The sequence below is a fragment of the Strix aluco genome, chromosome 8, assembly GCF_031877795.1.
Source record: "Strix aluco isolate bStrAlu1 chromosome 8, bStrAlu1.hap1, whole genome shotgun sequence".
In the NCBI taxonomy this organism is placed as follows: Eukaryota; Metazoa; Chordata; class Aves; order Strigiformes; family Strigidae; genus Strix; species Strix aluco.
The window spans coordinates 19,994,450-20,137,884 of NC_133938.1; the positions used below are offsets into that span (position 1 = coordinate 19,994,450).

The window sequence follows — 143,435 nt, forward strand, 5'->3', positions numbered from 1 at the left end:
AAATAACTTGGTAACAGTCTGTCGGCATTTTCTTGTGAGCAATTTCAAGGTTTGTTTAAACTTTATACCTGGACCCTGGTTATAATACACTTCCATGGGCTCCTCCTCGTTCCGAGTATGAGGTAGGTTTAGATTTTACTCAGGGGCACATGACTTTACTCTCTTTATTGAAAAGCTCCTTTAACATTTTGTTTGAGGAGAGATTTTGAGGTGGGAGGATGACTCCAGCCAGGGATTTCAATAAAGTACACATCAGTATAGGAAGTGAGACATTACTGCAGGTGACTCATAAGCTGCCATAATGGATAGATTGATAAACATTTGATTAGTCACAACTTGGAAGTGACATACAGAAAAAGCTCACTGGTGGCCTGAATGATGAATCTGTTTCAGGTAAATACTGTATCTGATCTCCTGCTGTTGAAAGGCAACTAGTTATCTGCTAGGGAATGCTAAGAAGTACGTGCTTTTTATTCATTTAATTAACTTTGTCTGCTTCAATATGAGCCACTTCAAGAAGCTGAGGAATATGGGATAGATGATGAAAAGGGGAATGAAATAGATTAATTACTTTCTGCCTGGCAGGTGAAGCTGATCATCTACTGACTGCAAATTGCTGCCTCTTATTTAAAGCTGTACACTTGGGTACTTCTGGTGCTTGGCTTGTGGATGCTGTGGGAACTGAAAATCACGCTGAATAAGCAGTAGTGCTCTAACTGTGAGAAAGTGTGCAGGTACTGGTACTTACAGAGGGGCAAAACTTCTCCTCTGCCACAGGTCCAGTAAGATTACTTCCAAGTAGTAGTGTGTCCACAATGTAAAAATTATGTTTACAGATTTACAAAGCATAGTAGGTTTGCTGGGAAGCTAAAAGAATTCTTATTACACGTTGGTTTTTGTCCTGCTTGTGTTTGATTCTCACGCTGCATGTTTTAGTCCGACTCAGGAACTCTCTGGTGGAAGAAAGGGAGGGACATTTTTATATAAGTATGTCCTCATTTTCAGACAGTTGCTAGATGACCTCCAGTGATCCCTTCCAATCTCAACAATTCTGTTATTCTGTTGGCTGCAACTACGATGCAGTGTCATTGCCTTCACTGCAGTTCCTGGGTGGAGAGAGGACTTTTAGACACCTACTACAAAGTTTGGTTTGCTTTTTACGGAAGGAAGGTACTGAAAAATCCCAATTAAGCGGTATTTGAGTGTTTCATTTAAGCACTGCTGTACTGCCCATAGTCCAATTACAACTGTGACAGTATGTTTTGAGAATCACGTATATTTTTACAGAAAAGTTCCGAATGTATACCTTTTAATTAAATTTTGTACACTATGCATAGTTTTATAGTTTTCAGGTGCAACACAGGACTTCCCAATCTTACAGACATTCCACTAGCAATTGTGTCAACAACCTCCAAGTGTGGCAGGAGTCCCCACCTGAGTTAGAGGGATAAAGCACCCCTGCACAAGCTGATGCTATTTAGCCCTCCTGTCTCGTTGTGTGGTTAAGCAGCTATAAAGCAGGCTGGAAGGAGGTGGTAGGGTTGGGGGTAGGCACAGCTCATGTGAATACATAGTACTAGTTCAGGTACTGATGCTCATCCAAGCTACTTCTAGTATTTCAGTGGCTGCCCTGTAAAGCAATCCAATACTGTGTGGACTCTTCTTTCCTGCAGCTATGGAAGACTGGATTCAGAAGAGTGAAAGGTACTTTTATAACTATATTCCTTAAAAACAGGAGATGGGGACTACTGGTGTCTGTATAGCAGGAAATGGCTAAGTATTACAGCTTATTGTTTTAAGCAAGGCAGTTTGCTTTTGGTCTTGCTTGATGTCTACTTCAAACTCTCACTTAAGGCAATTATGATTCCACTGGATACCTCTGTGAATGAAAGAAAAGAGGCATACTAAGAACAGTTTGTGTGTTGTTTTGTTTCCTCTGTTCAAGTACACACATAATAAATGTGCGCAAGCAGCTTTAAGTTTTGGATTCAGAAAGAGCAGGAGGGCATGGATCAGGCTTTCAAAAAGAGATCCCGCTTTCACCCAAACTATGAAAGCAACAAAGCTTTTGTTGTTGATCATAGCATTGCTTTTCAGCATTCAATACAATAGTTCTAAATTGTTAAATACTATTATTTTGAACGGGGGGCATAGCATAGTTCAGCAAAAACACGTCTTAACAGACATCTTGGTAATAATTCTTTTGCCTTGGATGTAGGGCTTAGACCAGTGACCTCCAGAGGTCCTTTCAAATTTAAATTCTGTGAAATAAATAAGCTTAAGACTTATTGAACAAATAGGTTAGTTGAAAGTCAGGTCAGCACATCACACCCAAAGATAACAGAAACTAACGGAGCAAAGCACGAATAATTTCTAGTTTTGAGGGAAGAATCCTTCACAAGTCCAGAACTTGCAAGTATAAAACATATGTTAATGTAAGTAAATTTAATCTGCACTTTTAAGATACCTTTAGTTTTTTTACAGAAGTTAAGATCAGCAACAGTGGCCCCTACTGATAGCATGCTCTTTTTTTTCCTCCTGTTAAAAGCATCCCAGGTAAATTAGTACAGCCTGTCTACATTCCATGGTGAGGAAGAAAGCATTTTCCATTTCAGAACAAAGCTCTGCTCTCAGTAACTAAAGAATTCAGATTGCAGACCAGCAGGCCCAAAGACTGGGATATTTCTTTACATACTCTAAAGCAAGGGTGTTTTGAGTTTTCAAAGTGATGGTATGAAGGCTATAGGCTGAAGCAGAGGCAGTGTTAAATATGTGCAGTTCCTCATTTGCCTTGAGAAAAGGGCAGGGATTTGGTGAACAGCTAAGCATCTCTGGTCATAACCTCACAGTAATGTAGAGGGGAAGTGAACTCTGCTGTCAAGGAGCTACATTCCTTTCTTGTTAAGTCACTGTCACTCAGTCCCAGGAGATTTTTACAAGGTTGTTAGATTAAATCACATGGAAAAGAAAGAACCCAAACTGCAACAGACAACAGTTCTATGTTACCCTTAACACAGGCAAAGGTGATGCTGATTTGGGAATAATTTTTGCAGCATCTGATCTTTCAGAATGGTAGCATAACAAATGAGACAGGATCTTCTACATACCTTTAAGAAAAAATATTTATTTATAAAAATACACTGGGATCAGTTTGAGAAGTGTGGCAATAAATACAGTTCAAGGAAGAAAAAGCATTTCTACATGGATATATTATGGCACAATAAAAGGTAAATGCACCATCAACCATGGGACTTCTGTTGGCTCAAGAGTTTGTACAAGCTCCCTTTTTTAGTAAGACAACTATTTCTAAGTTTGGTCAGTTGGTCAGTGTTGATAATGGAATGAATACACAATCACAAATCCACACTTATGTCTAATGCAGGACTTACCATTAGCAAACAATACCTTAGAAACATAGTGATGATATTTAAATCACTAATGTGATGTCTTCGATTTAACTGGCAAAGACCACATTTAACTTTAAGCATGAAATTCTTCTATCTCATTTGGAAAATAGAAAAGCTGTAAATATGTAAAATGAAGGCTTAATGTGGTATGTAAATACCTACATAAGTAGATTGTGAAAATGCATAGCTCCTTATTAGACAACCTGGCTGTACAACAGCACTCCCCCTTTCACAGTATTCCTTTTACTTCATATGCAGTTATTGTTTATGCTGTAGACTACAACTGTTACAGCACTAAAGGCAACTAGACAGGGAAAGGGCAGAGAAAGGAAAAAGGAATGTATGTAAGGCAATATTTCTTAAGGTACATTAAGCATAGTGTGTAGGAAAGACAGGTAACAATTCCACAAGGCTAGTTTCGTTCTTACTGAATAAAATAATGGACTAATACTGAACTTTTGATGCAAGGCTAATAATCAATGCCCTGGTCACTGTACTGACCATGGTAATCTCTTTGATAGTCATCTTGGTACTCTCCGTGATAGTCATCTGGGTATTCTGCCTGATAATCGCTATCGCTGATTTCTGACCCATTAGTTCCTGTTCCTTGGCTGCCATTATGAATGACAGGTTCTGTTGGTGCAGCACAGTACTTGGGGTCATACACTTGTCGTCCAAGCCCATACACACTCATTCCCTTCTGTGAAGCTACTTTGTTGGTACCCATTTGTAATGAAATAGTTGAGTTATCCACAGGTTGTAATATGTGCTTCTGATCGTAGATGTCTCTCCTGGTACCTGGTGCCAGCATACCAGCCTAAGAAAACAGGATTGTAGAGGTTCAGTAAGAAGGTCAAGAGCTGTGATTACTAGATTTATGAGTACAACCAGTACGCCTTCCTAGAAGTGCTAGAAAGTAGGGTTAAAGTATAACAAAACACAGCACAGCAGCATATGTTCACCAGTAAGTCACAGAAGAAAGTCCTTGCAGAAAGGTCCAGTTTAGTTTCCTCTTTGGAAAGAATACACTAAGTGTTTGGACTGAGGTAGTGCCCAGGAAGCAATTTCTCTTTTGCTTCTCTCTAGTTAGTACTTGAAATGAAGTTACTGTTTTCTTCTGGTGTAACACAGCCAGTTGGAAATTCTAGAAGCACCAGGTCATTTTTATGCTTTAAGATACTCAGCACAGAACACGCTGGTTAGTGATAAGAAATTCAAGTTCTTCAATTACTGCATAAAAGCACAGCTGAACTGTACCCTCACTGCTGCCAGTTAGACTCTGCTGCTGCACGCAACTCACAGGTGCTCGTTCCTATCCCATCGGGCTCTCCCAGCTTGAGAGTTGTATCCGCTCTACAAGTGTCACACGCAGTCCTGCTTACCTGACTGGCTCCTTTGTTCGTGCCCATCTGTAGGCTAATTGTCGTCTGGTCAAATGGCTTATCAGTTTGCATTTTTGGATCATAGAGGTGTCTTCTAGTTCCATAAGCAGTCATGCCTGCCTGACTGGCACACTTGTTGGTGCCCATCTTTATTGGGGGAAGGAAGAGGTGGACAGAAAAAAGTGATTTTTATTTGTACAGTAAGCACAGTCTAAGGAAACAAACATGGTTGGTAACTGTGATGGCTGACAGAAAAAGTAATTACAGTGCATGTTTTCCTCATGTAGCTTGACCACTACCTGTAATAAATTACTCTTTCTCCATACTGAACTTCGAAAGGAAAAATAAAGGCAACTGTCATCCTAAGGCATTTCAGTGACTGGCATCTGCCCAACTGCACTGCAATTAGAATAGATGTATGCATCAGAATGTAATAGTAACTTTTACCTCGGACAGTAATGATTCAATTACACTGCCACAACTTCTCTACCACAGGAATTTTAAGGTTTTATGCCAGTTATTTTAGGTTTTATGACTATTAAGGAAAGTGGAGAGAAAAAAAGTTTCTACCATATAAGGAACTTTAGCTATCCAAAGACTCCTACTTTAAAACCGCTTCTGAGGACAGAGGTGACACTGCTAAATATTAGCTGTTCCTTTCCTCCTTATCACTCTTGTTGCAGATTTAAAACAAACAAAAAAACCTTCCGAGCAGTCACTTGAGTTTATAAAGCAAATCAACTGCTTACAAGAATTAAAACCTCATACCTCCTTTCATGATAAGAATATATTATAATTCTGCAGCTGTTTTTGCATAAACAATATATCAATTAATCAAAACAGGAAAGTTGTTCTCAAATATAACAGATTAATTGCAAACTTGAATTTCATACTTACCTGCAGGCCAATTACACTTTGACCAGCTTTTAGTTTTCCTGCATCAAAACTTCGTGCTTGTTTCTCTGCATATTTGACACCAATATCAATTGTAGTATGAAAACCTTTCGTTTTTGCCTATTTAGGGAGAGGAAAAATAAAGTATTCAGTGTTTAAAGTGTATTTTCTGCTACTGGAACACTGGCTTTACAGCCCTGACCCTGGACCCTCAAGTGATGCCACAAGCAAGTTTCTCTCTTACAAGAAACTCTCTGTGCCAGGGGCAAGAGAAGGTAATAGTGCCTTGTGCCACTGGAAGTGGCACTTCAAAGCTACTCAAGCATCTTGTCAGAAGGATATTCTGCAGGCATTAGCGTCCTCCCGTGAGCCTGCCCAGTTCTGTGTATGCACACGCAGCTCCAGAGCAAGGCCATCTGCAGTCAAGAATCCTAACTCTGAATTCCAAGCCTTCCCTGGAGGCATGTGGTAGGACACAGCCCTCTGCAGTATCTCAGACTAACAGTAGTATCTATCCCCTCCCGACAGGCTGGATGCTGTTTTCTGTATTTACATGAGTGGTAAGGGTGCATCTGGATTGGCATGTGGATTTGTGCCAATTCCAGGGGTACAAATACTTACCAGACCTGCTAGCGCCACTAGGGTAGTCTGTACTTGAGTCATATTTCCATTTTCAAAGAGATCATTTGCTTCAAAAATATCATGTGGCTTCATGCCGTACACTTGGATGGCTTTGATAAAATTCCCAATGTTCTCCAGCTAAACAGAAACAAAAAAAGCCAGTTTTCTACTCAGTGTTTCCATTCAGAAACTAAGTAATTTTAAAGTTTCTGGTGTTGGTTGGTTTGTTTTGCTTGTTTTACACAAGTCCTTTGCCTTGTGCAAACTGGAGAAAACAGTTGGCATGGTTAAGAGTGACTGGTGGGAAGTCTGAGATTATTTCTCAGTTTTAACATTGACTTTAGAAATTAATCTAAGGGTTTATCTAGTCTGGCATCTCTCCATCAGTGAGTATCATATACTTTGTTAGATGGGGCTTTGATGACAAAACTGCCTCGACTGTGTCCCTTCTCAGAGAAATACTAATCTAAAACCTGTTTCAAACTGGAAAATTCAATATAGTGTCCGTGCTATTTGACTTTAGCAACTGATAATTTTGAGTAAAATAAAATCATAACTATGTAGATAGTAAGAACATTTAACTTGGTTTGAAGGTATTACTTTGCTCACCTCCTAGGACAAACTCAGCTAAGCTTTTGGGGTTTAGCAACATTTTTTAGCATTGTGCGCTGCAGAAATTGGGAAGCAATATGAAGTACAAGGAGTAAGGACTGAATCTCATCTTTCCTTCTGAAGTCTTAAGAGGTATTAAGACTTTTTTTAAAAAATAAAAATCCTTCACTGTATTAGAAGTGTTCAAAGCCAACAAAACCAAGAGGCTGACACAGCAGTATTAAGCCAGACCCAGGAACAGTAAAGGCAGTCAACTCTAACCAGCAACCCTTGCAATGCTTGTTCTAAATGCACGTTGCCTTTCATAGTCCCTTGTAGGGGACAAATGCTAGATAGAGCACTCATCAGAAATCAAATCTGGATATACTGAAATAAAATATATACTGTAGTTTGTACCATACTGTTCTCTGAGTTCTGTTACACAACCATTTCTTCTGAGACTGTTCAGGTCCTTTCCCTCCCCATCCTTTCCAGCTGCTTTCTCAGGACACTTCATACAGTGATGCCCAGGTACAGGCAAGCTGTTGACCTAACACCTTGCAGCACTGCCTGGATGGAAAACTCCAGTTGTGATTTAATAAAAAATTAACAGTTTTTTTTTAACTTGGAAAAAGGCCTTGCTGTAGGACTCTATGTTCTTCTTCCATCTGAAATTTCACCTAACAGCTAAAGAACTACTATTAAATATATATACTCAACTGCCATTTATGAGCCATCTCAGCTATAGCTGCTTTCTGTTAAATGCTGTTTATGTATGCAGTATCCTCAGCTGTTGTGTACGCATCATACAAAACTTGGTGCTATTAAGATTTAAGGTGTACCACATTCACAGCAAATGTGTTAATACAGAACAAAAGAACTGTTTGGGGGTTGGAGGGGTTAGAGGTGTAGTTCTGGGTTTTTTTTGTTTTACCTGGTGCCAATTTAGTTTTGATTGATTAATTTTCTTCACTGATCCTGGCTGCAGCTTATTTATAAGCCTGGGGAGGTGAAAAAAAGGGAAATGCTTAAACAATAAATCTCATCCTTATACCATCTGTGCAGGCATTATAGAATATTTTCACTCATGCTTTATTAGTTGCATTAATTTCATCAAAATGGTTAATTTTTTGGTTTATACAGAGTGCCTAGCTCAGATCTCAGGTCTAAGAAGTCTAACAGACCATAAGAATTTTTGTGTGCCATTTGATTATTATAGAAAAGAGCTTCACCGTTAAATTTAGAAATACTCAGAAATCTTTGCTGAAATATAAAGGAGATTTAAGTTTTCATTCTTTTCCACAGTTTCAAAGAAGCTCTCTCCCACCCTGCTATCAGCTATCTTTGACTATTATTGTTGATGTGTTTGAAGGGGAGTCTTCAGAAAGTCCCTCCTTAGCTCCTCAAAAGTGGAAAACTGCTAAAAATAAGGTTACTTCATAAATGCTTACTCGCATAAGATTATGCCATCTTTTAATCCCAGTTGAAAGTTTGCACCAATGCTCAGCCCTGTAACCTCTTCTATCCAGTTACGCAGATCTTCTTCTATCTGGGGGTCATATTTCAGGGCAATCTGTAACACAAGCAGTTATAAAGTTACTTCCAGAGAAAACTGCAACTCTTCCCCCCCCCCCCCATCCATTTCAGAGAGTATGCTATAGCATTCATCCAGCAATTTTATTGCTGGATTTTAAACTGTTTTTTAAATATCAGAGTACAGATGTAAGTCTTTTATCCCTTTTACTACAATGGTTATGGCTCTACTAAACGTTTATTTGCAACTAGCACTTTGAAGCACTTAACAGTTCTTCCTACTGTAAGAATTGCTGGAGCTTGTGAATAGTCTTTTGACAGCTGCAGAAAAATGAGGACTCTTTGGAGAAAATATTCTACCCAAGTTGTACTTCAGCAGGAAGTGAAATAGTGTGTTATGAACACAAGAATTCTGAATTGCCGTGCCATGCCTACTGCTCAGATGTAGATTTCTACATGGGAACTTTTATATAATAGATTTGAAATTATTCAGCCAAAGATTATGGTGGGTTTGCTTTTTTATCTAGATTATGATTAATGGAGATGACCTAGTAAGTTTTCTCCTTGTCGGTACAACATTAAGAGTTATCTTGCTGGGGATTATGGGCATTGTTTGTGTGTCATTTTTAAACTTAAGCTTTAGTATGCCTGCTATTTCTATTTTCTTTGGACTTGCTGGAAGACTCTGATGGAATAAACTGTGATCTCATGTCTTAATTGCAAAGAGAAAACCTCCAATGGCCTTTGAAGTTAAAGGCATCAAACAGAAGCCCAGAGTTGTTAGCAAGGTGACTTAAATACTCCTTTTCCAGATGTTCAGACTTCACTACTCAGTGTGTCAGCTTATGCTTCACTCACTAGAAATCAATCCACGTGAACGGAATGCTTAAAACCAGTAAACTTCAACAATGCCTGCAGCTAACGGGGCACATGTTTCACTCTCTCTGCCCTTTGTTGCCCTCCCCTAAAGACACTGAAAAGCAGCTCAAACTTCCTTCAGCCTAAACCTGTTACTTTTGCAATACTTATCGATATTGGCGAGTTGGAGGAAAGGGATTATATCATTGAAAGCATTGCTACGTTCTTTGCACACAAAACAAGTTATCTGAGCACAAGATTTTACAGCATAAATAACCTCCACCAGCGTGGAGGTTGGCAACGCTTTCCCACCTTTGCTAGAAGTTGCCCCGCATGGGTCAGGAACCAAGACGGGGAATGAGGGAGCTACCGTGAGAAACCTGACCAGCAAGCACAGAATGCACTTGCAGTATTTCTAATGGAAAATCATCTTAGCTACCATCAGTTGCTTACAAATTCTGAACAAGAAACTCATGTAAAGCCACTTACATTCAGATCAAAATGCAAATTTCAGACTTTTTGCATATAGTCTTAGACTTCAGCCCAGAAAGGCCAGATATTAGCAGCTATTTATACTGCAGGAGATTATAATTCCAACCTATCTGAATTACTTGGATAGAGGCAATTGCTACATTTTGGCTGGCGTTAGTAATTCCCAACTCCAAATTTACCAAACTAAAAATTCCAGTATTCTGTTCTCTATTTTTCTTCTAAGGGGAATGGAAAATTCCTGTATCTCTGGCTTTACTTCAAAAACTTGTCTGAGTAATACTTATTTTCTTAGACTATTTGTAATAGTGGTGCTATGGTGCCTTAGTTACAGATCAGGATAATGGACTAACCCATTTCCTTATTCAGATCTGATTAAGGTGTAAAATTTTGTGCAATATTCTGCACAAGATGACAGGTACCTCAGTGCTTGGACCAAAGCTAGTCTAAAATAATCAAGATACCCCTTTTCTCATTGAAGAAAAAAGGAAGAGAGCTCAGGTAATACTGCCTATTGTGAGTAAAGTATCATGACTTCTTTTTTTAATCATGCCTTTTGGATATTAGACAGCCAAGATGAGAAGCAGACTAGAAAAGTTAGCTGAAGTTCACAGCTTCGTAGAGGAAGCCGCTGCATTTTTGTCTCTTGGGTGACAGATAGTCCTCTTGCACCTTCCTTAAATTTAGCATCCGAAGCAGCACAATGACATTCTTCATTTAAAGTGATGGTAATAATAGTAAAGGGTGGGTAGCCCCTTTTCTGAGAGGCTACCAGAAAGGTTACCCTCTTGAAAATGGTGTATGAGGAAGTTGGTTATCATCTTTCTCCTTCCTAACCTGGTGATTAGCTTGCAAACTACTTTTCATGGCTATTTGATTTCCTATGGAAACAAGGCCTATACGATCACAGCCTTAATTTGTCTCCCCAGTAACATTTGGCCGGACTCAACTAAATTGTTCAAACTTATAGAAGAGCAGCAGTCTTGGACATAACTGACTCTATTATTTTGTGTGAAAGTAAGTAAAGTATCTGTGCAAAGAGAAATATCCCAAAACATCCCCCAAAAAACTGAAACATAGCATCACACACTTACACATTAGAGAACCTACAGAGATCTTACAAAAGTGATCTGACCCACAAAATCTTAAGTTACATGTACAGACAAGACATACAGTAGATAACATATTTCTGTACACCAGTTCGAAAGAAGAAATAGGATTCGTAGAAAGGTCAGAACTTGGTATGCTCTGATATTCCAGTCAGAAGATGGCAGACAATTTAGGCTGGTCATTTGTATGTTGACTGTCCATACTATGTTAAAATCGCCATTCTAACATGCCATGTGGGTACACAAAGATGCTTAAGCTACTCTCTTCCACAATTCTTTAGTTGGTTGGAAATGTAACGAACATTGTGCTTTCTGAAAATTCAGGCAGTTTCTGCTTCAGTGTAGCTTAATGACAACGTTAAGTCATAGTTAGTCATCCTGCAGCTGGAATTGTCTGGAATAGTCTTTCTACAACTTAATTTATTTTTAAGCACTGGTAATTGCTGGGTTTTTTTAAAGAGGAAATTACATCCATGATCATGCCACCAAGAGACACATTTTAAAGGTTACTCTATCTCCTCCCTCCCCGTGTTTAAAAAAAAAAAATAAATATGGAAGCCAGTAAGAGTAAGAACCCTAAAGACTTCTGCAAGTGTGGCTATTTTAATCTTTCTTGACGAGCATATAAAGGAAAAAAAAAATGGCAAAAATTTTCCTCACTTAATACTAAGTGCATTCCATATGTGAGATTACAACTGCGCTGAATATTAAATTGCTGCCCCCGTTGCTTGGGGAGCTTAGAAGTAATCGGATGGAATTTTATCACTTCTCCTGAAGAATATTTACTTTATGTTGGAGTACTTTACCATTTGTTCAAATCTTGAGTTTTTCAAGAGGTTTTAAATTGTCTTGGGGTATCACTACAGTGCTTATATAGAGATAGGAAATAAAAAATGCTTATATACATGAAGAAACTTATTGCCACTAAAACCATTACTATTAAATCTGCTAGTTTTTGGAATTGTCATTACTACCGTGCAGTTTGACTTAAATATGGCAAAGTTTTTGTTCCGATTTTTGAACTGGTGGGAAACTAGGTTACATAAAGTGAAGAGTGGTGATAGTTTGAAAATTATACTCAAGCTACCTGAAAAGCTAGAAATGTGGAAACTTTAGAACCTGGTTTTAAACATGTGACGAGAAGGGTTAAACAGGGAGAGTGACAGGTCAGGTACTGCCAGAAGCAAGGCATTATGCCTACTCTGAATTCTTAGCTCTTTTACTCCCCATAGCACAACCAGAAGTTATGTAACACTAAGTGAATACTTTGTATTTTCCACGTCTATCTGAGCTGTTCCAGTTTTCCTTTGATTGCTATCTACGAGGGGAAGCTGAAAGCTTTGATATAAATGAAAAAAATTTTAAGGCTTTTTCCATTACTACTAATCAACATGCCAACATTTGATCCTTTTTAAGTACTCAACTTTCATAGAAGACACTTAAATCTTACAGGTCCACAGCAAAAGAAAAAACCATCTACTAAAGCTGAAAGCAGTAGCTAAGCAGCTTAATTCAAAGTATACATCATCAGTGCCATGAAAAAACCTACAGTTTCAGAACACTGTAAAAAAGATTTAATTGTAGCAATGGATATAAAGATTTTATAAAAGTTTAAAACCAGATAGCAGGAAGCCAACTGTTAATTTCGTTACTTTGTTCTGACAAATCTTATATAAAGTTGTAAGTGCTACCCTTTTTGCTGATGCTTCAGAGTTAATTTAATAGATTTAATAGTTAGAAATACCTTTGAAAGGAAACTAAAATTTATAAAAGTGGTCAAAATTACAGGTGATCTAAGGTTGTGGGAAGAGAAGAGTAGGTGCTACCTGCCCTTTACAAGCTGATATACACACATTTATGCCAATATATGCCTCAGTCTAGAATTCCTGGGTTAAACTTGATTCCCCTGGTGACTTCATACCCTGTTCTTGCATCTTGTTCTGTTCAGGTAGGACTTTCCTGTTTGGGACCTCTTACAGTGTAAAAACCCCCCCTCTATCTGTAGTACAAGAACAGCAGTCATCACTGTTTTTGTCAAGTGTATGGATTCCTGGAAACAACTGAAGTTATGTTGGCCAACTTTAATGATCTGTCTGTGTCCCTTGAAGTTACTCAGTGTGCCTGTAGCATGTTAAGTTTGAGTGATGATGTTAACCAGTATTTCACACAATAAATGATATCATATGGACTTTCAATTGTCCTTTTATACTAATCTTTTCCAAATTACAAAGTACACACTGTACACTAAGAGCTATATACATGCCAAATCTCCAGTTTAAGAGTTCAGCTGTCTATATTGCTGCTACGCTGGAAAAATACTGTAACAGTATCTCAAGAAAGAGTTTAAGCGCACTGCATAGTTTTTTACAAGTCACTGGGACTAACAAACAGAAAACTTAGTAAGTTAAAAAGCAGGTATAAAAGATTGAAAGCTTTCAAAGTCATCCATCACGTCATAATAGCTCGCATTTCTTAGTTCTGATGAAACTTTTGACTAAAGCTTCAGGCTTTATGCCCCCACAGCAGGAGTCAAATGTTGAACATGCAGCACGCTAAATTTAAAGTACTAGCAAGCATTTGATGAAACTGCTCTCTGGTCAAAAGTTTTAACAATAAGAGCATATGCTTGTCAAAGTGAGTGAACAACTCTATCATAGGAACCGTGTTTGTCAACAAAACCTAGATTTATATGCATATAAAAGTGCAGCAAGATAGGTTGGTATGTCACTGTTTTCCAAGGTAAATAAAGTACAGGGCTATGTACAGCAAGAGAAATAGCCAGGACTTTATTCCAAGATAGTAAATGAAGAGGTTACGCACATACTTTTTCACCAAAGTGAACAGAAAAATAAAGCTCTAAGATTTAGATGTTGATATTCTTCATAGGGAGAAATTTGGTGTGGCCTATATCCTTGTTTAAAGTGACACAAAATTACTAGTTTTCAGACAAAAAAAGATAGAGGAGAGAAAGCTTACTGGATTTCTAGTAAGTATGGCAGCATATTCATCTCATACTGAATTCAATCCACGTCTAGCCAGGGGTTTTAGTATTAGTTTTACACATCTAGGTCATAAACTACTGAAAGCAAATAAGATAACTATGGGAAAACTCCAGCTTTTAAGACCTAAACTTGTACAGTTTAAATTTTAAGCAGCAATTTGTTCCTATAGCAACTTTTCAGTTTTTATTAATTTGGAACTATCTGAGTGAAACTGAATTTTTGTGGTTTCAGTGGTGCCTACAAACATCCTTTGCATTTAAATAAGTACTACCCTCAGGAGCCATTTGTCTTGCAGAGGCCAAAGATACCAATGCTGATACTTCTTTATCATTTGCTTGGCACTAGTGTGCAATAAGATCTTTCTCCTCCCCTTTTTAAGGCTTTATGATGAGAAAGATGAAAGCATAATTATCTCCTGGTATCAAGGCAGAAGCTCTTGGAAGCCCTTAGTCCTCAGAAGTGGGAGTGAGGCAGACTACATGGCCAGTCCCAAATTAGTCTCCAAAATTCCAGCTTCTGGCACCTGAGTTGCCCCATTCTGTTCATCACCTGCTATTCCAGAACACATCTCTGAATCTCACATCTAAAATTTACACAGCAAAATGTCTGGGACAAAAAAATAGCGTTAAGAGCTTACTGGTTATGTGAACGACCAAGAAAAAGGCACAGAACAGTAAGAGTTCTTCTCATAAGCAGGAAGAAAGGGTTTCTAGATTTATTATTTTATTTAATTATACAACTAAGTTAAAACTTTCTGTTTAAAATTCTGTGATGTAAATAGATTATTGTACATGTCTAATCTTCAGCTTCAGAGGTGAGAGAGAGTGACAAGGACAGAATCAGTATTTTTCTGCAGAACAGTTCTAGTTGTCTGACAACAGAGTGGTTATTTAGTCATAGAATAAATAGCATACCCTTTAAGTTGAGACAGAGAACCTAAGACAGTGGGAAAATACAAGGTTTTGATTTTTACTGAAAGTGTGTCAGAAAAGGGAGTGACAGGCTACCAAAGTTATTGTCAAGTGGAGTTTCTTGTCATTTGAGCTACCAAGCCACTAACATCATAAGGACAACTTAAAATTCCCTGTTAATTTCATATATGTTGACCAGGATTGCATGCAAAAGCAAATGTCAGAAGAGGCATATTTGTGCATGAGAAATCCAAAGGTAAAGGGAAGGTAAAAGTCCAGATGAAAGCCAAAGGGCAAAGTACCTCAAAAACTGAAAGCCACCATTAAGTATGTCCTGCTATTTCAATATGTGTTGTTTTCTGTCATTATGGACTGTTTACAGAAAGGCAGAGAACACACTGTGTTAACACTAATATTGAAAGATCTCGCTAAATCTCACTACGCTACTTAGCACAAAAATTTTACAGCTGTATCCATTTTGCTTAATATTCAACAGTATTTTTTTGTTATGTGTAGCATAACTGACGACTTGCCAACATCTCACTGTTTTCTCTGTAAATCAAAATTTAGGCCACAATCTTTAAAAGAGGGATGGACAAGCATTAATCCAAAATTCCTGGCACTATTCCTATAGGCACCAGTTTAAACTCTGTGAAGTAAGAACAAGCCATGTCTCAAAGTTTCCAAGTCATCTTACAAGTAAGATGCCTGTAGTCATGCATGGTGTTTGCTGCCAGATCAGCAGGCTGGACGAACTAAGTGTTCTACTCCCTGGCTATCCAGTATGATTTTGTGACAGCTTGAAAACTATTCAAGAAGGAAACGTTACCATCTCTTTCCTCAGAGTGCACTAACAACTCAGATGTACACCTGCCCTTTGAATACTGGTTCCCTCTCGTTCTCTGCAGCTGTATTACTATAATGCTCACACCCATTCAAATCTGTTCTCACAGTTTTTCTCACATTCCTTGTTCTTATAATTTTTTGTCATAGTCACAGTTTTCTGGCTTATAACTCCAATTCTCCTTAGTCATCAGCTTCCACTTTCAGCTGTAGCACCTTCTGGTCATGCCAGCATACATTATACTTCTTGATATCAAGTACCTTTGAACTGTATCTTTAGTCTGTATATTGCTGAAGAGTTTATTTTTCTTTGCAGAACATGGTTCCAGCAATATTCACTACCTATTATTTCAAATAATTGCTGTTTTCATTTGAAAAAGCACTGGGATATGAAATTTCTTCTCAGCTAAGACTGTGATGATCCAACCCAATGCACAAAAGCGTTACTCCCTGAGGAGAACAGACTCTCCTTGGTTTGAAACCCACCCCCAGTATGACTGGCTTGAGCTCTGATACAACACAGCAGATCTGGGCAGGCTCTGACATCACTAACAGAGATGTCTTCTGAAACAACGTGCTGAGCACTGCACTGGAAATATTAGGTTAACGGTTGGACTAGATGATCTTCAAGGTCCTTTCCAACCTAGATGATTCTGTGATTGGTACCCTGCTGTACTGGCAGACTTCAGTGACACCTGGTTACTCTTGTTTTGGGGAGTGGGGGTGGGGAAATCTAAGAGAACAATCTGGTGCATGAACAGCAAAAAAAAAAAAAAAAAATCTGAAAATGATCTAGTTTTCCTAGTCGTAACCCAGGAAGCGTCTCCTGAGATGATGTCTACTATAACTCTGGTGGAACAGGAGTTCTCAAAGGCTAGACAGCCAGCAAACAGAGAAACGGTGACATCAATGATCACTGTATCTTTCTGACAGTACTTTCCTAATCTATTGCTACTTCAGCAATCCAGGAAATTATATATTCTTTCAAGTTTACTTCTTTTTCTCACCAATAGAACAGCTTTTAAAATATGTCACATTACAAGCAAACTGTACTGTGACTCTGTGGCCCTTCCCCAAGGGCCAAACGTGTTGACAAGTCTTCTGACTTCACCTTCCAAACAGAATCAGAAAATCTGATTATTTTAGTCTGAGTCTCTCTCCACACCTCTTTTCTTCTCTTCAAGCCAGCTTCACTTACCAAAATCAGAGCAATTATGTTTTACAGCAGCAAGTGGCTAATTAGTAACTCATACATACCTCTCAAAAAAGTTAAAGAAAACTGAAGCCTATCAAATGCAAGCTTTGCTAGATGTTACTCAAAATGTACATTCCCTCTGCCTCTCCAGCAAAGGCACAGTCCATGCTGCATTTTCTCACCACTTTTTTCAAAAGTAAACTTCAAGACTCCGCTCCTTTCACACCTCTTTTGCCCCCACCCAATAAGCTCAGACTGCTCACTACCACTCGTGATCCCAGATATAGGCTTGACTGAAAAATAAACCGTATGACACTGCTGGTCCCAAGGTAACAGGGGTTGCCCAGTTAATAGTGCTCAGTGTTTCCCACCGACTGCTCTGATCCTATTTGGTCACCTGTCAGCCTGCTTCAACTTAATTCCATGAACTCACATTAGCTGAACAGGCTAATTGAGGTGCCTGTGATAAGTATTCATAAGGAAAATACAGATTTCTCTCATTCTTACCATCACTTCATCCTTGCACAAAATGATTCAACCTGTGTTTTTTGTAATTTAGGTGAAAGAAGTGATTTCTTGAGAAGTTCCTTAGTTTCTACTAGACAGCAAAGTCCGCCTAGATTTATCTTTCATACAGTTAGTAGATCAAAATCTGAATTCACACATAGCACATTTTTCTGGTTCAGGTAGTTTTCTTAGCAGAAGCATGAGAAATGCAGATTTCACACCATAGGCTTTAGAATATCTTGCCTATCAGCTGCTATTGTTTTGCTTTACCACCACCAAAAAAACTGAAAGAATGAATTCGGCACAAAGAATGAAACATAATAATCTGCTTCTGCTGCTCCCTGCCCTCCATCTCACCCCTTCCTTTCCTGGGTATGTCTCTGACCAGTTGAAGTTCAGTAGGTAATGCATAATGTTGATTATATTCCAGGAAACATCAAATATTTTCAGATACGGCCACCCAGGCAAGTTGTGCTTTAACCACATAAAAAGAGTTCTAAGAAGAATATGATCTACAATTAATGTGATATTAAAAAAAAGTGATGACCAAACACACATTAGAAAACATTTATTTTGTAATAAAATCTTTAAAGGCCTACCACTGAAATTTAGCAGATTATTGAAGAAAGTCTAAGAATAGTAAGACAGTATTTGAAATTTACATAGCTCCTACAGGCAGTTCCATATAAGTCACAAAAGCTGCATAGTAGACAGTTGGACAGGTATTTTTAAAAAAATTATGATTAGATGAACTTTTAGATCAACCTTTTATTTAATGAAAATGTAGCTTAAGTTATTTAAAAATCAAGCCATAAGCCTGCTGTACTGAAGTTTATAACAAGTACTACTTGTTAAGAAGAAAGTACTACTGCTGAAGTAGGAAAGACAGTCAAACTCCTAAGAGGTTCTCATTAGAAGTTACTACAGGTTACTACCCTGTAGTAACTTCTAAACCAACATTTTTCAGCACTTGAGCATGAGCAGAAAGAACAGTTGGCACTGCTGGAGTGGGTAGAGGATGCACGTAGACACTGCATCCAAAACTCAGGATACCACAAGGTAAGCTGTAGTCTCATTATGCTGCACACCTGAATTCACTGTAGGTTTGAAATACACACGCAAGCAGCAGTATGTGTGGGCAATGCTGTATTGCAAATGACATGCAAGAGAGGTCCCAATCCTCAATTATTTAAGGTTCCAAAATGCTCAGGTGCCCTGACTGGACTCTAACTTTGTTAGTTATGTTTTGTTCTAATTCTTTTCCATTCATTCAAAGACCAGTTCTTTATCTCTAATGTTTAACCTCACAGCTTTTCTGTTCATTTTTTTATTAAAACCTGCTAGATTCTTTCAAATAGAAGTACCTTTCCATATCACAAACATTTTTATACCATCATTTATTCATGCTAAAGGATGCTATTAAGGCAGACCATAGTAAAAAGGCAAGTCTCTATTTTCTTAGAAAGTTACTTGTAACTTTTCACTTCTATTGGGGCACAATTAATACAATGATGTCAGCAAGGTAAGAGGACAGCTTCTTGCAAAAATAAGCAAAGAACATTTAGTCTTGGAACAATAGACAGGTGTCTGAACTACATATGCTTCATTAACTTAACCCTGTATTGACTTTCAGATATGATATATAATGTAACTTCAAATTGATCCCATGTAGTGTTACGAAGTTAACCAAAGCAGTGGCAGCTCACGCTGGGCAGGTGGTGGGAATATCAACAGAAGCTGAAGTACAGGTCCTGTTCCAGCGCATCCTTTCACTTGGTGGGTGCTGGCCTGAGCTCTGACTCATGCTCTGCCCATGCTCAGCACAGAAGGGAAATGCTCTGGTGGGGCCCACATTCGCAGTGAGGCAAGAGTTGGCTTTCACCACAAACATTTGAATATAACCAAATCCCATCCCAAATGCATGTGTCTGTTTTGCCTTAGAAGGCTTCTAGCATGTAGTCAATTGATTAGGGACAACAGAAAAATACTTTTCAATTAAATTACTCTTATTCAAGCAAAACCAGGAATACGAAGATAATGCTCTCTGTCTATAAATAAGAGGCTGCAGCAGTGGAAATACCAACAGGAAAGCAATATAACAGGAGAGCTTTCTTAGCAAGAAAGCAAAGTAAGGTTTTTATAGCAGTAACATCCGGTTTTAATCTGGGAAGAGCCATGGTCCAAACATGCAAAGCTGGGTAGGAAGATTTGTTAAGAATCCATCGATCATTCAGCCAGCTAGGACTTGCAGTAGATCAGACTGTACCTCCATGAAAGCATTTCAGAACAGCAAGGAAGTGCAGAAATATTTAGGTTTTGCCCAAATCTAGGAAAAGACTTGGTGTTCAAGTCCTGCAGGGTGTGTGTACAAGCCACATACAGTTTCACTACACTATACCTCTTAAGGATTACTTTGTAACCAAAAGGACATCTGCCTAAATAAAGTCCTCAAAAAAAAATCCTGTTTAGACCCTAGAAGACCAGGTGAAGACTTGAAAGGGAAGCAGCAAAGGCACTGAACAGTTAAAGTCCAGTTTTCAGGAGCAAGCAAGGATCAGTGACCAGAGTAAGTTCAGACTCCCAAGGCTTAAAGCTTGCTTGGCCCAGCTGCATGGGTAAGACAGTTTGGTGAGAGTCCAAACAGGGCACTAGACCGTAGCTGTGACAGCAGCACTTCATGCCTTGCTGTAATGGTTTTCTCTTACTGCCAGCTCCTCCAGTGTGACTAACGTCTTCAAGTCTTTGTAATTTATACATCCAGAATTGTATCTGCTTCAGGTGAGAGATAGTTTTATATAAGTAACAAGAAGTTTAATTATGTCTCCCCTCCTAATATCTATTAAACTCTACACTGGCTTAAGGAGGGGGAAAAAAAAAGGGGGTGGTGGTGGTAGTGGTGTTGAGGGGGCTTTTGTTTTTTAAAGAAAAAAACCCAAACATAGAACCACCCACCTGAAAAAAGTCAAAACTGGTTTTGAGAAAAACACTGTAATTCAATCCCACTAAACAGAGACAGCAACATAAGTTACTCTGAGGCATTACTGCAAAACCAAAAATATTTACGCAAAAGAGAGCATTTGTTGCTGAATATAGCTATACAACTTAACAGTTGTTTAGAATCAGATACTTACAAAAAGCAATTTTTAAGCCAAAGAGTCCCTCTTAAAGAAAAAAGAAGGATTTTCACATGATCTCACTTTGAAAAAATCTGTTTCAAATTGCCCTACGTGTCCTGGCCTCAAGCCCATTTTTACTGAAGGCCTTTCCTGTACAGTTCCATAAGGGATGGGAATCTCTACAAAGTTTGCCTTAAAAGGATGTGTCAGATGCACAGTGTATATGGTGTTACGTAGCTACAGAAGCTAACAATTCTGAGTACAAAGAAGTTTCTATCCTTTATTCTCCAAGGCAAATTATAAATTATTTGGAGGCAAGAAAAAGCCTCCAAATTAATGTTCTTACAAAAAAATGCTGAAGTTAGAAAAAAAAAAATCACTGATGTGCCATTATCCCAAAACAATGCATGCATGCATCCATCTTCTAAGGGTACTGACTCAGCAACAGGAATGTAATAGGTATGTTTCTCTAAATTTTAAACTAAGTCTAACTCCAAAACTGCACAAGAAGCACATTCACTTGTACATTTTAAACAAACAAGCATTACTGTAACACAAATTAAACATTTTATTTTCTGAGGCTACTAATCCCATTTAATCATTATGACTCTGTCAAACTCTATTTGCTTTCTTCAGAGGTGTTCTGGCCAGAGGAGGTATACCGTGAGCTTGCACGAAAAGGATGCAAGACTTGACACTTATCCCACACCCTTAAACATTAACCTCAGCAAGTTTTATGTTTTTCTATCACCAGTAAAAGTTTTATTAAAAAGTTTATTAATCCACCAGAACCAAGGTCACTATAATACATTTTATAAATTCACAAAAAGTGCTTTAAATTTGAAAGTGCAGACATAGTGTGCTTCCTAAAGTTAAACATAACAGAAGTTTACAGCAAACATCCTCACTCTTAATTCATTCAGGCACCATGCTTTGCTGGCAGCAGCACTGGCAGTTTCTATCTGTGCTGTCCTCATGCACGCACAGGAGCAGACTGGTCTAGTGCTCCACCTCTGCTTTGATGTTCATGAGGCAGTGGTAGGTAATCCCAGCTATGCCATGCCATTCATCACCTTCCTCCTAGAAAAAATGGTGTAAGCCAAGAGACAAAACTGGAAATTACATCCCTCACACAGGGCTTAACATGGGACAGCGATACATGTCTTGCAGTTCAAGAATGGCTGTGCACTGTTGCAAGTGGCAGTTTTGAGACATATGAGGACTCCAATAGACAACTGTCAACTTGGCAATGACATGTCAAGGTTTACTGGGAATTTAAACCACTGAGAAAAGGAAATTAACTCCTGCGTTGGTGGTTTACAGCAACAGCTGACAAATGTCACTAGGGTAGCCACTTTCACAGTTTGTTTTATCTCACCTACTTGGGGGCTACAGGCAAGTGAAATGGATATAGGGTATGTCTAGCTAGTGGGGTTGTGCAAAGGTTCCCGAAGGCAAGTCTCCTTGTTTGTGGGCTTGGGCAAGCGTGCAGAATGGGCAATGCTTGGCTGACAAACAAAGGATACTTTAAGCAGATGGCAGGGGTGCTAACATCCAAGTTGCTGGCAAGGGAAGTGCTTCCATGACAAACTACTTGCTTCTGCTTATCATAAAAAGAGATGTATCATAGGTATGAACTGCCAACTCAATGTTACATAGGTTTCATCACCATCAGTTTGCAGTTGTTAGTAGGTCTCCTTATTACTGCTGTAGTATTAATACTTCAATAGAAGTAGTCACAGAATTGGAAACCTACACCTGATTAGTGCTCAGAACAGCAGACGTGTCCTGAGATAGTAACAGTGAAAGAGGAAAATGGATTAGACACATCAAGATAGACAGAGCAGACACACTGAGGTAGATAGCAAAGGATGAAGATGAACGGAGACACTGCAGTTAAGATTCTTTCCACTGCTGGAATACCTTCCTCCTTTAAAAAAAAAACCCTAATGAAGACACATAGCTATTGATTAGGGCTGTTGCATTAATACCGCTTCTCAATCAATATGAGAACTCTTCACACACGGGATCTGACACTAGGAGAATACAAATTAATAAGTGACTACAGCTTAATAAAGCTAGTGTTTCACTGGGTTTCTTTAAAAAAAAAAAAAATCCTCTGCAAGATTTCCAGCAAAAGGCTAACCTCATGTTTCAGCAATTGAGGTGGCAAAGACATTCTCAGAAGCGTAAGAGGCTTCTGCCCAGAAAAGGAGCACACCATGATTTGGATGTGGAGGGAAGCATGCAGGAGGACTATGTTCTAGGAACTGTTGTTGAACCCAAGTTACTGAAATTTAATATTGTCAATCAAGGTAAAACTAAGCATCAGAAAGAAGTAACCAGCAGGGATATTGTAAATAACTTGTAGAATTCTCATCATTTGGTTGCTAATACATTAAAAAAAGCATCTTAAGACTAACTGACAAAATACAAGTTTTCATTGTTTATATCACTGTCTTTTAAGTGGTATATGTAGTTATTGTGCCAAACATGGACTGACTGTAAGTTTAGCTATGGAATTATTCCACCGTCATTTTTACGTTTTGTGGACAGTTTTGCTATTGACTCAGTTATCAAAACTGTACCATTAAGTACAATTCTCTTATGTTGAATGCATTCTGCGCATCTAGCTGTTCCCAACTTAAACCTATGGCAGAAGTTTTCACTCAGCATTTCACTAATCTCTGTGTATTACAATTATAAAGGAGGTTTGGGAACAGCTATTATAAAAATAGGATGCTTGAAGATTAACACACTAAGAGATTTCCGGAAGACAAAGCTGTGAAGTTGTTCATTTGAACTGCAGATCTGCTACTAAAGCCTAGATCCAGCTGGAAAAAAATTCAGGTTTTGGAAAAAATACAGAAATTGGACACAAAGAGCAATATTTTAGTGCCATGCACATTGGAACTGATATTTAGCTAGTAAATGTCAACTTCAAGAGCAATGATCAACTATCAGAAACCACAAATTAATTTGAGCAAACTGACATTCAATGCTTGATCTTGTAAAATCTTTCTGCTATTTCCTCTGAAATTCCCTTTGTCAAATCTCAGCGTATATATTTCTATTATATATTTCTGACAGCAGCAAAATACTGGGTTTTTATTCTCCATGCAACAAACTCAAGATTTACATCATGGAAAAGGTCACGCAGGGTGATTTTATTTTAAACTAAACACATGACTTTAATTCAAACCCTGTAACTTAAAGATATTAATTCTTTAAAAGCTACATAGACATCCATGTATGAGAGAATGGGAATGCAGAGATCCTATACTGTCAGATATTATCACAGAAGATACCCCACCTCTGCTCTCAAAGTGTAAGTTTTCATTGCCTTTACCCAGTACAGTCTCCATTTTTATTACATCATTTCAGACAACATTAATAGAAATACACTTTATCAGCAGCAAACATTGTTACCTAAGGTTCATAAAATTCAGTCAGTAAACTTAAACATTTGCTAAAGGAAAACAGTATACAGGAAGTATGGAAGGGTAAACCAAGTATATAGTAGGAACAGTTACATTTTAAGAAGGAAAAGGGTATTGTTACTGTTTTGAAAGGAGGGCTGAGAAACAGGAAGGAGAAGGCCTAACAGTCCAACTACAGGCAGCCAAATCTTCCTCTAGCTATTAAATCTCTAATTAAAAAATCTGAAAGTTAATGATTTGAATCTGGTTCCCAGTTAAAAGTATTCATAAAAGAGTAATTTCTGGACAAAGCAATTAAATCTGTTTATTTGGCCTGTAGTAAGTGAAATATGGTACAAGAATTTTCTCCGTAGCAGTTTCAGGAGGAACAGAATAATCATTCCTACGAGTGATTAGCATTATTCACCACAGGTTTCAATAATTTTTCATTAATCTGCATTTGCCCTCAAGAAGAAAAGCAGGAAGTACTAGTGCCCTTCTGCACACTTGCAAAATAGCCTGTTTACAGGCTTCATTTGTCTAACAGCCTCCAGTTTAAAAAGTTTGTTTCCTTTCCTTTTCCATATCACTAAGCGCTTGACCTTTCAGGGTGGCAGCTGCAAGGACAGACTCACCTCAGTTACTCTGCTGTCTTTAAAAAGTTTGGAAAATGGTACTGACCAGTGCCAGCTTCCTGACAGAGAGATGGCTTGGAAGGAAGGTCAGAGACTAGAGTCAAGACACGGTATAGCCAAATGCTATGCAGTTTAACTCCCCATACAGACCATATTTCTGTCCATCCTTCCTTTCACAGGGAGATGAAACTGGCAGTGTATCAAACATAAGAGGAGGGAAAAGATAAATGCCTGCCTGATACAACTACCATTTCCATGGGAAGGGTGGAGTCACTAGGAAGCAGCTGAAAGAACTGGAACCTCTCCTTCTCCTGCCCAGCGTTCCTGTTTGCTCCACACCTTATGCAGCGAGACAATGGAGCAAAAGCTTCTTCTAATTTCTTACCTTCCTCAGTGGTAAATCAGAGACAAATATAACATTAGTTTGTAGCTTTATCTAATTGCATCACCATCTCAACCAATGCTAACCTCATGTACTGCAGAAACTCTCCCCATTGCTTAAGAAGAAAATTATTTATTGCCTGCAGAAGAAACTACCCATTTCAATCAGCTTAAAGGGCTCCTCACTGAATATTTGTTTTGGATCAAGTATCTTCTGTGATCTCAAGTAAACATGAAATCAGCTTCAAAGGGATTACACTAGTTTGACTACCTACACATTTCTCATGCAGACGAGTTTCTTTACAGCTGGGAACCAGTATACAAATTCCATCCTTTCTTTGTACGAATGAGGAAAAGAGATCCATAACAGAGACCGGACACCTTATCAGTGTGAACTAAGGTAAGGAGCAAAACAAGAGAAGAGTGGAGCCTCAAAAGGACAAAAAAAAAAAAAAAGCAAAAAAAAAAAAGCCCTAAACACCAATCTAAACAAAGATTTTAAGCTTAGATGTAAGCTTAGAGATGGAATCTTGAACATCAATTAAACAAAATTCTTATAAAGCATCAGGACATGTTATATTCATCTATTCAAATACCATAGCAGACAAAAGGTCTCTCTGAACACTAATACAATGCCAAATGAGAAAATAAAGAATAAAAACCAAAACCGAGAGACTTTTCTGTCCAGCACAGCTGGGCCCTCAGGCAGCATTGCTGTCAACACGTCTTTTCTGCAGAAAAACACTGCTTGGAGATTAGCACTGAAAATTTCAAACAAGGGTATCTAACATTCACCATCATTCAAGCAGGGAGGTACCATAGCCACTTACAAACATTACACCAACACCACATTAAACAAACAAACAACACAATAGTTTGCATGAAGGTCAGTGTTTCAGAAAGTGTGATTAAGATCAGTACCAAAAAATGATCCACCAAGATTTGGAAATTAGATGTTGTTCTTCAAATCTTTATGAGACGGAAGGATCTGGAAAAAGGAATTTCTGATCTTTACAGAGACCTTTTTCTCTGATCCTCTAGAATTATATAGAGAAACGGAAACATATCTAATACGCAGATCCACGCAAGATACTAGATAGGAGGTACGCAGTGTATCTGTCTATAATATAACTGCTTTGAAATTTGATCTCTTACAGTAAGAGCAACATTCTCAAAGTTCAAAGCTATATATTATGCCGGAGTTTTTGTTGTTGGTTGTTTCTTCTGTTTGCTTGTTTTTTTTAAAGGAGATGAGTTCATTTGTCTTTAGCATATTTGAATAGTTTTTTATGGCACTGCTGCACTGCCATTCCCAAGGACTGCAGCAGAAGCCTGCATACAAGTAAACTGAAGCTGCCACAGAACATCCACCCCTCTGCAATATTTGCATTGAAGAGAGAAGAGAAAGTGAGTGAAATAACAGACACTTAGCATGATGAAGTAGACGGCCCTTTGCATACAGGCGTGAAATACACCAGTTTCAAACCCTCGGGCTTGGAACAGTTCCTCTCAGGAGGCCCTAAGAAAGCTGATGACAGTAAGAAACTGAAAGAACGAACAAAGAACTTCTTCCCATCTTGTCCCCATAAAGCGATCCCTGTTAAACAACCTACATGAGTCTGTCAACATTTTTTAAAGTAGAAGAGCATTTCTTCCTAATTCATATACACAGCATACGGTTTATTGTCTTTTATGTAGATTGTGACGGTGTAGATAAATCACTGAGTTTAGACATTGGAAACAATTGCTCTGGAAGACATTTGGTTACAAACTTTATAGCAGAAACCCACAACCATCCTGAGAAAGCCAATAAAGTGTATTTTGTGAAGCTCCCAACACATTAACTTAGACTTTCTGCATAAATTATAATGTTTAAAGTGAACTACTTTTCTCCCTCTTCCCCCTTCTACTCGGCCACAAGTAAAACAGGATTTGGGGATGTGCTGAAGCCTGAAACCAGACGTGTGAAATAACTAGTTACTAAATACCACATTTAGAATTTAAGCCTGTGAATAAAGACGGAGAGCATCAACTTATCCCTAGCTGTTTACCGGCATAATTTTTATTGCAGAGGTTTTTCCTCTTGCCAGGTAGTTGCTGGCTGCAAGATAACAGTCTGTGGAACAGGACACTAACATAAGCACCTTTTGTTCCACGGAATACGAGAAAAATCAAAGCCAAGCCAGAGCAACTCAGTAAAACAACGCACACAAGGCGCACAGCTCTCCGGCGGCAAAGCCTCGGCTACCGCCAGCGGTGACTTTCTCTGCCGTTTTAAACCACCGCACCGGGTGCTGTGACAAGCCCCTGTCGCGGCAGCGGCGGCCGCTCCCCCCGCTGCTGCCGGCGCCCCCGGCGGGGCGGGGCGGGGCGGGGCGGGGCGCTCCGGGAAGGCCCCGCCAGCGCCGGGCCGGGGACCCCGCGCGCCCGCTCCCCGGCAGGCGCGGGGCCCCCGCGCGCCTTTGTGTGCCCCCGCCGGGCGGGGCGGGGCGGGGCCGCGCCGGGCAGACAATGCGCGGTCTGTGCGGGGCCCGCGCTGATTGGCCGCGCGCCGCCCGTGCCCATGATGTCATGCGGCTGGAATGCGCCGCGCGGGGGGCCGGGACGCGCCGCGCGTCTCGTCGGTGCCGCTCCGCTCCGCGCTGCCCGCCGCGCCCACCCACTCCGCGCCGCCGCCGGCCGCCGCACGGGCCTGGGGGGAGGAGAGGGGGCAGCGGCCGCGGGGCCGAGCGGGACGTCCCGCGCCAAGGCCCGCGGCGCGGGCAGGTGCAGCGCGGGACGCGGCGCCGCGCACGGGTCCGCCCGGCGCCGACAAACTCTCTCCCGTCCCCGCCGCGGCAGAGAGTTTCCCGAGCGGGGCCAGGGAGGGCAGCGGCGTCCCGCGGGCGGCGGCGGGAGCATCCTTCCCGTGCCACCACCGCGCGGGGCGGGCGGGGGGCCCCCGCCGGCGACCAGAGGCAGCGAAGCGTCGCGTCGCGTCCCGGCCCGTCCCGCCCCGGGGCAGACAAAGCCCGGTCGAGCCCCGCGCCGCCGCCGCCGCCCGTACCTTGTTCTTGACCTCGGCGGACAGCCCGTAGGAGGGCCCCTTGTTGAAGTGGGTCATGTCGGCGGTCTCCCCGCTGCCTGGGGGCGCTGGTCGCGGGCGCTGGCGGCTCCGGGCTGAGGCGAGAGTCCGCCCGCGGCCGCGGAAAGTTCTAGTCCCTCCCCCACGGCCCGGCCCCGCGGCCTTTGGAGCCGCCCGCGCGCCAATCCGGGCGCGGGGCTGCGCCAGCCCCTCCCGGCCCGCCTGGGGAGGGGGCGCGCGGCCGCGGGGGAGGGGCCCCCGCCCCGCCCCGCCCCGCCCCGCCCCGCCCGCTGCCGGGTACCGCCCGGGGGGTCCGGGCCGGGCCGGGCCGGGCGGGGCGCGGAGCGGAGCAAGGGGACGTCAGCGGGAAGGAATCCGCTGCCACCGACGGCCGCCGCGGGGAAGCGCCGCCGGGAGCTGCCGCGGAATGCGCCGCCGCCGCGGATTCCTACCGCTGGCGGCGCCCCGGCGGGGAGCGGGAGCGGGGGTCTGGGTGAGGGAGCGGCGGCCCTCCCCGGCCGCGGCTAGTGAGCTGCTGGTGCGCGGCGGGAAGCCCCCCCCCGCCGGACCGGGCTGACAGCACCGGCAAAGCAGCTGAGGAGCCGGGAGGGCGGGGGGGACGGCGGTGGCTCTCCGTGGCGGGGCGATGCCTTTCCTCAGGCCCTTCCCGGCGGTGCGGGACCGGCGCTCCCGCCCGCCGGCGCAGAGGAGCGCCCGGAGAGCCCGGCCTGAGCGGTGACGGGCCGCGGGGAGGGCTGGCTGCTAGAAAGGGCCTCAGCCGCTCGGGCTGATAACTCTTGCACTGCCTGATGGCTTGAACTACTCCTGAGATTCCTTTAAAATGTTATAAAATGACAGGAAACTTTGGAAAACGCCGGGAGATAGCAAAAAGGGGGCAGAAAAAACGTGCACAAGTCCTTGCAGTGAGATGGAGTAGGACGATGGGCTCATCTGGAGCCATGTTGTGGGCACGGGTCCCTGCGGGGGCCAGCACCGCCGGCTCCCGGTGCGGGCCACCGCTTCCCCCTCCCGCGCCAAGGCACTACCGAGCCGACGCGGGGCCGAGCTGGCCACCGCTGGGGAGGGCGGCCGGCCTGCTCCGCAGCGAGAGGCCCGTCCCTCTTTGGAAAGCACCGGGCATACATAAGGTCTGCATGCTGGGCATACCAGCGGGGTGACACCAGGTCCAGCCCGGGCAGCGTTCGTTCATTCCTGGCAGCGAGCGGTCCCTTCGTGGCTTCGGCACTGAAGCCACCCTTGAAAGCGAGTACAGATTCAACAGTTCATCCACTGAGTGAAGTACTGGCCTGAAAATACAGCACTGTGTTTCCTTCAGTGTTACTGTAACCCTGGGCATAGAAAGTAACCTTTCAAATAGAGTTAAATTTTAACAAATTTGAAAATAATAATCAGAAGATGATCCACTGATAGGCCTCGTTGGGTAAGGAACAGTGGTCTGTAAGACTGGCTGCTGGAGCTGTGGCCCACCTGGCCACCTACTTGGTATACCCAGAAATGCCAGGTCTGTGCTCCCATTTCATAGCAAAAATTCAGGACTGTCTGGTCTAACTCTGGCTGAAACCAACGGGGCTCTTTCAAAAGACTTGCGGTGGGAGCCCCCTCAGGCTGTGACAGTCCTGAGGGACTCGCAGGGCAGCCAGGAGGTTGTTTCATACTGCGGTGCTGTGGATCAGCTCAGCTTAAACCGCTCCACCGCTGCACAGCCTCGAACGAAAACAGCCAGGGCTGTTCCTAATTAAAGGAAGCAGAACTGCCTGAACTACCCATTGGGAAAAGGAAACTGTGCAAGAGAAGCAGGAAACTGAAGAATGGGGTGAGGGAAATGGCGGTTCATGTAAACATAATGAAAGTTCATTAGTTTTCAGACATTCATGTTGGGATAAACTCATCTTTCATGACCTCAGCGAACATATGATTTAGGGCTAGATTCAGTATCCTCCAAAGTCCTTAGAAATGTTTCCATTGACTTAAGTAAAGTTGCATCAGGACCTTATTTGTTAATGCTCTCAATCTTTTTTGCTACAATACACAGTGGCTTGGGAAGTTTGAGACATTTACAGTTGGTATGCTTTTCTCAGCTCCATAAATTATATGTTTCATCAATTTTGAAATAAAATGGTCCTGATTAGTAACAGACAAAAATATGGCATAATATTTTCTTGCTGGACAATCAGGTTTAAATTATCCTCAAATAAATCATTTAGCATTTTTATTTTTTACCTCATCTGAGCAGGGTACAAATACCATTCGGTGTTTTTATGCTGATACTGAACACCTGATAAGAAAGTTACCAATCTTTTGGAGTGATTGCTGCCATTTATTCTGTGATCAGTAATATGCTCACGCCCCATGGGAAAAGGTTGTATAAGAAATATTTGAGCATAGTTAAAAACACATTCTGTTTTGCATCACTCTGACAACACAAAGCAAATTTAAACCCATCATTACAGTACAAAGCAGCTGGAGCATACTGGGCAATCTGGCTCATTATGTGTAAATCTCTTATCTTTGCCCTATTTTTCTACATTCCTTATTACTAAGGCTGTATGGAAAGAAGATTTGTACGAGAATTATTCCCCACCTGAAATCATAATCCTCTTTGTGACATTGTAATAACTTCTTCAGCAACCACATGTAATATCATAAACATACACTGATGATTTCAGTTGGAAACTAAGGAAAAAGAGCTCTGAAGAGACAGTCTGTTTTCTTGGAAGCATGGACCATAATCTTACAAACATTCTTGCATGTGAATTATTGTAAGCATATGTGTAGTCCTATTAAACTCCCTGAGCCTAAATTATCCCTTGTGTAATTCCACTGTAATCTATAGAATTAATGTGGCTCAATGGAAAACTATCAAATATGCAATGTGATTTCTGTGTTCCGCTCTGTGTCGGAGCCATACTGAGCGTCGATGATTGAAGATGTGTAAGGGGGTGACTGGCGAGTCCTACACGTGGAGTAGGGCCTAGACATGTCTGAGATGGATCATCGTCTTGTTCCTACTCATCTGATCCTGATAAAGGGCCTTGGTTTAATCAACTGGCTCAGCTGAGGAGGAGTGGGATGATTTCCCTGAAGCCTAAAGGGAGTTTGTTCAGAAGAACTAAACTGTGTACAGGAAGTTAATTTGCCAGTACCAGCTCCAAAGGGTGATATATAAGGGAAGGAGGAAGCCTTTGCTGAGTGGTGTGGCTGGTCTGAGGGAGGGGAGTAGGCTTCTAAACTGAGGAAGGTGGTAGTACCAGCCATGGGGCTGAGTAGGAGAAGATGAAGAAAATACAGCACTGGGTGTGTGTTTGTGGTCACGGGTGTGGGTGTGATTTTGCTCAGAGCAGAGGAGTAGGTTCCTGGGTGGGAGGTGAGAGCTACAGTGCTTGAAGGTACCGGAGTGCAGGAGGAATTTGGAGCAGGGAGTCACGCTAGGTTGGTATGGGCAGGGGGTGACTCTGGTGAGGAGCCAGGTCCTGCACTGTGCTGCCATCGATGGAGCTCACTGGCCTGCAGGTAACCGATGGGGGAGCTGGCTAAAGAAAGTGTTTTCCAATAACCTCATGCTTTAAGGAGGGAAGGATGCTCTAAGCTTTCTTACAACCATGTCCTCTTCTAAGGATCAAGGGAAAAAAGTACTAGTGAGTGAGTACTAACCTGGTGAGGCAAGGAGCTTTAGCTCCCCTCTGAAGCACTTTAGCTAAGAGGCAATGAGCTAATTAAGCCTTTTTGCAATTCCTTTAAATTTGAGGGAGTCTTTCTCAGGCTGTCCTGCCTCACGTCAGTGTGTTAACTAGTCCTGGTGTTGTGAAATGTCCTGTCCCAGGGTGCTAGTGACACAAAAGCTCAGTAATATTTTAGCCTAATTAACTTAAGTGACTGAAGTTATTAAAACTGCTGTAGGCTAAATACAACTTGTGACTCTAGTAAGACTTGCATCTTCCTGCTGGTTGATGTGTGTTAAGACCAAATGTAACTACAGCATGCAGTAGTACTGAAGAAATTGCAAAATAAGAACTCTACAGAAGAGCCAATGGTGAGCCTTAGCAGTACCCAAAACTGCCTTTGTTCTTTCATTTATTAGGATTCCTTTTGAAAATAATCAGTGTCCTAGGTAAGCTTGTATAACATCTGTTCATATGTTACCTCAAATACCTACTTAAAACATTGCTGTGCTCATATTGCTAATTGTTTTGGAAGATTTTGGGGGGTGTGCAGTACTGTCCTCTGTACTTTAATTAAACATGCCGTGTTGTATGTGTGCTGTATTTCTTCTCGACTGTTTTAACAGACTGTTTTCATCCCAAGAGAGATCCTTTTGCCTTGTAGAACAATTATGGGCGCTATGAAGTGTTTGTAGTGCACTCCTCTTGCCTCTGTACCAGACTACAGAAGACAACATTTTCTTGGCAGTCATTAATTCTACCTAAAAGGTTGGCTTACAAGTGTCTTAAAATCAACATCTGGAAAAACTAAGTACACAGACTTCTTACAAATACCACAAACTGAATCATGGGGCCAAACTCAGCCTTGATGGAATTATTATCTGATATCTGTGTTCTGTGTTTTCCCTACATTGCTTGAGTAAATTCCCTTATATGGAGATGTCTTCAGAAATGCACATGATGCCAAAATGCTCAGAGAATTGCATAGGACCAAACCTAAAATACTGCGGTAGAAAAAAAGAAATATAAACCCAGACTTTTCTTGAAAGAGGGTGGTGGTGAAAACCCCTGATTTGAGAAGGGTTTTTAAGCATCAGTTCTGGCAGTTGTAAGACTGGGAGCACAAGTCTTATTTTTGGGAAAGACTCCCCTTTGTGTCCAATTTTTAAGGACATAAGTGTTACTCACATTGATGATAAGTCTTTCACTTCAGCAAGTTATTTTATCTGTGTTTGTATTTGTAGAGATTAATCTTTATTTAAAACAAAACAATATATTCAGATTGTGAAAATGTCTAAATGCTTGCTTCTTAATCCATCACTTTTTCATTGATTCTAAAACACTGATGTCTTCTTCCATCCTCAATCTTCTTATGAAAATAGGGGGGGTTTTGTTATCTGGTGGTGCTAGCTGTTGATAAATAAGCTTAAGGCAGACTTTTGTGCTTTTCTATTTTTATTTGAGATCCATGACCTTCCCTTAAAATGTGATAGTTACGTTCTTATCAGCAGGGTATAGCTAGAGAATAGTTGAATCCCAAAGTATGTTCCTGGATAGAGCTAATGTAAAAGAAAAAGACTAAAAATGTAACTTACCTGCAACCCACTTGTGGGGGAGTGTTGGGGGTCCTGTGTTGTCATGTGCCCGCCCTGCCTCCCCCCTGACTGAGTGAAAGGCTTGGTGCTGGTATTGTTTTTTAACTTGATAAAACCAGTACACAAGTAGAAGGCAACAAAGGACTTCAGATTACTTGCTGTGCAATCAAAATGCCTGACATATTTCACAATTTTCTTCCTCAAGCATTGTAACAGCAAGTAAGTCTGTTGGCTTGCAGCAGGTAGGTCAGAGTCATTTCTCCCTCCTATTTGGTAGGCTTCACTTCTCCATCAGTAGGACCTAAAACATTTGCAGACAGTCTGTGTCACCAGCATACAGGTACTGAAGTGTTTGATTCCATTTGTCACAAGCTAAATATTAACAGCCAGCAGTTTTGTTTCACAGTGATGTTTATCTACAAGAACAACACAGCAAAACACACAAAGGAAATGCCTACAGGGAAAGTGTGCATTACCAGAACTGCTCCTTGTGAGGGAGACAAGATTTGTGTGTCTTCCTCCTTCTTCTTTGTTTTCTTTCATGCTTGTGAAGAAAAAAAACAACTCAGCTTTCATATCTCTACTTAAGGCAGACTTTGTTAGGCAAGTAACTTGGCACTGTATCTTCATGCTCCTGTTAAAGAGAACACTAGCCCCTTAAAAATGGTGGCTTTTCCCTTCTTAATTATTTTGCTTCTGATGGGTCTTCTTAAAACTTAAAATAGTCGCACTATTGCTCCTGAAGTTCAGTGAGCCGCTTCCTTGGCAGCCCTGGATGTCAGAGAGCCGGACTGACTGACCAGCATACACCAGAATTTTCCCTCCCAGTGGCAGGGAGCAGAGGATGTGCATACACACACACCTATCACCAACAGACAAACTGTACCTGAACTGTAATACTGTAGTGACAGAGAGAAATATCAAGTGGTCTTCATGCTAGCTGGTGATGTTAGCCTGGGAGCATGCTGCTCTGGGAACCGAGGGAGCACTCAAAGCCATGGGGCATCTTCGCCTCGATGCAAAGGGGCCACTGGCCGAACACCTTAAAATTATCAAGACTTGATATTGAGTAAGTGTCCCACTCTTCTTAGACTGTGAGCAGATGCAGAAATGAATGATCTAATGAGTTAATTCTAATGCTGAATGACTTTGAAGCCTGAAACTTTCCTTATTTTTCTATTAACCTTCATGAGTCAGTTTTCTGCTCTGTTTTGGAGGGGATCACTCTACTAGGGAATTAGTGGAAAGGAGAAAACAGTAACTTTGTGATATTTTATGCTTCCGTAATTATTGACTTTTAGCTTCCACTTTAACTTTCCACATACGTATTTTGAGGAGCCAATTTCTGGCTCTCCACAATGTGGATGGGGGCTATTACCTTTACCATTTGGCTGATACCTGCTCAGAGTGACCTAAGATTGATTTGAACACTTTACCTCCCTCCCTCAATCCCCAAACTTGGTTTTTATGCCACTTGAGCATGTTCTCATTTTTCTGTTTGAGGGCAACTCTTAACAGGGTCTGGACAAATTCACATCTTTCAAGCAATGGTGCATTCAACCAATTTTTCTCTTCATCCTCCACCGTGTTCCCCAATAATAAGTTCAGAACAGAATTGATTTAAAATAGTATGTGGTAACTTTCAATGCAGCTTCATGTTGCATTATTCAACTTACTTATTTGGATACCAAACACAAAATAATTAAAACATATCGACCTGTGAATGGGTCAGTTTTCTGATGGCTAAAATCTTCGTGCTCACTTACTGAAACAAGACTATGCTTGAGCAGTGCTGATATTTTAAAAGGCTGGTTAATTATCCAGCAATACTCTTGTCTCAACAGTCAAAATTTGAATATAGAAAAAAGGAACAGAAATCTTCTCCTTGCTGCCTAATTCTGTGACTTCTTCAAATTTTAATTATCTAGGCAGTATTTTCTAAATGAGACTAATTTCTCATCAGAAATATTTCCCACCTCTGACATGGTATTCTTACAAACTTGAGAAAAAGTGATGATTTTTGCCTTTTTGGTTCTTGCCTAATGAAGTTTAGTTCACTATCCTTCTTTGAACTTTCATGGTAAAGCTTTACTTAGAAGTTAAGGTAATTTCAAGAGCAAAAGAATACACAGCAAGTGATATTCAGAGCGCTTTACAGTGTTATCTGGGACTGAAATGGTGCAAAGGAGAAAAGGCTGCTGAGTGTTGCACATGATGAGTGACTAGCTGAGATACAGTGGCATTTAGCCAGAGGCTGGCTACCACGGCAGGGAGACTCAGTTGTTACAATAGTAAGGATCCCAAATCTGTTTGGATAAGAGAGGTTTCAAATAATCCATGTCACTGTTAATGTACTTCAGTAGATGTCAGAGGATGTGATTCAGACTTGGGGGAGAGAAGGGAATTAGGAATAGCTGATGCTCAGATAACTGAGACTGTACCAGAATACAGAATCCTGAGTTTTTTAGCTACTTTATCCCAGATCGTTAATCTTGTCGACTTTATGCTTGTATTGCATCCCACAAAACTTCAGAATTTCAAAAAAATGTTGCATGTGGGTTTTTTTGTTCTCTTTTTTTTGGTGCTGTGGAGAAATTCCCCCCCCCCGCCCCCCCCGCCCCGGAACAAAGATTTAATATCTAAAGTAGTTATTTGCTTAAGTTTTAACGCCAGTAATAGCTATTGTTTAAAACTCAGTGATATTAATATGATGTATTTTGTGTGTGCTAGGTGTGCTTACTCAGTAGCAAATGCAGTACTGGGGATGGTACTGTTGTGTACCTGCAGTTCCCACATGTGTTTTGTCTGTTGACGTATCTCCAAAAGGAGGGTGTGTGGGGCAGAGCAAGAGCTGCATGCAAGTAGAAAGTACTGGTAATGTTTACTTGTAAACACAAAGGAAGATTCTAGTTATGGAGGTTAAAAACTGTAAGTAAGCAGGGACAATTTTATTTTGTACCTGCATTGTATAGTAAACTTTCTTCGGAGGAAAAACTTGACAAATGAGCATGATATTCTAGAAATATTCATTACATCACAGTCAGCACAGTTCAGTGTTACAGAGCAGTAGTAAATTCGGCCTACACAGTATAAAACCTTAATTGCTTTGTGTTATATATTCTGAATCTTCAATAAACCTGAAAGAAGGGGGAGGGGGCGGAGGAGATAGGGGGGCATGGCAGCAGTGATAATTTCTTTCATAATTATCTGTTCAATCTTTCCTAAAATAGCACTTTATGTGGAAGCATCTCTCTATTTTCTCAACCTTCCCATTTTACCTCCATTCTTATTGTTCAAGCAAAAAGTTAGACGAAGATTTTCAGGAATTATCTCTAGTCTGGAGTTAAATTAAAAATATGTTTAGAATTGTGATTGTGCTCTGAGATAACTACCTTTGCTTGTCAGTGGCCAACTTCTGCCTGTAAGTGACAGGAGAGCGGAGATCTCTACACCAATCATTTTTGAAAGTATATCTTTTGTACCTAAATACACTGCAAAATCTGATTTAGTGTACCCTTTTGCAGTCAGATTACTTTTTTAAGGAATTATTACAAATATTAATGTAGAGCTGTTAAGATATCACTTAAGTGCTTCTTTACAAATACTGCAGCGTTACTCTTAAATATTTTGCTTTTCAGTGTGGATATAAAAAGAACATTAACTGTGATTCCCAGCTGTCATGCTTGCTTTTTTACAAATGGTTGCCTGCAAAAACAGGCCCTGTTTACTGCTGCTGAATAATAATTTCTGGACTCATCTTGGCAGTGATTGTTGGGGAGATATCCTTTAAGCCACTGAATTGGAGGTTAGGACAATCATTTCAGTGTCAGCTGACATCCCGAGCTGGATCATAAATGAAAAGCAGTGGAGTTCAATTGCGCTGTATAACAATAAAGCAGGAAACACTAATTGCCAAACTACTGGCAGCTGAAAGTAGAATTTACAGTAATGCTAACTGAGCAGATCTGACTGTTGATATAACATTACAAATGTCCACTCCTTCTTAAACCAAGTAGAGGGGTTTTTGATTTTAAGAACTTACTGTGCACCAATGCATAGAAGAGGCAGGATTATGCATAACAACTTCACTGCATGGTTTAAAATACTTAAATCTCAGTATAAAAAAACCCCCAACCTGTAACTTTGTGTTATGGACTCCTTTAAAAATTACCTGCTGCATAATGCAAGGACAACTTTCTCTCTCTTTCTGAAATTTATACAAAATCTCTTTGAGTACCTGTCTAAATCCAATACTGTCCAGAAGGTCATCTCATTGCATAGTCATGAATACCTGATTTCTGTATTAAAAAAAATTAAACAAACCACACTCACACCCACCAAAACACATCTCATCCCACCCCAAGGATGAAAAAAAAGAAAAGGTACTCCAAACCCCAATGAAATATTCTGGGTGGAACAGTGACATAGATCTGGTAATACTGGACTAGTGTCTGTGATACCATTCATGAAGCATCAGTTTACAATATATCTGTTTAATAAGCATAATTGATAAGGTGCTATAACTTCTTTGAAACATGAAACATTCCTTGCAGAGACCCCTCACCTCCCCATTTTTGTCTGTTAACTATTATTATTGCCCCCAGTTTCTCTCTGGTTAGAGAGTAACAAACATGTCAAACAGCTTGTTCAGATTTGTTCCTCAGGTATGAGCAAAGATAACAAAAGGTATGTGTAAAACTGATGTTATCAATCAACAAATACATATTTTTATAGATACATGCATGGTTAAAGCCTATCACTGGCACACCTAAATGTGAAATTGTTTAATTCTGTCTCATGCATATTTCTGTCTCATCTATTAACTGGATTATAAAACATGTAAAAGAATTTTTGGGTGAGGAGGTAAAAAAGATATCAGAAATACTAACTGTGAAATTTTACACCGTGCAGAATAGTCACCTGAGTTCAAATAAGCCTGTCAACAAAGGTTGCTCTTCTTGTATTGCACATCCCTTTCTCTTCCTTCTCTCTTACCATTCTCTATTACCATTGAAACAGCAATGCAGATGAAAAATGCTGTCCAAAGCGATTACAGTGAAAGCTACTGGTTTTCTTGAATTCTCATGCAAAATCCTGTCCCTTATGAAGCTGCTTTCTGCAAGATGACCTCTGCCTCAAAGTATTTCCTATTGATTTCAACAGTACTGGTCATGAGACTACCATTATGCTATAAGGAAGTATGGTAATTATAAAAAGTCAAATCCAAGTTTCAGAAAGGTCTAGGTTCAAATTGTGCTGCAAACAACCAGAAGGGTTCTGATTACTTTCCTAGATCCTCACCCACCTCTCGGAACAACTAAGTGTTTATTGGTACACTATGTGGTCTTAGCATGAGCAAAAGGGGAGGAGTATCAAAGCACTGACTGAGAGCCGAGGAGCTTCTTCAAACACCTTACACAGTGCTTACTTGTGCTCTGCCTTACCAGTGATCAGTACTAGCAGTTTTCTAACTTCCGTGACTGTCAGATCTAGTACAAGAATACAACTTGGTTTTCTTTAAATGTACATTTTTAAAAAAGCCCTCATTTTCCGTTGTAAAATTTCTGAACTGTGTTTTTCTGTCCCATAATACAGACACCACCCTCCCAGTGCATTATTCTACTAACAATTAAATAAGCTTCAGTTAAATGATCTTGGTGTGTCCATCACATGTAAGCTGTCCTTCATTCACATAGCATTACTAATGAATAGAAGATTATTTTTGCTGTATTGATAATTAAAAACTAAGGTCCTAGGGAATGGATGTCTTAAACACTACGTTCAACAACCAGCTCATAATTACTTTCATGAACTAGTTTCCCAATGTCAGTCTGAAAATGTAGATTAAGGGTTGTACGATCTATTCCTAGCGCTGGTAAGTCTCTGATACATACAAAGCTCTTATGTACACCATGGTTGTTGATAATCCCTTGCTTGACTGGAAAGGAAGACTCTGCCTGTGTCCAAACTAATAGTAAACATGTAACATGTATTACAGGGACAATATGAATGCAATCTGCTCTAATCTATACAAGGTTGAGAGGGGTATTGCAATCTGTTGTAGAAAATGTTTATGAAGAGAATTTTATTGCTTATCCCTGCTGTACTGTCTTAAAATAGCCAATGTTAGATTAAAATGTATGTTTCTGATTTGCACAGTAAGTTTCAAATCAAAGAAAAAAATTGATTTTTTTTTTTAAAGCTTCAACATTTATGAGATGCATGACCTAGCAGTAGTCCGCATCAGCCTTTTACTAAGCGCACCACTGCAAACTGCCAGAAGCGATGTGGGATGGCCATGGCTACAGTCCTTGTATACTTGCGTTCACTCCCAGTGCCTCCAGTTGGGAGAGTAAAAGTTCCTTTAAAGAAGAAATAAAAGCAGTGTAAGATCAGCAGCTTGTATCTACTGCAGTACTGTAACTTCATAGCGTACCATGCTGACTTGGTTTCAAGTGTGATCAGTAGAGGGAAAGACAACACAAACGTGATTTGAAAGGAAATACAAGTACTGTGTATGCAACGTGTTTGAGCAACTGTGAAGACATCTAGCAAGGCTCTGTTAAAACCCTTCATTTCCATCATGAAGACATAAGAGATGAAGTCGTTAGAGAGAAATGGTGACAGCAGGCCTTTTGTGCTATTTGCCAAGGACTGCAGTGTGGGGCAAAAACGCGTTCAATTGGATTGTGCCACTTGGCACTGAACCAAACAAAGGTTTTTGTGCAAATGCCACCACCTAACTGTCTCTGAGATACTCTTCCATGTAGACAGCCTACTTTCTCTCCCGTCCCAGGAAAACAGGCTGCTGCTTGGATGTGATCTGTGATAGCACATTGGCTAAGGCACACTGTGGGGCTCATTTGGGGGTGAAAAAAGGATGGAAAAGATGGCCTCACCAGGTCTGTTTATGTTCTGTGGCCCCTTGCACAGATATAAGAGGATCTTTTTGCTTTACAAACATAATTTGTGTTTGTATCTCTAAAATGGTCAATGTGCTATTTGTTTAGGGCAAACCTTTGTTTCAAGGCATTAACTGTAATCTGTTATGACAGGGTGTTTTTGCATGGAAAAACAGGTGTCTGAAGACTGTGTGAGTACAACTTCAGAAGTTACTTTTGAGACTTTGACTACTGTCCCCAGAAATCCTTTATGGCTTGCAAAATGTTACAGAACAGCATAACTTTATCAGAATGGTCACTGCAGAGTTGTAAGAAATTTGAATCATTGGCTGAGAGTAGATCTGGCTGTTTAGCTTTCAGATCAGTCTGTTTAGCTTTCTTCTGGCATAACGTGGAAATAATCTTCTAAGCTGTTTTTATCAAGAGTCAACTTCTCATATTGTTATTTTATTACAGTCCAACTGGCGCTCCTCTTTTATCTTCCCTTCCTCCTTTTCTAAAACAAAATTAACCTGTTTTTTAAAGAACATGCAATATATACTCTCCATTAGAAGACAACCAAAAAGAGAAGCAACTCTGAATACTTAATATTTGTCAACTAATGCATATCTAGATAGAACAATCTGATAACTAAAACTCATTTAGAATTTGGCTTCCAGGCTAGGACTTGGGGAAGGAATTTCTGGACGTCTTCTGTTCTCTTTTGAATCTTTGCCAATTTTGATGATGATATTTCCATAAAGTCATATTTGTTTTCCTTAATAATACATTTCTTTCCTATTTTGATTTAAATCCATAAGATATTATGTTTTCCTCTTTTGGAAATGGAGAAAAAGAGGTAGTGTATTTCACTCCAAATGTCCCTCATGTACATAACACAAATGTGTTTGCCTCAATGTTAGTATTTAAGGGAAAGAATGAGACACAGCAAAACCCAAGAATCTAAACATAAGGAATCCAGTCAGCGACCTTTGAGTCTTTGGATAGACCCTGGGAGCACTGTTTTCTGTTCCATGCTGGGAGCAGGAAGAATGCAATTTTCCCCTAGAACAATGACAGTTTGGTTGTACCCACCTACTAAAAACAAAAGATAAGAGTTACTCAATGACAAAATGCTAGTTTACTTCGGCTCCACTGTGCTTTTGGAGAGAACTAGCAGTTATTTGAGATAATCTTTTCAAGGAAAAGTCAATCTAGTTGATAACAAAACTTCCTTTCAGAGAATTCAAGGCAGGAACTCTTTTCTGTGTTCCATCCCCTATGGTTGCAATGCAGTGTTTTATTGAAGGCTTTGGTCAGAGTTAGGCTGTGATCTTTCTGTTTCTGAGCTCTCCTGAGTAGTTCTAGTTGCTTCAACTTTACAGACTTCTGGGTCATTTCTAATCCAAGTTTTCACTTGCTAAGACTAATTATAAACTGTCAAAAAGTAAGTGTCTTTAGCTCAAGTTGGCACTGGAGCCAGTAATCAGTAAGGGAAATAGCAACAAATATAAGGAAATGGGTACCATCCCACTCTCTCATAGCCAATTATCTAGATTAAATACCACTTTATATGCAGTATTTAAACCTGTGTTTCCCGGGTTGGTCAAACAGAGTAAAAAACATGCTGCTGGGGGAACACAGGCAGAGATACTCTCATCTTTACTTCTCCAAAGGCTGGCAGTGAAGTAAAGGGAGAAAAGTCTTTCCAAGTCCTTGAAAATGAGATTCTTCCACATCAGATGGCCTGGAGCAGTTCAGTTTTTCAGAACAGCATCTTGTGAAGAAATCTACCGTTACCTTCCAAGTGTTTACATGGGAGGTTACAAGTCTGAACAGGCAAGTGTTTTTTCCTGTAGCAGTAGTCATTGCCATGCAGGTGACAGGTGGAAGAAAATTCCTGGAACTCCCCAGCGTTCAAAGGCAGACTCACAAAGTTTATGAACCCACAGTTTGAAAGTGCACCAAAACACAAAATCCTGCCCTGGGCAGGGCTCTAAGGGAGGAACAGAGTGGCCAGAGATGCTTTCACCGAGGTATAAATTTAGAGCAGGATGAGTATGGTCTATGTTCTGCTTTGCTCTAAACAGAAGCAGCATGTGAACTCAGTGCTGTTTGAGCCTTGGCTGTGTTTACGGACGAGGCAGTCTAGGAGTCTTCTGCCTCGCTGCCAGGCCAGAGGGCTATTCAGGCACGGGATGTGGTGCATGAATGGAAGCATTCATTGCCTTTCTCTTCTCATGCTTCTCTAAGCCTCAGGGTGTTGATCCTGTACTGTTGCCCCTTTCCAGGAGCAGGGGAAGAGGCTGCCTCCATCCTCATTGCCCTCTACTCTAGTTCCCTTGCAAAACATAAAACAAGATTCAAAGCAAGATGCAGTGCAGAGAGCGCTAATCTAAAATAAACTACCATTAGCCATAATAAAATCCAATGTATCTCCAATTTACCAAACTATCTGTAACTGTGCAGAAAGTCCTGATAAGATAGTCCTCACTCCAGTTCAGGGAAAAAAAGCCCTTGCATGCATCAGATTTACTTGAACCAGGTCATTTTCAAGGACCTGAGTATGTACTGCACAGAGAGTCCTTCCCACATAGTCTTAGCCTATTAACTGCTCTTTAATGTCAGACATAATCTAGGTTAAAAACCACAAAAACTCTCAGTTCTGAACTCACATGTGACCACATCAAAGGACTCTACTTATGCTGAGGATTATTAAGCCTGTTGGACAGGTTATAACAGCTGGCTTCCCCACAGGGCCTCGCAATGCCATGACAGTAGTTTTCTGCATAATGTTTTCTGATGATTTCTAATGATTTTCTGCATAAAGCAGACTGTTCCTCTAGACTCTTGTTTCCTAACAGCAGGAACCTCTGTTTTGATTCAGCTGAATTCCACTCCCCCATTCCCTACCAGAATAGCTGCTGCAACATTTTGAGATCCAACACTGAGGAAAAGGCTTCAGAGAGTGAGTCTCCTCCTGCGGCAGCGCAAGGAGCTGCTGTTGGCCTCACCAGAGTTAGGCTGTGCAGTCTGTAGGGTGTTTCTACTTTCCTTTGAGCTTTCGTCTTTGTATATGTTTCTGTAGCCAGACACATAGCTCTGTGTGAGTAGAGATGACAGATGTGTTTATATTGCTTTATAGGTGAAACAGAATGGAGAATTATGTTTTGCCAGATGAATGTGAAATGCTAAAGTAACTTTCACACACTTAGCTTCAACAAAATACCTTTTAAAAGTTGTTCCAATGTACAGAATACCATTTTCCATGACAAAATCTTAAGTGTGTATTGTACTGCTGAAAGTAAGGTGCTTAAAATGAGAAAACAGGATATACTGAAAGTCAAATTCACTGTATCAGGAAAAGAGGGGGGAAACTCTGTTCCTTCCCCTATTACTGATAGTAACACTTTTTTTTTTTTTTTTCTTTTCTATATTTTAGAGCTTGAACCAGTTCAATTTTCCCAAGTGACAGTTTGCTCTCTGTCATGTAAACCTGCTAAGGATTTTTGCACGTAAGCTTTGAAGAAAGTACTTCTTAAATCTTAAGTACTGTGCCTGTAGCATGACACTTGTCACCTTTTTATTTATCTTAAGAAGTGAGCAGCAATTTTCAAAAGGTACACTACAGATTATAAGGACAGCTTTGACAAGCCCAGAGGAAAAATGATGCTGGTTTAATGCTTTGGGGGTTTTGGAAGAGTGTAGACTACAAACTGTCATGAAGCCAACTTAATATAACTGTTTCCTTTATACTCCGAGGATTCACAAGGGACTTCACTGCTAGCATACAGGAAATAAAGTCTGTTGTGCTAGAACAAGACTTTGTTTCTTACAATTTAGAAAACTACACAAAGTTTCCTTACAGGAAATGTTACATTCATACAAATTCCCATATTTATTTGTAGACAAAAATTGCCATTCACATAGCAGGAAAACTAGATGAAAACAGAGACAGCATAGACTTAAGGCCATTATGGGGAGTTAGTGAACAGACCTACATGATGGCAATAAATACAACTACACAAAAATGTACTTAAATATAGAGATATCTTTATTGTTGTCTCCTTTTTCAGTACCAGCCTAATTTCTTAAAAGGAATCCTTGAAAATAAATCGCTACATGAATGCATTTCTTCAGTGAGAAGCTTGCAGAGTTTATTTTAGGTAAGATTTGTCTTCTGTTGTTACACTATTCGACCAAGATATACTGACTTGGGATATTTTTCCTTTAGATCAGGCCACTGAACGATGAAATAATCTGAAAAGTAGTAAAGAATCTTTCCAGACAGGGATAAAGTTTCCACACGGCAGATGCTCTCTACATACACAATGATTGCTCTCTTTATTCCTAGAAGCCCAAGAAGAAGAGCAGATATACAGACAGGAACACATGTTCCTGGTCCATTGCACAGTATCTAAAAGAGATGAAACAGTTTATAAAAGTAAAATGTGAGTTTCTTCATACAGTAAAGAATTAAATGGCGTATATTTATATAACATTACATTTACAAAAAAAATTATTTCCAAAGGTATTTTAAAAAACAGATTAGGCAAGTGAATATGAAAAAAAAGGGGGGGGGGGTGGGGAATGGGGCAAACAAATGACATTATTTCAAAGTAGCTGCCAAAAAAAGATCATCTTTCTTTACATGTCGAGGAGGAGAAGAGCTCTAAGATGACACAGTTAATTTCTTTGAAGGAAGTACAATTTCTTGACTCATGGGTATACAACTAAAAGAGCTTCCAGTCTCAGTCACAGCTTTGTGTTGTATCAATCATGAGATTTGTGCACAGATTAAGGCATAATAAGGCCAAAGAAGTTTAATTAGGGTTACTAAACCTGGGATCCAGTTATAAACCTCTTGAACTTTGGCTTAAGTCAGCAAAATACTTAAGAGTTCAGGAAAAATGTGCTGATGAATTAGGACCTTCATCGGAATCTACCAGCTGATATGCATGGGTAGATTTTTTTTTTCCTTTTAATAAACACTAGTACATAGAAACAAGCATACAGAAGGAAGGTGTTTTGGTAAATACATGTCATGTCCTGTAGCAGACAATCTCAAATTCACTTCTAAATGTTAACAGTAGAAGAAAGTAGTCTTTTAATTTTAGACATTGGTAAACTGAAAAACAGATTGCTTAAAAGTAGAAGGTTTAAACCAGGGTGTATTAGGCACTCTACTTGGGTATCAAAATTTATTTCAGGCAAGGAATTTCTTACTAAATTTAACTACTGCCATGCAATCAGCACTTTTCTGCACAGCTGGAGGTTATGTGGAAATAAAGAGTTCTTTTATAAAACCATGGCTCTATATCCTATAAACTCACATTTTTTTGTTCCAAGTTCACCAGCTTGTGAAAGATTACATTGGTGGCGGAAAAAAATAATCAGAGTTTCTGTTTCAGGGCTGTAGCAATCATTTCAGAATGTTTCCTTCCCTGCTTCATGGCAAGATTCCACTGATAAACTGGCTAACAGCACCTTGCCTCAGTTAAAAGCAGCAGGTTTGGTGCTACTGAGTTACAAAACTCTCTCACCTATACTTTCCTTTGCCTTTAAGATGGCCCCAGAAGTCTAGCTTGAGGATGTGATGACTGTAATGCAGTGTTTTCTTACCAGAATCAACAGAATGTAATACTGTATACAAAATTATTCTGATTTTATTGTTGATTTTAATTGGACTATTTATTCATTGAAGACTTGCTGACATTTTCTGAAAGTCCCTTACAAGCAACATGCTGTACACTGGTTTAATCTTGAAATTGTAGGGTATCAACAGCCACATATACTTGTATAAGAAAATTGCAACAGTGTAGTTCTTTATATTAGCGCTTATATAGCTAAGAAGCAAAGAAGTTGAACTCAGCAACTTCACATACTACATTTTTGAAATCAGAGTAATATACTATGATTTCAAACCTCCTGCTGAACCTAATTTCAAGTAAATCCATGCTGGGATTTTAAAACCTACTCTACAATCTGCTGAGAATGACGATCTGTTTTTTTATACATTTGGCTTGGCAAACAAGGACATAAACCAACCACACATGCTGTATTTTAGTATTTCAAAGACACTTTTCCACACCTATGAACTAAACCATGCATTTTGCCCTATTTCTCGACAAGTTTGATTAATTTGCCCTGATGTTAACTGTGCTACTGGTGCATGGCTACTGATACATAAATTAAAGCATGTTTAGGTGTCTCTAATTGTAATAACATTTGTTACGGTAGTGTAAACATAGGCACAGGAAACAACTTCGATTGTTCTCTTGTGTTTGCAGGCAAAACCCACCAAGGTCCGTGCTGCAGAAGCTGGTCTGTTTCAGACAAGTGCATAAGAAGCACCAAAACAGTCCAAACCAGTTATTTACTACTTTTTTTTTGTGAGTTGAATATTCAGTCTGACTACTGCTTTCAGATTCAAAATTCAGCTTTAAGCGAACAGATAAAAATGTGCACCACTGCTAAACAGAAACGCCACTTTCCCTTTCCTTTAGTAGAGCTACCTGGAGTACAAATATTGTCTCATCTTCATTGCTCCCCAAGACCTTTTTCTGCTGCAATACAGTCCTCTCCCCTGTCCTTTCCTCAGTGTTTTTCATTTTGATGTTTCTCTGTACTCTACCCGGCCCTCTGAAAAGTCTCCCACCCATCTTCTCTTCCCTGCTTTTCTTTGGTATCATCTTTTGGTATTCATCTCCCTCTGCATCCTCATTCCCAGGCACCCTTCCACCTGTCTTCCTTCTGGACTCTTGTACTGGCTCTGCACTCTTAGCCTCCATCTACTATGAAAGCTCAACCCAGTTGTCTAAAGCAAGGAGAGAGTTTCACATCAGTGAAACTTTCCACAGTCTGACATAAAAAAATACCAATCGCAGATATGATTTAGGTCAGGTAGACATCCTAACATTGTCTGCAGTCCAGAAGTTGAGAATTGTAGAACAGGTTTTATAAAAAGTTGAATTATTACAATCATGGTCTTTATCAAGCCACTGTGCCATACACTTCATCCTACGTCCCCCCTTTATTAAACTTGGCTAGCAGCTCCAGTCTTTTTGGTATTTGGTATTCTTGGGTCTAGATGTACACACAAAGGTATGTGCTAGAATGAATGCCAAACTAAGTGTACTTACAAAAGATCACATAATGAAATAATAGTAAATGGGACTATTTGTGAATCTGTATGTAGCTCTAAAGGCCACACTGAGTTGCTGTTATTACTTTGTTGAGGTGCAAAACAGAAAAGCAACAATCAAAATTAAAATCATAATAGAACACCGGTTTTGATATGATGCACTCAATTTATACCTTCTGCTGACTGTTTATAACTTGTAAGCTGCTTCTCAGAGGTCCCTTGATTCATGCAAAAGTACTTGCATGCAGGAAAAAGGACCAGGAAAATTATGGACTAGGCATCTCTAAGAAACCATGATCTGATCATAACTCATGTCCTCTGCTCCTTCCCCTTCCACACACACCAGTTCAAACAAGACAAAGCAGATGTGGCTCAATAGGATCTCTGTATGTAAAATGCCCATAAAATACTCTGACTATAGATGTTTCTGTTCTAAAATGTTTGGGTTTAGGAATTGTCCCCTGAAAGAGACTCTGGTATAAACCTGCTGAAGCCAACAGACAAGTAGATGCCTATCTGACTTTGGGGTCGTGATCTCTAAGTCAGAACTATTAATCAGTCTTTCTGATCATTAAAAATTAACCTTCAGTTAGCCTTCAGTGTGTGTCTAGAGACATGTCGTACCTAGAACTGGTGCGGTTGTTCATGTGTTGGAGTGGCAATTCCCCTCCAAAAATCTGGTCTGACCAGTCCTACTTACTCCCTCTCACACCGTCAGCAGGAGGGGAGACCAGTGTTCCTGCTGCTTGGAATCCAACATTATACACTCATAAAGGGGTACAGGGGGAACTTCTGAGAAAACAAGTATGCACATTATAAAGAGGAACCATTGTAGAATCTATAAGCTAGAAATGCTGCTGTCCAGCTCCTGCCAGTATACAAACCTGTTGATGGTGGAAAGGAACTGAATCATCTACAGCCTTCCTTAAACATATAAGAGAAGACAAGCTGTCCTACTAGTGAATTTCAAAACACTGTTCAAAGGTAAATTTTGTAGAATAATTGATGACTTCCACCTTGAAAAGACCAAGACTTTGTTTTTTCTCCTCCAGCAGAATACATGTATCTCTCAGGGAATCCAGTGGCAATCATCAGTGTGCTGTGGAGACGGAGCAGGCATCTATTGGGCAAGAAGGGACCAGGGCCTCTACAAGGTCAACCAGCTATTCAGGGTAAGTGTTTCCCAATATCTATTTAATTTAGCTACAAGGCTGCCTGTAGAATATTTGCGTTGCATGAGATATGTCTCCGAAGATCTCTGGTTTATTTGGTCCAGCTTTCCTCGGTGAGGCAGCAGAAAGGGGGAAAGAAGGGGCCAAAGATAGTTTTTGTGTCACCTTTGTGACCTCTTGAGCTGCACCTGCCCAAGGACTCTCTTGGTCCCTGGGCTATCCGACTTTGCTGCCAACAAGCTGTAAGGGATTGTTCCAGAAGGTAGTGCTGCAGGTCTCTACACCATTTACTTTTGCCTCTAATACAAAGAAATGTCCAGCTAACTCTTAAATTGGTTCACTGGCTGCCTGGCTTCACTGCTAGGCCTATAAACTAAATCCTGCATACTAAATTCCTCTACCAATTCAATGTAACCAGACTTTTAAACAGTACAATAATCTGTATATTAATGGAGGTTTAAAAGTAAAGGATCGGAATACAACATTTATACTTAGCAACTCGCTTTATAAATCTGATTTCATATTAATCACTTTCATATAAAATTTGAATAGTTCTTGCCTTTCTGTTCCAGTTATTTTCTACAGCTGTTGAAAGAAAACAAGCTAAGACAGCAGTCTGGCACACTGGGAACACTGGCACATGGCACCACTGCTGATAAAAGCTGCTTTAGAGTGGGTGAATGCAGCACTGTAGCAGAGTGACATTTACCAGCTAAAACACTGAAAGCATAGCTCACAGCTTCACTGGGATTAAATGTCAGGCCACAGCAAAAATGAGTAAAGCAGAAAACTTGCAGTTTTTCTCATAAGTATGTAAAGATACATTTGCTGTATATCTTTAATGAACAAGTATTGGAGTACTGCTTATGTTCCTAAATTACAACAATGAAAGGGAGGACAACGTAAGTTCCCCTAAACTTAGTAGAAAGTGGAAAACTAATGTGAGATTTGCTTTGCATAAGAAGCTGTCAACACCTGCTGTTCTCCTTAATGACTTACACAGAGATTGGCCTTTGCCACCTGGGCAAGAGCAGAAAAACTGCCCAGCTTTCTGTGGTTGGGCAGGCTTGTGATTTGGGAATGCTGATTGCTGCTACAGGGTGGTGTGCACATGTCAACTGAAGACTGCTGCTTGCCAGCTACGGAGCTGCCTCCTGGAGTATGTCTAGGACATCGCTCAGGCCTCCTTAGTCCCGGTAATGCTCCCTTCCCCACAGTGCTAAACAAATGTAAGTAAGAATAAGGGACTAGATGGTGGTGACAGAGAACTACTAAAAGAAGCAAAGGCAAGTGAAGTGATACAAAACTGACTCAAGCTGGGTTAATTGCATGATATTTGTATATTTATGCAAGTAAACAGACCTACTTTTTAACAATGTAGGAAAAAAACAATTAAGTATTTTCTGCTTCTCAGGAACAAGTGTGGGCCTAAAAGCAGTAATTTATTAATAATTTTATTCTGTTTGTGTTTTTGCTGGACTGCTAAAACTCAGCGTTTGTTTATAAATACTTAATTTCAATGGCTATTTAACATTTTGGAATAAAAAGTAACCGTTCAGCCTGTTAAGATGTAAAAGCCTAGAAGATATCTCTGAGGTTTGTCAGAAAAGCCAAGGAAATTTCAATAGCTGTTCCTGATATTTTAAGAAAGGCAAGGGAAAGGGGATAAAAAAAGAAGAAAGCATGGAAGAGAGGAAGTGGGAAACCAGTTTGAATTACAATTGAGAAGAAGTTAGCACAGAAGAAAAAGGAGTTTTAGAACATGACCATACTGCTATACTCACATAGAAGGGACTTGAGAAAAAAGCTTTCCTGTTTGCAAATAAGTCTTCATTTAAAAACAAAAAACCCCAAAACAAATCCCTTAATTCTTCTATCAAGAAAAAGAAGGAGCATAAACTGATCTCACTCAGCTTGATGAATAACTTAGACCATCTACAAACCTGACAAAACTCCTCAGCCAAAGGTGTTTTCAGCAGAAAGTTCCTTGATTTGGACTAAGTTTGACAAGTTTCCACCTTGCTAGGCAAAGTGAATTCTGGCTTTGGAATGACTCTTCAAAGGTCAGCATGGAAATGTACCAAATGGAGAAAAAGTTAAAGGGATTGTAATCTGTGTATTATATTTTTATTTTCATTGCATGTTCTTAGTTGATGACAGATGCCCAAATGTTGTGTTGTTGGTAGCTGGACTTACATAACAAAAAAAAAAAAAGAAGGGCCATAGCACATTACAATACATGGAAACTTTACAAAGATCAGCTTTAAGAAATTCTAGAAACAATGGCAGTCAAAAATAATAAACCTTTCACAAAGGTAGCACAAGTAACAATAAACACAAGTCAATGACATACAAATACAGAAAACTAGCAGGGAGCAGAAGACACTGTCTTGACACAGAGAAAGCCTCCTTCATGAAACTACAAATCCGACCATAGAATAACCTGAAGGATCTTTCAGGAACAAGGGAAATGGAGCAGAGAATGATTCCAGTAACAGGGAAACTGAACAGTCACATTTTGTGAAAGCTGAGTAGAGGTCCTTGAACACTGAAAGGAAAACTGAAAAAAAAAACAACCCATAATAACATACTCATTTTTATGTCAGGGCTAGTTTTGGACTTCTGCATTCATCAGGTAGGAGCAGGGGTTTTGATGTTTCAGGACTTTATTGCCTTTTATGATTTCAGGGTGGAATAACAAATGTTTTTGTTTGTGTGGTTTTTGTTTTGCTGGGGGGAGGTGGTTTGTTTCTGTGGCACAAGAAGAGAGAATCTGCAATGAATTCATTTGTATTCTGCTATGTAAGTTACAGCATCCCATGAGCTCATCTGCCCTTGCTTGTTTTTAGTATTATCTTACTAGTTTGAAAACTTCACACCAATGACCTGTTAAGGTGAAGTATCCAGCTGAACAATTTTTTCCTTCACCTACAGAATTACTGAGAGCTACCTACAAAGGCAGCTGTAATCTGGCTTCCCAGTCTCAACTGTTCCCATTTTCTGCCCCGTGATTCCCAAGGATCTGGTTCCGCTGACTGCTCAGTGTATCCTGAACAGCCCCCAGGTCTGTGGGAAACACAACTGCAAGCATTACAGCCCGGCAGTTGTGGGACCTGCTCTCTTAGTATTGGAGATGCTCTAACTGTAAAATTAGACTAACAAAAGCATCAGTGAACAAATATCTCAAATTTTAAGATGCAAGTCTGGAAAGTCAAGCAACCTGGGTTGTTCTCACAGCTCTGGTGTCGACTCACCACAGGATTTGAGGCACAGCACTTACTTTCCTCTCACATCAATATTTTCTACTTGAACACCAGGAAAACAATAATTTACTCCTCACAGAGGATGCATCAAAATTCCTGTATATCCTTCTCAGTGAAGATCTCCAGGTATGGAGAGTATTGCTTTTATTAGCATGCATATTGATTCAGTAGCATACTCTGAGAATCAGATAAAACCTACATGCTATTTTCTTTTGAATAGAATTATTTTTTTAGCATGTTCAGACATAGCAGGTCATATTCATTAAGAATCAATCTCTGCTAGGAACTTGGCGTCAACTTAAGCCTGGATAGCAAACAGAGAAAAATTGTTACTTTTGTCATAAATGTGTAACTCTAAAAGGTTTCAAGAGATACATTGTTCATCTACACAGATACTGCAGTTATAGTAGAAACAAGATCTCTTCTAGGGAATATAAATCTATTTGGTAATCAGAAAAACAAGAAATCTGAGGATTTAAGAGAGAAACGTATTTCTCCTTAGCTCAAATACTTAAGCCTGTGGGAGGGAATGTTCTTGTTAAAGCTTTTGCTAGTCTAGCTCTTTAGCATGTTTTGAACCTTGAGGAAAACTAGCTTATAATTGTTAATATTTTTTAAGGTTAAAAAAAAAAGCAGGAACCTTTTCCCACAGTTCCTTATTATTGCTATTAGTGAGGAGAAAGAAGAATTTCAGGTTCTGTTTGAACAACTTAAAGGTCATTAAACTACCTCCTGGCTTATTCTTTTTGAAGAGTGAAGATCTTATCCAGTTCACTTCCCTCCACAACCTGTACATAAAACCAGCTAAAACTTCATACCCTATTTGCTGATTGAACGTACCTGCAGAATGCAGCCTAGGACAAAAAAATCTAGATGTATAGTCTGATGTAAATCAGGTAATTAAGGTAGAATTGAATTATACCTGGGTATGCTTTTATCTTCTACTGTCTAAATCACTTGAATCATCAGGGGTGCAAAAAGACAGTGATAGTGTTGTATAGCAACAGCTTGTGTTCAGGCTGGTCAGCAGCTATAGCTTGTAGTATTGCCATGAAAACCCTTCTAGTCCACTTCTGTGCACCTTGTTGGTATGGTTCCCATTGTTATTATCATACAGCGCACACAGTAGGTGAGGTGCTCCTCAAAACAAGCAGAGACATGTGTGGTCCTACAGGCAGATTACCTAACTAGGATAAATAAGGTCAGTGAATGCCAGAATGGGAAAGGGAGAAGTGGAAGAGCAAAGACTTAAATGCAGCTGGGTTTCTAATGTGCACTACTTTTTTTTCTGAGTATTATTTTCATCATAGAATGAAATATATTGGGAAGCATCACCAACTCCCTTGGTTCCCCAGCTCTCACTTTATAAAAGCTTGGGGAGAGGGAGACAAAAATCCTACCTAGTGGGTTTTTCTATGGGAGAAAAGGAGAGCTTCCACAAAACCACTAGGAACTAGATTTAACAACAGGATTTAATTCTAATGGCACTAGGCATTGTCACTTCTGCCTTTTAGGCACTTAGTGGCCTAACCCAAAGTTACCACGCAGGTGTCCTCAGGGGCCCAGCTGATGTGACTTGGATCAGCATCCACATGCAAAGCAGCCAGGGAAACTCCTAGTTCTGATCTCAGCAGTGCTCAGGACTTTGGCTATGCATGTGGCTATTTGACACTGTAAAAACTTAAACAGCTCGGGTCTGTTTCTGGGTATGCCTAGGGGCTTTACTGATGAAAAGAAAGATAACCGGGGTCATTAAGAGCTTCAGAGGTTAGGAAACAGCTTAGCGAGGAAAGTTTGAGAATCTAGATTTGGATGCATGAAGAAACATGCAGACTTGGCTTTTTTTTTTTTTTTTTTTTGATGAAGCTAACCTTAGGCACCCACCCTACTTAACTTCCCCTGTATTTCAGGTGAAATGTGGCAGGTCTGTCACTGGGATTAAAAGGTCTTTGGAGTGATAGTTTCCACCCATATGTATGATGATTCTGCAGGTATATAGAAGGAGAATGGGACATGTGAGCTCAGCATACTCCCCAGCCTAGCTGCCAAATGTAAAATGAGAAACCTAGAACCAATCAATTGGAAATAATAAATGACAGGTATGAAAGTGGTACTAATGCTCAAGTCTGTGAGAATGTTAGTGTTGATTATGAAAACATTAAATTAATACCCAGAATGTCAGTGGGACCAACCAAACACTGTGATCTCTGCCAGAAGTTTGTGTCAAGAAATAGTGGCACCAGTGGGTCTTGTGATAAACTGTGGGAGATGGATAGAAGGTTGGTTAAAAAGGAACAAGATTGCCAAGGCAGATGCAGGCTGGAGAATAAACTAACTCCCTACCTACATTACCATGGAGTGGGTCTGGTTTATTGCTGCTGATAAATTAGTAGGAAGTAAAGGAAATTTGACTTTGTGTGGATGAAAAAGTTGGTCATAAAACAATTCAGTAAAAGGCTTTTGCCAAGTAAATGAAATGGTAGTTACTGAACTACATCTGTAGCTACAAACACTAGTTATTAGCTATCTTTCAGCAAGTTGTTGTTCTAAGTGTCACCTTGGCTGAGTCTGAACCTGACTAAAGTCTCTTGGTCAGATCACCATGAGAAATACCATCTAACCTTTTAGAGCCTATTTAAAAATAAGGGCTTATCTCCTGATATCAAAAAGTACTGCTTATTATAGTGGCCTGCTTCTACTCAAAAGGAAAGGAGAAATTAAACCCAAAGACTGTTAAATATAATCATACATATTACTAATAGTGGCCTAAAATCAGTCTTTAATTGCAAAACTCCATGTGCCTTTCATTAGTCAAGCATTCATTTAACTAGAACTTGAAAGTGGTATTTTAGGTTAGCTAAAACTGATATTTTATATGTATATAAACATCTTTGAGGCTACTGCCTAATCACTGCAGCTGGTATAGCAAGAATCCGCATCAAATACCTGTCTGAAATGTCTTCACAATGCAAAACCTAGAGGTGTTAGCAATCTGTATCTGCTTACCAGTGGTCTGGTTCAGTGGTCAGATTTAGCAAGACTGTTTACTTGAAACCATGCTTTATAACATACGTGGAAGGGTGTTCATTAGGTTCATAATGAACCTGATAGCTGATGAGTTAAGATTGATCAGTCTTTAAACTCTGCTTAAATCTAAGCTAAGATTTCAGTTCATCTTTACTGTTACTTCCATCCTCCCTCTGAAATGTAGCGTCTATAGGCGTGTCTAACTGGCAGTCACAGAAAGAGCAGAGCTACAACCTGGCTTTAAACTAACTGATTTGAATAGCTTTAGACATTTATCTGTGCTTGGCAGAGGGTAATTCTACTTGTGGCTGCAGGGTAGCTGTACATAGCGCACAAGGTAGAGGAGGGGTGAATAAGACTCATATGTTCATTAACACCGAGAAGTTAAACACAAATCTGCATGGTTTAACTTTGTTAGGGTTTTTTTAGACTACACCATTTGTAGCACTGAAGGTCTTAATCCGATGTTCTTACTCCCGCTTGTTTTGACTGCTTTGATCCTAGAAGAACAACAGTAGATCAGACATACTGTCAATCTGATCCAAAAGAATTATAAATAGTGGGGAAAGGGTCAGTGTACAAAAGAATGCACCAGATAGTCTTAATACTGCATTATACAAAGTTCACTTGTTATGAAGTGAACAGAGAAAAAAATGCCACCACTCAAGATTTTGTAGCTTCCCACAAAGTTCTAATAAGAACCGTGATATAAGGGACAATAACTTATTATTTGTCATAGTAATCTGCTAAAGTGCTATGAACTTAAGACATTTTGGGCAGGGCACAAAGAATGGAAAATCTTAGCTAAATGAAATAATGATCTCCTTTCATATAGCTTACTGTGTGAACACTTCCATAACAACTCTAGAAGCTTGTTGTAGTGAACTTAACCAGTTGGGGGACCAGGCACATGTGATGGGATGTGCAGTCATAAAAGAATCGGTTGACTGCTAGAAGCATAATCAGCTGTGTGGGTTTCAGGCTTCTAAAGTTTAAATAGGAGAGACTCGTTCAACAGACAGCTGGTGGGGAGGGAGATGGCAGAGCTTGTTGTACTTGCTGTGCAAATGTAAACTTCTTACTACAGGCTTCCCATGGGAAGGAGGCCCTAATGTGGAAGGACTGCCGCCTTTGCCTGATTTAACCCGGGTTTTTCCAAATAGCAGTGGTCTGAAAATATCTGCTTATTTCAGGCTCTGTAGAGGACTGAGGCAGTAGGAACTGCTGAGAAGTATCCCCAGAAAAGCAAAAAAAGTCTGGTCCTAGGAATCCAGGATGCACAATCTACTAATGAATGGAGCTTTATGCAGCATTTCTGCACAATTCTAGGTGAAATTTAATTACATTAAAGGAGAGAAAATCACTGACCCAATTACATAGCCCATCTATGGCTGGAAACAAAGACTGGATGCAATCTCTGTACAGCTTTCTTGCTGTGTGGTGCACACATGCCCTTTGTTTTCAGTTTGAATTTCAGGTATGCCAGAATGAATGGAATAATCATGACCCAGCTAAAGGCCTAGATCACCTGAAGACCTGGTTTCAGGGTTGGCAAATTGGCCGAGACAAGGACAATAGTTCTGACTGGTTTCCTCTGAACTTGTACTTACTGACTGACTGACTTCAAGCATATTATAGGAAGGCTGTAACATATGTTTATTGCCTCTTGGATGTAAATAATTATGCAAGATTTAATAATTTTCTCTATCTTTAGGAAAAATCTCTATGCAGCTTGTCTAATTTTCTATTTTCTGTAACTAAGGCAGATTTGCATCTTTCCTTAGACAGCTGATCTAACATCTTATTCTGGTTTTATGTTTCTTCTCAGCCTTTCTCTCAATGAAGGCAATAAAAGTCTCTCTTCTCTGACCAGCTGCCTGTTTTCATGGTAGGAATTTGCAGTCTTGGAGGCCATGACTGCATATTAAATCTGGCTGCAACTGATGAATGGCTTTAAAACCTTTTCTGGGGGAAGAAAGGTGTAGGCAGAGTGTGCTGGCACAAGGCTCACTTTCCTAGAATTTTAGGCCTCTGCACAGGAAGCCTATCTAATGTTGACATGTTGTAAAAACTGCCCAGCACACATGTGCCTCCAAAACACTCTGACACCTATATTTCTATAGTTCTTGGCTGCAGGAACACAAGCCGATCATCACTTCTGACATCTTAATTTTGTTACTTGGTTTAATATCTGTAAAGGGATTTAACTTTGCAGAGCACAGATGTTCATAACTCAGAAATGGACTTCTTGAAGATGATCTCAAACTGAACAACTAAGCTAACTTTTACGTTTCTTAAACTCTCTGGGGGCCCATTTCAAGTGTGGGTCAAGTCCTGCAGGACAGCAAAGGTCTCCTGGAAGTTGTTCAGTTCTTTCTGAACTCACTATCTTGAAGGAGGATTAGATGGAACTGCTTTCTCATGCAAAGTAAACTAAGAAGCTTTGCCAGAAGATCAGTGTGAGATACAAAGGGGACACAGTGCTCATGTAAATAAGCACATATAAAGTAACTCCTGTGCAGCTAGGTTTGCTGTTTCCCCTTTACAGCTATTTTGGCTCCACAGGCATGCTAGTTATGCCAACCTAAGCCTATCTGCTCCAAATCTTGCCTTTGTGCACCTAATGGTTTCAGGCTGCCTCTGCAGTACTTCTCTTGTCCTGCATTCCTTGAAAACTGCAACTGCAATGTTTCTGCTTTTCTCTAGCTTTTGGGTGTCTGGAGATGACTTCAGTCATTCCTTCAAACACGCACACATTTCTGACAAGCCTAAAAGCAAGTGTTTGGGGATCACTCATACATACAAATGATTTAGAAGCAATTCAAAGTTGTGTTTCCCTCCCGCAGTTGCCTAGGTTGTACAGTACAGAAAATGTACAGTACGCGTAAGCTCTACTGTTTAAAAATATGAAGCTCTCAGCATGATGTAATACTGTGCTTGCTTCTAAACTTGGCTGTTGATTTCCATGCCAAAAGTTATAGATGAGTCCTGTAAACGCCAGCATTTGTCCCACCCTTTCTATTCCTTTAAACTACTAAGCATTACATTTTGCCAAGAGTAGGTGGAGTTGCAATTCACTGTAAACACTTTTTTCCAAAGGCAATTAAATATTACCAGTTGCTTCACATACCACACAGAATCTGTTCACTGGCAATGTGAGGCATTTTAATCCCTGAATCCCTCTCCTTTGATAAGTGTTTAAAAATCTTTACAGCACTCTATTACATTTTACAGAATTCTTGAACTAAGATAGGCATACAAGTAGTAGTATGCAAGCAGCTTTCAAGTGGAATAAGATTTGGCATAACGCCAGCGATGCTTCTGCCAGTGGCAGTACCAGCTGCTATTGTGGTTGATGATGGTACCTGGCAAAAAAATACTGGGAAACTCCCTCCCCTCCAGCCCTTCTCTAATCATGGATAAGGACACTTTGGATAGCATTTTGAGTCAGTGGTTCCCTTACAGGCTACACAGGGCTTAAGGGCCTTGCTAAAAATGTATCCTTAATTTTACAAGGGCAAGTGTTTTTCAAAAGTGTTAGGCTTTTGACAGCTTATCACAGTTTATCAACTCCAACACTGTTTCTAATAATTCTATGTGTAAATCCCACTGTCACTTTAAATTCTTCTTGTAAACAGAGAAACCAGGGAATTAGACTAGTAACTTCCTGCTCTTCTCCTGTGATGTGTCCTGTTGACACTTTTGGTAATATATTAAGCTACACAGTGAGATTTTTCTGGTCAATTTCTTTTGCAATAATAAGTTTAAAAAAAAGTATATACATTAACCTAAACCAGTGGTATAGCAAAGTGATTCCTAAACATCTGTTACTCAGGCTTGCTCTAAGATGTCTCCTTCATGTAAACATCCCTCTACTATTTCCCCCCCAAATTAAAATCACTGTAAGAAGAATAGTATGTCATCTCCTTCTCCCTCCCGACCTTATCTCCAGTTTTCAGAATAGGCTTGAAGAACAAGAACTGCAAAAAGCTACTTCTGTTGTTCTGCACACTAAACTGCTCTGAAAACTCCAGCAAGCAAGCAGCTTTTGATCTGATAGGAACTGACTAGTACTGCTGAAGCCAGTGAGATCAAATATACACAGCGGATTCTCTAAACATTAAAAATATCACAAATATATATGAGCCTCTTTAGAATTAGCCATACAGTTCACAGTGAGAGCTAAAAAAAGTCTGCTTACAAACATCCTCTGTGGGTGTATATATGCTGCTACTACATTATGAAAAATATCTTGTAACTGCGTAAGTTTTTACACGTGTTATTAAAATATTTAAAAACCCATAAAATATTAATTTGAAATTCTGCTAAAATAATGGTTTTTTAAAAATTCATGTTTGGATAACTAACTCCTTAAGATGACAAAAACTCTAGCAAAAAACCAGCTTTAACCAAAATTTCTCTTTAAGAATCATAGAATCATAGAATGGTTTGGGTTGGAAGGGACTTTAATGATCACCCAGTTCCAGCCCCCTGCCATGGGCAGGGACACCTTCCACTAGCCCAGGTTGCTCAAAGCCCCATCCAACCTGGCCTTGAACACTGCCAGGGAGGGGGCAGCCACAGCTTCTCTGGGCAACCTGTGCCAGTGTCTCACCACCCTCACAGGAAAGAATTTCTTCCTTATATCTAATCTAAGCCTCCCCTCTTTCAGTTTAAAGCTGTTACCCCTCATCCTATCACTACACTCCCTGATAAAAAGCCCCTCCCCATCTTTCCTGTAGCCCCCTTTAAGTACTATAAGGCCGCTAGAAGGTCTCCCCAGAGCCTTCTCTTCTCCAGGATGAGCGCCCCCAACTGTCTCAGCCTGTCCTCACAGGGGAGGTGCTCCAGCCCTCTGATCATCTTTGTGGCCTCCTCTGGACCTGCTCGAGCAGCTCCATGTCCTTCTTACATTGGGGGCCCCAGAGCTGGACACAGGACTCCAGGTGGGGTCTCATGAGAGAGGAGTAGAGGGGGAGAATCCCCTCCCTCGACCTGCTGGCCACACTCCTCTTGATGCAGCCCAGGCTGCAGTTGGGTTCCTGGGCTGTGAGTGCACATTGCTGGCTCATAGTCAGTTTTCCATCCACCAACACCCCCAAGTCCTTTTCTGCAGGGCTGCTCTCAATCCACTCATCACCCAGCCTCTGTTTGTGCTTGGGATTGCCCCGACCCATGTGCAGGACCTTGCACTTGGCCTTGTTGAACTTCATGCGGTTTGCCCAGGCCCACCTCTCCAGCCTGTCCAGGTCCCTCTGGATGGCACATCCCTTCCCTCCAGCGTGTCAACCGCACCACACAGCTTGGTGCCATCAGTGAACTTGCTGAGGGTGCGCTCAATCCCACTGTCCATGTTGCCAACAAAGATGTTAAACAGAATTGTAAGACTTAAACCTGGGAGTCCAGTGCACTACCTTTCAAGTCTTGAATTAACACAAAACTCTATTGATTGGACATCTCTATTTTAGTTCTATAATCTGACAATCCTGAATGCTTCTGACTTGATTGTGGAACATTTTTAAATAGAGGTTGTAATTAGCATGAGAGTGCAGTTTTGTGAACAGCTTGAAAAACTTACTAAAGTGCTGAGGAGTTGCCATTTCAGCAGTGATGTTTTCCGTCATTAGATGAGATAATGAATGTCAGTCAAAGAGTAAATAAATATGCATGTAGCTGAAAAGTCCATGTAAGCACAAGAACTGAATCTGTATATATTTCTGCTGGTCTGAACCTGCTTGTTCCAGACTGGTCATACCATTTCAGGGGCAAGACCAGCCAGCAGGATAACCAGGCTTTCAGGCATAGTTTGTGCTGTTGCAATCATGAGGAGATACTATCAAGAACCTGCAACCTTGTTTGTGCTAGCTCTACCAGCATTAACAAGAGAGTGACACGCTCTCTGACGTTACCCATAAACTTTGAGAGGGGAAACTGGTATTTGCTACTCTAATTCCCCAGCAGTACAATGTGTTCTCTCCTTCCTGGTGTACTGCTGCTATACCTCTTTCAGCTTTAATTTTACATTCAAAAATACTTTTCCTGGGAACTGTAAATCTAAGCATATGTATGAGATACAGTCTGCAATGTCTTGATATTCCAAATGCTTTATGATGCAGATTAGCAAGTTCTCAATAAGTTAAAATTTACTTTACCTACCAAATCTGGTTTCAGTTTGTAGGTCAAAGGAAGGGAGTAAAGTATGGAGTACAGGGTTGTTACCACAGAGGAGGTCCAAGATTGTCTAACCTCACGGCTTCTGGGAATGCGATCAAGGGTGAACTGGAAGAGAGCACAATAAGCTGAATTGTTATTTTTCTAAGAATGTTGTTGCTCCTTCTATAGAGTTATTAGGTCTGTCTGTGCCAACTCTTTTTTTTTTTTTTTTTTCATCTAGTTTGGAAATGTTTGGGTATGAAACCTTTTCTTAGATTCAGTGTTGTGCTTAGCGCTCCTGGCAATAAAGTAAAATGAAATACTAGAACTATATATCTATTTTTTAATCTCTTCTCATGTTACTTTAAAACATTCCTAACTTAATAAACAATTCAGCTAGAGCAGCTTCACCCGCAGTATGTTAACGTAGTGCCCCACCTCGTGGTCACCGAGACACAAGCCTAGGTCTGACCAGATACAATCCAAACACGGTAACTCTCCTCTGCCTCTTGCCTGTATAAATTCTTCGTGGATTTACACTGCAGAAAATATAACAACTTTTCTCTGTTAATGTCTGGTGCATACTACTAATAATGTAACAGCAAATATCACTATCGTTTAAATGAGTGCTCAGTGAGTATTTAAAAGATATGCAAGATGCATTTTCGAAATGCAAAATATTTGCATAAAGAAACAGGAAAGAACATCTTATCATTAAATAAAAAACAAGTTTAAGAAATACTTTTCTTCATTCTTTCCCTAGGAAAAAGTAGAGATTATTCATTTTGTGTAAAAGGTATCAAATTAATAAAACACAGATGTTTTCTTTTTGTCTCAGAATGCTGCAAGCAGTTAACAGTAGTTAAGCTTCCTGTAGTCTTCGCAGATGGCTTTTACCTTGACGCAGAGGAACTACACCTAAGAACTATTGCTACATCACAAGGCAGTCCTGATGCCAATGGAATTTTTGTCTGTTCTAACAAAAGACAAATATAATGGCTGCAGTGCACTGTTCATTGATGTTGACATATTGTTTAGATCTGGACGACGGTCACTGTGTCACTTCATATGGAACACCAGATCATTACCACTCTGGAAGAACTCGTAACGGGAGTGAGAGACTCTAAATAGAAAATATATAAATACTGAAAATTGCCCTTCAAATACACTTGCTAATTGTCATAGCCTAGTCCTGATGATTTGTGTCCAGGAAAGATGATTTTACTAATAGCTGTACAGTAAATACAAACTACAAATCAGTCTTGAATAACAATAACTGGGGCTCTTTTTAATACATAACGTGGAAAGAATAAAAAAACCCAACCCAACAGTTATAAATGCAGAATGTGAAGTTAATTTTCTTGACTGAAACCATCCTGTTTCATTGTGATAAGGTTCTTTAATTGCTGTGATACTGGAAGGCATTAACAGATGTTACAAACTGGTTGTTTTATGTTTTATTTGCAGGTGTTGAAACTCTGATTGCATTAGTCTGATAACAGAATATGGAAAAATAAACATGCCCCCTGCTCCCCATTCAACAGGATTCTGGTTATCACTGCCTCTCTGTTTCTTAAAGCTTTGGAAGAGTTCAGGTGATAAAAAGAGATGCCGTAAGTGGAGTTTAGACCCTTGCATAGTATTCAGTCCTGCAAGAAATATGTGTATGATAAGATAGTTTTAGACAGATCAGGTTTCAGCAGAACTATTCAGATGCTCCCTTCACTGTTAGAATGGTGTTAAACAGTATTGGAAAAAAACCTGTATGTGATTTTCTTCATCATAAAAAAACAATTTCAGCAAAACTTGGCAGGGACCCCAAACAGTATCAAAGTAGAAATGTACTAGTAGAATTCAAGTAAAGATCAAGCTGATTTTATCTATACTCTTCAAAAAACATGCTCGAAACTTTGCACATCAGTGTCTATGTCATGTTAGGACTTCAGCCCACATATCAATCAACTCTTAAATATTAAGCTGAGAAAAAAAACTGGATTTTTGTTGTTGTTGTTTATTTAAAAGCCACTGCCAGATGCTTCTGCAATCTCAGCCTCTCATCTGCTGGAGTACATTTAGTATTCCAGACATCTGATGACTCCTGCATCTTTTGCTGGAAAACTGCATAGTATGTCTGATACCAGAAACAGACAAATTGCTCACCTATCTTCTATGGTGTCATATTGTTGCATTTCTTTCCCCTAACAGCTTTAGTGGAGTCAGAAACCTTTTTGTTATTTGAAAACAAATGTTCCAAACTGGCAAGTTTATAAGGGTTGACGAGGTGCTGCAATTTCAAAACCAGTGATGTAGTTCTTACCTAGTTAATATTGTTGTTTTGCAAGCATGCCACTGCTGTGAACTATTATAATATGCTCAACTGAATATACTGCAATGCTTGCGAAGAAACTGCGTTTACATAGTTGTTCTTCATGCTGAGCAACAAGATTTCTTAGCATGATCTCTCTCATGAAACATAAAATAGATAAGAACATGCAGTCAGATGAGCATTACATAAAGGTTAGTTAATCTGGTTGCTCATCTCAGACATGATAAATGAGGGTATAAGATCCAGTGAAGAATTCATGTTCTTCAGTCAACAAATGTAAGCTGTCTGTCTGCTGCTACAGCAGGTCAGCAGGAGCTGAAGCAGTTTCTCTATGCTGGGCGCAGAAGTACAGCTCTGAGGACATCCTCGTAGAGTAGTTGTGGTTACAGGCTGGGGACAACAGAGAACAGAGGCAAGTGATAGCAGGACCAGAGAGGCATTTCTGATTTTTTTTTTTTTTTTTTTTTTTAAGAGACTTAATGGGTAGGGGTGCAGCGTTTTGCTTCTTGTAAGCAAGATGCTCATTCTGTCTTCCTTTCGTTCTCCCTGAATACTGTAGCTTTTAGAACCGGACGAAACCACAGATCAAAAAGAGAAATATTTGTGGTTTTTTACATCGTAATTTGTTAAATGAGTACACTGATTTTCTCTTAGGCCGTTATTGTAACCTGTCTTCTGTCTAGTCCTTAGTTCTGGAAAAATTTACTTCCCTGAGAAGATGAGGAAGGCAGTGACCTTGTGTTGAAGCATTCAGACTTTTTTCCCTTTCATTTATTCAAAGCTGCAAAAAGCTACTAACACATGATTTTTAAATGCTTGATGATCACCAGCATCCCCAGGGCCAAAACACATACTACTTGAATAACACACTCTGAAAGTTAGCAAATATATGTTATAGACACGTGACCTTTACTTTCCAAAATTTATCTTCCATTTTCACTCTAAATATTTTTGCTCAGTGGAAAAAGAATGGCCAAAGGAAAATAAGCATCTGTTATCCAGACAGCAAACTCAGATGCAGCCAAAAATGTTCCCCTGACTTTCAGTGTTAAAGGAAAATATAATTACATGATCTGTTAGCAGTTGGAGGGGGTATGAAAGGGAAGCTGCTTAGCAAAACTAAGCGAACTAGTGGATATCGGCATAACCTTTTAATACTCAAAATATGTATTTTTAAGAAATTTAGTAATTTAGGGTGGGATATTTTTCAGATAACTGAGTATGACTGTGTGAATGACTAATTACCAAACAAGATTTCTCTGAACAGGAAACACCTCTGGTCACTTTACTAAACTTTCATTGTTGGTGCACAATGAGAGAAGAGACTGTCATGCTCAGTTTTAAACTAAGTCATTCCCACTTGATACAGCATCTTGTGGTAGGCAAAGAACCTTTGTCTTCCAAGGGGGTAGTGGGGTAAGCAAACTTAAAAATGTCATTCATAAGTGAGCCTGTTGCTTTACATTAAAAGGGTTTATTCTGAAAATCACTGGTACTGAGTCCTACAATCTTTTGTGCCAGTAGCGCTGCTGAAGACAACAGAAGTATCAGAAGTGCGGCATCTGAAATCAATACCACGTAAATAATTTACTGCGTGTGATACTACTTGCTCAAAAGGACTGATTTTTGTAGTCAGAACATTAATTTCCACTGTATTTATTCCAATTTCTAAATAAAAACATAATCTTTCTACTAACTTCACTGGACATCAGATCACACTTTGCGTCACCAGAGTCATACTGCTGTCTGTTAATTGTACAGCAAACTCGCTCAAAGCAAGCAAACATCTGATAAAAAGATAAACAAGATATCTTCACAATCTTTTAATGATTTTTAGGAGTTCAGCATTTGCTCAGGTCATCAATCAGAAAACTATCTGACATTAAGAGGTATTGCATACTTTTTAAACATGTGTAACTAATGCTTAGTTTTAAAATCCAACGAAAACACAGTCTAGAAACACACAAAAATAATATAATTAAGGTTTTCTTAGATAAAGCATTTTTAGATATAATTTCTTGTAAAAAAAATACATTACGTCACTGAGGGAAATGTTAAACTGAAAAATAAAAATAAAAAAACCTCATATTTGTGCCCCAATACTTTTATAGCTACAAGTAACAGTTCAATAGCCAGCTGGTTTACAACATTAAAAGAGATTTATTTTCAGCATGCTTTTCTTCAGCAAGAGACAGCATTCCTTGTACAGTCACTTTCACAACTATTTTCCCTCATTGCTTTAAATGGATGAATATGTTAACAGGAGGTAAAGACCATTTTAAGAGAAAGTAAGTGAAAACTGGTAGCAAGAATGACATTTGCTATTTTTAGGTAGGTTTACTTTGCATTTTCAGTGTCTCTCTAGTACACATTAATCAAAAGTGTTTATTTAGTTCACTTTTAGAAATGTAAAAACCAGTATGTACAGAGCGGCACCTTTAACTGAACTTTGGTGCAAATGATTATCAATACCTAGAAAAATCAAAAGCACCTGCTGATCTTAAAAATATCCTTTTAAAGAATCACTTCCAAATTGCCTTGAATTAAAATGTCGTGTTAAGATTATTTTATCTTACAAGAGCGTATTTAACGAGTTACCTGGGAATTGGAGAACGTTTCAGCCCTTTTTTGTTCAAAAGAACGTATTTTAGCTTCACTCATCTTATCTGAGTCTGCAAAAATATAATGTCTAGGAGAGTATGACTCTGACAAACAGCTAAGTAACCTCAGAATTTCTGTTGTGTGCCCACCTGTAAAAAACAAAATAAACTGCAGTCAGTATATGAAAAATTCTGTAACTTTCTATTTCTTCAGCTCTACAGTCACTTTTCCTTCTAAAATTTGTTAGTACTGCTATTATCAGTGACACTCTTCTGAGAGTAGAGGATTCAATTAAAGGATGGTTGAGATTAAGTAACATGAAGACACTTCAGTTCCCACTGAAGCTATATCGACGGAAGTTTTTCAGTTAAATGGGATTGAACCAGGAACACACAGAAGTACAACATTCGTGTTTAACGTCCTGTACGCCATGCAAAAACAACTGAGCAAAGAGTTATACTGAGTCCATACTCATGGGGCAACTGTCAAAAGGAAGCTGGATGGGATCCGGCTCAGAGCTGCGCCATGGTAGTGTAACTCCCACTGACCCTACCCAGTATTCACTCCTACGACCTGCAAGAGCAGGGGCTGCACTATCCCAGCTCATAAGACTGAAATCAAGCAGGCAGCAATTTCACTCTGCAGCTACGCCAGTGCACAAGCTGCGTGCCGACAGAAGAAACAGCCCAGCTCCAGCCAAGTGCTTTAACCACTGCCCTGGAACGGGTGTTGATAACCTTGTAACTGCAAGGTCGCTTTGCTCAGGTAGCTAAATTGGCACTAAAACGGAGAGAGGGGAGGGTGTTCTTATTGTGTTTTTTGGAAGCAGGGTTATTTTTTTTTGTCAGTTGAGTTTCCTGAAGCAGTGTTACAAGAATACCTGTAACAGTGGAAGAGGGGAGAGGGAAGATTTTGTGTGTAGGTAAAGAGGAGCCAGCTCACCTTTTATCTGTTGGGCTGGATCGGCTTAACATCAAACTGCACCCCTAAGTACGTGCATAAGCATTTACTGGATGTCTTACTTCTCACTCTGCTGGAAATTGCAGACCTAAATAGTAAACTAAATGTATTCCTACTACCTTCTGCTGTCCAGTGTCATTAGCCTCCTAAGAGGCCTTTGGTACACGAGTCAAGCACTCTCAGCTGGCAAAGAGCTGACAAGCAGTGAGGGCTATGCAGCTGCATTAGACATGGGAGTCTGCCACCTTTCCACAGCATTTTATGCAGTATTTTTCAAACACGTTTGCAGGGATTTTCTCGTGAGTGACAGTTTGTTGAAGCTTTCACAAATTTTAATGCAATCATCTCAGTATTCACAGAAGAGCAGGAGATTCCTACTTCAAAAAAGTCTCAAAGAATAGGCTTGAACATTATATCAATCTTAACTGACCTATTTCACCTGGTAAGCTTACATACAGTGAATATATTTTTTTAATACGTACAAACTAGATTTCAAAGGACCGAAGGAAAACAAGCTTATTTCCAGCCCTGGTGGAAGTGAGGATGACCTGAAAACTGCCAGTCAAACTCAGATAGCAGAAAGACCCTGAAATTATTACTCAATTAGTCGGTGTGCAAAAAACTACAGGGATACTGAGGTGATGAAATCAAAGCTTGCCTGGATTGGTCAACTGCAAATTTTCAAGGTAGTCTGATTTTTTGGGTCAAATTAATTGCCCTGAAACTTTGTGGAGGTAACAAGGAGTAGCAGGTGTGTGTATGTGTTCCGTTCCCTTAGTGTGGGGTGACGCACTTGGACAACAGTACTGCCTCGGACAGACCCACATGAGACTCTTGTAAGTAAATCACAGAAACGTGGTTTAGTAAAATTATTACAAAATGTTGCATATGTAAGGGGTGTACCAATCTCTGGAAAGCCTTGCCCTGAATCACCATCAATAATTTTCTGTCAGAAGATCAAACAGCTGCGCAGGCCTGTCCTGCACTAGTTTTAGTTAATATATTCATTAACGACTTTGGTGAAACGCATGTGCCGTCTGAAGGAAAGGTTCAGAAACCAAACTGTCAGATATAAATACGGACGAAAATGCCCCAAATAAAGATGAAGCGTAACAGTTACTCAAATCAAGGCTTAAAAACCCCGAAGACGGGCGGCGGCCTCGAGGGCGCCCGAGCCGGGCCGGGTGGGCTCCGGGAAGCGCCGCAGCGGGCGGCCCGGCAGCGGCTCCTGACAGACGCCCGCCGGCGGGCGGGCCTGTCCTCAGCCCGGTGCTCCCCCGTCCGCCACCGCGACTACAGCTCCCGGCACGCCCCCGGCCGCCGCCGCGCTGGCCCGCGCTGCGCGCCGGGAGCCGTAGTTCCTGGAGCCCGCCGCGGGCTCCCGCCGGCGGCAACCCCTACTCACCGGAGCCGGCCACCACCAGGAGCCTGAGGGGAGGCGACCGCCGGCCGCGGCGCCTCCTCGCCAGGAGCGCCAAGGGGACGAGCAGTAAGGGGAGGAGGAGGAGGGCGACGGGCAGAAGGGGCTCCATGGCGCGGCCGGAGCCGTCCCCCCGCCCCGCGTGGAAGTGGGCGGCGGCACCTCCGGCTTACGGCAGCCGGCGGGGCTCAAACCTCCCTCCGCTGCCGCCGCGCAAGGGCTGCGGTGGCGCCGGGAGAGCGGCCCAGGCCGGCGGTACGAGGGCGGGCGCGGAGGGCCGGCGGCGGCTGCGCCGTGGCGGGGCGGCGGCGCAGGGCCCCGCGCTGGGCCGGGCCGGGCCGGGGGGGACGCTGTCGCCTGCTCGGTCGCGGGTGGGCCCAGGCCGCCGCCTGAGCCGGGCCGCGCGGTTCGTCCTCGGCTGCGCGGTGCGTGTGAGCGGTAATAAAGTGTGAGACGCTTCCTAAACGTAACCAGGCTGCGTCCGTGCTCTGTACGTGTCCGACGGGAGTTGTCATTTATCCACGAGAAGAGCAGAAACCGGCCTTCACCGCTTCAGTCACCAATCAGCCGCGTCCCGGGAGCTCCGAAATATTCCCGTGTCGGAGCTTGACCGCGAGTGTAAATAAGTACCGGTGCCTTCCCAGCATTGCATGCCGAGCCAGGCCTCCGTGCCCCTAGTCTGCCTTTTCTGCATGGGTTGCAGTCACCTGAAAAGAGATCTAATTGCTTTAATTAATTTGTAAACGGGGAAATACATACTGAAGTAGTCATGTGGCTCCACTGGCACGTACAGGTTGCTGCAGGAATTTGCAAGCATGCGTAGGCATAATCTTTATACAGGTATGTATGCTTACATGCAACTATAATTCTACATAGCCGACGATAGCACATAAAGTGAAGAATGTTTGTATTTCACTGCCTCTCACGATACTTGTTTTAATTCATTCTAATATTTTAGCTTTTTATTTCAGTAAGAAGTGTGGAGTGACAGATCAGCACTCTTTTCATCTCTGTCAGCATCCGGTCTTTGTTGGGGAGATGGTGATGATTCAGCCATTGGACTAATCTCAGATGAGATGTGCGTTTGCTAGAAAGAGTAAGATATTACATTTTATGATTAGGAAAGAGTAGAGTTTGTTCATCATTATCCTTAAGTTATCTGCCTGGGAGCAAGGCCCTCCTCTTGGCCTACGAATCGGGATCAATGAACTCTAGAACTTTTTGGAGTCATTTGACATCACTGCTTTGTGGGGTGACCTGTCAAGCATATGAAACATGACAGCTGCGCACTTGTACCTCAAGTGCACAAACACAATAGATCAAACACATTGCGATTCTGCATCTCTCTGCCATGGTTTTTCTGGCTGGTTTTTTTCCTTTTGTTCATTCTGAACAAGTTGGACTTTTTGTATCCCTACCAGCCTCGGAAGCTGAACGTTTCTTTCTCATTTTTAACAAAAACTTGTGCCAGCCATGGATTCCAGTGGTTATTGCATAATTTACCAGTAAAAGATACACTTTCTAGTTACCCTTTGCCATCTTAGGATCTGAAGTAAAGTGAATCTTTCTGATTCGTGTCTCATAGTTCTACAGATTATGTTTTGGTTTTCTTTACATCAGTGCAACATACAATTTTGCTGGTTTAAGCAGAGACTATTAAAAACAGTGTTACCATGGTAAGGCCTTCCACCCAAATGAGTAACCTCACAAAAAATATCTCACTGCTTAATCATTGTTGACATTTGAAAACAACAAGGTTTTAATTAATAGGTCTGTTGATGATGCATGAATTTTTAAAATTCATTTTGCTTTCCACTTAATTAGCTACGTAAAACTAATAATTAGAGACAATAGAGATGCAAGTCTCTAAATTACAGAAGAGAGGAAGAAAGCATGACACTGCTTTTTCATAAACTATATTAAAACTACAGTAAGCTCTATAGACAATTTAAATACTAATTTTTGTCTGTGATGATCTTTCCCCTCTTGTACCTTCTTCAGTGAAAATAATGTAATTGAGGTAGAATGTATCCCAGGTAGCCACAGGAGATGTAGCCAGCAATTGTTTTATTTAAGGATTTTTTTTCCAAGGGCTTTTTTATATCTTCCCCTTGTTCTTATTTTTCCTACCATAAGAAGTGTTAAAGAAGGCTTTTTATTAGGCATTTTATTTGGAAAAACAGTTCTGGAATCTCAGCAGCAGAGAATGATATAAAAAACTTATTTTCTCCTTTTTGTGTTATTTCTTCTGTATGTACATACTTTCCCCTTCTTATATAGAATTCTTCTGTAAGGCTATTTGGTGAAATTAATGAGAAACTCACCTAAACCCAGTAATGTTGGAAGGGTGTTTTTTTGCTAGGCAGGTCGTTTAGAAACGAGAGGAAAAATAAGAGTGATGCATACAGGCAAATACCTGTTCTTTGGACTAGAAAACTGAGGATCTGACAGTTCCTTGGGTGCAAAGCAAAGATCCTGACTTCCAAGGACTCTAAAAAGCTAACCAGTCAGTTTGCCTCATAAACTCCTGGAACAAGTGTTGGAAGTCTTCTTACGCATTGGGAATTCTGCATGAACAAGGAATACAGCTTTCAAGTAATATCCACGTCAGATTGCAAGGCTTGAGGGAAGAGTCGGAGTTTGGTGAGATTGGTTAAAATAACTTTACAGATTGAAGCAACAGTCTGCCACCTAGTCGACATAAAGTTTTGCAGATTATTTTTTCACTTTGTGTAAATTGTGTAGAGTCCTTGAAGATCCCATTTGCAGTATAACACTGCTAATTATGTTTTTTCCTAGTAGGTCCTAGGTGTATTTGTGTTTTTTCATCATGGCAACTCCCTGCTCACTTGATACAGGCAACGTTCTGGACCAGGGAGACTGTAAGAGTCATGGAGTAAGCAGGTTGCTCTCCGCTCATTCAACTGCGTTGCATGATTGGTGATTGATTGCCATCTGTCAAGTGCCTTGAGAATATTTCATCTCAGCATCAGACATGCATGTGAAAGTTAATATGAAGAAGTAGTAACTCTCCCAAAGTTTAGCACATCATGGTCACATTAGCTAAATAATGTGAAGCAGGTCAAGTATAGGACTTCTGTGAGGAAGGCAATGGCTAGTGCTGGATGCTATTCTTCAGTCAGTAAAACTAATAATACTGCAAAGGAATGTGTAACCTGTTTGTCTGGGAAGAAGCAACGCACTTACCTTGAAAAATCATTTGACAGAAGGTGATGCAAGTGCAGTAATTACAAGGGCTGTCTCTGGTACCTCTGCTACTGATGCAGGAAGTTAGTTTGAACTTCTTTACTGACGGAGAATTAAACCATGCTCGTCTAAAAAATTGATCACTGTTGTCCAAAAGAAAACTCTGAAACTCTTGAATAGGAGAAAATAGTTTTTTATAAAATGGTGTCGTATTTTTTCCATTTACCACTTGTGAGACAATGTTCCAAAGAAAAACCTGCTGCTTTCCTTTTTATATGTGAATATTCCCTGCAGAAGCTCACTAGTACATCTGGTACAGGTCTCCTTTGAAAGTTACACTGGTGAGTACTAAATTGAACTGAGGAAACCTTGCTGTCTTTGTGTTTCGGTTTCTTTTGTCTCCAGTAGGAAATGCTGCAATTGGAATGTAAACAAAAGTATTTTTTTCCCTGAAATGAAATGTAGGCAGCTTTGGCTATCTGATGGTTGTTCACTTTCTGAGATTCCACTTGTAAGTGATCCAACTTTAACAGTTAAACAAGAGAGTCTTTCCATGTGACTGGAATACACCTTATATTCATGATTTCTTACCTGGCATTTTGAACAATTGCTTTTTTTTCTTCTAATTATGAATTCTAAAAGCAGACCTATGAACAAGAGTGATTGTGCTGTTTTCTTAAATGAGGTCATTTTGCCTTGCTGTGGCTTAGCGTGCAGCTCCACAAACAGTTGCATCAGCACAGCTGAGGGATAAACTAGCAAAATGGTAGAAAGAGTTGGGTGAGGAAAAGGGCAGGAACCTCTTAGTCAGGCTTTGCTACTGGAAAAATTGGAATGTGGAATCTTTGTGTTAAAGATCAGTCATGTATTAAATGTATCTAAATTTTTTCCTTAGATTCTGCACGATAATTTCATAGGAGAAGTGATTTGAAAAACAAGATATAAGTAAACTTGATTTTGTGCAGAAACAGTTCTTTCTATGAGCTTATGGTGTTTTTAGAAACACCATAGTTTGGAGAGGAGTGATATTATGCTGTTTGATTAGAGAAAACCTGAAGACTTCTGACTGGGTTTCTAATGATTCTTCTTTAATACTAGAAATGCAATCTGTATCTGGAAGACTAGAACAATAACATCATAAGTTGTAAAAAGTTCTGCTGTTGGGAAGGAAAGGAATTTTTAATTAAATCAGTGAACTAAACCATCGGAGATCAACTGGGGACAAGATGAAGCAGGCAGCTGATAAATATACAAGTTACTGGTTCATCTCACTTGATGGCAGAATTAGGATGTTATCAGAGCCAGTCTGTGGCAAAATTTGTCCCTTTTAGCAGCAGTAACTTTCAATTACTTTGGGCTAAGTGCAGTTTTACTTGCTTGTGAGTCATTACAATTATAGGAATGTAATCTTAGAAGTCCTGATTTGTATTTGTAATCAATAACATCTATAATATTTATGTTAACATTACAGTTAGTGCTGTGCTTCCTGGTATAACGGCACTTCTCATATATATTTAAGATGATTCTCATTTGTTTAGATACAAAGATACAGCATTTGCAAACACTTAAACGCAGATTGTCCTAAATACCCAAAAAGGTGGAACCAAATTCCCCAAATAATGAGACTTATTTTCTATTAAAATGGAATTATTTCTCCCATTCACGTTTGCCGTTCTTTACACTAATTTCCAGTGGTTTGCTGTGGTGTGTAACTCTGCCGTCGACAGTCAGAAATAAACAAGGTATCCTTCCCTCCCACTTTATAAAGATTTCCCTCTTTCCAGCAACGATAAATTGTCTGTATATAGTCTTTGGAAGCTGGGGAGGAGGTTGTTTTCAGAAATTTGTCTGGGTCTAAATACCATGTACAAATTTAGAATCAAAGTAGCAATTTGTAGGGAAAATGTTTTCCTCCAACAGGCTTGAGCCACACTGGCAGCAGATGTTTCTTTAACCTACTACATCTGACAGCGTGGCTACAGAGCCGGTGCCTGTAGCTTTGATGACACAACGTTTGGTAACCGTTTGGGTGCATTCTGAGTGTGATTTTATGAAGGAAGAACATTTGTAGTAGATGGCACAAATTACATATTGCAACTTGCTGTAATTACAGGGTAGTATGTTCAGGGAGCAGTCCCTGTAACATAATGTAAACTAATGTTTTATCTATTCAAAAAGCCAGGTGAAAGAGACTGCCTGTATATAGTCTTTGGAAAGAGACTGCTGTTTCACATCTTTAAAAGTACTGAGCGTCCTGGAGGTCATTGGGTGCCTCTGGCCACTCAGCCTGTAAGAATAAGGCCTTTTTTAAAAATACTTCTAAATATAGATTTGGAGTCTGCTATTACCTTCCGGGAAATGTATTTTCAAATCTGTTTATAGTGTTAAATGAAATTTGCAGGGTACTTGGGGGTTAGGATGTAGGATTCTCTGCGTATTCACTGCTGCTTTTTGACTGGGGTTTTCCTGAGCTTTCCATGGATCTGTAAGGAGGATGAGGAGAAATGTACATTTGTTTAGCTTTTCCTGAATTCGTACTGTCAGAAAACTGGCCATCGCTTTTGCAGGGAGGTAGCCTGGTCTCATCTGTCAGCTTGTGTCAGTGCATACCTCTTCCTCAGACTGAAAATCAGGTAGTTGGGGGGGTTGCTGCTGCCATCACAGGTCATCTTCTAGATTTCAGTACGCAGCCCTCAGCATTCTTAGGCTTGAGAAAAAGGCCTCTCACCCTTCTATGCTCTCTCCATCCTCTCTTTATGAGCATACAAAATGTGTCAGAACTGATACCCTCCACTGTAAAGACAGGTTCCTGAGTTGAAAGTGAGGAGTTTTCTGAGCTGTTTAGGTTTCTAAAGGTCTAACACTGAATTAATGACATGCTGGAGTTGGAAAGAACCGGTCATATTAAAAGTGAAGAGATGATGTGTTCTGGTTTTGCTCTACACCATCTTTCATTTTCTCTTTCTCCCATTTTCCTTGTGTTTTTTCTTCATGCAGTTGTATTTAAAAATACATCATTTATTGACTATTGTTTTGGGGATGCTGCCAGGTACATCTGTAGGTTTGGGGTTTTGTCCAAATCTTATTAAAGTCAATTGAATGTAATGACTCCACTAGCTCTCAATGGAGATAGATTGAATTCTTTGTGGAGTGTGCAAGAACTGGCCAAGTTATCTCAGCATTTTAATTTCTGTATGTTTGTGTATAATTCTTGCAAAACAAAATACTAAAATTTTGAAATCTGAAATTCCTTCCATCGCTTCTATCTGTTTAGTAAAAAATATGTAAGGTATCAAGCACAGCAAACCATGTTAGCAAAAACTGTCACAGTTAAAAGTCCAGCTATATCCAATATAACTTCTTCTACACTACATTTTAACAGATTTTAATTATGTGAATTACAAAACTAAAAAAGATATCCCTCACTTACATTTTTTCATCAACCACAGGTGATGTGTAACTAAGAAGAGAATGTCCTTGCCTGTATTACAGATTAAATGAATGTTAGGAAATCATACACCATTTGCATTAGTTATTGTGAATTTAATGCATTATTGAGGTGTAAAGGGAGTTGGTTGATACCTGTTGTGAATTAAACAGTGATAATGAGACAATTGCTTAGAGTTAAGTTATGGTATTCATTATTTTGCTGAATGATGATGAATATATTACTGAAAAGAAAAAAATGTTAATGCATGCAGAAAGAACAGTTTTCATGGAAGCTTCTGATTTACTAACGCTGACCAAACACAAATAAATAATAGAAATAATTTCCAAATAGGGATCTTACAAGTGATTTCATATTCTTTTTAGAATACTTCAAAGACATACTACGTTGTCTTTTGGATTGTACCTTTGTACTTGAGGACTGGTACAATTGTAAATACAAGCAATTCTTAAGTAGATAATAGTCAAGCCACCAGTTTGTATAAGCCTCGATTATAATAATTATTACTTCTTAAAAAATCTAATTGAGAAACTGTTTGTAAGGAAAACTGCAATCACCTTTAAAGAATAGGGTACACACAAAGGAGAAAAAGTTTGCTCAAGGTGAAACTGAAGGGTTACTGCCCTGGACTTGTTACCTTCTCCCTTTGTTGTGTATTTCTGTAGTTAAGAATCAGATCATGAGAAACCTTGATTCCTGTAACTTCCACACTGGTGATGGGGTGCGGGTGAAGTACTGTGTTCTCGTCCAGATTTTTTTTTTGTTGTTACAACATGCAGGAATTCTTTGGGACAGGCACTATGCAGAAGTCAGATGAAAAGACTGTCCCTGTTTTAAAGAGATTTATTGAAATGTTTTTTTTTTTTTTTAACAAAAGATTAATTACACAAGGTGTAGAGCATTACCTGCTCCAGCACCTTGTGTAATTTTTCCCTAGGATAACTTGACATATAAGAGTTTGTTCAGTGCCCAGATGGCCTGTATACACAAGCATCAAATTTGCTGAATTCTGAACATCATGGACTTGATGCGTGGTATGTCTGGCACATCCAGTGAGTCAGAGTAGTCCAGTGTAACACTTAGTGCATACGTGGGGAGTACAGTGTGTCCAGAACACATCTGACCTCTGCACTGCAGAACGTGGCATTGGACTAGATCATCTTGGTCTACATATGTGCAGGTACTGTTGCCCAAGATGTTTTAAATCTGAAAGTTCCCACTTTCAGTAGTGAGATTGCTGTTTCCACTGGGGCATAATTTCCACATAGAAAAAGAGGACATCGCCAGAGGAACTCCAGATGTGTAATATCCATTATTCAGCAAATCAAATGAACAGCTGCTGAAATGTTGGCTCTTTAAGCAGTCCCAATAGAATTATTACAGCAAAATGTGTGTGTTTACAACAAAATAAAAGTAACTGTGCAACACTGGAAAAAAACCAAACCACAACCAAGGTGTTGTAATTAGTGTATATTACAATTAAATTTTTCTGCAATTTATTTAGTTAGACAATATATTTGGTGCAATTCGCAAAGAGACTTTTCAGACCCATTTATAATGTTTGCATGCTACATTTTTATGGTGAAACTCTTCCACCTTAGCATTTTTTTTATATATATCACATCACATATACAATTAGGATTATTTTTGTATTTTCCTTATTTTTAATTATCCTTGGGTTTTATATTCAGTATTTTTCTAATATTTGTAGATACTTGAGTAAGTCAGTCAGAGTGTTGCTCATCAGCAAAAATGTGTATCGTGTTGAATAGTGTCGTTGGAAGTGGAAACCTAAAAAAATTCCCCAGTTGATCTGAAAGGCAAGCTTTAGTTCTATGTTTTAGCACTGATGTACTTAAATGTACTGTTTCTTCTCTTTTTGCGTCTTTCTTACCAGCACTGCTGTCTTAAATCTTGGGTTTGGAAGTTACAGTACAGAGCATGATCTCCTTCGTATGGCTAGAATTGCACAAAGGGACAGCAATCTGTCTGTATGAAATAACATGCAGATCAAGGCTTTAGAAAGGGGGGAAATCACTAGACCTGCTGGTATCAATGGAGACTAAGAATTAAACTCTAGGTAAGAATCTGTAATAATGCCAATACAAAATCTGCAAATAATTACAATATTAACAAGTAGCACTGCTAAAAGCTAGAAGACATTATCAGCAATAAAAGAAAAATGAATAGTACATTCTGGGGCTCCTAAACTGACAATTAGGACACAATGTTATTTCCTTTTAATGTATTACACCACTTTAATATCTACACTAAGGTTTAATATCTACAAAATGTTTAATATTTAAGCAATATCAATTTTAAAATCATGTTCTCTGAAAAATATAATTACTACAAATATTGAGTACTGTATTTGAGAACTATGTGAAAAAAATTCCTTGTTTTCTTATTCAGGGTTTTTTTTGTGGATTTCAACAGCATTTAGACATAAATAATGTGAGTGTGCACCAGGTTTCATTGTTTCCTTGTGCTGCTAAGTAATTTTCCTTCCTTGTTTCCTCAAGGCTTTCACAGATCAACAGAGGATGGAAAAATCACTAAAAATAATAGGCAAATTTTTGCAAAATTTTAAAAATTGACAGTCATTCAGAGGAAACTATATCGTCTGAAGAAACTACTTAACCTTTTCAGGCTAATATATCTGACACTAAAATATCTTAATAAACCATTCTTTCCACACTGTGGTGCATACTGAAAGAGGCATAGTTAAATGTTGTGCAGCTGCTATGGCATGTGCCAAAGTTTAGACTGATCTAAGCGAGCCTTAGAAACTATCTTTAGCATACAGATGAGTGATACTATCCCAAGCATGTGCTCTTGTCTTTTTACCTGGTGTGCTGCTCCTGAAAATCTGATGCTATCACGTAAAACAAAATACCTAGTATCAACAAGCACTGTTTTGTTCTCTACTTGAATTATGCCGATTTTAATTAACAGTCTGAACATTAAAAATGTATTGCTTTCTGACCCTTTGCATGTTGAATTGTTGGGAAATAATTCATTTGCTTTTAGCATTGCTTGGCACCAATTTCATGCTTTTCAATTGTATGCCATTACAAAGTACATCTTCTTTCATTTTCTGTTGTTCTGACATCATCAAATTGTAGTCACTACCCTGTTCTACAGTGCTCTTGTTGCTAAGAGCTTTGACTCTCACAAGGCAAAAGGAAATATGTGCATGTGAAGAAAAGAATCTGATATTATTTCAAGCTTTCTCCTGCTGTTTCTGATGTGCTCCATCTTGGAGATTAGGGAACCAAGAAGTCATGTTAATCTCAGAGCTCTGGTTTAAGCCTTTGGGAATGAAATGCTTTCTAGACCCTCAGTTTGCTGATCCCAAAGGTGCACCCAGGTGCAGCTTTGTTTACTAAAGAGCCAAGGACACATTTTAACAGAACTGCACTACTGCCTCTGTTATAGTCCTTTGTGTGGGCACATCAGAGGAAAGAAAATGCATGGAGGACTGTGAGGTGGACAATGAAGGAAGCCAGGGGAGGATGACTGTGGGAAGGAAGAAAATAAAGTGACAGAAAAGGAAAAGGTGATAAGAATATAGAGGATAAAGTGGGAGAGGGGTAAAAGAGGAGACAGAATGACCTGGCAAAGCAAAAAAGAGATGGCATTCTGCAATTTCTGTGGATAATATTCAGCACATCTGTCTTAATGCAGTTTGATGTTTTGTCATAATGCTGACATGGTGCATCGGTGTAGCAGTTTGTAATGCAGCATAATAAACTCACAATGTGCTGTTTTACAGGGCCTCAATAGCTTCTGGATGGTTATAATCGGGGCAGTAATACCAATAGAGAGGGTAATGCTGCAGGTGAGGTGTAACTAGATGAAAGAGACAGCGTGTGATGAGAGATAAATGGAGAAGAGAAGACAGACAAACTGGAAGAAAACTGAAGAAGGGAGGCTGAGATACAGGAAGAGGTTAGTGACCAGACAGCTTTCCAGAAACAAGCCTTTGTTCCATTACTGAGAGTAAGTACTACTGGCAGAAACGCTATTTCAAATGGAGAGGTGACAGGAGCTAGGAAAGCTAAACTAACTGACCTATGATGAGAAGGGGAGGGTGTGTATAGAAGAACTACACTAAAGCAGGAGAAAATGAAGGTATTGTTTAGTACACTGCTACCTAAAAATGTGACAGGTTGCATTACAGTGACCTACGCTAGGAAGGTAAGACTCAGGTTCTGTAGCACTCGGTCTGTGTAGGTATGACACAATATGCATCAACACACAAAATGTGTCTGCTGTTTGGAAAATGAAGATAACACTTTGCCTTCAGGGAAGCATACAGCTTAGCAACTGTTAACTGGGTACATGCAGAGTGTTTAAAAAAAACCAAAACCAAAGCATGCAGATTCACTCTGTTTTTTCTATGCAAATTTTTTTGGGGGAGGGAGGATTTTTTAGAAATGGAATATTCTTTTTCCTTTTCCAGTCACCATTTTCCTGCTATTTTTCAGCTTTTTTGGCTAAAACCAAATTCAGATCCTTTCTTTTCAGCCTCCTCTTTTCAGTCTCAGGCTTTCTGAATTAAACGCTGCAATATTAGCTGCCTACAGTTACTGTGATTGGACTCCATGGGTGGCCTGAGCAATTTTCAGACAATGGAGCTGGTTCTTTTCTCACTCACACCAGTGTAACTCGTTGGCTTCAGTGGAGTTACTCTTGATTCACAGTGTTGTGAAAGGAGAATTGTGCTTGCCCTTTCATATGTTCTTTCATCTCCATGATATTTTTGCTTACATGTATAATTGATTTTCTGGGAATATCTCCTGCCGCTGACAGGTAGACCTAGGAACTTCCTAAGACAGAAAGAAATTTAAGCATTTTTTAGGTCACTACAACACCATGTTACATAATTTCTTTCATAAACTGATCAGGCTTTAAACATTCATTAAGACTCTATTCTTACTACAGTTGGCAAATTCAGACAGAAAGGTTGGTTATGTCCTGTGAAAGTCCAAAACCACAACTGAAATAATTTTCAAATGCTCTAAAAGTATTTTCCTTTCTCACATATGCCTCACTTTTCAGTACAGCAACCATGATAAAAGCTTCATTCTTGGCAGAAGTAGGCTCAGCTCTGAGAAAGCACGGTTCTGAAATGACAGGCATACTTAGGAAAGGGTACTCTGTAGTTTTCTATTCATGGTCACATCCCTCTCACAGATTTTAGTGGGAGTTATAAGCAGTCATCTGACAACAAATTTTTACCATACCTGAAGTGCCACCCTGAATGCAATTACAGAAGGAGGAAGGTATAGAACAGGTGTGTACAACTTGGCTGAGGATGGATTACTGCAGACTTCAACTTACTTATGTTGGGCTACCTTCTCTTTACCACCCTGTCTTAGCAGACCCTGTGCATTTCAGCAGAATTTATTCCTCATTTATGGAATTTCTAGGCCTAATTGGCATGAAGCTGAAAATCATCAATATAACCAAGAGGTTTAATTGTAATTAAAGCATAGATAAAAAGCAGAGCCCGATTTTTCTCTTACATAGTGTAAATAAGATGATTCAGCTGAAGCCAACAGAATTACGCTGTTATCTGCAAATGCTACTGTGATACCTCCATGTCTTCCCTACCTTCCCTATGGTCTTTCAGCATATGTGCCCTCTACCAACATGGAATATAATTTTATTTTTTGCCCTGTGTTCCTAAATCTCTGTTCTGCACCTCATCTTAGCAAGCCCATTGCCTGTATTTCCCTTCCCTGCTGAAGCTTGGCTTCAGATGTTGCATTTGTTACTTGGGGAGTTCTTGGCAGTTACCATTTAGCAGTGAAAACTTTGGTTTGCAGCTGATGGAAAATGGTGTCTACACAACACAATGGAGTGAGGAAGAAGTGTATTAGTTGTGAAAGCCAAACTGTGGTCACTGTGTAGCAACCAGTTGGCTATACAGTGATACTACTCTGGTAACTGTTTATCCCACCCTTTGGCTACTGTATTTCTGATGCAGAAATAGGTGCATAAGTTGCATCATGCAAGTACGGTAAGCCTCATACTTTTAGGACTTACAGGAAATTCTCAAAGTATTTGTGTGGTAAGTTCCTGCAACGTTTTGTAGGAGTGGTAGAGTACTCACTTGGTTTTGTTGGAATTGCTTTGCACATGCAGTACAGGCCTGGTGTGTTTGCTCTGAGCATCTCTTTGGGACTGCTGGACGTTGGACATCCATGGTGAAGCTGCTGCACATGTGCAGAAACATCCAACCCGATGAGATTATTACATACCAACAATCCCAGATATACAGGCAGTTCTCAAAATCTTCCTGGAGAACATTTCTGGTTGGAAAAGAGGACAATCAATCTAAGACAACCTGGATTTATGGTAGCCATATCTAACCATGTCCACCGGCCTCCCTTCTACTGCAACGCCTTCATACCCCCATAGCCAGTTCTCTTTTATTTGCAAATGCTCTTTATCAAGAATCTGAGTGATATCCTGCCACATGCTCACATGGGGAGCAGTTGCCAGCCAGGAATGCTCAGTGCATCACCATTCTCAGCTTTACAGTCAGCAGTGCTCAGCCCAGCACGTGTTGGTGAGCTGTTGAAAGATGGCATTGCCTCTGGTCACGATCTGCTGCGTGCTCAACAGCGTGCTGCTGATGGGCCAAGGAGAGAGCAGTGAGGCAAGTCAAACTAGTTTCTTTCACCCACGCAGCACACCGGGACAAAGCAATTCTTTGGTAGGCTGTGTGCTATACAGGCCTCATACGGAGGTTTGGGGAGAGTCTGGTTTGTCTTCTAGATGCTTCCTAACCTGTAAGTGCGTAATGGTGATGGGTTATTTTGAAGCTTAGAGCTCTGGTAGGTGGTCTCTGGCAGAGTTACCTGTTCGGTTTGGGACATTACCACTCTCAACTGTCTGCTTTACCACACTCTTATGGCTGAGACTCCAGGTCACAGGCTGGCAAAACTACCTGCTTCATTGTTGTGCTCTGCTAGAATGATCATGACCTCAGGCAGTTGGGAGAAAAAACATCTTAAAACACAGCAGCTAACTCTGCCAGAGCTTGTTGTTCAGAGCCTTTGGTTCTCAACCATCAATGGAAAGAGTCCTTGCCTGTGCCCGTAAGCCTGAGGCCAGCCATTCCTGCCTTCACTGCCACTGCAGGCCCTCTGGCACCCCAGAGGTCCACTGCTTGTCCATATGGAAGACTGTTGTCATAGTGATTACAACTTAAGAGGGCAAGGAGTACCTATAAAGAAACTTCAAAGTCAGTGATACTGGAGTAAGCAAAAAGTAAGGACTGTTGTTTGGAAGGTGAATTACTGAAGAAAAATTTCTGTTAGAATTTTTATAGTTCATGTCATTTTGAAAGTGGTTTATGATCCCACCATGCAGTTCTTAGGTTTCAGTGGCTGTTCTGTTTCACTAAAAACTGTAGATATAATAGAAAATAGTTGAAATCTTCCTTTATATGAGGAATAAAATGATAATGACATCAGAGTAAAAGATGAGGTTTTTATCCCAATTTCACTAAGAAAATGCATTGGTATGATACTGCTGTCTTTATTTGTCCATCTGTTTGTTTCTGGAATGGAAGAAGATTGAAAGCAGGAATGGGATCTCCTCCTTCACTCAGCTGAGAATGTCTTGCGAAATTTTGTCAACAAAAATCAGTTTAAAAGCTGATCAACCATGAGACACAAGTCCATAGGAAATCGAACTGCAGCGGTTTCAATGTTTACACACACACTTAGCCAGCAATGGATTAAGCCAAGGGGGCTTGAAACAGTTACAGATGCTGGCGGTGCGCCCTGCCCCCTCCTACAGGTTACCATTTCTACAGCAGGAATGGCTCAATGCCTCATTAATCAGTACCTGAGTTTCTGCATTTCACAGATCGGCACATTAAGACAAGCCAACATCAGTTTCTGTTCAGGTTTAAGCCATAGCATTCCTGCCGTGGGAGACATCCTGCAGGAGAGATTAGTGTACATGGTTGGGGTAGATGATCTGTCAGCTGCAGCTTAATCTAGTGAGAGATACATATGAATACCTTCAACATTATGTTGTTTGAGAGAGGAGAATTTTTAAATTATTGATCTGAGAGATCAGGAGTCCTTAATGGAAAGGGAAAGTTGAAGTGGCTCAGGATGCATATGATAGAAGCGTGCCAAAAGAAACAGTCCTGACTATTACGCTTTCTAGTTGGTAGAAAACAAAGGCCATTCATCATCATAATATTTAATTTTGTCAACATAATTTCGCTTCTCCTTGATTTTTCAATACAACAGTTCAAAAATGTAAATGAAAAATTGTTTGACAAAAATCACAGCATTTAATTTTAAAAATAGCAAGTATCGGCAACGCCTGGTGTCCGCACGATGGGTGTGCTCCCCATGACCCCGTGCTGCGCATACAGGGCTATGGAGGACGGCACGAATGGGTCCCGAGGGCACCGACAGTCACATCAGCATTTTCCCCATGATGTATTTTAGGCAGCGGGGCTACCTAAACGGAAGGCAGAGGGACCAAAACGTTGTTGGAAGGTGAGATGCTACACCTAGCAGCAATGTTTCCTCCCCCAACACATAAGCCGTTCTCAGCCACGTACGTTCAGCAGAACCTGGGGACCCGTGAGTCCCCCGCGGTTCCCGTGCACCGGCCGCGGCAGCTGGCAGAGGGCCGGCGGGCTGCCAGCCCCTCACTGCCAGCGGCGGGACCGGGCCGGCCGCGGGCTCCCGACCCGCCGTGCCGTGGCCGGTCGCTTCCGAGCGCTGCTACCGCGGCTGCGTCCCGAGCCGCGCTGACGGCCGGTGTACGGGCGCTCCCGTATGACTCCTTCAGTTTGGCGACCGGCCGTGCTGCGCGGCCGTGCGCCCGGCGGCTGCCGCGGAGCCCCGTGCCTGGGCGGCCCGGGGGGGGGCGCGGCGGTGGGGGCAGGGGGAGCTGCTGCGGAGAGGGGGGCGGCGGCCGCCAGCGCGGGGCGGGCGGGCGGGAGGGGCCGGGGGAAGCCGCCTTCCCCTCGGAGGCGGCGAGCGGAGCCCGGCGGCAGGTGGCGGCGGCGGCTCGGCCCCTTTAAGGCTACGCCGGCCGTAACCCGATCCCCGCCGCCGCAGCCGGAGACCCCGCCGCCACCGGCGGAGCATCCTGCGCCTGGGAAGGGCCGTCCCGTCCCCGCCGCCGCGGGGAGGCATGGCGGAGGCGGCAGCGCGGCCCCGGTAGTGCCGCTCCCAGGTGCGACTGGCGGGGAGCGGGGCGGGAGGGAAGGAGAGAGCGAGGGGGCCGCGGGTGCGGCGGGCGGCTGAGGGGCCGGGGCTGGCGGGGCGGGGGCGGTGCAGCCCCTTCCCCCCGCCCCGCGGGGCCGCGCGGAGCGGCCGCCTCCCTCCTTCCCGCCTCCCTCAGCGAGGGGCCGCCCCCCGCGCGGGGCCGCGGGCCGCAGCCGGCGGCGCTGGCCGCTCTGACAGCGCAAAGTGGAGCGGCTGCCCCTCTCGTCCCCCCGCCCCGGGTGTGCGCGGCGCCCGCCCGCCTGCCTGCTCGCCTGCCTGCTCGCCTGCCTGCTCGCCTGCCTGCTCGCCTGCCTGCCTGCCGCCCTGCCTGCCTGCCTGCCTGCCAGCCAGCCGTGCGGGGCTACCCCCGCGGGCGCGCCCCTCGGCTGCCGGGGAAGCGAGGTAATGCCCGGCTCGGGGGAGCGCCCGGCGGCTTCTCGTTAGCGCCGCGCTGCTCGGGAATCAGCCCGTGAGGGTCCGTCCGCGCCCCTGCGGCTCGGTTCCCCCTCGAGGCTGGGGGCGGCTTCCCCTCCCTGTTGCTCTCCGGCTGCAAACTTCGTGAAGGGTCTGAGGAAATCGATGTAGGTAAATGGTACCGCAGCTCAGCCTGTTTACCCCGCCTTTGTAACAGGCGCGCCTAATCTGCTAGTCTGGTGTTTTAAGAGCAGAAAGCAAAGTGGAGTTTGCTGTGTGAATAGCCTTACATAGAAAAGGGGATGGTTTAAACTGTGAGTAGCTTGAATTTTGTTGTGTTTCTTCTTAACGCTGCTTCCTTACCTAGGTAAGATACCAAACGCAGTACATCCAATCTAGCTGGAGCAATAGAAACTACCATTCAGAACCAACAGCACGGCAAAACTCAAGCACTGCAGATGTTTTATTACTAGGCTTATTATAAAATGTGCAAACAGTCAGTAGTCCCATGCTGCTCTCTGCAAATTAGTGTGGCAAGTTTTACAACTATTGAATTTGGCTTTCAGTTTTTAACAGATCAGGAGAGTGTAGGGCTGAATGGAACGTCCTGGTATCACTAGCAGCTTTAGGGTGTAATCTTGTTTGGAAATTGATCCAACTCATCTTGAAATCCAGCCTTGAAGAAAGTGAGGGCTGTGGGCCTTATACGCTCCTCTGCACCTCCTTACTATGCCTTGTGGTAATACAGTTGCGTTTCTTATGATGTGAAAAATTGATGTGGAAACAGTGAAATGCTAAATGCCATTGATGGTACAATGCTTGGTAACTCTTTTGCTCCTTTATCCTCTTCCAGTAAGTGCCCACTTGTTTCTAAAAGAAGTTCACAATGGTTTCATATTGGGGGTTGATGAATGTTGAGTTTTAATATTGTTGGGCTGTTCCTTCTAAATTTCAAGTAGAAGCAGGATTGCAGGAAAAATGCATCATGTTAATAGCAGATGAAAGGAGCGTATTTTCAGCTCTTACTGAGTATGATTGAAAAGCTGTGTTATTAGCTTTTTCAAAATTACTGGGGCCAATAGAGCAATTTGATACTGTGCTAGACATGTGTAAGCAATACCTTGCTGAAAATGGTTAGTTTCAAGTATTTGCTGATATTTATTTATCTAAAGACTGCCTCGAAAAGCTGCAAGAGTGGAGTTCTGATCATTTGTAATTACGAACTGAATGGTTAAGACAGTAATTTTGGGTAAGCCAGAAGACCACTGCTAAAAAAACTAATGGTGAAGAACCAACCTGGATGTAGTACTTTTTCTTCCTGAATTACAAAGTAGTTACACTAAACCTCCCTCCCCACCCAGCCTTCCCCTAGCTTAAAAACTGTATCAGCTGACTGAATGGTAATCAATGACTATGCAGTTTGGGTGGTAAAGTGTCTGCTCATATATAATCCATGAAGTTCTGTATCTTGATCAGACTTTACTGGACAGCTGTAAGAAGATACTGGGACAGAAAACACAGTGTAGTTGAAGCCACCTTTGACTTACTAACTTTGTTCATTGTCCTCAGGGCAAAGAAATAGTATGTAATCAGAAACTTCTTGCGTTTCTTTTAAGTAACTTTGGTTCAGCAACATGAATGATTTTTCTTTTAAATAAAAAGAAAATCTGGTAAACAACAGTTCATTTTAATGTTAAACAAGTTATAGTTGAAAACAACTTGGAGATATGGGAAAACATTTATAGCTGAGCTGTTCTTCCAGCTCACATGAAACACTGTATTTATACCTGGTCCTTGAATTGAATTAAAATACAGCACTCTTAATTTGCTTAAGTAAAGCATGAAATTATTCCTGGACTTGGTACTTAATGTACTTAAACAGCATCTTGATACGCATATGTGAAATCACCTTCTGAAATCAGTCTTGCAAAACATTTATGGGTATCTGTGAGACCAACCATAGAGGTTGGATGACTAGTTTCTTCTCTGCTACCATCATACCCTTCTCCTTCGTGAGCATCATGGTTCTGTACTTGCTAAAACTTCTGAGAGATACAGATACATGATGCTTCTGAAAGTCAGATTGTGCACTTTCCACACAAGTACTTTTTCTTAAAACAAATTCCCTGTACAGGTTCCTTAGAAGAAAGATTAGCTCTTCTAATGCATATCTTGCAAAGAATGGTTGGGAAGTTTTTTGTTTAATTCCATAATCTCCTATACTAAAATGAACACCTGTCACAAACTGAAACATTACTTATCTAATAAAATCTTCTGGTACTAAGGAAACAAAATAAAATATGGGTTTCTTTTGTCCAAGAGATTATGTCAATGTCTTTGAAACTTGGAGGTACTAGTATAGTCATTGCAGATGAATAAAATTAGTAGCATCATGAGAACTGCTATATTTTAGTCAAAAGGATGAAGTAGGTGTGATTGATGTTCACTGGTTTTGCTATTTTTCTGAAGAGAATTGTCTTCAATGTGCATTTTGGCTTCCTTCACTTTAGGAATTAAACCAACTGATTTTTTTTTTTTCCTTATGTGGTCCAAGAGAGGACTTGCTTACTACAAATGAGATAATGTAATAATGAAGTTTTTACCCCAGGAATAGAATCTGGAATGGACACCGTACAGTGCTTATCAGTGGGTTTAAACTGGAAGATATAAAATCAAATTGTTTTATTCCTTCAAATGGAAAAGTTTTAGAAAATCAAGCTTAACACCCATTGTCTCTAGTACTTTAAACTGTGTAAAAAGTGCATGAAATTTGATTTCTACTTTGTATCTTCTTGGTTGGTGGAGGCAAATTGAGAAGTATGTGGAGGACAATGTAAAAAGTACTTGAGACAGTACTGAATATTTGGGATAATATTTGAGATTGGTAGTTTTAATAGACTAACATTAAAAAGTATGCAAGACTAGTATGCTGCTGAACTAGGAGAGGTCATCAGATAAACAACTGGAATGATCCTGAGTTTTTGCAGTGCACTGCAGTGTGTGTATGTTAAAATTTTAGTTTGGAGTAAAAGTGCACTTAGGAACTGAATCTTCTGATCACCTCCACTTAACTGCACTTTGGTTTGTGTTGCATAGCTGTCCCAGAGCGTGCAAGCTGGATTCCTTTTGGTTAAACTGAGTAGGATGATAGGCCTGAAGAGCTCATCAAATACGATCTAACAACTGTGGAGTCCCTAGGACATGATTAAAACTGGTCTGAAGTAAACACTTTAAATCCATATGATATGGATGCAGGTTTCACTCAACAAATCTGCTCTTACTTGTCCTGCATTCTGCTTATATAGCTGTAGCTTTTACTGTGGGTACTAGTCAGAAAGTTTTCAGATGATTCACTTTCTTGTATACTCTTCAAATCTGGGGAAAAAAGAAAGAAAAGAAAGAGGAGGAGGGGAAAAAAGTTTGAGATCATTGAACCCTCTGCTTTTAAATTTTTGAAGACAAAAGTATTTTTTTCCTGATCTATATGTAATACACCTCTTGTTAGAGTTCTAAGTTTAGATGCAAACTGTGTTTCAGTATACTCATCATTTATACCACCAAGTGAGAATGTTGTACTTAATTTTTAAAAAAGTTATTATTTTAACTGGTGGACTTTTCTTTCTATCTTTTTCCCCTGAAATTCAAATTTCTTTCCAAATTTCTTCCCATCTGCAATGCAGATAAAACTTCAAAAATCTAAGTCATGTTCCCTCATTTTGTAATGCACGTGAACTAAAGGTGGACATAAGTGTATTATGTAATTGTATCAGTTTTTGCTGACCATTAGGTTGCTGTAGTAACATCAAATTATGCTAGCCTCTAAGTCTTCTTTTATTTTTAGATATTTTCTTCAGTAAAACTAAAATAAGTGACAGTAGTTACTTAAATGGCTATTAAAGTCATTATTTAAATATTTTATTTGAAGCCATTTGGATTTTTTTCCCTTTTCTATTCAACTTAATACTAATTGACTTTTAATGAGCTTGTAACCTTTTCCAGTCTTGGAATATAAAACACTTCATGACACCATCAAACTGGAGATGTATGTCAGAAGTTTGTGGCTTCTGGAAAAATACCATTCTGTCTTGCAAAATACTGGCAACTCAGGAGAAATGACTGAAGCATTGACATCTATGTTTGGAATTGTTTAGCTATTTATTTAGACTTCATGAAATAGCTGAACATCCAGCATCTGAAAAGTGCATTAGCTCTGATGATAGAAAGCTTTTCAGTGTGCTCTGAAATTGTGTGAAGTTTTAGACTTTTATGTGAAAAAGAAAAAAGCTCAAATACGATAGTGTATGCACTCTCACAAAGAGGAGCCCTCAACTGTGAGCAAAGTGCAAATTGAGAACTCCTGTCTCTGTAAAGTATACAAACATAAAGCTGCAGTGAGGCTATTACTTCCTGTGGCTGACCTGAAAATCTCTCTACTATGCTTATCTGATTTCATTGTTGCTTTTTAAAACCCCGTCGGCAGCACTCAAACTGGTAAGAATGAGATGGGTTTTAACTTTGGAGCTTCTTGGGACAGGAGTGGATGCTTCTGAGCTGGCAGTTGTACTGATCAGTGATCCTCCCCACCCCTTCTGTGTAGATAAAATACATGTGACTTTAGGCAACGAAAATGTATCCTATGCGAATGTTAAAAAACCCCAAAACTAAAATGCAACTTTTACATATAAAAGTTTGGGGATACTTTTATACTATTAAGGCTTAAGTAGAAATATTGAACAGGATGAAACCTTTAGTGAATAATATCTCTGTTGGTAAGTGAGCTGTCAAAAACACTTTCTGTGGCTGATTAAAATAGTTAAATGGACAGCGGACTAAAATTACCTTCTGCTTCTCTTCACAGGCTGAAGAACAATGGCTTCCTTCAGCAACCTGACTATTTGCATTGCTGCTGCCAGTTTTACTGTATTTCAGCTCCTGTTCCATGTTTTAAGTTCTTGGGTGTCAACACGAATAACACCTGGTTTTAACAATCTCAGCCAAAAAAGGAAGATCGAATGGAATTCAAGGTAGAGTGTTCGAAACAAACTACAGCTAATGACCTACCTGAAATTGTCAACATCAGAACCACCTCTGTGTGTGTATATAAAACTGCAGAAAACTTTGTTAGTTAAACATCTGTAAAGATTAGAGGGATGGCTCTAGGCTTTTGTCAGATTCTGAATGTAAAATGCCTAGGCCCCTTCTTGAACACACAGCATTACAAACACTTGTGCGTTAAACATTTTTTTGGTCAGTGATGCCCAAGTGAAAGTCAGTAAAAAAAGAAAACAGTGACTGATGAGAGGTAATAAACTGAAGTGGATTAATTTTAAATGGCTTCTTTGTGACGCCTCTAGTAAAGAGGTACAAAAATTTCTTCCCCCCAAACAACATTGAAATCAAAACTATTGCAGTTTATTCCATGATCTAAATGCTAGTGTGTCTCTGGTCATGCTCTTGGGTGCAAAGCAAACTGCTCTGTGTTCTCCCAGTGCTACTGCACTACAGCCTGTTTTATATAAGTTATGCTTTTCCAAGAAATTTGATGAATCTTTGGTGTAGTATTGGAGTGAGGCAGGGTTAGACAGGTATAGCTGTGTGTTGGTGGGGAAGGAGACTGCTAGAGGAGGAGGGGGAAACTATGACAGATGCAGGATACACATTCAATAAGGACTTGTGGAAACAGTCTAAAAACCTTCCTCGCTCCCTTTGTGTTTCTGCAGTTCTGTCACTGGGATGGATCCACCTGCATTACTCTTGTCTCCTCAGACAGAGCGCTGTTAGAAACTTATTCAACCCTGTGAATCTTTCCTGGGCGCTTTCCTCTCTTTTAAGCCATAAAGGAAGTATAGAGTAGTAATTGCAAATGTGATGATCACAGAGGCTTTATTTGCAATATACTACTTTGAAAGGGTGTATATAGTACACAAGCTTCTCCAGTTGAAATTAATTGATACAGTGTGACTTTATGCTTGAATAGCCTATTGCAACTTTAAAATATTCTTCAGGTCTTTCTCAAATTTGAAGCTCAAAGAAGTGTACAGTATGGCTGTCACTACATTCAAAATGCAGTAGTCGTATCACTGTTCCTCCTCAGTGATGTTTAAAGGCAGTATCAGGTGGATACTTTTAAAGTTGTTTTGGTTGTTCTAGGCAGCATTAGCAACTCAAATAGTCTTGCCCTTCCATTTGGCAAATGTCCACCTACAGTGTTCTTGGAGGCACCATCTTAATTTCAGTTATATCTTGGAATAATTACCTATCTGCCAAAACAGCTTTGTAGGATGCCAGTTCATGATATCAGTGTAGCTTAGGTTTATCTCTGTTAGAGTTGATAATAGAGGCAGACAGGGAAACTAAACTGTTATGTTGGAACTGAACTTTTGTCTCTAAGCCACATCAAGTGACCCTTGAATTGCATAATAGGCTTTCTGAGAACTTGTCCCATGCCTGGTAGTGGTATGCTAAGTTGTAATGCTTTGCATAATAACATATGAATTGTTTCACACATCACAAGCATGCTGCAAATAAGCTGCTCTGTAATCTCTGGGCTACTCTGTAGCAAGGTGTTTAACTACTCAGCACCCCAGGCTGTATCCTTTTTTACTTCTTTCCACATTTTTACTTGGGTTGGTAGCAGGATGTAGATGTTGGCACACAGATGAGTCACGGTCCAGTGCTACATCCAGTTCTGGAGTTAGAAAGCATGAAACACAAAGCATGTTCATCAACTGCTTGTTGGTGTTATACCTGAGGAGGGCATGAAGTGAAAGAAAGGCTAACTGTGCTTGTGTTTCTACAAAGGATTGACTGTTAACTCTGCTAACCAAACACAGTGTTTTGTCAAACTGCCTCATCACTCCAGTGTTCCACCAAAATGAAGAGACACCCCAAGGAGTATCTTCCATGTTCTGAGAATGTAGATGGACATATGTGTACTCTGTAGACAGCTGTGCAGGTAGAGAAAGTACTATCTCCCACTAAAATGAGTTGGGTTAACTTAAACGATTTAAAAGTAGATGGTTGGGTTGTTATTTTGTCCTATATTGAACTGGTGTAGGGAGTGCTCACACAAATGGTTCTGTTGGCAATCCTGAAGGAAACTGGCACAGAGGATGGTTATGCATTTTTATCAGCTCAGCTTGGTCTAGAAGATGTATTGTAACAGTTTGGGGGTTTTGTAATCAAGCATTTGAGCTGCAGCTCTGGACTGTGTTTTCCATACTGTCCATTTGTTCATTCTGACCTTCCAAGAATTAAGAACCAACAAAGTAATTGCTTCTGGAATCTTAAATATGCAGATGCTCAATCTGAGTTAAAAACTATACTTCGACACAGATGTAGTGTAACTCTAATTTGTTGTGTGTAAATTCCTGTCACCTCTTCTATAATATGTTTGTACTGCTATTAAGCCGCTGTGACATTATATACATACTCAATAATGAACAAGAATGCAACTTGTCAGTGCAACTTTTTTGCTTGCAGTTTAATGAGGAGTTAAAGGATTCAAGCTTTGACATTAATTTCAAGGAATTGTACAGGGCTTGATAGCTTGACCTAGATTTCATATTAAAATGGAGTGTTGCACTATTTCCCTTCTTCTGCCCCCTCTTCTGTGGAGAAACTTCAAAGTTCAGGGTTAAGGAGGAAATCTGCTTATCTGCTTTTTTTTTCCTTTCCTTTTTTTCTTTATCCTGCTCCCCCCTCCCCCCCAAGTGCTGTGCTTGTGTATGACTTGTATTCTTAACAATAAGGTTTGGATAAACAGCTGCTCCCGAGACAAATTGCAACTGTAAACTAATGAACTATATTCTAGGACAAATTTTACTCTTTTCAGCGTTATCTTCTAAATTTCAAAAATCCCAGGTATTTCTCAACCACTAATATTATATGGCATGCTTTGTTTTAACAAGGAAGCAAAGTTCCTAGCTCTCTGTTAATTCTGTGTTGCAAGAGTAGACATTTTAATTAAACTATTATAATTAAAAAGCTGATAACTAAATTTTCTTTATTAAAAAAAAAAAAAGGCAGCCTGTACTATAATGGTTAGTAAATGTTCTCATCCAGCTTCTTACATTTGACTATTCATGTTATATTAATCTCCATTCATTTTTTTGAGCACTATTGAAAAAGCTGCTGAAAAAAGCATAGTGACACTCTTTAAACAAATTGTAAATAGAGATTTCTTTCATGAAAAGTTACAGTCCTCTAATGCCAATAGATGATAATATAACTACTGGAAACAGACTAGGGATTATAACCTACTCTTTCTTTGCAAAGTCTTCCACAGGAAGTAGGATGTTTTCTTCAGTTCTTGCGTGGTAGAGTTTAGACTACTGAGAGTGACTTACGCACATTTAAAACATTGATAACTTCCAAATATGTGTATTCAGTATGTACAAAGACTGATAACTAACAGTTCTATACATTTGTGTGCATATTGTTAATGCTATGAATGTGGTGCAAAGGTGTTTCTGATCACACGGTACTGAACTTGAGTTCTTATCTTTCAAATAGTGTCCATGATTCAGTAGAGCTATTTTGGTATGTAATTTTTTTTCTTCCCAGTCACACTTGAAAAGTGGGAAAGCAGACAGTAGCTACACAGTATTAGATGCAGTTTATAGTAGCGTTAAACCCATGGCTAGAGGAACAAGGTTACACATTTTGGACCCATGCCCATTGCATTGTTCTACCTTCCAAGAATACATCTGGACTCAAAAGGGCAGCAATGGCCCTGGCCTGTGTGCTGGCAGAAACCCTGCCAGGGCCTCTGTAAATAGGTAATTCTCTTTAAGTGCTTGTTAACATTCAGAGTTTATCTACAGTGTGCATGCAGCCTGTATACTTGAGACTGGTGTCTTCAGGAAAAAAAAAGTGTTTAGTAACCAAGTATGGACAAGGCAACTCTGATTACTGTGACTTTATATAGGACAAGAGGAGTATAAAATAAAGCTGTGAGCTGCTAGTTCATATGAACCTGTAGCTCTTACACCTCAGATACTCAGCTACAACCTTTTGTTATACAAGTTTTCTCGTTGAAAAACAGAATCTACTTCAAATGCACTAGAAATTCTGTCTGAAACTTTATTTGATAGGATTTTTCATTTAATGCCCCTCTTTCCAAAACCTGAATTTGGCAGATTTGTTATGAGTCATCTGTTAATTTGGTGCCTGTTAAAGGAGAAACCTGCTGCTGCAGGACTCGTAGGCCAGTCTGAATATGAAATGGATACAGATTTTCCAGCAAATGGTACAATAGAGTAAGTATTGGTTAGAGAACTGGATGTCATACTGTCTTTAAGGGTTCATTAATATATGGGATAGTTGGAGGAAAAGGCAGATGTCAGTTACTTTAAGATCCTACTTTATATTTAACGACTCCCTCCCTGCTCCAATTTAATAGATGCCTTTTTTTTTTTTGACTGTTTTTCCCACCTGTCAGTGTGTAAGTGGTTGGATCTAGCGTAAAGAGGAGATGATTGTCTTCCACAGAGGTATCTGGATGCAGCTGAGAATGTCTTTGGAAACATCCTAACTTAAGCACAGTATAGAAAGTTGTGAATGGCAGTACCTCCTTGTGACTGTGATCTCTTTTTCAGGACAGTGTCCACATTCCACGCCTTGGTCGTTGGTGGGTTTTGCCTATATATTTTGTTGTACGATGACGCTGTTAATGCTGACCGTCTCTGGTAAGGCATGTTACATATATGTTGTGTTTACACAATAAAATAACTTAATTGGGAAGGAAAAAACTAATCCTGCAGTGTATCAATTACTGAAATAACTGTTTTATTTCTCATTAAAATATGCAGTTGTGATGTGTCCATTTTTATATCTGTACTATTTGATAATTCCAAATTATTTTGTCACTATTAATGTCATAGTGCATTACATCTCTCTGAAGTGGAATAGATAAAATATAAGCAATTGATTTGAAATAGCATATTAAATTACTAAAGCATAGAACCAAGAGTATAACTGTAAGTTGGCATGACTGAAACTATGCTATTTAATATAATCATTTAAAAATGAAATTGAAATGCTGCTGCAGGTCTGGAGTGTGTGTGTATGGGAAAAAGCTGGAGAGGTCTATTATATGTTTAAAATATATATGTATAAATTGATAAATTAGGTTGTTTATATTTCTGCCTCTCATAAAGCTTCTATTAGTCTTTGTTTTAAAAAAAGTATGGAAGTTTCAAGTGTTTTCTTCACAAGCAAAAGGAATGCACTTCTAATATTTTCTCTAGTTAACAAAATATTCTATATTAAGCTTATCTTTTCTTGATTTCTAGTTACCTTGTTTTGTTTCACACTTACTTGAGGGAGGAGGAACAAGATAGCTTCATTTTAGTTGAGTTCGTTATAGATTGCTATTGGTGTTTTGACATTTTATTCATTATCCTCTGGAAATCTTCCCTATAGAAGGAGGAGGCCATATTTTTCCTGAAGACTGACTAACTAGTTTAAGTTTCATTTAATATTTCTGTCATAGACTGTTGTTTTTAACCTTGTCAAAGGACCACACTGTGAGTCAGTTTAAACTTACATAAATTTCACATCTGATGCTTGTTCTGCTCTTTTGATATTGTAAATTAATGACAATGCAGCGTGGACTAGACAGGATTGGGCGCTTGAAGCGGTCTGCCGCTGACTTGTTATGTGGCTTTAATAAATGTGACATTAATTCGTAACACTAATTCGTAACACAAATTTAGGCAACATTGGCCTCTTCTGCATGCAGTGATATATGATTAGATTTTTGGCTGTTTTGAATTTTTTTCATTGCATTCTGGTGTCTTTAGAGAGACCAATTACAGTCTGAATCTCTTATGAGATCTGTTAATCATGTTGAAAAGCAGCATGCTATTATAACTCTCAGTGTGCGTTGTGGTAAGTTTTATTAGATCGAAGCTTTTATCCTGGTTTGTCTGAGTAGACCTTGTTCGAAACAGTACAAAAGAAGTCATGAATGGCAGAAATAAAAGCCTCTTGGCAATGATAAATAAATTGAGTCTTCACATTTACTAAATTTTCCTGGTATAATTACAGGAAAGATTCAAATTAAGCAGAAATTGAGCTACCTATTGTTCTTAGTAAGTTTGAGAAATGTTATGTTAGATATTTTTGTATACTGCATTGAAAACTTAATCTTGCCTGTGGAGCCTAAGCATCCTAGATTACGTAAAAACATTAAATCTTGAAAGACAAAATCCATCTGCCTTTGGAGGAATTTTTTTCTGTATCTCTTCTATGGCTCCTAAATAGTTTCTTCTTTCAGATATGTTTACAATGATTCCTATCAGTGGTTTTATTTCCATTTGGTAGAGTAAGGGAAACTTTATATATATATTTAAAAATCTAGTGAAAGTATATCTAATCGGCATGTTTTAAAGCTTCAGGTTCATTTCATGGCAGCATTTCTGTAAATTGTTTCTTGGTTAAAATTATCTTAGTGGTTTTAGGAGTTTATCAATTAAAAGTGCACAGAACACATCCTAGATGTGGAAATCAGTACTTTTAGTAATTAAACTAATAATTTTAAAATGTGTGAACTATCAGTGTATTTAAAACAGTTGAAATTATTTGAATTCATGTTCATGCAAGTAATTAAGTGCAAAGGAAGATCAAACATAATATTGCCCATGGCTTTACAAGTACTTGTATGCAGTCTGCAAATGAAATACAACTTTGTGTTAGACTTTCTCCTGCCAGTGAAGCCAGAATCATAGGGTGGTTTCCTTAGAATTTGCAGATGTCCATCATCTTCTAAGGCTGACTTCTACATTACTCTTAAAAATGAGATGGCTAGCATTAGTCTATGCATTCCCCCATATGTCATATTGGTTCCCAGTACACAGTAATTAAAGCCTTCGCTGACCATGTAGAGCTTTAACCATCTTTTTTTCCAGTCTGTTTTATGGCTTAGCTGTACAATAAGTCTTAAGTTGCTTATCATTTTGACATTGATTCGTAGCTGAATCCACACAGTCTTGATTTTAATTGAATAAGACTGAAGAGGAAAAAAAAAAATTATATGGGAAATGCCAGATGGATTGTTGCAAGCCTGCTCAGTCTGGAAATCTAATGCCCTTTCGAAATGCACGCATAAGCTGTGGGACTTGGTCATTTACAGATATGAAGGATGCATAAGCCTTTCTGTAGAAGTCTCTTATTTACAATACAAGAAACATTTGTGAGTCTAGTTTCAGTAGTTTGTAAGTAAATGTCCAGGAATCCTTCACACAGCTTTCTCGTACAGTTCTAGCCCAGGTAGCCTTACAACATTACACAGATGCGCCGATTTTAGACTTGGGAAGGTTTCAATACAGACACTCTTTCCCTCTAGTTATTGTCACCATCTTTATGTAGTCATTGACTGTATGGCAGTATCCAATCAGTTCTTTTCTGTGGGATTTAAAGATACCTATATCTATAATGGAGAATCTCAAGTTCTGAGCCTCTACATAGGTCAGCCTAACTTTGGGGTTCACATGAAGCTTAAATGCATGGTGATGATGATGCCCATATGTCTTGAAAGTAATCAGGATTCCTGCTAAGGATTTGGGCTCAATGGAGAGAGGATGTGGTATTACTGTCAGGTAATGCCTGAAACTAGACACGATAGATCCTAACAAAGGATAATAAAGACTGGAGCATTGATAAGTTACGGGGAAGCATCAGTGTTGTGTATTTATACCTTTTTTGATGGTCTAGGACTTCTTATAACACTTTGCCTTTTTTCTATATGTAATACAGACTATAGATGATGTAGAAATTGTTTTTGAGGTGGTGAGAATAGCATGGTAGAAGATGTGGAGGTGGTAGAGATCAGATAAGGAGAGGGAGAGGATGTAAATAAGTAAGTTGTAGCTTCACTGAAGAGCAGGCTTTTTCATATGGCTGTCCACTTTAGAATCATTACACTTTTTGAAGTCTGATGTTTGATTAGTATTTTATATGACTCTGTATCTGCAAAGTATCTACAAAGAAGTTCGAGGGAAGTTGGTCCTGTGAACTTCTGTTTGTTACATCTGCCTGTGCATGTTCCTGTGTAATTCATTTGCCACACATACCTCCTTAGCAATCACAAAACAGATAGCTCTTCCCTTTTGCTTACTCAAGTCACTCCCTGTTTGTCACTCCTGTCTCTTCCTTGCATCAAAACTGGGCTGCAAACATCAGGGCTCGTAAGCTCATTGCACTTCCCATTCAAGGAGATAGATCAAGAAACCTAGAAGATTATAGACTAAACTCTAAGTTTTTCATTAATTGAGATTCATTTTGGATTCTAACGTGGACTCTTCTTGAAGGGATGTGACAGATGGGCAGTACAGCCAGGTATGTTGTTGAAGTGTTGGTTTAGAAATTCTAGAGGTTTGTTGCAAGATGACCATTCTCCTGGAAAGAACAAAGGGAACTGGATCATTCTCTGTCTCATCCAGTTAAGTCATGTTTACCAATATCAAGCAATCAATTTCATATACTCAGTTCTTTGCAATGAAGGTTCTTGAATACAGGCTTAATCTTGGTGATGATGTGCTGAAGTGTGTTGGGAGAACTTACAAGTTCGGTTATGATGTTGCTGCAGCTGCAGCTGGGAGCTCTAACAGGAGGGCTGTAGCTATTTAAAGAGTTCTGCTAAAATTGTTAGAACCCATCTGTCTATGCCCTGTGTCTAGCTGTGACTTTCAGAAGACCTACACCTAAAGAAGCACTCAGCCCACAACCAACCTAGCTCATGAAACCAGGTTTTGAAGCCATGGAAAAATGTTCCTGTCTCAAGTTGTAGTTAAGAGAGCCTCTATGGCCAGTTGTAGATGGAGTGAGCTCCAGGCTTTCCTGGTAATGTTTTTCCTCACCTAATGGCAGAATTCTGGTTTTGTGAGTCCTTCTATTTTCCTGTAAGCTACCCTCTCACTCAGAGAAACAGTTAGTTTTAGATGCTAAGAAAGCCTTAAAATTTAGTGATCGGATTGTAATAATACAGGAAATCACTTCCACTGTTTCATTCCAATGGATTAAAAAATAATAGCTAAGTAATAGCATTTTACTGCTTTCTAGCTGAGGTAGACTTTGTATTGGAGGTGGCTGTAAGCACAGTTATGTTCCTTTTTCCTCAGAAGGTTTACAACAAAGATTGCTTTCACAGCTTGTCTTGAGCAGTCCACATCTTACAAATCTGTAGACCTGTTACTAGCAGCTCAGTTCTTACTTACACAAAACATATCTTGGTTGGATGCACAACTTAGTTTAAAAAAAAGTTACAGTCTTTATGCCAAGGAAAAAAGACTTGCTTACCAAACTCCTCAAAGTAGGAATGCACAGAGGACAGTGGAGGAAAGAACAAATATTACTTGCTGTAATGTGGGTGCTTCCCTTTCTTGAGCTGTATTCACAAGTTTGGGTTTGTTGAGCATCCTAGAGGAACTGAAGTTGTGTGTGTGCTACAAAGAGCTTTTCCTGCTGAATGTTTGGCACCAAAAGGGAAGGGACAGAAGGTGTGAAACTACTCTGAAAAGCATTTCTCCTCAAAGGTTCCTTGGCTTCAAAAACCTGGCAAATAATTCCTTTCATGTCTCCTTCTACTCTGTTTATCCCTATAAGCATCCATCCTCTTATGAATATGAAAAGCACCAGCTGAGCAAGATATTTTTGTCATCCTTAACACAGCTTTAACACTGGCAGAAGAACAAAAATGGAGACACAGAGTGTCATTTAAAGTGCTAAGAGACACTGCCTGGGCTGTTCTCTTTTATCCTCTGATTCCGGAGAAGTCAGCTCAGGGTACTTGCTGTATTTCAGTTCTAGTCTCTAGCAAGGCTCTTGGGGCAGTCTTTACCTCAAGGCAGGGGGTAGTCCTGATTAGGGTAGTTAGTAGATGTCTTATATCTGCGTGGAAAAGGAATCCACTTTAATGACTAGGATCTTCCTTAACCAAATCTCGCTGAGAATAAGGTGACCGGATGGACATTGTGTTTGATATGTGTATGTCCTTTGCAAATTACCTTGTTATAAAGGCTGTAACTGTGTATTTTTGGTATGTTTACAGGGGTGACCCTTCAATTGTGAGACTGAATATTGCTATTACCACAGGCTACCTCATTTCTGGTAATTACGCAACGCATATATAACATGCAGCTGTATATTTATATTGAGTCACTATGCCTATATGTTTATACTGAGCCACTATGCTGGAGATGTGATATGTGTATACAATACTGTTTCTACTGTGGCTTTTAAATTGCTAGTGGAGTTGTGGGTTGTGGTGAAATCGTAGGATCTTGTCAGTGGATGTGAAAGATGGAATGATATCTCCCCAAGCACTGAGGAAATGCCACGGTGTGGCTTTATGGTGGTTTGATACACAACCACCAACTCCAGCTCAGTTTTGTCCTTCAGCCAGTTGAGAAGGTATTAAATCAGTGTCCTTCACTCCCTTCAGGGTGTCTATAACTTGTAGCTCTTTTATCATATGTTTCTTCCTGTGACCTCAGAATGCTGGCAGAAGAATTTTAGTAACCCTCAGTACAAGCTGAAGCAAATGATGCCATAGGATCCTGCCTGCCCCCTTTTAGTCTCACTTCAAGCCAAAATTTATTCATGTATAAAACATGGAAATGTTTAATTATTTTCTTGGTATGGCACTTACCCCTACATATGTTTTGTGTTCTTAATTACCTACTGTCAACTAAAATGGGAATTTTGCTACAGAATGCTTTGGAGCTTTCTTTTATGGTGTGTGTGGATAATACTGACTAATCAAAGCAGAAACTTGTTGTGACTTGAACTATTTTCAGGGAAGACTTCTCATGTTAGGATGGAGTCTCTGATCAGAGACGGGACCGTGGACTTGATTATCTCTCAGACTAGATTTTTCACCCCAGTGGAACTGATAATCTGGTGATCAGCATACTCAGTTAAACTGTGGGTTAGTTTAAGTCTCTGTTTTTCCTGTAAGAACTTCAGCTCCCATGTTTAAATTCATTGGCATCTGTTTTTGAATAATTATGCATTAGACTTTCATTATGAATTAATGAATGCCTTTGAACAGAGACCTGAACCTGGCCACTCATTCTCTCTCACTTCCTTATATAGTTAATGTTTAATTATTGATAGGAAGTGGAGCGGCTATGTCAGATGATATAGAGTCCTGCTTGAGGACAGCTAATACAGAAGAGATCAAGGTACTCACTGGAGATACAAGAGACACAAGGGTAAAGTCTTTGATTTGGAACCTTGGTCAGTAACAGTCCAGTCCAAAGTACTCATTTGGATGAAGTAGGGGCAGAAATTGCTTGTTCCAGTACAGAAGCTAAAATATTCTGAAATCTCAGACTGTCATGGGAGAAGAAAGAACTTTTCTGTCAAAGCTTTCCTTATAACATTAACTTAGGTCCACTATATCACTTTGCAGTCATTGGAAAATTCTGATTAAACAAACATGCTTCTAATTCCGAGTGCCCCTTGCAAAATACTTTTGGTAAATGCTTGCTAATAACTATTTGCTAATATAACTACTTTTTGATTCAGAGGTTCCCCGTAATAGAACCCTGCCTTTATTACATGTATTTGTATATTGGCTAGGCCCCCTGTAGGCCCACCCCCACCTTGCCATGAGATTTGGGATTCACTTTTTCCTTCCAAAATATTTCGCTAAAGCTACTGCTTTTGTACTTCCATTGATGTGGAAGGTAGTAATTTATGGCAACTGTTGGAAGAATACTGTGCTTAATGCTTTGACTAAAGTGTTTAGGATAAAGATGTTTTCTTCAGAGATAATTAATTCAGAGAGTTTCTATTGATGCCTTAAGTTGGCATTTATACCTCTAAAACTTAGAGAAACACTGTTTTGAGGTCAATGGTAGTGTAAATTGTTCTTTATTATTGTTTGTTTTCTCTTGTAGATTTGTTGCTTATTATTTACTACTGGAAGGCAATTGGTGACAAATTTTTTGTAATACATCACTTGGCAGCTCTGTATGCTTACTATTTTGTACTGGTGAGTGCTGTATTTTTCAGTAACGTAACAAGCAGATGAGATTAAAGACAATGCTTTTATAGATGTCATTTGCTTAGTGTTTAAAAAAATTCTTCATTGGTTGGTGTATTAGCTTTGTGAAAGGCCTATTTATATTTTCAATCATCATTACTTTCTAAATGGTTTTATCAGTCATTTGTGGTAAGTGCATGCCTTTTCAATGTAACAGTCCTTCAACAAAAATCTGTAACTTATTCAGCTGCTGAAATTAAAACTCTTCTCAGTTTTTGCTGTAGAGAGACTTTGACAGGGGAGCTTTTCACATGGGTTATAGAAAGGGTTTAAAATAAAACCACAAGTCTGAATATGTAGGTGGGAAGTTGGAATTAGTTTCAAGTGGTTATGTTCTGCTTGTGGTTGTATTTGCAAGGCCATATGTCAGTGATTTACTCTGGTGAATGTATGACAATCAGCTGGGTGTGTTTTTTCTAGGGTGTTTTTTTCTCATTCCTTTTTAAAAAAAAATTGTTTTGACACAAACTGATCCTCTGAGACTTCTTGTTTAATGTTACTTGGGTGGGAAAACAGTGGATGATTAATTGTATATATCTATAAATATCTGTGGCATATGTATATTGAAGGGAAAAGGGAAAGAGAGGGACACTGTTCTAGGATAAAGACTAACTTAGTTACTCTGCTGCTGCTGGAATTTCTCAAAGATGCCCATGTGACTTGGTAGAAATCCCATTGACCTCCAGAATAATGCTCCTGAATTTCTTCTGAAAAGCTCATTCAGTAAATAAAGAAATCTTATAAAATACAATTTACTTCATTTACCACATTTCTATCCCTGCCTACTGTGTGAATCCCAGGCTTACAATATTAAAAGTGTTTAGATGCCAGATTACTGTCAGATTTCCCATGTAATGGTTTAAAGGGGATGAAGTACACTGACAAGTAAATACTCTGTTTCAGGTTGAAGACAATTAGATCTACTAATATTATCATGGATGAAAGTGAATTAGAGCTGAATATTAGAGAAATGAAAATACCACTACCAAGTCTAATTCCCGATGCAGAGGATTCATTAGTTTTTCTGGAGTAAATAGTGTAGTGTTAGTGTGAACTTCTTTTAAAGCAGTTATTACTATTTGGATACAGCTCTGCCCTTGGACGTCTCTGTGTTACTCTCATTCTCTTATCTTCAGAGAAAGTTACGTATAAGTATCTTATTTCAAAAATTGCTCTTGAAGATAAGAGAGAATTTGATTAAGAACGCAGATTTTCTGTTTGTAGTGCAAACTGACATGAAATGCCTGAGGGAGTGGGTATTAGTACATTCGGTGGGGGAAAAAGGAATCGTGACACACACTCTGTAGGTTGTTCAGGAGACCTACTGGAATCTTTTTATCTCTACATCTGCAAACTGCTGCTTACCCAGCCATTGTGTAATGGGATACTATTTCCAGCACAACCAAACGATATGGCAGAGAATATGCTCTACTTCGTCACTTGGAGGAAAGTGCTCAGTTACAACATGTATCAGTGTAAATGTACCACACAGTTACCTGGATACTGGCACGGAGAAGATGTGCTCTTCTTCCAACCCACAGGGCATGGCAGGGACTGCAACAGAGCTAGTGGAAAGGGTTTCCCCTGCAGTGGGGAGGAGAGAAGAAAGGGCTTCGTGTGCCCTTTCTGCTGCCAAGTAAGAGCTGTGAATTCATCATCACTTTGGCAACTTATGTTCCTAAAATAATTCAGGGACATTTTTCTTTAGCTTACAGTGTTTCTGTTTGAGCTTGTTTAAATACTGAGAAATCCAAAATGTTTCTAATCCTCTTAGACAGTAATAGTATCATTATAATTATAACCTATGACTACTTCTGCCAGTCTAGCTAGCTTTCCATGGCCACTCTACTGTAAGTCTTTTAAAGATTTATTTAAAGTAAGAAACTACTGAAGGACAATTGCAGCTTTTGTAGTAAACCTCATTTTGAAATTGTAAGGAAGTTTGCCACAGCTGGCAAACTTGCTTACTATCAGTTTTAATAAAGAAGTTGGGATGTTGTATTATTCTGTGTGTACTTAAAGGTTTTAACAATGTAGATGTGAAATCTTGATTGATTTTTGTATGTCTGTTTTGTTTTGCTAACCAGAGTAAAGGTCTGTTGGCTTATTTTGGAAACTTCCGTCTGCTTGCAGAGTTCTCCACTCCTTTTGTCAACCAGCGGTAAGTGGTTAGGGAATTTTTGCATAGTTCTTTTAAATTTTAATCTCTATTATTATTTCTGTCACTTAAGAATGTTTTTTTTGTTGTTAAATGTCTGCTGAAAGGGAATTTATATGTATTGAAGTAAGGATTACTATGTAGAAACCTTTTTTGCTATGAAAACTTTTTGCTGCTATAGCTGCAACAGTGTAACTAATGTATTCACCCCGAGTTCCTTTTTAGAGTAGACCAGCCTTCATACGAAAGGCCAGATTTTTATGAAACTACTGAACAAAAAAGTTCACAAATATAATATTGTTTGCTAGCCTTTGTATGGTCGTTTAATTATTATTATAAAGCCATCATTTTCAATAGGGATTTTTGTTAGTATCATGGACCAGGAAAAGATAACGTTATCATCAGAATCCTAGAACAGAATTGCATTGCCCTGTATAATTTGAAGTTTATTTTGCAGTACTGCACATACATAGATCAATATTAATATATGCATATAAATAGATAGAATACTATAAATTTATATTCTATATTTACTTTCAAAAATAAGTGCTCAAAATAATTTCCAGAATTAAGTTAGAAAAATAGTAAAGCATCTAAATATGTCTGGAATGGTTAATCTTCACACTTGTGATCAGTGAAGAAAGTGGCAGAAGGCTCTTTTGCAGAGCTTAGTGAAAGTGGAAGCCTGCCATGGCTTCTGGTTATGGTGTTGCTACTAGAACTGCTGCTGTATCAGAAATTGTGACTGTAAGCTCTGAAATATTTAATGAGACTGTAGCATTCCTCAGATCTCTAAGAATAAAAAAGATTGTGCTGAGATCCCTTTCGAACATTAGCTTGGCAAATTCAACTTACAGGAGGGCAGGGTGGGATAATGGAGCTCTCCAGAGGTTGCAAGTGCAGTTGAATGGGACACTATAATTTAATGTAGCCTGTCTTCCATGTGCACAGAGAAACTGAGGAGTAAATAAACACTTCTTTACTTGTTATAGTAATACAAGGTAGAGGAAAGTAAGAAAATGAAAAAAGATGGTATTACAACCTAGGTTTCTATATTGAAATTCATGTCCTAGTGAATGGCCATTCTCTCAACTGACTTCTACCATGATAGGATTTCATTCTGGGTTAAGTGGTACCTATATCGATGCTTACCTTTCAGACTGTGGCATTAGGAAATATCATGATACATCTGGTTACTAAAAGTAATATATGTTATACTTTTAAAATGCCTATGGTGAGATCATGTGTCATTGAATACTGACATTTACTGTTTTCTCAGAAAAACAGAAATCACTGTAGGATATAATAAAGTCCCTTGCACTAAGGGATGTCATCTCAGTGCATGAATGGTTTTCTTTTTGGTTTTTTTTTTTTTTCATTAAATTTGAAGAGAACCAGACCCTTAAGATAGTAAGTAGTGGATAATGATAAGACTTACATTACGTTTCTTGTTTGCATTCTTAGTATTACCAAAAGAGCTATTATTAAAATATAAAATGGTATTTTAATCTCAGACCTGTCTGTGTATTTCCTGTCTGTGTTGTTAGGGATATCTAATTGGAGGTTGTCTCCATGCCAAGCATTTAGATCTTTTAATGTTACTGTCAGGATTTATGTAATTAATTATGAACTGTGGTGGGTAGAATTGCAATGATAACTGTGATTTACTGACTTTATTTTTTGGAATTTGCTGGGAGAGGGATGTTGCTAAACAGATGTCCAGTTACCTATATTGGCATATTGCAGTATATTTAAAAACCTTTTTTATATTACTTTTGGAATCTGCATTGTATATATCAGTGAAAGTACAGGCTCTGATTGCTAGTCTGACCAAATATATCGGGTCCCTCTCCATCATCCCAGTAAGTATTTCTGTGTTGAGGTATCCTGCTTCTAGGCTGGACTGCCACCTCGAGTGCCTGGATTTTAATTGTCTCAGTTGCACTCTTAATGAATTCCTGGAGTATTTCTGTTAAAGGTGGATGTCTGGCAAATTGTTTTAGTATATCCATAATTACCTAGGTTGTAATCTGTAGGTAATTAAATTAAAAATTACTTAAAAACCCCCCCATTTTAGAACTGTTATTTTGTTAAATAGTTTTACCCTCATATCTTCTTGGAAATAAACTCATTATTCCACTTCCCCTCCCTGTCTCCCATCTTGAATACAGTGATATAAATAATGTTCCTCTGGTCCTGTCTTTAACCTGCCATTGTTGAACAAATTTTTCTTGTGTTTATTCTGGTTTAAGTGTGAATGATAAAGAATTACAGGAGGTTGTTGTTCCTTTTTCTAGGAATTCAACCCACAGGTTCTGTGTGCTTAGGCAATAGATAAGTTATTGCCTGTCTACTAAGGAATTAATATGCAAGAATGTTTGTTTTTTTTTTTTTTTTAAAGACTGCTTATGACCTGGTAGTAGTAGTGGGAGAGGGGGTTTTTAGATTTCTTTTTCATTGCATAACATGCTAGATGTGACATGGTCCAGTGCCATTTACAGTGCCTCATTCTGAAGTTCTGTTTTCTGGCTGAACAGAACCAGTCAGAAAATCCCAGATCTGAGAAACTGGAAATTAGAGCTCTATCTAGATTTCCGTATCCAAATACAATGCTAGAATTGCATTCAGGTAAACTAATACAATTTTAGTTGACTGCTGGTGCAAACTATAGTAACAACTAATAAATTTGTATTTATCATTTAAAAAGAATTTGAATTATAGTGTATTATGCAATAGTCACTGAAGTGCACAGTGGTTGTCAACTGGTTTAAAATTCAAATCAGGATTTTCTACATGTTATTCTGCAATGTACTGGATATCACACACTGCTTAAGTGGGGAAAAAAAAATGCAGCCAATCAGAAGAATTTGCAACTAAACCAAGACAGAGTGCAATAATTTAGAAATGATAAGGGTGTAGGAGCAATCAACAAATGAAATTATTAATTTTTTTAAAAAAAGAAATAAAATTGTTTTTAATGAGATGGGTTCAAGTCTGCCTGGTATCTGTGAACACTTCTTTTACAGGTGGTTTTTTGAAATACTGGGATATCCCAAATCTTCAAAGGCCAACATCATCAATGGTGTGCTGATGACAATTGTGTTCTTCGTGGTGAGGATTGCCGTCATGCCTATATATTACAGCCATGTCATTTCTTCATTTGGAACAGAGGCTTTCCAGAGATTAGGATTTGCAGCCCAGAGCGCCTGGATTATCTCAAGTGTTGTCTTGGATGTTATGAATGTGATGTGGATGGTCAAAATTGCAAAAGGATGCTACAAAGTCATTTGTCTTATTGGACAGGAGGAAGCCAAAACTCATAGAAATGGAAAATCTGACTAGAAATCATATGCATAAAATGAAATTTCTGCTATGAAAATAGTTTGGATTCACTGAAACAGTGCACATTTTTAACATGGAATGCTCCTTTTAAGGAAACAAGATATTACCTCTATACTGACCTTACTCTTTCCCTAGCCACACTGCCTGCACACCCAGGGCCACGCTTTACGGATCCTGTCCACTGAGGAATAGAAGCAAAAGCTCACACAAATGAGTTCCACGTGTCTGTTCTAAGCAGTTACAAGCTACTGGAATTAGAGAGGAGCAGACTGGTTATTTGCTTGTTGTCCACCAGTGTGTTCGAAGTGTTTCACTCAGGTTTCTCAGATTAATGTGTTTTATAAATCCAGTGAATACTGACATCTCTTTTTTTAGAAAACAGAAAAACTCCCCAAACTCCTGATATGGTGCAGTTTCCTGGCACGTTTCTATGTTTTCCTCTAGGAACAACAATCAAGATTTCATTCTTGACAACTTTTTAATTTTTGCAAGACAAGCTAAAAATGTAGCTTTGATTCTGTGAAGTCTTTTACCGCTTTTTTGTTCTGCCTTATATGAATGCAAACCATTTTGGGAAATTTATGAAATAATTTTATCTAAAATGCTGTATTATAAGACTACAGAATATCTTAATAATTGTTAAAATTCTCTGATCTTGATGGGAAGGATTCACTTTTGCTGTGTTAGACTACATGCAATAGTATATCTTCTAAATTGCCCGTGGAATTTTTTTCATAAATTAGTATGGTAAATGATGTGTGGAAACAGCATAATTCTTACTGGAGTGTTTTTTTTCCTTTGCTGCTGCTACCTTTGAGAAGTGCTACAACTCTCCTCAGTATTTTTAACCCTTGGCTATTTGGATGTGACGTTTAATTGTAAAGAGATTCATTTCATCTCTATATGTGACGTGTAACTTACAGTAATACTTTATCACAGAAATGACCCTTTTGATATGAAGTGTTGAGGTTTTTTGTCACATTTTGCTTGTTAATCACATGAGAAATCTGAGGTGTTAACTGAAAACATTCTTGAATTAACTGTGCCAAACTTCTGTAAAGCTACACGGTAGTTCTGTAGAATGACAGTTCACTTCTGTAGGCACACATTTTATTTTTTCAAACTGTGTATTTTTCAATAGGTACTCTGTTCCTTCTTCTGCAAGCTTAAAGGTTTGGAGGGCATCAGAGAGGAATCTTACCACGTAGGAATAGTCTAGAATCTAATTTATAATACAATTTGAAGCAATTCTGGGTTTTGTTTTATTTTTAAAATGATTTTTGAGAGCTCTATTTGTGTGTAGTTCGGTTTTGTTTTACTTACTTTAAACCATATCTGAATTGGGACTGATTAACTTCTGTTTTTTTCCTCGGTGTGGGGCTTTTTTGGTGTGGTTGTTTTTTTGGTTTTGTTTGTTTTTTGACATTGCTTGTTATATCTTCTGGTAAGATGTGCTAAAAGTATCCATTTTCACTTAGTACTTTAGTGCACATCCCAGTTATTGTAGCAGACTGTTTAAGCAATTTATTTTTAAACAAAAAGATAGAATACTTACTCTGTGTAGGGTAATTAGTTTTTCTCTTGTCCTGTTCCCTCTAACAAAGCTGGGTGACATGAACTCTCCCCTCTGTAGTTGGAGGTGTGAGTGCCCAATACTGTGCTCTTGGGTGAGGGACACAGCATTCCCCTCTTCCAGGGATCGGCTGTCTGTAAGGCTCCGAGAGGACTGTGTAGGCTGAAATGCCTTATAACAAAGGCAGCTGCGATGAGTTTAGTTCCCCAGTTAAAATGATGTCAGGGAGTATTGTTTAGGCTAGCATAATATGCACTTTTATAAGCCTAGTTCCACTGTTTAACTAGGCAGGCTTTTCTCCAAAACTGTTTCCCAATCCTGCCTTGTTAAAGGAGATATCAAGGATTGTTAATACTTCTATTTTTTGGATACCATGCTTATTAATACTTCACAAGCCTGCAGACAAAAGATCTGTTTATGCCTTGGGAAAGTTGGCAGTTGATCTGTTTACCTGTATGATTTGAGAGAGCGCAGTACCTTATTTGTGTATCAGTAAATCCATAGTCTTTAACAGCTGATCCTGTGACCTGCTTTGCTGAAAGAAACAAGACTCCCTTTTATACTAATTTGCAGAACCTGGTATCTTTTAAAATAGTGATTTCAGTGTATCGAATGCAAAATCTAGGCTATGTACAAAGGCTCTGTGTTTCTATCACCTTTATGTTTTAAAGGTGTACATGAAATACTTGTGCTTTTAAAGTCACTAGATCAGGGAATTATTTTGTAATAGCTTGTTCCTTTCTAAAATAAATTTTAAATTGAGTAAATTCCATCATTTTGGAGAATATGTTTGAAAGTAGAAGTCTGCCTTTGTTACTTGGAAAGTAGGATGAAAAAAAGATTGATAAGGAAGATGATTTGGAACAACTCTTAAGGTGATAACTCATGAAAACTTTTTGAAATTCACCCCTTCTTAGCATTGATCTTTACTATTTCAGTATTTTAAATTTTTTGTTTTCAATGGAGAACATTTATTAAAATGGTCCATCTCCTTCACTTCTAGATAGATATGTCTGATAGGAGAAAAAAAAAGTCAAGCTAGAATAAAATTATGCTAAAACTACACTGTAAAAAAACCAAACCCCTGCATAATATACTTTGGGCAACAATCTGAATGGAAGGGCAGTAGGTAATTATTTTAAAACATGTAATATTTTGGATTGCTGTACAAAATTAGTGTAATTAAAACAATATTTTGCAATGCATTAGGTTTAAATTTTCTAGTATCTTTTTTTAATGTGTTAGTTATGTCCTGATGCATCTACTATATGTCAGAATACAACTTTCTAATGAAAACAGTTATTAACACTAGTGTATTCAGCAAGGACTGTAGTAAACAGGCTGCAAAGTTGTGATGTACTGAATGCATTAGTATAGGGCACTTTTTACCAGCCATTAAAAGCTTATAATACAGCAAATTAGATAGCTGCAGCATCCATTTTTCAATTGCACTTCATTAATTTTAAAACTGTGGTGAAATATTGATGAAATCTAATGTTGCAAGCTTGTGTCTCTGCTTTTTTATGCAAAAAAGAAAATGCATGATAAGTAGCATCGTAATAAAGGCTACCTTTAGAATGTAATGTTATTTTATTAGTGGCATAAAACTTCTATTTTTAACAGATTCATCATCTAGTGTAAAAGCAGACTCTTGGTATGTCGCCAGGTGTCTTTGCCATGGACATAACCAAATGCAAGAAGTTAATCTTGTAAAAATGGCTCAGATACCTTTTTCTTTTACATTCTTCAGTACCAGGTGACATAAAATAGCACGATGGTCATGGGAGAGTCTGTTTGTACCAGTAAGGCTGTATGTAGGAATGCAAGTTTCCCTTTTTTATGGCTTTACTTTTTCATCAAAAGATGAGTAAGTACCACTTTCAGAACTACTACAGGGGCATGGTAGGTAAAGTTTTGCTTTTATAATTGATTTGTGGATGCGGTACTTGCAGAGAGGAAATGTACTTCAAATACTCATTTTCTTGGTGAGCGTTCCAGTGGTTTTTAATGAAGTCAAGAGCCTTACACGATGGAGATGTTTTATGGGTTGTCTGTGCGCATTCTTCAGTGGTAAGAATTACATCTCTGAAGCCTACTCTACCTCTATAAATACATACAATCTTGAGTAAGCTCAATAATTTGATAACTCAATTTCTTAAAAAAGAATAATTAAAATACCCTATACACAGGAAAATGAGGGGAGTTGACTTTATGTATAAACTCTTGACAATTCCAAATTTTGTATTAAAATTTATAAAAAATTAATTGCGGTGTCTGGAACCAGAGAATTATTTCCATCTCTACTTAGAAAATTATGGGAGAAGTTTACTCATACTGCAGAACCTAACGTTAACCTAAGAGTAAAAGCTTCCACAAGTGAGTAAATGCGTTCAAGCAGGTTTAAAGAGGAGAGGTGGAGTAGACTTTGAGAACACAACTATAGGGATCCAGATGTCTTCCTACTGCTGTGGTTGGGACAACAGCAGACTGATACGTAGCAGAAGGGTTTAGGTATTTCTATATCTCTGTTCACAGTGGAGAATGAAACTTTATACTTCAAAATTTTCAAGCTGTATAAGATGGGTTGTCAGTTGTTGGTTGCTGTATGAAAAGGACTTTCTCTCCTGGACTTGTGTGTGTTTATGTACATACAAGCTTTCCATAAAAGATCATTTAATAGAGAAGTTTGTAAAATTGTTTTGTGATGCTTCTGCTGAGCCATTCAGAGGAAAATAAAGGGCTGCTTGACAATTACTCCAGCTTAGGATCAGGTGCAGTGTTGGCTGCTGGTGAAAGTCATCAGTAAAGCAAATAAAAAGGGACTAGCATTTTCAGATGAAAAAATGCAAGTGTAGAAGACTCTGAAAAGTGTGGGCAGCCCTCTTTACTGTACAACAGCCTACTGTACAACATATTATCTGGCTACAAAGAACTTCATGAGGAAGGATTTGTTCCTGGTGGAGTCCATCTGTGGAATATATTTGACAGCTGGAAAAAGAACAGTATTTCATTGCCGAGATCCTGACAGCAGTCAAATGGAAATAGTGATCAATATTTATGAACATTCATCCAAACCCAGGTAAAATCTCTTTGATGGACAGGTGAAGGTCTTAGGATTTTCTGAAAGCAACTTGAAAGTTCTTTTTATGGCAGAGATGATGAAAGATATGCTGCTTGGGATGTTTAGAGATCTGGGATTAAGCATCAAATCATACTTTTAGGTGGTAATACCTGGTAAGGTTTCTTATCCTTTACAAATCTCTACTAGCTACCTCCTTTGATGTTCTTGCTCTATTTATAATAACCAAGCACTTTATAGCTCAGTAAAGAATGGAAGGTAGCTATGAAGAATAAATGGTATTGTTTGGTATAAGAAATATTTTGGCAAAACTTCTGAGATCAGTTTCATTGTGTGATGTCCTGCACGGAGGGGGTGTCTGATTATAATGATGTATATAAATTTTTAATCTAGTTGTAAAGGAAATGTCTTTAAGAGAGTGAATTATGAAGAGTTCAGCATGGCTTGGTATCAACCATATAATGATTTCAGTGTGCTATTTATAACCTCCTACTTATTGAAATTGAAATATAAAAGCAAATAAAATATTCTTTAGCGTATCTTTATTTTAATCTGTGTGGGATGTCAAACATTGTACTTGTCTTGTGGGCAGGACATGCTTTTATGAGCCTATAAATATTTAACTATACGAGAATCTGCACCCATGTGGAACATGTTGCATGTAAATTGTCTTCCAAGTTTTAAAATTTTGATATTTTAAAAAACTTGCCTGGTTTGAAAGAAACAGTTAAATATTAATACTGGGCTGTAATACAGAACATAACATTTTGAATGCAATACAAAATATATTGGTTTTGCTTATTGTAACCCTATTCCAGTTTCACAAGAGAAATCCATCATATGATGGGGGAAAAGGAGGAAAAGGGCTAATCATGAGCTCGCCTATATAATTTGCACACTTAATATGCACACATCAAAATATCCTGGATTTGTTTCTAGCATGCATATACCAAACAGTGTTTTCTTTAATATGGATAGATACCTATATACGTAGAATAATTTAACATGTAAGCATAGCTAACCTGATATAAAACCAAATTACAAAAACTGTTGGGAACAAATGAGTTACAAGTTAGTCATAAGTAATGGAATCTGTAATTTAAAAATGTTTCTATAATCTTCTGTCTAAGAAGAAACTTGAGAAATATATCTAACTCGTGCACAGCAAGGATGAAAACTATAAATTCTGCTGGACTGATTTCTGGTAAATTTTGACAATCTGGTTTGCAGTAAATACTAATACTGTCACAAAATGTCAGGATCGCATTATTAAATTCAAATAGTAATGTGGCCCAATTGAAATAGCAATCCTTATCATGGCACAAGAACTTTAAAATGCAATATAACAATTCTTCAGGTCAGTGATAAAAGTAATCAGTCTTAGTAAGGCAGATGATTAAGTATTAGGGGTTTAAATTTACTTTTTATTATAAAAATATTTCTGAATTATTTGTTTGCATTTCAGTGATATTGTAAAGCATTTCTATATTTTGATTGAGCAGTTTAGGAGCTTGCATAAAATGATATTGGCTGATTTTTTTTTTTCCTTTGATATATGCAATAATGTCAATAAGCAATAAATTGCATGTTGTATGCAAGGTATCGGCACTTCATAATAAAGGAAAGGAACACAGTTTCTTATTTGTGAATTTTTTTTTCTTAATATGGTAAAAGTTTATGTACCTATAATGAATGCATCATGAAAGAACAATTTTCTTTGGGTTCAGTTCAGAAACAACTAGCTTATATGGTTATCTTGAAATTTCATGCTGTGTCTTTTTTTATTTTAAAAAAAGGTGGTGAGGGAGTATAAAGTCTGAGCCTCACTGTTGTTCAGGTGGCTGGACTTTTAAAGGCTGAAATTCTGTGTAGGACATCACTGGGGTGAGGGATGTAACTTAAACTAGAAATTTTGTTGTGTATTGAGAAAAAACTTAGATAGTAGAACTGTATTGCACTGTATTGTAATACCACATCTTTCAGGAATAAGCTGGACAGTTGTGTGAAGGCTCTAGGGATAAAGAGCTACTGTTGTCAATGTGTTATAAATGTGATGTGCTGCACAGTCCCTTACTGAATACTAAGACAGGCAATTAAGTTCCTTAATATGGGAATTCCTAGATTCTATATGTGCAGTGAACATATGCCTAGGAAGCATGAATGGTGTGGTAAAACTCGGAGGTTTTTCTGAGCATCCTCAGAGGAAGTTGCTGGTGTTTCACATCTTAACCACTGGCTTCCAAGCACAGGAATTGCCTATGAGTTTTTTTGTATTATGCAACGGTTAAATTACTACAAGAAAACACAAAGCATTCCAGTGGTTTTTACTTTTTTCCTCTCATCTTTTAAAGGGTATTCAGTTCCATTTGTAAATTATGTTCATAGGATACTAATTTTACACTCATTAACTAGTCAGTCTGTTTGGAAGTGACTGGGAATGTCTGCAAATGTTATTAGGGGTCAGATGCTATATAGGTCAGATTTTCAACTGCTTGAGGAAGGACAATGGGGGCTCGGTGGGAGGCTTTCGTATTGGCACTGAGCAGCTTTTAACACTGAATGGTGGAAAGGAAGGACTAAGCATGGCTGGGAACAAGGGATGCCTTTCAGTGAGCCATTCTTAACCTGACAAATTCAACAAATCTTTCTTAAAGGGTGAGAAACATACCTCTCCCTAAGATGTAGGATATAGAAAGTATTTTGTACATCCACTTCTTTGTCATGTTCTGGTGCAAAGTTGCTCTTAATTTTCTCCCAATATTTTTTTTTTTTGATCACTCTTTGTGTTCTTGCTGAAAACTTTATTTTCAGTGCTTGGATTGGTGTGATAATTCTGTATTAGGTTTATTTTTTAAATTTTTGTTTAATCTTCACAGCGGTTATGTGTCACTTTTCAGATGGTGAACTGCTGTTGTATCTTCTTATTTTGCTGTGCTTTTCTGGAGTTCACAGTATAATATACCTAAGGGTAGACTGTGTGCTTCGGTGAGGTTGTGACCTTGGTGTTCTTTGTAATGCTTTACATTGAGGAAAAAGTATTTGCTGCTTGGCTTACCTTATAAAGGGTGAAAACTATTTTCTATATGACGACTAATAAGTAGTGCAAATGTTGCTTCTGGTGGAGTGTGGTGGTGGAAAGCAGGGAGACTGCATATCAGCAACATAATCTACTTTGAGAGGAGGGTGTAGAACCAATTCCCTGTTTGAGAAAATCAGAGATATGTGTTTTACCTTAGTCGTTCTGCCACCGACTTGAAATATTTGGAAGGAGAGACATCAGTTGGGTCTACAGGAGGTGCTTATTAAACTGTTGTCAAGTGCTGCAAATGAAGACTAAAAATGGTTGGATCTTGTTTAGTGCTGCTTACACAGCTGTTACTGTTAATGTAGTCTTCAGAGATTTCAGCAAAGCCTAAAACTTGGGCAGTGGTGGAAGCAATCATAATGTTTTCTAAGGCTTATAATAGAGACTCAGTTATTGACATGGTGCCACTTTCCTAACTCCAGATTCTCAGTGTGCTGTGCCAATAATTTTTGCGTGCAGAAAGGGTAGGAAACAATTTCCTCTTACATAATAAAGACTATAAAAGGGCAAAAATGAGTGAAAAAATGGATATTTGATATTACTTTATACTTACATTTTTATTTTGTGTTCACACTGAATGGCAATGTCCTTGTAATAAGAAAGATTCTATTTTGAAATATGGTATGTGAACATGTTCTTAAAAGCAGTCTTGACAGGCGTGTATAAAACTATTTTTTAATTCAGGTAGTTATATAATTTGAAATAGTGCTTGTTACAATTGCTTCAGTGTGGTTTAGAATTTGTCTTTATGAATCTTTCTGATCTTTTCCAAAAGAAATGGGAATAATTCATTTCTTTCCTTACACCAAAATATATACAAGAGGGTGAAAGAGATCCCTCTCCCAGATTTGAATTTGGATTTTCTTCATCCCAAGCCAATGTAATAACTGGGCCACTTGTAGCTTAAATTTCTTCTTTAATTTTATTTTTAATTGCTCTAATGAAATAAGATGTTTCAAAAAAATAATTGGTTTTTGAACAGTTCTAATTGTTAGATATTCATAATGAATGTTTGTCTTGTGTCTCCCCACCTGCCTTTTGCACTTGCCGGCCTATGGAGAGTTCGTGTTGTGGGATGAACACTGAAATAGTCCTGCAGGGTTTGTACTCGCTGTTACAGCAGTTTGTGCATAGCTGGGTCTCACCATCTGTTGGTCAAAAAGGGATGGATGGGGTGAAAGGGGTCTGCCTTGCTCTGATGCAAGATGAGCTCCATCTTCTCTGTCATCAGACTGCAGTGTTATCCACAGTATTTCATGCATATAGTTAAACTGTGTCTTCTGGCTCTGAAATAAGGCAATATTCTTAGTAAGTCTTGAAGAGCTGCGATTTACTTTTCTTGACTAGTTGATGTTTAAAAACCATCTTAAGGAACCTTAGTATCTCAGTAAGTTTAATACTAGAAAGGATACACCTTTACAATATTGCTTCATGCTGCTAGTACATTCAGTATTTTTCTATACTTTTTAAAAAACCACATTATTTGCACTTGTGAGGGATAATTATTTCACAAACAGAACAACACCCTTACTTAAGATCACAGCTAGCTCATGCTAACATAGCTGTACGGGGACTAAAACACGAGCCTCTGTACGTAAAAGTCACTGTTGGCAAATTCTGAAACAACTTCTGTACTCTTCTACGGCCCACAACAAAAAGCCAGCAGCCCCTGCCCCGGGTTGGTTTCGGCAGCGGTGTGCAGACAGCGGTGTGTCCCCCCTCCGCCGGGCCCAGCCCTCGGCGGGAGCAGCGAGGCGGGCCCAGCAGCCCTGCCCGGCCGCTGAGCGGCACCGCTGCGGCCGCTCCGCGCCGAGCCGCCCCTGGTGCCGCCACCTGGCGGAACAGCGCCCGCTTCCGACCGCCGGCCGCCTCGGCCCGGCGCCGGCACCTCCCTCACGGCGGCCGGCACCTCCCTCACGGCGGCCGGCACCTCCCTCACGGCGGCCGGCACCTCCCTCACGGCGGCCGGCACCTCCCTCACGGCGGCCGGCACCTCCCTCACGGCGGCCGGCACCTCCCTCACGGCGGCCGGCACCTCCCTCACGGCGGCCGGCACCTCCCTCACGGCGGCCGGCACCTCCCTCACGGCGGCCGGCACCTCCCTCACGGCGGCCGCAGCCCTGGCCCCGCCCCTCCCGGCGGCGGTGGGCGGTGCCCCGGCGGCGGGCGCAGGCGCGGAGCGGGCCGGCGGCGCCGCGTTCTCGCGAGGCGGAGCGCGAGGCGTCGTGCTGCGGTCGGGGCCGGCCGCGGGGGCGCGGGCCGGTCTGAGGTGAGGCGGCGGCAGTGGCGGGTGTGGGGGACGTGCCGTGCGGCGGTGGGAGGCGGGTGCTGAGGGAGGGTGCACGCCGCCGGGCTGGGCTGGGCCGGGCCGGCTGGGCACGGGGGGCGGGCCTGACCTTGCCCGCGGCCGCCGGCCGCGGGGTCGGTCGCGGTGTGTGTAACGGTGCGGCGGCCTCGCGTGAGGCGGTTCGTGCCGTGGTGAGGGGGCGGGGTGAGCGCCGATGCCCGGGGCGGGCGTGACGGGGCTGCGGCGGGTTTCGGGGTGCGGGCAGAGACCCCCCCACACACCGTGCGGCCTTGCCCCGCGGCCGGTGGGCGCGAGGGGACGGGCTGAGCGGCGGCTGTAAGCGTGGGTGTTCCCCCGCACCTCTGCTCCACGGCCGCTCATTCGCTGTCAGTCCTGGATATTTACTTAAACCGACTTTTAATTCAGTTTCTATATTTGTGCTCCAGCAACGTATCTGTACTTGCATTCACCGTAATATATAGCCAGTGTAGTTTTGTCTTACAGATGCTTGCTGGTTTTGCTTTAGAGACTTGATGTAAAAAAACCTGGTGTACAGAAGCCATGGGTTTGTCTGCGTCCTCCCCGGCTGCTGCTGGTCAGTCGCCAAATGCATCCAAGCAACACCAGACGGCGTCTCCACCTTCAGAATGTCCTATGCATCAGGAAAAAATGAGCGGTAATCATTCTTGAAACTTAAATTAAATAAACTCTTTACACGGAAAACAGATTGAAAAATATTTTTTGGGAAAAAAAAATATGATTATACAAATGAAAACTTGAGTTTTTCCTTTAGCAAAAATTGCTCTTAAGTGACTTCATGAAAAGGAGTCAGTTGTTCACCAGAACAGCATGCAAGCTGCTTTGTCTTGCTGTAGAGACAGTAGGTGCTTGCTGTAGAACCTGTGGGTTGCTCCTGATTGTCACGTTTCACAGGGGTCCTGCAGATCTATTCCCATTGAGTGGTACACCGACAGAGGGTCAGGGAGGTGCCGGGCCCTCCCCAGAGAGAGTAACTGGGAGCAGGTGGTTGTCGCTAGAGAACATGCATCTGGAAAAGGGCAGCAGAAGGTCAAATAAGATGAATGGAGGAGGAGGACATCAGCTCTTCTGTTGACACAATCAACACGTGTTGGATTAACGTTGCTGTGGAAATCTTAAGTACAAACAGTTCAGTATAGGGGCCAGCATGGTGTGGGGAATGAGCATTCGAGGACTACATAAGAAGCTGAGATCTTACCATGGTACTGGGTCCTAAAATGCAGGAAAGATAACAGTTAAAACTGTTGCAAAGCTCAGAAGAAAAAGCAAAATACCATTTTGTGTTTACATGAGCATTCAGTTGGCTGTTTTCCATTTCCTGTCACATCTTTAGAGTTTTCATTTTGTAGCAAAATACATACTATTTTTTTCCTGTGTTTCAGGTTGTCCAATGCACATGAACGCTCCTGATCACAGAACTGAGAACACAGATGATGTTCCTGCACATCAAGAAAGAGCGTATGAATTTGTAGCGTGTCCGGTGAAGTCTGGTGCATTTCAAGTGAAAGATGACATAGATCCTAGCAATATGGTAACTTTTGCTTATTTTGGATGCTTTTTTCAGTCATGTTTCTTCTGAAATACTATCCACAACGATGTAAACAGTGACACTGTCTAAGGTGGAAACTTCAGCAAATAACGTTATTTTAAATTTTTAACACTTTTTTCTCATTTTGTGTGCAAATATTTGTATAAAACCAAGTTATATCTTATTTAACATTCTCTTCTTCAAATTTACATCTCTTTGATAAAAGGTGGTTTTCTAGTTTGTAAATATCTTTTGCTGTCTATTTCTGTTTGGTAGTGACGTGCATGGTTTTTATGCTGAATTAGTGGCGTTTAGGTTCTGTGTAATAGCAGTATGAGTAAGTTCTGATTCAGGTCTCCAAGATTTCTTTTGATTTACAAAAAGCATTGCTTTTTTGAAAGTTGAAGTTTAGGCAAAATGGTTACTTTAGTCTTCAGACGACAAGCTTGTGCAGAGTTCTACGACAGAAGAGAAAGATAATTTTTGGTGGATTTAAATAAAGGCTGAACTTCTTGATCTTTGTAGCAGCTGATTGATAATGCTTTGATTTTTCTCAAACATCGTAACAAAAAATTTTCATACTCTAGCTTGTTGTTGATTCTCCTTGTTTTGTAGATGCCTCCTCCTAATCAGCAGCCATCTCCAGATCAGCCATTTCCACTGTCAACTGTTAGAGAAGAATCTTCCATTCCTAGAGCACATTCTGACAAGAAATGGGTCTACCCGTCAGAGCAAATGTTCTGGAATGCTATGCTAAGGAAAGGGTAAATACACTGTGAATTATCAGATGGAGTCTGTGAGCCTGAAATTCATGAAGTAATATCATTAGTTATTATTCATGGGTATTATTTAAGAGTTTGTGGACACTAAGCAGTAAATAATTAACTAGCTCTTTTAAAAATAACTGGTTTTATAAACAGCTTTATTTTAAAGGGTGAGCTGGCCTCAAAGGCCCTCTCTAGTGATCAGGAAGATGGTAGGGAATGTCAGGCAGGTGCCACTACCTCAGAAAATTTTCTTGAAAGTCAGTGCATAGGCATAGACAAACTTTGCATGATTGCCAGCTTTCAAACTCAGTTGGCTCCATGCTAATCCTGTAAACTGATGATAAAAGTTCTATGATTGTGAGAACATCTATCTTGACTTCGCAGAATTGCTAAAAATGTGAAAATTGTTTGACAAGATGTTTTCAGTCTACAGAAATTCAACGTAGGCAAGATCTAACTGAATGATAGCTGTCTCCTGTGGCCTAAAAAATCTTCTGTGCTGCCATTTCCTCATTCTTTTGTAATGATTTGGCATTCTCAAACAGATCAACTTTAAAGGCGGTTACTATTGAAACAGTAGTAATTATTTGTTCTGTGTATCAATATTGTTCTTAAGACGATATGTCATAAGCAGTCTATATCGAACACACACGTTCTGATCCTTTAAACACTTAAATGTGTTCAAAGTTGTGCCTGTTGAAGAGGAAGCATGTGTGTAGTCGTAGTACAGGGTCAGAGAGATGAAAGGCCTTTCTAAATGTATGCAGAATGTATTGAATACAGGACTTCGTGCATTAGGAATGCAAGTGGGATTTTTCCTAAGCATTTTTATGAATACTGTGGATGTGCTGATGTTTTCACACTCTGCTAACTTTCTGATCCAGTTAAGGTGTTAATCTAGCTAACTGGAGTTTGTGGGTCTCTATGATGATAACTTCAATAACTACACTTTTACACAGAAAATGAAGTAGTTCTCAAGATTGTTAAGCAGATGAGCCAGAAGTTTCCATAGTTGCTTTGTGTCTTTGCATAAAACCTTACATCTCTAGATTCAAAGCCCATCAGATAAATGAGGAAGGTGGAGTAGTTGTTCTGTAACACTTGTAACCTGTTTTCAAATTCTTATTTTTTAGGTGGAGGTGGAAAGATGATGACATAACAGGTGAAGACATGACCAACATTATTAAGATTCACAACCAAAACAATGAGCAAGCTTGGAAGGAGATTTTGAAGTGGGAAGCTCTTCATGCTGTGTATGTACATATGAAACAAAAAGCAGATCCTTTTGTTTAGCTCTTGCTTCTGTAATTCTTTGAAAGTAGAATGTCTCTAGTTTTTGCAGAAATATTCTGGTGCTGATACGTCTCAAAAGTTATGGTCTTGTAGGAGCTTGCATTTTGATTAATACAGAGGAAGATTATCCAGAAGAGCTTAACTAAAACTGGATAATTATTATGTTGATAAAACTGATGAGCGTTTTGGTGGTGCATGTATAGTGTGGATTTGGAGAAATGAACTTCTTATTGTATCTATTTTGGAATTATTTAATTGGAATCTTTATGTTATGAAAAAGGTATGAGACGTAAACTTAGATTAAAAGTGACTGGTGTAAAACAACCTGTCACTTTTTAGGTCAGTATAGTCCCTGTTCCTAGAAGTTAGACATTCTGTATGTAGAAATTGTTCTTTGAAATTCCATGATCTTTGTTACACAGTAGTTTGGATCTTTCTGTAGGTTCTGTTCTTAAATGGTTTTCTGTTCTTTAATCTATTAAATCAGTGGATTAGATTTGCTGAGAACTGCTCTGTTGATAAGTTAGAACAATGGTGTGGAGCATATCAAAGGTACTTTATCGTATCTGCAGTAAGTGCTCTCAGAAATAGGGGGGGCTTTTCAAACCTTTTTAAAAAAAACTGGTTTAGATCGCTTGTAATTAATTTTTTACTGTTGCTCTTTATTCAATTTTTCTGTTACTAAAACAAATTAGCATAGTGGTTTAGTCACTTAAAATAAAACTGTTTTAAAAGGCAAAAACTATTTTCTATTTTAATTGTGTGCACAGGGAATGTCCATGTGGACCATCTCTGATGCGGTTTGGAGGCAAAGCAAAGGAGTATTCACCAAGAGCCAGAATACGTTCCTGGATGGGGTACGTGGGCAGGAAAGAAGGTGTTGCAGTGAGGTGGGAGGGTGGGGAGATGTGTCTGAAAGCATGATGTGGAATTAATTTTAAGGTGTTTCAGAACTGGCATTGCAAGTTACAATTACCAGAAGATAGAAGTACTGGTGGGGATCTTGTGGTAGTATCTGGATAAATAAATCTTCTTAAATAGGACTTCCACTCACCCTCCCAGGTTCATAATATCCATTAAAATATTTATATGGTCTATTATCTGTCTTTCCAGATATGAACTTCCCTTTGATAGACATGATTGGATTGTTGATCGATGTGGAAAAGAAGTGCGATACGTTATTGATTACTATGATGGTGGAGCAGTAGATAAGAACTACCAGTTCACTATCCTGGACGTTCGCCCTGCGTTTGACTCTCTCTCGGCTGTGTGGGACAGAATGAAGGTAGCTTGGTGGCGGTGGACTTCATAACTACTCCCATGGTGTGTAGTCAGAAAAATAAACCACTTTCCTCCTAGACTAAGGATAAGTGAATATTAGGACTTGAAATCAAAGTTCACTGCAACTGTCATTATTTTCATCATCACCACTGTTCTTTGGGGGTGAGAAGGGAGGATGAGGAAAACCATTGTTAAGTACACCAATGCTTTATGGTGTTTTGAATGAAATAATAAAGTTATAGTAGCAAAAACATGTATCTTAATTTTCTCAAGAGCTGGGAAATCTTTTCTTATTTTGTTACCTGTTCTGCGTAAACTTGCCGCCTTTTCATTTCATGACTCCAGTGCTGCACCGAATACATTAGGTCTTTGATTCTGACTGGAGTTTTAAGTGTTACTTAAAGTGAAAACTGGAAATTTCATGAACGATTTCATATAGTTACAGTCTTTAGATACTTAGGTGATGAATAAAGGGTAAAAGATTGGACTGTTTCAAACTGCATGTTTTATTAACTGTATAAAAACCATGTATTTGTTCTCACGTGAGCACTTTACCTGTTCAAATACATGCTTCCTCAGAAAACTTTAGTCAAAGTTTATTCTGTTAAAGGAAGTATAGTGTAGTATGAGTATTTTTAAAGGTATGTTAAGTTGAAAGGGAGAATATACTCATGCCTTAATCTGTAATTTATTTTTGAACAGAACAGAGACAGGAAGAGTGTCAATTGCTTTTGAAACAACATTTCTAGAAGGAGATAAAACTGATATGTAATAGCTATTTATTTGAGAATTTGAAAGGTTTGTTTTCTGATGTAAGAAAACTGTTGTTTTAGTATCTTCATGTCTTTAATGTGTGTCTTGCGTAATGCATTCAGGACAGAATTAAGCCTTATTTAAAGAAACCGTCATGCAGTGCATCTGTATTTTGCAGCTTGGCTTCATCATCTGTACCATAGCGTGTGGTTTTTATATAACACAGAATCGCACAAGGGTGTATGACTACGCAGTCATACACGTTTCTGCATAATGATTATTCTGAACCATATTACAGATGTGTATGTAACTTGGCTAAAAGGGTATCAAAAATGCCAAGAAATAAGGTTGATTTGAGCATTTTCTAAGAGTGATGCAAGTTAATGCCATGTGGCTTAAAGATTTAATTTATGTTTGTGCTTAATAAGGGAAACTAAGTTTTTTTAAGTTTTCCACTGTAATAGCTTTAAATTTGCATGGCTTGGTAAATTTCAGGTGCCACATGCCCTTAAATGTAAATTATTCCTCCCTTTCAGCATGTATTACTCTTGAGAATGAGTCCTCCATGCAAAACATTTGGGAATGGAAGGAGTAAGAGAGTATCACACTGTAGCTTCTCAAATGGGAGAAGCTTCCTTCATGAAACCTCACAACCTTAACTGGGAACCAGCTGTACACTGATTTTCTGAAAGTGGTTATTTTTAACTGACAAGGGAAGCTTTTTTTTTTTTTTTTTTTTCCCCTGAAGGGAAAACCTCCCAATGTTTCAGTCAAGTAACTTCCCATTTAGGAAAAAACTATTCAGGGAAGCATTCCATACTTCAAGGTACTAATGGAGTTGAATGGTTCCCACTTCAGAGCCAACTGTCCTGCATGGTAGGGATAAATATTACCCAGAAGTCCAGAATCCTAAGAGACAACCACGCTCTTACCCCTATCCGCTTTCCTCATTCCTTTTTCACCTTTTTAGTGATTCATATATATATATATATATATATATATATATATATATATATATAAAAATGAAAAACAGTCTGGGGGGAAAAAAAATCTCCATCTGAGTAGGCAATGTATATATGAGATGTATGAGCAGTGTGTGAGCTTATATGAAGCATATCTGATAATGAAAGAGCTGCTCCTCTGTTCTAACAGTAAAGACTGAGGCTCACTGCTTTTTGGGGTGGATTTTTTTTGTTGGTTGGTTTATACATTTGGTAACTTGATATATGCACAATTCTGTATTTCTCACAACTAAATACGGAAGAGGTACACCAATGTAGGGAGTGCTTCAGAAGCTTCAAAAGAACAAGTTTGCTTTGTTGATTTCAGAAGCGTGATGTTGAGAGCATTATGGAAATTGTAATTGCTGCTAAATCTGGTGAAAGGTGCCACATGCCACTTCATGCATTTACCTTCTTCTGTTATGTTCCATCTCATAGATTCAAAATTGTTCTTTTCTGTGCTACTGTTAATGAAATGTACTACTTTGTCATCAAACAAAAAAGAGAATCAAATAAATATACTTTTCTTAACTTTGGCATTTGGTGATCATATTTTTAACTGTAAGAATTATTAAGATGAGCTCTTGCATGTGTCATGAGATTATAGTCTCTTAGAACTAATCACTTCTTTGAATATGTACTACTCATTTATTTAGGTGAATACAGAACCAGAAACCAAGGACTAAATTCAAGTGTTTGCCAACCAAGCCAGCAGCTCAGAATTAAGAGCATATGACAACAAATATATTCATCCTGATTTTGGCTAACTTCTGTAGAGAAGAATGCAAGGAATTTTTTTTTTTTTTTTAAATAATCCTTGAAATGTAAATAAATCCTTTATTTCTAAGGCTTAAGGAAGTAAACATGGAGTTTTCTCTTTCAGGTTTGGGTTACTTTATGTATGGTGTCGACAGTTCACTATTTCTCAGAAGGTGGGTGTCAGAGTGAGTAGAATTCTAATGTAAGCTTGAAAAACAGTGATGTAAATTGATGGTTTTTTACCCTTTGGGAGGACATCTTAACTGTAAAAGTATTGCTTAGGCTAGTTTAAAGGTAATGTGTGTGTATGCATAAATACATTAAATACATTTATATCCTTTCTTTGTAAGTATAGAAGGGTATGGAGAATTTATGAAGCACAAAAAAGTGAAGGAGTATCCTGATGAGGCCCTTCCAGGGAATTTTGCAGCAGCATCAGGTTCCCAGTCCCAGTCAGGGTGAAACAGAAGTTCGGAACCCAGGATCTCAAACCAGGTTAACCTTGTGCACACGCAAAGGGGAAAATGTATACGCTGTCACTAAAGCAGGGCCACTTTTTAAATCAGTTGTGTATTTAGGTATCTAAAGTTCACCTATGTTCTGCTTTACTGTGTCAAAGCCCTGCTTGACCTATTGTGTTTGGCTCTCGCAGTTAAACCAAGTTAGGAGAGCTCTCCTGGTCTGCAGCTGAAGATGTGTCCTTCAAGGGTATTGCAGTGCTCAGAAACCGCAATCTCTGTGACTGAGGGATGGAAAAGGACTCTGGCGTAACACTCCAGCTGTAATCAGGCAGGTCTGGAGCCACGCATGTGTAGTCGAGAGTGGTACTGATCTTTATTTCCTGGAGCAGGAGACCGTTCTGCACTCCCAATACCTGGTTTTGGCCTCTTGCCGTTGTGTGGCTTCAGGCAGCCCGTGAGAGCCCTGCGGTTAGGGGGCCTGGCACCACGCAGCCCAGCGAGAGAGGCACCGAACATGGGGCTGCTGTGCCTGCAGCCCCTCCCTACTCAGTAACACTGGCCCAGTTCTCTGCTCTTCCGCAATATGGCCCCTTAGTATCTGGCCAACATGAGTGCCCTGTAATTAGGGAGTAATTCACAGCCTTGTCCTTCCAGGACACCGGGAGTCCCTGGCTATGTTTAATCATCTTCTGACGTTTTGCCCTTGCACTGTACTAGCAGGCAGTTTGGAAAGGGGAGATGTAGCTCCTCTGTCATGATTTATTTGTTTACTTATTTCCTTCTCCCCTAGAAACGACTTTGCTCCTCCCTTTCATACTATGTCAATTGTCCTAGCTTCAATCTCTTTAAGAATTTTTCAGCTAAGGCCCAGAATTTCTGCCCTGCTTTGTAGGAGAAAGAGACTGTTTTGCTGGTAAGAAGGTAGTGGTGTCCATTTTTGATTATTGCTATTTTTTATTGCCAAAGCAAAGTGTTCTGGATTACCATTTTTCAATTATGAAGTGAAAGAGGTATGCTAGTTTAGTGTGAAATGGGAAAACAATGCTGTCTAATGTTTACATAATATACTTACTATCAGGACTTTAATGTGCTCTGTAAATAATTACTTAATCCTGAATTATGATGATTATTGTTCTGCCTACAAAAGGTGTGAAAGTAGCAAAGAATCTCTTGGTGCTCTGAAAATGATCATAAATAGTCTGTCATCTTATGCACTCCCATTTTGTTCATTCAACTCTTATGTCCAAGTGTGGCGGAATAATAGCTAATGTGCCAAAGTTCAAAAGATGGAGGCACAGGGATACTAAGGTTGCTGTAGCTCGGCAGTTAAAAATGAAGCGAACTGGTAAACTAAGGAGCACTGCCTGGTTTTTGGACTCTTACTAAAAAGTGTTTTTTATGGGGGGTGGAAATGCCCCTTTCAGAAACACCACTCCTTTACTTTTTAGAGAGACCCATCCCCAACATTTACTAAATTAAATGACAGTTTAATCTGTTGTCTCCCTCTGCTTATGCCTGGAGGAAAATCCATGTAGTAAGATTCCACAAGCAGATGTACTTGATGTGGAAGATGAGCTTACTTTGAGGATAGAATATACTACTCATAATGCTAACTGTGCTTATGTCTTCAGCACCACACCCTTCCCTACCCACAAGTATCTTTACATATGTTCTTTAGCAATGCTGTGTATTTTTGCAGTTTTCTACAAATTTTTAGTAGGCAACTTCATGCATTTTTACTCTCACTGAAAAAAAAAGTGTTCTATTTATTATTCCATCTTACTTTGTGCAAGGTAAATTGTAGGCGAAGTTCTATATGCAGTGAATCAAGTAAGTATTGATTCTCTTGGCAATGGTAGTAATGGTAGGAACCTGTGGTCATACTAGATATGTCATTTTGTAAAAAGCATCCTTCTTAGTTTGTATTAGATGATTAATCACTTTTATGTGTATCTTCTTCAAGAAAAAATGGCTTGCCAAACTCCTAGAGAAAGAATCTTAAATTCTTTTATGACTGTGACAGTTGCATCTCTTTGGTGTTACTACTTGTATGTCAAATTGTATAAAACCTGTGGGCAGAGTACTAGTCTTGGCTCCAGACCTAAACGGGTGGCTTTGAGCATGTGTGAAATGATGTATTATTTACCAGTGAACCACTGATTCCAATGGCAGCTACTCACAAGACATGTCTGCATATTTGCAGCATGGGTACATATTTTTATGACTGGAGTCTGAATGAATCCAATTTTCAAAGCATAATGTAAATTTATTGGAAGTATTTGGATTGATATTAGTCCTCGTTAAAAAAATTTAAAAGAATAGTTTCTTTTGCTGACATTCCATGCTGACATGGCCTCTCTTATAAAACAAAAGCCATCCCATTTGTTTTCAGCGTATTATGGTAAAGAAACCCCATTAAAGACTAAGTAATGATTTTTGTTTTCCGATGTTTTGCCAATTTTGTGGTAACTACAGAAAGTTTTAGCTATTTTTCTAACATGCTCCTGCTGTTGGCTCCAGCTTCTGAAGACTGTGACCCCATAAACCTCCCATCTATAGAGATAGCTAATGCTTTAATTGATCATTAGTAGACTTTCAAAATGAGTTTCTATCTGCCAAAAGATTAAGTGTCTTCGGGAATTGACTTAGAGCAGTTTGATGCATGGAGGATAAACGCAAGTGCCTTTAAAAAACACTGCTAGACCACAAATCCTTGAAAAACTTATTTCTAAAATACTTAAAAGGAAAAATAATAAAAAAGATTTTTTTCTCTGGTTTGTTTGCTCTCAAATTAGAGAAGGCTTTTTTTTTTATATATATCAATGAGAATTCATTAGCTCATTTTCAAAAACCAAAGAGCAAAACCTCATAAAAATGTCAAATTTAACCTTAGAACAAACCATGCAAATTTTGGCAGCTTTAATCTGCAATGTAAATTTTTTGTTAAATTAATTTCTTCCAACTTTAAAAACCACATGCTTTGGGCCAAAAAAAACCATGAAAACTTTTCTACTAGCTGTACTTGAGAATACTGAGGAAAAACATCTCCATGTTTTATCACAATTTTTCACAATTACTGGGGTTGCTTCTCCTGTTTTCTTTAAACTCCTGCCTTTTAGCTTATTTGGAGTGATTTTTACAGGTTTTCATGTTGCTTTCTCTCTGCCATTTTTGTACAAGTCACTTTTGGGAAAACTTCTATCCTTGCAATAACACAGTTGCTACTGCAGAAATAATGGCTTCTTTCTTAGGTATCTGAAAAATCAGTGCTATTTAACTCAGTTAAGAACAGTTCTGGCTGCATTAGAGCTGTCAACATTGTTGTAGCAGAAATTATAGGAACTGCAGCTGTCCTACAGCAGTGCTGAAAGATGGATGTGATTCGTTGCATAGGCTAGTCATCACACTTAGCTGTGGTTATGGGTTCCTCGTTAGTGTTTGTCTTGTGACCCCAAAATGGGCAACTGCAATGATTTTTTGACTCTTTCTTGTGGTCCTTTAATGCCTTCTAGAGTACCTGCTTTTAGGACCACTTACCGTTGTGGCAGCTGGGATGGCAGGGTGGCTGGCATGGAAATGACGGTAAAAAGATGTACATGGATGTTCCAAATTGACTTTTTTTTTTTTTTTTCCCCAAATGTCTGTGTACTCCTTCTCTTTTTTGCCACTTGGGTTAGAGGAAAACAGGTCTAAATACAGTTTTATATATAAACACCAGTGGTTGTCGATGCAACACCTAATTGATAGGGGCCATAATTATAGTGAGTGGAAAGCAAAGGATACTACTTATTGCAAGTAACACTGGGAAGATTAATCTTACCTACGTATGAAAGGCTGCATTCTGTTTGCCTTGTCAGGCAAAGTGGAAAATACTGGTATCATCAGTGGAGTATCGATTTATGACAGGATGCTGGAGCTGGTTTAATATAGACTGACTAAAAAGCAAGATTTTTGTTTGAACTTTATTTGCCACATGTTGGTGGGAAAGCATCCATTTAGAGAAATGAATACAGTTAATGTTATTCTATCAAACACTGCAATGCTTAAAGAAATCATAAAAAGAAAAAAGAGGGAAAGTAAGATCTTTACTTCCAATTTAATAATAATGGAATATGAAGGCCAGATTGTCACTGTAGAAGTTCATTTCAAATTTAAATATTTAGCATTTTCACTAGTCTGCGAATACAAGAAAATTTATTACATTAAGATGGAATTTAGATCTTTGACATGAAGCTGATATTTTCATAGTGTGAAAAATATCAAGCTGACATTATACTGTCTCATTTGATGACTTCCAAATGTCAGAGTGCAGTAACTTATTCATAGGGACCTCAATGTCTTGTGATAGTGTCAATTTAAAAGACATTTACATGGACTTTTTTATTTAAACATGTAAAATGGAATATGCAAAGTGGATGAGGAGAAGGGGGAAAGACCAGGGGCAAGAAAGTTCTTAATAATAGAATGAGGCACTTTTAAGGCTAATTTCCACCGAAGCCTTCTGACAGCTGCACGGAGCAGTACCTGGCAGTACTTCTGACAGCTCCCGTCTTCTTTCCCTTCGCATTATTTCCCTCATTCCCAGTTCAGCACTCTCAAGTTTCTTGTTATTTCAACAGAATTTAGGGGACTAATAATAACGTGATATACTTTCCTGGAAAAGTAAACCACCCATCCCTTGCTTTTAAAAATTATTTTGTAATTATGGAAGATACTGAGTATTTCTTTTGAGACGACTCTACCTAGGAGTTAATGATACCATCTGCCGTAGAAGACCTCAGTCAGATAGCTGTTGATGGGATTGTGAAGCCACAACAGTCGAATACAAGCAGCATAGATTTATATTCTAGTAAAACTTTCTGTATGAGTCTGTGTGGCTGCGCTTCAGTTGACTATCTACACCCTGAGGACGACCAGGTTACTCCTTTCTGCGGGTCAGAGACCGCCACGCACAGTCGCAACAGGGGCAGAGCGGGCCGCTGCGGCGGGCGGCCATTTTGTTCGGCGCCGAGGGAGAGACAGGCTCCCGCCACCGGTGCTGCCCCTCGCTGCCTCGGAGGCTGCCGGGCGGCTCATCACCGCGCCTGCCCGAACCGAGGGGCAGCGCCGGGCGAGGCGGCCGCAGGGGCAGGGCTGGAGGGGCAGCGCCGGGCGAGGCGGCGGCACCACCGGCACCCTCCCTCAGGCGCGGGACCGGGGGGGGCGGCGGCGGCGACCCCTGCCGGCGGCCGCCGGCAGGGGTCGCTGCCGCCCCCCCGTCCCGCGCCACCAGCCGCGGCCATGTCGGAGCTGGCGCTGGAGGAGCTCTCGGCTCTCGCCGCCATCTACTGCGAGCCGGACGCCTGCGAGGTGCTGGCGGTTTCAGGTGAAGGCGCCCGCGCTCCTCTGCCGAGAGCCGCGGCTCGTCCCGCTCGGCAGGGTCTCCCCGCGTTGCCCAGGCGAGGCCCGGGGGCGGCGGTGGCAGCGCCTCAGCCGGGGATCCTCCCGCTGCCCAGCACCGGCTCGGCCCCGGTACCCCCGGCCCGGCCCCGAGAGGCGGCGCTCCGGGACCGCTCACGGCGGGGGCTCTGCCCAGCGGAGAGGCGCCGGCTTAACCCCTGCTGTTAGCAGCGAAGATGGGTGCCTTCTCGCCTGTCCCAGTCCTGCCGTGTGTCTTTTCTGCCGGCCTCTTAGTAGAGGACAAAGCCTAGCGGGTCCTGCTCGTTTATAATTAACGACCTTCTTAATTCCAGCTGTTTGCGGGGCGTGCAGAAACTTGCAGTAGGCAAAGGGCAGCAGTGGGGAGGGGCAGGCTGCTGTTTAGGTAAATAAGCAGTTGCATCTCATACATGTACCAAAACCAGCTATTTTTCCTGTAATACTTAATAAGGGTGCAGCTGTTGCTATGCATGAAAAGCCTTGGGTCATCTCTGGTTTTTTTCTGGGGGTAAGGTAATAATCTGGGCCTTATAATGTGCCAAATGTTCTCCAACTTCAGTAATTAGCGTTTGGTTGTAGGTTTTGCAGGGCACTAACGCTAATCTTTCATGTTTTCTGCGGGTGGGAAGGTGAGAAGGTTTGTAGTGCTTGCTCCCATCAACTGCTGGATGCTGTAGGCTAGGAATGCAATTAAGTGTAGACACCTTTACTCCGCATTTTCTGCACCAGCTATGGTGGCCGCTGATCAGAACATAATTTTAAGAGATTACTTTTATCAGTCTGTGCCATCACAGTGCTGCGAAGACGCCCCTTCAGCGAGGGAAAATAAACCTCAGTTCAGTGTACAACAGCGGTTACTATCAGGATTAAAGAGTCAGGTGGGCAAGTGTTGCATGTCTGTTCAGATCCAGAGTGTAAGTAAATTTTGCTTAGTGCCCCACAGAGGTGACAGCTCTCCTATATATTTGTTGGAGAGATATATATATGTATATACACACACACACACACACAGAGAATACACATGTATTCTCTACTACTGTCCCCTGGTATCTTGGGAACTATTGCAGCATGCTGCCCGGCTTCCCAGCAGAGCGATGGACAGCAAGCAGCTTCCTGCTGGTTGGACTGCAGTAAAGTTCTGGAGAATGTTGTTAAACGTGGATCCAGTGGCCTGCCATCAGATTTTGTCTGTATATGTATTCAGCCCAAAAGAACTGGGATTGGTAAGGAAATGCTTTTTACTGTGAGGGTGACCGAGCACTGGAACAGATTGCCCAGAGAGGTTGTGGAGTCTTCAGCTTTGGAGATACTCAAAAGCCATCTGGACGTTGCCCTGGGCAGCCTGCTGTAGGTGGCCCTGCTTGAGCGGGGAGGTTGGACAAGATGACCTCCAGAGGTCCCTGCCAACCTCAATCATTCTGTGATTCTGTGAAAATAAGTTTGTGCTGCTTTGGTATGAAATTACATGTGGCTGCTCTTGAGTGACTCACTTTAACTAAAAAGTTACCAAGAAATTAACTGAATAAACCTCAGACTTTTATTTGAAAGTAGTTGTTGAAATAGATTCACACAGAACAGCGAGTGGTTATTTGAAAAGAGGACTTTGTGTGTAGACAGCCTCAGAGGGATGAAGGACATTAGTGTCTGCATGGAGCACAATTAACTGGGGTAATCTAAAAGCAGAAATGTTTTGTGTCTAGATCTGCATGACACACCACTTGCTCCAGTATAGGCAGGTAATTCTGTGATTTTATTTTGGTATTTAGAGCTGTATTTTTAAAATGTGATTGATGAAATGTTTTGACTGAGTTTTATTTTCTCAAAGTCAAAAAGTTCAGGAATGTTATTTCAGGCATAGTTTGAAAATACAGTATCCAGGCTTAACAGATGTTTGTTTTAAAAAACGTGAACGTATCTGAACGTTGCATATGCACGTCTGTTCCTCCAAATCTGTTACAGAGATATACGCACGTCCTTCTCTGTGCTTCATATACGGAAAAATGATTTTGTGTTTATAAGTTACCAGGATGTAAAAGGCTCAAAACTTTCCTGGAACATGAAGTGAAGTGCCACAAGTGCACAACGGGAACAGGCCATTATATTTATATTGATGTTACATGACCTTGCAGGGCCTTTAGCCAGGCTGTGTTCATGTTACATTAGGATCATGCATATCTGGTTGATTTCTATCTTTTTCTGCTGGAATTGAAAAGATTATTTACAACAATGATTATTAGTAGTTTTCTTACTTTGGGAATTTACTTCTCTTTTTCTGTTGGAGCTATGAAATCCTTTACTTTGTATACAATTAACTTTTGCTGTATTCATTAGCTTGTATTTGCTTTGTCTCTTCAAACCATATACATTGTCATTGACAAACAGTGCACAGAAGTAACTTCCAGTAAGACTGTTATGCTATCTCTAATACATTAAGAGTAATTTGCGTGTAGATTCTCAGGATCAAAAAGGAGGCCATTGGGGTTTTATGGTTTTGAGGAATGTAAGAAAATGCTTTTGCAGCTCTCTTGGTATGCTAAAAACTTTGACTTTCTGGAATTTAACAACGAAGTATTCAGAATGTAAAATACGTTTTTACCAAAACCAATGTGTTGATGAATTTAAATAAACTAATTACAGCATATCTTTTGTATCTTACATATCTATTTACAAAGATTAGTGTTACAGATAGAAATCCATAATTTTCTTGTTAATCTGTTCTCTTCTGGTTTGCTCACCAAGATTGCTATAAAAATATATTTATATATTCTAAGCTTGTACATTAGTAGGTGCCATTTTCTGAATTTAAAAATAGTCTGCATGTGTTGCATAAAATGCCTTTGGGCAGGAGAGGAGGGGGATATCTGTCTGGTTGACATGGAACATAAGAAAAAATCTGAAGTATGCTAGAGATAAATGCAGCTATAGGGGAAAATGAGTTAAAATGTATTGAGTTTAGTCTTATTAGCACATTAAATGCCAGCAGAACGTCATACCCAACCTTTTATTTTAGAAATAATCACCATTTTGCTGTGAAGACAACTCAGACCTTGTAGCATGTGCAAACAAAGGAAATATTTCTTTAGAGCCTCGTTACGCAGGGCAACGGTGATTTGCTCTTTGTTCTGCCAGCTGTCTGCAACGCTGGTGCAGAAAATGGACGCTGGAATGTTTAAATAAACTTTAGACGCTGTAGCCCCACAAACGTTTTGAACTGATTCTCCTTTTTAAAAGTAAGTCTGAAGCAGATGTAAATGAGCATGGCTGGGCTTTCCGCGATGGCTCAGGGTGATACACCTTGGGATGTGATGCTGCGCTGCTTCCTTTGGATTAGTTCATCATCACAGGGAAAGGTGTGAGATTGTTGCAGGCTTAAGAATATGATCACTGCAGCAGGAGGCCCTTGCCGAAGGGGCAAGGTTGGCCTGTCTGTTTATCCCTCAGTTACTTCTGAGTTGGTGAGATCTGTTATGACAAGCTAGTGAAAAAATCCTAGGAGGATTATCAGAAAGGTAACATGTTTTTCTGTCACTGTAATTAAGCTGGCAATAGAGTAGTATTCTTCAGCTCATTTATAGGCTGTGCATTTTAAAATTTCTTGGCAACATAGTTTAAAATAAAGTGATTCACGGGCAGGAATATAATAATGTTAGTACTGTTCAGCCAAATGCAGCTTGCTTTCAGCTGGCTGCGTACCTGGTGGGACTGCCCGGTGTAAGGGGCAGCTGGGAAGAGGTGGGTCAGCAGGCACTGTCTGTGTCGGTGCGATGCTCGGGTGTGTGCGGAGACCCTCCCTGATGGCCAAGAGGGTGCTGAGAGTCCCAGGAGGTACAGCACAGGCTTTCCTTCTTGTGTGTGTGGTTATGTGTACCGAGCCTAGCGTAATGGCAGAGGAGCTATCGTTGCTGGTGCCCTGTAAGAAATGTTTGTCAGGACAGCAGAAGACAGAGACTGGAATGGGAAGGCCTGAGTAGCATTAGGTACTGCCAGTGAGCGAGGGCTGCATGCTGCCAGATGGATGCTGTGGAGACTGGAGTCTCTTCCAAGGCTGGTGCGTTTCTGAGGAATAAAACCAGCCTTAAAAATAGTCTGGAACCTTTCAGAGGGTCTTAGAAGACTGGAGACCAACTTCTCTTGCCAGGGAATGAGGCTTTGACACGTAGTGCCTCTAAGTACGGGCATGGTTGGGTGTAATTTCATTTAATTCACTGGATTTGCATCCACTGCTTTAAGCACTGGATTTGACTCTGTTTAGGTAGTGATGGTTTGTGGATGTTTGGAGACGTCTTTATAGTAATGCTAGAGTTTGATTATTGAGTTTGGAGGGTTTGCTTATTTTATTTTGTGACTGCTCTGACCTAGAGAGTTCTTTGTATGACCCAGGAAGGAGGTTTGGAAACAAGCCTTTGGCTAAGCTCTCTAAAGTGCTTCTGTCTGTCCAAGTCGCTTTTAGGTTCTTTCACTTATTTAGTAGGGTTCAAATATAAAATCATAGAGAGCACTGAGGTTGGTTAGCAGCATCAGCAATACTAATCAAACATAATTCAGCTGACTGTCATGTAAAGGAAGGTAAGATAAGGTAGGGGGAGAAGAAGGCAAGTCACTTCAAAAGAGCTTCTCTGAAACTCAGCTCTGCTCTAATCTGCCTTTCAAATCTGGCTTCTCCTGCCCTCATAGAATGAATCAACTTGACATTTTAGCAATTTTTTAAAGAAAAGGGGTGAAGTGCTTAGAATGCATCAAAGGGGGTGAAGCAGAGAACATCTGAAGAAGATCATCTTTTATCTGATACCCTCTTTCTTCATGGCAGAGGAGCAAAAGTAGGTTAGGTCTTTGTCCCCGCTTTTCACTTTATGAAGTTCTGTATTTTTCTGTGAAACATGTTTTAGTCAAGAAGGTTTTATTGCAGGAATTACTGTACATAACTTTCATATTCAACATCTTTGATTATGTGATTTATCAGGAGGATGTGGTCTTTTGCCCTTCCTGCTACATACTGTACGTATCCTTTTCACTCTGAAAAGAATTCTATTCTAAAGTAGACCAACAACAGGTTTTGAGTAGATATGTAGATGTATACACATACATTTATATAACTATATACATATATATGTATGTGTGTAGTATCTAGAATCAGATGTTTTCATTATGTCAGTCCAACTGTTGTAAATGTAGAGAAGTTGGCAGAAAACAATTAAGCATATTTTCTCTGAAAGTTGTGGGGGACAAAGATCTGACTTTTTTATTTCCAAGTCTCTCTTCAGTGTGGAACTGCTTTTGAATGGTTGTCTTAAAAATTACTCAGTACAAGTCTATTTGCCTTGTGCTGGTGTTGATGTTAGGAGCCTTACAGATTTCTCTAGGAGCAAAGTTAGGGCAGTGTTGAGTCTGTCCAGAAAAGTCTCTATTTTCAGTTGTCCTTGCTGCTGCTATTGAGCTGTAGAAGCTGACTTATGTGTTTCTAAGAGAGACAATTCTTTATTGCTGGCTTGTCTAGACTTTGAAGGAGCCAAAAGGTGTGAATGCTTTTTAGAATGTGTTAATAACTTTCCTTCTAGTATGATATGGAAGTGTTTCATTTCAGGATTCCCTGCAAGTATAGCTTGAGCCATTGGTTGCAACCCCCCACCCCGCAAAAAACCACACACCCCTTCTTTTTTACAGAATGGCAGTCATTTGAGTTGAGCTGTTACAGAAAATAACATGACTTAAGAATATATATGTATTTCAACTTCAAGCAAACTATTAATGTTTATTTTTTGATACTTTCCAGAGACGCATGGAATCACATTTAGGATTCAAATCAGCGTGAAAGAACTGCTGGATACGGATGTACTTTTAAAGCTGTTATTTCATTTACCAGTCAATTATCCATCAACTCTACCAGATATTTCTGTTAACTCAGACCAGCTTACAAGGGCCCAATGTATGGATGTGAAAGATAAGTTACTTGAACAAGCAAAGAATCATCTTTCTGAACCCATGGTACACGATCTGATTCTTTGGATACAGCAGCATCTTAAATACGTCATTAAGGAATCAGCAACAGTTTGCAATGAAAAAACTACTTTGTCAAAAGGAACAAGTACAGAGGATGGTATCTGGATGCTCCTTTTGCATTTAGATCACATGAGAGCAAAGGCAAAATACGTCAAAACTGTGGAAAAATGGGCTACAGATCTAAGGCTGACTGGAAGACTGATGTTCATGGGCAAGATAATATTGATTCTTCTTCAGGGTGACAGGAGCAACATTAAGGTGCAGGAACAATGAATGTTGACTAGTTCTATCGATTTACCACTGAAATCTATGTGTCTGAATATTTTGTGTGTGTTTTTGTAAGAGTAACAATTTTGGAAGCAGATTGATCATTAGGACAGTAGAAAGGCCCAACAACTTTATTCTGTATTTAAGAAAAAGAAGGTATTCTATGAAAAAGAAACCAGTGATCCCTGTAGACCTGGGGCCTATATTGTTTTACTTCCCACTGTAATTATACCCCTGTATTCCCTGTGTTTCCTGACTGTAATAAGCCTCTTCAGTCATGTATTTCCCAATGCTCCAGAAAACAGAAAATTTGTGATGAGAAATTAATATTTCTATTTCATTACTGTCTCTTTCCTTGATTTAGAGATGCCTGGGCTTTGAACTTCATGTCTGTACCTATAAACTCCCTCTGCATTAGGCAGGTTTTTGTGGTGATATTGGAGGAGTATGTTTTGGCTTTTCAAACTCATGTTCTCTAGATCACTTAAGACTGCACTTAACTTCAAGCTGACGAATAAAAACAGTCATGCACGTCTTGGGATGGGCACTTTCAAAGTTTGGTTGCTGTGTTCTAGAAAAAATCTGTATGTTTCATACAGATTTTTGCATTTTACTAAACTTCAAAGATACTAGGTGACATTTAATATTTTGTTCTTTTTTGTCATTTAGGAGTACTTGATTCTTCAGAAAACTTCTAAGGTAGATGTGGACTCAAGCGGAAAGAAATGCAAAGAGAAAATGATTAGTGTACTGTGTGAGACAAAAGTACAGTCACAGCAGAAAAGGTATAATTTAGTACTGTTGTGGATAGAAAAGTAACAATCGATAATTACATTCTGACAAATCTAGGCATATTCATGAGTCTCCCTTTTACAATGTAGGTTTCAGATGTTTGAAGTCAAAGAATATTCAACGCTGGATGAGCTACAAAAGGAATTTGAAACTGCAGGACTTGCAACTCTTTTCTCTGACTTTGTGCCTCCTCTCTTAAAATAAAATTAAAAGAGAACTCTGGACTCTTTCACCAAAGCAGCAGTTGACTGCAGATGCTGAAGGAAGATAAAAGGACTAATTTGGCAAACAACGTTAAAGCTTTTCTGAAAAAAATTACCAGCAGTAGCCATCCTTTTGCAAGAAGGAGAAGGCAATTCATACATTAAGAATTGATAATTTTTTGACATTTATGTATTGATAACTTTTTCCAAGGAATGTGGAGTTAATTGTGATAATTGCATGGCGAGCATGAGAGATTGGGAAGAAATAATGTTAAAATAATAGTCTTCTAGTTAGACTCTGTTTTGCAATCCCCATTTTTCAATGTTTTCATTTTTATCTGTCATGGTAGTGTTTTTTCGTAACGGCCTGCTAGAAAGCATTATTAATTTTGCTTTGGAAGCTTATATGAAGATATTTCTATAAAAAGCATAGCAAACACATATTTGAATATGTGAGGACAGCATATACTTAATATCCCTTAGGTGTTCATCTGCTAACTTTTCCTTCTCCATTTATTTGACTATAAACGCTAGACTGTTGATTTAAAGAAAAAGCTTATGTCACTTGGGGCCTGAAAAAACTTAGAAATGTCTTTTTGAATGTTAGTTTTTATTCTAAAATGTATAAAAACACCCAAGTGGAGAATTTAAATAGATTAAAAAGCTAAGGTAAAGCCAATTGTAATATTTTCTGTGATAGTTTACAGATTCCTTTTTGCACTTTATCTGGTTTTACTGTCTGTGCATCTTTAGACATCTTGATTCAATTAAACTGTCAGAGCAGTATATATAAAGACTTCAGTCTTCTGTCTCTCAAGACTTCTGTCAAGTCTTCTGTCATTTGAGAAGCTGGTAAGTTATATCTCCCTATTAAAATTTCCATACCTTTAGCATTTTGTTTTGATTGGTCAGTGGCCCTGGCCAGCTTGTAAATTTTTTTTATCACTAGTCTGTGGTTTACTTCAGTATAATGTTACAAATTATATACATAATTTTTACAAATTAAGTTGTGCAAGTTCTGTTTGCCTGGGGAGAATCGGATACTTATTTCTTCTTATAATTATTAATGTCCTTTGGTTTCCACTTTACCTGCTACCATTCTCTAGCAAGACTAGATAAATTGTCCAGTAGAAAAAATTTTGAAGTTGTGAGTTTTTCAGTAACTAGCATTGCCATTTCAGTTAGTTTTAGCATGTAGCTAAACATGTCCTTTACTGCTCTCTAAAACTCACTCCCAGAAGCCAAACGTCTCATGTATTCTTTGCTAACTGAATAAATTTGATCAATTCAGTGTGAATTAATTTATCTCCATTGTACTGGGGGAAGACTGGTACAATTTGGTTAGTTCCTGTAGTGTGGTTTGGCAAATCATTATGTAAGACATTTTGATTTCCAGTTTCATACTCAGACCATGAGATCATACCTCTTAATGTACACTAGAAAAGCAACTAAAGCAAACTGTTAAGTTTTTTAGGTTTTACTGTTTGAGATATCAAATGCATAAAGGGTTGTAGACTATTTGAGAGTTTCTTAAGTTTTTAAGGAGTTTGGTAATTTTCCTAATACGGAGTGTCTCAAATACCTATGTTGCATGTTATTTTATATACCAAGGCTTATTTAATAAGACAGTAGCAAAAGCTCTTCTTAATGAGTCTTTCATGTGTAGCACATATAGTACTTCAGGCACGGTAGAAAGCAGACTGGGTTAAACAGGTTTTCCAAATCTGTTCTACGTTATTTTGAAATGGCTTCCTGAGAGAAAGGAAATCAAATTTTCTATCACTTTTAAGTGTATGCAGAGATGAATTTTTACTTTTATAAAGAATAAAAAAACAGAGGTATCTTTAAAATATTAAAATAACATGTATTTTAAATTATAGTTTTCAGAATTGAGCTATTCTCAGTTAAAATAGCTATGTTGAAAAATTGTGTGTCAGTGGAGTATAGTCTTGAAAAGATGCAGAGGCTCTCTTCTTATACTATGCGATAGATCTGACAAGTATCAAAGACAAGAAAAGGCCTATGCATGTACAGCATAAGAAAACGGAATCAGTATCTCTCTGCAAATCTAAATGTTGTAAAGTTTTGCCAGATGGATTTTGTGTCCTCAGACAGATCTTTAAAATACTCCACTTTTCTGAAAAGAGGATAAATAGTAAAGTACTTCAGCACAACCTATATCACAACCTTGTCCATTAAAGTCTAGTTGGGACCTTATCTAACACGCGTATAAATCAGTTGTATATGCTTTTTGTTGATTTTGGAAGTTGGGTTGAATAGCATACCTAATCATGTGATCTCAAATTGCATGTCACTGCAAAAAATAATTGAGGCGTACGGTTGTCGTGGTCTTCTTGCAAGATTAGATGCAGACTCTCCAACTTTTTCCTCCCTACTATAAAAGCTACTGTAATTAGCTGCATAAGAGAAGCTGTTTGTAGGGTCCGTGGTTGCCAGTTGCACTTGGATATAAACTCATGTATTTTCTTGAAAACTATTGCCTGATGCCTTCTTGGTTAACTGTTTGGTCAGAGCTATCATTCTGCAACAGCCAATTTAAAAAGTAAAAAAGTTAAAGAGCAAATGACAGTTGGGTAAGCTGCAGCTCTCTTCTGATCTGTGTTCATCTTGCCAAATGAAGTCGTTGTAAGCAGCTAGATGATTTCTGTATTTCAGGAGTTAGAAAAAGCAGTTTATACAATCAATTTTTATCATAGTTGAATTTGTTACTCACTAACTTACATTGGACAAATCAACGAGTCCAGTGTAGGAAAAGACTGCAGTTTTTTTGCTTGGATTGATGTACTTCAGGAGAATTACAAATCTGATCAGCTTGATACTGTTCAGGCAGCAGAGAACATGAAAACTAATGTCAGTCTGATTCTGTCAAAGCAAATACTTTTGCCTACCCATCAATCAGTCACTTATTTTGAAGGGTAGGAGGATATCTTGTGTTCAGACAAGTAAACAATATTTTTAAAGGTTGTTCTTTTGGAAGGATGTTGCAGCTGTCTGTTAACTGATGGTTTGTTTGCATTTATTGTAAAAAGAGATGGGCAAGCCTGTGAGCCCCTGGGGCACAAAAGTCATCAAAATGCATACTGTGGTGCATGTTCTGCCCTCCAAGGGAACTGAAGCAGACACAGAAGAACAAAATGCAGGGAAACAAAGTCAAAACTCCTGAGAATCATTAAAGAATGCATATCAGTGCGTAAAAAGTTAGTGAAGTGTATATAGCTATCAGAATCAGACAATTCAATTGCAAGGAAAAAGCAATCCACAAAGAAAAAATGGTTTAACAAATAAGAAACTAGCTTTCTTGTGAATATTGTAATATAAATAGTTCTTTGAACAGTGTGGTTAGTAAAGTGTTATTTCCTGCGGACATTCTTGTTTCTAAACAATTGCACACATGAAGCCTTTCTTACAGAAGAGACATTCATGATAGTGCTCTCCCAGGTGGGTTCCCCAATGCCTGATGTTGATTGTGCTTTCTGCATAAATCATTAAATTATCAATAGCATTTTTCTTCTCTGCTATCTGTTTTCATCAAAGTTGGAGGAACATGGTTTCTTTCAAGCTGTTAACCGCTCATTTTAATTGAAATGAGTTGAATTCAAAAGTTCTAGAATAATTTTGTAGTATAAATATGTGTGCTTCCATACAGACAGCACAGCCGCGTAAAGTTTCCTTTGAAAATCAGGCTAAAATGAAAGCTGTTGCGGTAGGACTGACTACTTGAAGAATCAGGTTTTTAGGACAAAACTGAGGTTTGACTGGTCTCTTTGAATCCCTTGGCTTATTAAGTGTGAAGAAAACAAAAAATGGGTTAAGAAAGAAAGGTACATAGAAAGAGGAGCAAAACCCCAAACCCAATGTCAGCCCTATTTGCACAGTCATTTTTGCATGAATACATTGCATCCAAAGCATCCATTCTAATCCTGAGGAGACATGCTCGATCCACGGAAGGGTGTGCTAAACTGCAGTTGAATTAACCGCAGTTGGGTGGGCATCTGCCAGTCGCTAGAAGAGGTGGCACTGGCTGTGTCAGGCAGGTTTGTTGGCAAATGGCATGTGTTCACTTTTTCTGCTCCTTTCATATGATTCATGAGCGTTGTTGGTCTGCATTTTCTGTTGTACGAGAAGAAGGATGGTCTGGTCTTCTGAGGACTTCTCTCTCATTACCCTTTGTGCGGCAAGTGTAAACTGAAGTAACCAGAAGGGCGACATGAGATTTTTTACTATTACATATAACATCAGGTCTTGCTGCATATGTATGCTACTACTTGGGCAGAGTAGTGATGCCTGTGGAAACAAGGACTTTGGAGTGCTAACAGATTAAATTGCTCAATTCTGCAAGAAATCAATTGTTCTACAGTTTTGTGTTTTAGCATTGTTACTGACCGTCATTATGACCAAGGTCTGTGGAGAAAACCATCTCTGTCTTGGGAGAGGGAGGAGCAGGAATAAAACTCCCTTCTTTTCTGTATTAATTTTTCAAGGCATTATTTATAGCATTTATATGTACTATTTATATTTAAGGGGTTTTATTATCACCTCTTGGAAAGAAACCTTTATGAGCAGCACATACTGTGAAGTAGCCTACTGTTCAGGAGAATAGCATGGCTTCAGGGGAAGTAATGCCAAGTTCAAGAGCAGGGAAACACTTTTAATGGGGGACATCATTAGTATTGGGAATTCACCATCTTTTTTTAATTATTCAGTCTTGTTAAGATTATAATTCTTGCACCTCGCCCCCCTTGCCATTTGTTATTTGCTGTTACAGGGAGGACAAGACACTGTAAGAACTCATAGATGAAAATCCTTGACATAATCAATTAAAAGATTGAAAGTAGATTTGATTGTTTTGTGAATAAGGCTAATTTTTGTGGTTTTGTAGTTCTAGCTCATTTTCCTATAAGACTGTTTCTTACTTCTTTATGAATGACCCACAAAACCCACTGAGATTAGTATAAATTATACTCAGAAGTACTGTAATGAGCTTAAAGAAACTTCATAGTGGAAAAATACTTTGTTTACATTGTTTCTTTTAAAAATAGTTTAATAAACCGTACATACGGATGATTTAAAATCTAGTGTCCCTTGATTTGTTCAGCTTTATCTGTGAAAATACAAACATAATCATATTATAGTTCCTTTGAAATAAGATGATGAAATGTTGCACACACTGTATTTCTGCCAGAGTTCGAGACTGAAATTGCTTATATTATGAAATAGTGCAATTGCTGGAATCAACTTTCATATATCTCATAGTAGCATTAAGCATTATCATCCTGTCTCTTTGTGCATAAGACATGCAACACTGGCAGCACTATGTTCTGGTTTTATAATTTATATGTATACTTAATTTTATATTATGCAAGAATTATGATTGTTTATATGCTTAATTATAGACATAAATGGAACTTGAAATGTAAATATGCTAATAGCATTTTGCAGTTATTGTTCTGTGCTATTTTCATATATTGACTTTTATATCAATATTAGTTTGTATTTCCAGCCTGAAAGTATTAACCTGCAGTAAAAAGAACTCTTCAGAGTGACAGAAAAATTTGCCTAAAAGACACATTAATTTAAGGAATTCTTTGGACTCTAAAAGTGAATCCCTTAATATTTTCAGTTAATTATGCATTCAGGTGCTTTAATTTTATGCTAATAAGGTAACAACCGTTATGCTTTTGATTTTCTTTGTGTTTCTTAATGTAATACAAGTAACCTGTTTGCATCCTGCATTAGAACATAGCTGATCATGGAATTGGGGTCAATATTCTAT

The 143,435-nt window shown here is 39.6% G+C and overlaps 5 protein-coding genes across 10 annotated transcripts; 3 read left to right on the forward strand and 2 right to left on the reverse strand.

Moving 5' to 3' along the window:
* Positions 1-3,104: 3,104 nt before the first annotated feature.
* On the reverse strand, positions 3,105-28,127 carry CNN3 (calponin 3). Its single transcript, XM_074832546.1, has 7 exons — positions 27,940-28,127; positions 8,347-8,468; positions 7,830-7,896; positions 6,305-6,442; positions 5,687-5,803; positions 4,790-4,936; positions 3,105-4,224 (listed from the first exon to the last, which is right to left on the reverse strand). The coding sequence occupies exons 1-7, from the start codon at positions 27,994-27,996 to the stop codon at positions 3,877-3,879; spliced, it is 996 nt and encodes a 331-aa protein (XP_074688647.1). The 5' UTR covers positions 27,997-28,127; the 3' UTR covers positions 3,105-3,876.
* A 16,017-nt stretch (positions 28,128-44,144) lies between these two features.
* Positions 44,145-68,427, reverse strand: ALG14 (ALG14 UDP-N-acetylglucosaminyltransferase subunit). Its single transcript, XM_074832547.1, has 4 exons — positions 68,165-68,427; positions 65,797-65,948; positions 60,876-60,998; positions 44,145-44,530 (listed from the first exon to the last, which is right to left on the reverse strand). Exons 1-4 carry the CDS (start codon positions 68,289-68,291, stop codon positions 44,300-44,302), a joined length of 633 nt encoding a protein of 210 aa, XP_074688648.1. The 5' UTR covers positions 68,292-68,427; the 3' UTR covers positions 44,145-44,299.
* Positions 68,428-83,989: 15,562 nt separating this feature from the next.
* TLCD4 (TLC domain containing 4) lies at positions 83,990-113,346 on the forward strand. 2 transcript variants are annotated; one of them, XM_074832549.1, is made up of 7 exons: positions 83,990-84,059; positions 89,364-89,529; positions 94,105-94,194; positions 99,558-99,616; positions 101,413-101,507; positions 103,646-103,719; positions 106,743-113,346. In XM_074832549.1, exons 2-7 carry the CDS (start codon positions 89,375-89,377, stop codon positions 107,056-107,058), a joined length of 789 nt encoding a protein of 262 aa, XP_074688650.1. In that variant the 5' UTR covers positions 83,990-84,059; positions 89,364-89,374; the 3' UTR covers positions 107,059-113,346. The 2 variants fall into 2 exon arrangements, with proteins under 2 accessions (XP_074688650.1, XP_074688649.1); XM_074832548.1 differs by lacking the exon at positions 83,990-84,059 and adding an exon at positions 84,242-84,493.
* A 3,601-nt stretch (positions 113,347-116,947) lies between these two features.
* Positions 116,948-124,676, forward strand: HCCS (holocytochrome c synthase). 4 transcript variants are annotated; one of them, XM_074832553.1, is made up of 8 exons: positions 116,977-117,064; positions 117,587-117,758; positions 118,504-118,652; positions 119,265-119,413; positions 120,550-120,669; positions 121,480-121,566; positions 121,823-122,032; positions 124,628-124,676. In XM_074832553.1, the coding sequence occupies exons 2-7, from the start codon at positions 117,644-117,646 to the stop codon at positions 122,019-122,021; spliced, it is 819 nt and encodes a 272-aa protein (XP_074688654.1). In that variant the 5' UTR covers positions 116,977-117,064; positions 117,587-117,643; the 3' UTR covers positions 122,022-122,032; positions 124,628-124,676. The 4 variants fall into 4 exon arrangements, with proteins under 4 accessions (XP_074688653.1, XP_074688654.1, XP_074688651.1 ...); XM_074832552.1 differs by lacking the exon at positions 124,628-124,676 and having other exon boundaries at positions 116,948-117,064; positions 117,609-117,758; positions 121,823-124,275; XM_074832550.1 differs by lacking the exon at positions 124,628-124,676 and having other exon boundaries at positions 121,823-124,275.
* On the forward strand, positions 124,644-142,733 carry RWDD3 (RWD domain containing 3). Of its 2 annotated transcripts, none has more exons than XM_074832556.1 (4): positions 124,644-124,676; positions 136,153-136,637; positions 137,316-137,431; positions 137,528-142,733. In XM_074832556.1, exons 1-4 carry the CDS (start codon positions 124,646-124,648, stop codon positions 137,640-137,642), a joined length of 747 nt encoding a protein of 248 aa, XP_074688657.1. In that variant the 5' UTR covers positions 124,644-124,645; the 3' UTR covers positions 137,643-142,733. The 2 variants fall into 2 exon arrangements, with proteins under 2 accessions (XP_074688657.1, XP_074688656.1); XM_074832555.1 differs by lacking the exon at positions 124,644-124,676 and adding an exon at positions 130,194-130,329.
* The last annotated feature ends 702 nt before the right edge of the window (positions 142,734-143,435 follow it).

What these genes read in the sequence shown, in the direction of transcription:
- HCCS (XM_074832552.1), top strand. Translation starts at nt 117,644, where the DNA reads ATGGGTTTGTCTGCGTCCTCCCCGGCTGCTGCTGGTCAGTCGCCAAAT. An exon ending in TGGGAAGCTCTTCATGCTGT is followed by an intron (nt 120,670 to 121,479) that starts GTATGTACATAT and finishes TTGTGTGCACAG; the next exon opens with GGAATGTCCATGTGGACCAT. An exon ending in AGAATACGTTCCTGGATGGG is followed by an intron (nt 121,567 to 121,822) that starts GTACGTGGGCAG and finishes CTGTCTTTCCAG; the next exon opens with ATATGAACTTCCCTTTGATA.
- ALG14 (XM_074832547.1), bottom strand. Translation starts at nt 68,291, where the DNA reads ATGGAGCCCCTTCTGCCCGTCGCCCTCCTCCTCCTCCCCTTACTGCTC. An exon ending in CCTGGTGGTGGCCGGCTCCG is followed by an intron (nt 65,949 to 68,164) that starts GTGAGTAGGGGT and finishes TGTTTTTTACAG; the next exon opens with GTGGGCACACAACAGAAATT. An exon ending in AAACGTTCTCCAATTCCCAG is followed by an intron (nt 60,999 to 65,796) that starts GTAACTCGTTAA and finishes GCTCTCTTCCAG; the next exon opens with TTCACCCTTGATCGCATTCC.
- TLCD4 (XM_074832549.1), top strand. Translation starts at nt 89,375, where the DNA reads ATGGCTTCCTTCAGCAACCTGACTATTTGCATTGCTGCTGCCAGTTTT. An exon ending in GTTAATGCTGACCGTCTCTG is followed by an intron (nt 94,195 to 99,557) that starts GTAAGGCATGTT and finishes GTATGTTTACAG; the next exon opens with GGGTGACCCTTCAATTGTGA. An exon ending in ACTCCTTTTGTCAACCAGCG is followed by an intron (nt 103,720 to 106,742) that starts GTAAGTGGTTAG and finishes CTTCTTTTACAG; the next exon opens with GTGGTTTTTTGAAATACTGG.
- CNN3 (XM_074832546.1), bottom strand. Translation starts at nt 27,996, where the DNA reads ATGACCCACTTCAACAAGGGGCCCTCCTACGGGCTGTCCGCCGAGGTC. An exon ending in CAAAACTAAATTGGCACCAG is followed by an intron (nt 6,443 to 7,829) that starts GTAAAACAAAAA and finishes GTTTCTGTTTAG; the next exon opens with CTGGAGAACATTGGGAATTT. An exon ending in TAGTGGCGCTAGCAGGTCTG is followed by an intron (nt 5,804 to 6,304) that starts GTAAGTATTTGT and finishes CTCCCTAAATAG; the next exon opens with GCAAAAACGAAAGGTTTTCA.
- RWDD3 (XM_074832555.1), top strand. Translation starts at nt 130,245, where the DNA reads ATGTCGGAGCTGGCGCTGGAGGAGCTCTCGGCTCTCGCCGCCATCTAC. An exon ending in CGAGGTGCTGGCGGTTTCAG is followed by an intron (nt 130,330 to 136,152) that starts GTGAAGGCGCCC and finishes GATACTTTCCAG; the next exon opens with AGACGCATGGAATCACATTT. An exon ending in GTACAGTCACAGCAGAAAAG is followed by an intron (nt 137,432 to 137,527) that starts GTATAATTTAGT and finishes TTTACAATGTAG; the next exon opens with GTTTCAGATGTTTGAAGTCA.